The 126,203-nt window shown below is 42.9% G+C and overlaps 1 protein-coding gene across 9 annotated transcripts; it reads right to left on the bottom strand.

Moving 5' to 3' along the window:
- Positions 1 to 4,887: 4,887 nt before the first annotated feature.
- On the bottom strand, positions 4,888 to 91,089 carry AGPAT3 (1-acylglycerol-3-phosphate O-acyltransferase 3). Of its 9 annotated transcripts, XM_039729294.1 has the most exons (11): positions 73,805 to 74,018; positions 63,069 to 63,142; positions 53,294 to 53,414; positions 20,695 to 20,921; positions 15,800 to 15,969; positions 15,452 to 15,613; positions 13,850 to 14,003; positions 13,347 to 13,449; positions 10,916 to 10,991; positions 8,583 to 8,781; positions 4,888 to 7,921 (listed from the first exon to the last, which is right to left on the bottom strand). In XM_039729294.1, the coding sequence occupies exons 4-11, from the start codon at positions 20,870 to 20,872 to the stop codon at positions 7,833 to 7,835; spliced, it is 1,131 nt and encodes a 376-aa protein (XP_039585228.1). In that variant the 5' UTR covers positions 20,873 to 20,921; positions 53,294 to 53,414; positions 63,069 to 63,142; positions 73,805 to 74,018; the 3' UTR covers positions 4,888 to 7,832. The 9 variants fall into 9 exon arrangements, with proteins under 9 accessions (XP_039585228.1, XP_039585231.1, XP_039585234.1 ...); XM_039729297.1 differs by lacking the exons at positions 63,069 to 63,142; positions 73,805 to 74,018 and adding an exon at positions 91,068 to 91,089; XM_039729300.1 differs by lacking the exon at positions 53,294 to 53,414 and having other exon boundaries at positions 73,805 to 74,022.
- Between the last annotated feature and the right edge of the window lie 35,114 nt (positions 91,090 to 126,203).

The raw sequence follows: 126,203 nt of genomic DNA, 5'->3' as shown, positions 1-126,203 counted from the left end.
CATGTGTGAGATGGCTAAAGGAACCTGGGCAGAGAGCACTGCACTCTGACATATATAGGATGTGATGAAATCCAGGAGAGCATTTTGTTAACCCACACCACAGCTATTAACATTTATCTACCTACAAAATCCTGTTACACAAAGTTGTTTCACAGAGGCACTCTGTCAAGCCTCTCAGGAATGGATTCCTGTTTTAGAAGCATGTAAAAAGTGCATCAGCCTGTTCCTCACCCCAAAAGCCCTCTGCCCAACATAGCAGCACTCAGGAGAGTGGCACATCTGAACTATGAACTTGCTCCCAGTGCAGCAGCTGATTGTATCTGGTGTTGAGAACACAGCATTGCTTTTATGGAATTCCAGGCTGTTTTCCCAAATACATTAATGCAGTGTTTGAAGAAAAAGAGTGGAATTAGTGAGATGAAAGTACATACAGAAAATGCCACCACCACAAGCAGCCTCCAGCAGCATATACAACTTAAAGAGGGTGTGTGAGAAGCTCCCACAGCCCGAAGGTCACTGTGATGTGGACTGCTTAGCACAGAAACAAACCACCTAACAACATTTCCTGTGCCTTCATCCATGGAGCAAACGTGCTCTTCCATTTCCACAGCTCCCTTATGCAGTGCTGGCTGTCAAAACTTGCAGTGCCACACTGCCCCACTGACCTGCCCTTGCCCATAAACTCCACTGCTGGCTGCTTCTTACAGGTGTAGTTGTGATGTCTGACATCAGTTGGTTCCAGATCAAAATTACATCCTCTAAAAATGAATTACGGATCCAAGGAGATCCAATAGAGGCACTGAGGTAAGAAAAGCTGTATTCATGAGAACTCAAAAGGAAGACAAAAAAGTTTCTGCTTGCATACTCTTAGAATGGAAGCCCATCCTCTCCACAAAAAATAGGTCCTCCCACACAGTGACACATGACACCATTCATCTGTCATTTTAAGGCAGCTCAGCCCAACCTAGACTGTTCAAAGGGGAACAGATCAGGTAAGAGAAAACCTACAGGAGAAACCAAGATAAATAAAATAAAAAAACTTTAAAGATGTCAGATTTGAAAAACTGGTTTAATCTACAGCATCTCTGCATACAGCCACCCTACCCTGCTGCAGTCTCACCTTCTTCAGTTACACAGCTTTGGGATTACTTTGGAGGATTCTTCAGGAAAGGAAGAGAACTCCCTCCCTGTTTTGATGTTTTGGAGGAGCCATTCAAAACTCCATATATTGCTGCTACAAGTGAACCATCACTATTGCTCAGTAGTGAACCACCCCTCTGCAGTTCTCAAGGACTGGCTTTGTGCAGGGAATGCCCATAGGGTTAATCTTGTTCTTGCCTCCCATCCCTACAAAACAATCTATCCAGATAATTGCTGCAGACATCTGGCCCTCACATGGGTAGGTTTGCAGGACTGAGACCAAAAAGAATAAATGGAAATGAAACCAACCAAAGAAAAAGAAGATAGCCCTTAGTGCATGTTTAGTTACAAAAACCAGAGTAGTAAGTAGGAAAAGGATGCAGATCTCCCAGTTACATTATTGGCTGCTCAATAAACACTTGAAAAAAAGCCAGATGCTGGGCAGTCACCATTTCATTCAAGCACAAGTAAACCCCCTCTATTCCATCATAGTATGTACAAAATCACATACAGTTAAATAAACAACTGAAAGCGTGAATGAGATTCTAATATACAGCACTTTCACACAGCCAAAGCTATTTTATTTTACAAGATGAGGCTTTTGCGTTCATCTTTTTTTTCTGAAAGCCCAGTAAAAACAGCGTAAACTACTTAAGCAAAATTTAAGGGACAACTTACAAAGTAAAATTTGCATAGCACTGTAAATCAGCGTCTTTGTTTGGGCACAGTTCTCCGTAAAAACTACAGTAGGTGACAGGGTTGGGTTTTCTTAATAGCTTCTTGTTTTTCACCAGATTCAGACACACTTCTTCCAAACATCATAAAATCAAGTGTAGGAAACAACTGTAAAAATGTACAAAAATATATACACATGCACAGTAAATGCATACCCTGTATACAGTTTTATTACTCGTTAGATTTGGCTAATAATGATAATCTGGTGACTTACGCTTCCCTCCAAATGACAGGTTTGCAACACATCAATCAGCTCAAGGAGGGTGATTTTCCTCAGAGAGGAGGTTTTGATTAAAGCTACAGTACTTGCTGGTGATCTGAGGAGTGAGCGAGGCGCCGGCCTCGGGCGTTCAGGCGAATTTCAGCATTCAGATGTCACAAGGGACAGCTCAGACACAGCTGAAGCAGAGGGACACGAAGGGACACAGCTTGGCTCTCTGCACAGATGCACATGCACGGAATAAAGGAGGTACACAGAACCCGCTCATGCCTTGGGGTGTAAAATTGAATTCCTGATTAGGCTCTGCTACCTACTCTTCCTTCCTTCGCCAATTTTAGTAATTTGTAACTCAGTGTGTTTTCCTTAAGAATGCACGCTGGCCAAAGTGAAAAAAAGTTGTGTAAGACTGAAAATTGGTAGTGGTAGCCCCCACACTAAGGAATACTTCTAATTTAAATTTTAAAAGTACTATTCTGATTGCTGCTGAAGTGTCTAATTTTAAAATTCACTTTTCTCCTAAAAAGATAAAATGCTGCTTCTGCTAGTGGTTTATAGAAATAGACTATCTGCACTCAAGTGCTCTCAACAGTGAAAGTGCACAAATAATCTTTCTTTACAGTTTCAAAAACTGAACTGGTGGCTGGTAATTACAGGTATAACATTTTAAGAAACACAGGCAGCTTTCTAAAAGCCTAGAGGCCAAGGATCAGAGAAACACATTTGTCTTAGATGCCAATCCCATGTCTTCCCAATTCTGAAATATGAAATATTTTCATTACTTTTTCTGGTGGCTAACACACATGGCACAGACCCTGTAATGCTGACTTCCAGAATGTTCTCACTCCAAACCACAGCAGGTAAATAACACACACCCAACAGCCTGCAAGCATCTTGCTGCAGAGACAATCAGATAAACCAGCCTTAAAGATAAACATGGCAGAATGAGAGTCCCCATCTGAAACAAGCCCTTAGGAGGAATTCTGACCCAAATCACATGAACATGGCAAGGGTTATTTTGTAAGTTGTTACATGGAGGTCTCACATCCACATTAGTCAGAGCTTGCCTCCCACATAGCTGTCTCTGCTTTGCAAAGCTCCTGGTGATCACTCAGTTTTCTCAGAGCAAGAATTTGGCCGGACCTGTCAGTGTTCCTGCTCCTCCCAGCAATGCACCTTGCCATGTTCCTTCTCCCTCACAGCTCCCAGCAGGGCTGTCACCTGCTTCAAATCCCAGCTTCACTCAGCTCCAGCAGCCCTGGAGCACCACCTGTTATGGTGAGAAGGTTCAGGAATAAGAGAACAAGCAGCTGTGACACGCTGGGTGGGAGTACAGATTCAGCATTCCCATCACAGGGATGAGCTTCTTTGTGCAGGCACACAGCAGAACTTGTCTGTGAGGAATCAGAACCTTCACACCAGGGGACAGAAACACATGGCATCCAGGAGATGCTGTGAGCTATCCTGCTGCATCCCATCTTCAAAGGAGATCAAGGAATGGATTCTTCACTTTGATCTGTGTTGGCCTCCAGCATCTGCATGAAACACTTGGGCGAAGTCTGCCCAAGCCTGGCTTTAGACTTCTCAGCAAATACTTCTCCAAAATAAATCAGATTGTGTCTTCAATCTGAAACACTCTGTGTAGCGTCAAGTCAGCATTATTAAAAGCCTCCAACCCCACATTTCTTCAAAAGGTACATAAACCAGAACCAGGTTTTGGTGTAGTCCCAAGACAGAAACAGTACTTTCAGCAAATATCCGATGGACAGTGACTCCCTTGCTTTCTCATTATTCCAACTCTTAATAAAAACCTTGTCCCAACTCCCTTTCACCAGAGGGACTGGTTTCCAGGTAGGGAGGGACTGTATGAGGGAGGCCTCTTCTCTTCCCTGCTAAGTTATGTTTTGAAGCAGCAAAGTTGCATTATCATGTAACACAAACACCATCCTGTCACTTCAGACCTAGAGCTGTCAACCAGCGCCAAAATTCAGGAAGAGAAAACCCCAGCCATGTGAGACAGCTGCTGTAGGACTGGTTGAGCTGGAGAGCTCCGAGTTCCTGCTAAGAGGTTGTAACCAAACCATCTGCAGAAGATACAGGTGAGCAGATATACAGACATCAGTGATGGAGACAAGAGGTACCACGTGGAAGTGAGCAGTCACACTCACTTTTCCTGTGAATACCAGGCAATTAGGACACAGGCAGCAGTCAGATTCATTGGTCAGCAATTAAGTGTAGAGCCCTTCGAGATAAGTTAAAGCAGAACAAAGGAACATTGCCCATGCTCTTTGTGCCAGAGACAGATATTTTGCTCAAGGAGTGATGCAAAGTCAATTGCAGGAGCACATTCAGCCCAAAATGAGCAAGAGAGAACTGTAATCCTACTGAGCCAAGGCCTCTGGATACAACATCCTTCTTCAGCATCAGCTCTTTGTGCCTTCCTAACTCAGAGATGCCACGTGGCCAGCAGTCCCCAAGCTCTCTCCCAGCTTCTCAGATGTAGGTCAACGTGATGCTCCTTTGGAACTGCAAATCCCACTTGGAGAGCAGCATCATTGCTGTTGGTGACAATGACAAGTGCTGCCAAGGCCAAGAGCACACATCTATCATCTGTCCATTCCTCTTCAGAGTCTGTGCTGAACTCCATGGCTGTCAGCTTGCAAGTCCATATTGGAAAACTCTATTTACTCCAAACAAATAAGCAATAAATGAAAATTCTGAAAGGTGGAGAGAAAAAACACTCCCATAGCTGTAAGTTTATTAAACCTAGCATGGTTGAAAAGCAAAAGACGAAAAACATGATATATTTTTGTTTATTATTGCTCTTAAAGGGCTTGGTAGTCAAATATACAAGCTATGCTCTATTAAACCAGAAGAAAATAAGATATAAAATCTATGCTCACTTTTCCAATCCAATCCACCTGCTAATCTTCATTAGTGACATTAACTTCAGCTACTTCCAGTCATTTTAATTTATACATAATCTGTGTACGTGTGCGCGCGCGAGTATAAAAACCCCTACTTGAGAGATAAAATTCAAAATCAAGAGATTCATGTTGGTTTTGTACTGTTTTGTGCACTGCTGTAGGTTTCAGTTTTTCAAGTGGTTACTGATATGTCTGTTTAGAAGAGCATAATTTAAGTATCTGATGATGTATTTATTATATTTCCAAAAAGAAAGCATGACCAATAAGTTATGATAAGAAAATATGAAATGTTGATTATTCTCCCCTTGATGTACATGCACTAATCCCATGATCCTGAATAGGGAGTTACATGCACTAAGAGGAGAAAAGGATCCTGTAAAGAGAAAGGCTATTAATTCCTTTCTCCTCTAAGCAGCTCCCCTCTTCTCAGCATTAAGAAGGGATTTATTTTGTGAAATTCTCGTCATGCCCATTAATATACTGCTCAAAATGTAAGTATAAAACATAGTCAATGGTCAGCCTGCTTAGCAAGCCTCTTCTGCTAAGCCAGTACAATTTATATATACTCAATATCATCTTCAGGAAGCAAGTATACAGCATTTGTAACATTTTTCTAGGAAACAAGAACTATACCCATTACTGAATTACTTAAGAAAAAGAAAAAAAAAAAAAGAACCCCCCACTGTTCTCAGTCCTCTGGTTAAAAACAGGGAAAAGACAGAGTGAACTTTATCAGCATTTGGATGTCTGACTGTATTTGAAGACAAATTACAAAAACATCCAGCAAGGTAAACAGAGCTATAGCTAGGCTCTGCTCTCCTCAGTTCCCAAAGCATATTTCAAATTCCACTACCATTTGCAACAGATTTGCAGCCCCTCTCTTAGGGAAGATTTATTGAGGGGACAAAGATGACACACTAACGTTGGGGGTCTGGGTACAAGGAGTCTAACAGGAGACAGACAGAACTCAGGTCAGCCTTCAAATGCTCTTGTTGAAAAGACCACAAATAAAAATCAAGTGCATGACAGAACAAGTGATTAATGACCCCAAGTAAAATATTTTTCTAAGTTACAAAATTGCTCTTCCAGTGTTTGAAAACAGAAAAACCTGTGGGAGAAGAGGTTACATTCCAACAGTTAAGAGCAAATTCGGAAAGAAGGTAAATTATTACTCTCTTATCTTGGTTACTGGAGCAAAGATGAAAACAACAACCAGTGCTTTGATAAAATCTGCTCTTTACAAAAGTGAGATAAATATTCTAGTGGCAGCTGGGTTAAAGATACAGACCCTGAGGGTTAGCTTCTGCCCTCAGCCGTAATCTGCAACTCATTTCACCCACTTCTGTGAGCAGCCAAATGCAGATTGTGACCTTCAGACTTGAACATATAGGTATAGTTACCATCTGATTGCAAATAATTCTCCAGGTATGCATACAGCAGCAACCTACAGAAACCTCCAAATGTGCGTTTGTAAAAAAAGGAAAGGAAGGAAAAAAGGGAGACAGGTACAGACATGATTCTGAGCTCTAATTTTCAGTGAAAAAGATCAGAATGTCAACAAGCAAAACTAAAGATGCTTAAAATCCCTGAAGAGACCTTATACTCTTTCTAATGCTTTAACAGCACAGCTCACCTTGCAAAAAACTTCACATGAACATCTAAAGCATGATCAAGTCAAAAGAGCAGCACACCCTATCCTGACACACACAGGGTAAAGTCCTGGCCCCATCTGAATCCATGCTGAAACTCTCATTAGAAGTTCAAGAGATACCAGCATTCAAAATTTGACTGCTACAGACCTCTCCTTTTCACATTTTTTACAAAAGAAGACATTTTGAAAACTATTGTGCTGATTTCTAGTGCTGCCTCCCAGTTTACTGAGAGAGGTTGGCTGAACTGGACTTTGGTAATGAGAGATGCAAACAGAAATTAAAGGAGAATTGAAAAAATTTCCTTCTTTGCACAATTCTAAATCCCACGGCCAACCACTAATTCAAAAAAAACCCAAACAAGCCCATACAGATTCAAAACTATGGAACATGTTTGATGTGAAACAGGGCAAACAGTACTCAAGACTGAAGTAATATTTAGAAATTAAACAGCCTTGAGCAGTTAGCAGGAGATAGGATGAGGGTGTTATCCTATTGGAGCTGTTCTATGGGATGTGCTGATGGACAACACGCTGCTTCCAAACTCCACTATCCATTCTCCTGCATTACAGAAGTCTTAAGATGTTGCCTGAAAATAAAAAGTGTCAGTGTAGCATACGAACAGGACTTCATCTGTAGCCATGACAACACAGCCAAAAAGACTCTAACCCAATGAACACCTGTCAATTCAATTAAGGAGGGTGTTTTTTCCTGGCTCATTAGTAAGAGAAGTTGGAAATCAATAAATGTTACATTGGCTTTAGCAAGAGGAAACATTCAATGGCTCCTGTGGTAAAAGTGAGTGTAGTGCTCTTGACAGAAACCAGTTTTCAGTCATCTGAAGGTACACGTGGCCATGGCCAATGCCCTCTTTTCTCCCCCACCCCAAGTCCCCAACAAAGCAAGAAAAATTAGTTTCTTCTTCCACCCCACCCCAGATTTTCTCCCACAGCTTGACTACAGTAATCCTTGAACAGGCAGAAGGTTGGTGCATTCTCTTCAGCCGATGCCTCCAACTTCTTCATTCTTGGCTCAAGTTTTATTCATTAATATTAGTCATCAGTTATTAAGAAAAAGATAGTTTCTAAGTGTTTGTTGTTGTTTTTTAACTGAAGTTAATCGGATACCATAGTCTGGTTATATGTGCTGAACTGCAGCCGTCAGTTATTCCTTTTTCTTGAATTCCTGGTTGCCATAGCTGGAGCCTTTTTCTATTTCAGTTACTCCTATCAGTCTACGAACTCCAAAGGAAGCTTTAAAATATAACAAGAGAAATGAGAGGCACATTAAAACCAGTCCCAGCATCCAGGAAATTACACGTAAGCTCACAAGCAGAACCCAATCCCCAAGTCAGCAGTGACCAACAGTGCACTGTATGAGGCTGCACAGGGATCACAGGTCACATGGTACTCAAAGAGAGGGACAATCCAGATTTTAAAATATAATTATTGCTTCTCTTGGTTAACAGGACATGTAGCATGAACACTGAAGCATATCCCCTCCCTCTACTTCCCCTTCTTTTATTGTTAGGGATTTTTTGGGGGGTGGGGGAAGGGAAGATTTGGTGGTATTTATTTATTTTTAGTTTGTGGTGGTGGTTTTGTTTGTTGGGTTTTTTTTTTTAATTCACAGACAAGTTGTCCAGTGAAAGTATTCTTTCCTTCAGGCACCACAGTAATGGGCTACGTGACTCACCTGCTACTACTGCAGTTTTTGCTTAAGATATGAAGGCAAATTTGCCCAGATTAAAACTTTTGAAACAATAAAAATGCTGTACAACAGAAAGACTAATGAGTGAACTCCAAATATTTTCCTACAAGCCCCATCCTCATTAATTAATACACAGAACTTATGAGAGGTAAAGGATCTTGTTATGTGTCACACTGGGCTTAGCATCCTCTCTGCTTTTATTACCTGCTCCTACAAGTCCCAGGAATGCAAGGATAAGGAGAGGTGATCCACTTGCAAAAACTCCAAAGCCAAATGTGAAGAGAGGAGAGAGGAGAACTGTGGCCCAAAAAAGAAAGTTTAGGAGAGTCCATGGTCTCCTAGGAGGTTTAAACTGCTTGCCAGGAAATACACCTTCCTGATTATACATCTCTTGCAAAGCGTCCTGGGGGAAAGAGAAAAGAAAACACGTTCATAATGTTTGCACCCCAAGCAGCCCAAGATCAGTCAGATCCAGGACAACATCAAGGACAGTATCTGTGGTACAAACTCATCAAGAGTGCACAGCATCCAATTCCATCTGCTGTCACTTACTTGGGAATTTTTGTTGATCATCCAAGTGACCTTTAAGCCTTTTGAAGGCAATTATGGCACCATCAAAAACTGAAACCTCATCATCCTCTCCACTACCAAATACCTTAATCTTGCCTGTTAATTGCTTAAGAATTTAGGGCAGCTTCAGGCCAGAGACCAGTTCAGACCCTACAAACCCTCTTAGCTGGTGCTTTTCCTTCCTGTTTTTACTTCCAGAAAGGTCAGCATGATTCAGCAAAGCACAGCAGAAAAATTCTGTACAGAGAGCCAGGAGGGGAGGGCAAGGAAGGAGCTGAGAGCAGAGACAGCACCACACCAGCCCTAATCCCAGCCCTGCCACAGAGCCACTGCATCCCAAACTGAGCCTGCAGAGGTGCAATCCTGGAACACATCAACCAAAGGAACAAGGTGCCCACCACCTTCCCTCAGTCTGTAAGATTTAAGGTTCTTTAAGGTTTCCAAGTCATTACCAAGGATGGCTCTAGTCCGGCTATTTCTTGTTTTTATTTATTTTTTTTATTAATTTCCCTTACAAAGGGCTGAGAAGTGCAAGGCATTCCGTGCCAAAACCAGCCTTTGGAGGACACACTCTCTGTGCAGGAAGAGGATTCCAGTTATAAAGTCATTGCAATAAATGGAATGAGAGGATTCCAGATACAAAGTACTGCTAACACTAAGATCAATATGTATAATACTCATGTCCATAAGCAATAACTCCCTGTCAACATCTCACAACAAAGCAGAACAGAGATACAGCCAACATCAGCAGAGATGTGAAGAAATGGTGTCACATTGCACCAGGGGTGGGTTAGATTGGACATTAGGGAAAAAAACTTTCATGGAAAGGGTTGTAAAGCAGTAAGACTGTCCAGGCAACTGGTGTGGAGTCGTCATCCCTGGAAGTGTTCAAAAAAACCTATGGATTTGGCACTAGAGGACATGGTTCAGTGGTGACCATGGTGGTGGTGCTGGCTTGACAGTTGGACTCCATTCTTAGAAGCCTTTCTCAACCTCAAAAGCTCTTTGGTTCTATAGACCTGCTAAGGGGAGGTGGGGGGAAAAGATGATGAGCTGCTCTTTGTAAGATCACCTCTCTCCTTAACTGAATCATTTGAACAAATCAGGTTGAAATAAACATAATGAAACTCAGAACAATTTGCTGCCTACGTAGAGACTGAGCATAAGCCTGGCAATGCTGCAGCATGGATCATCATAGCTGGGGAAAGCCCAGGATACTTAAAACTTTCTGTTTCTGCTGTCTTTCCACAACACAGAAATCAAGATACACTTTTCAAGTTCAATAATCAACCACTTAGGGCTGGACAACAATTACAGCTCTCTCCTACTCCCCACAGAGGAGTTAAATCTGTGGTTGAGAAAAATGGATTTTTCCATTTTATCGAAGGTTAGAAAAAGAAATGACACAAGGAAGATCTCTGAGCCATCTGAAGACATGCTGGGCATGTGTTTTATCAGTCCCTGGCAGCAGATCCCAGGGACTGTCTGTCCCATGTCACACACCACTGCAGAAGTACTACCAGGAGGCAGAAGGAAAGTGACAGTGGAAGAAAAATGAAAGCAAAGAACAATTGCAGCTGAAAGCTGGAACCGGCTGTCCCTGACAGACAGTTATCACTCTTCTCAAGTGCCTAAAAACACCCACAGGGAAAATGGAGCTTTTAGAAACGCATGACAGAGATCCAACTGCTGAAAAATGTAAAAAGACACTGGATTGCTATTAGTCTTCCACAGCTCAGGCATATCTCTGAACTCTATTGTGCTTTCCTGGCAATTTGAGACCTCACTACCCAGCCCTCTGCTGCCAAGGGGCTCCTTGGTCCTGCTCCTTCCAGCACTTTGAGGGATGGCTGCCTACTTATACATAATATCCTCTCCATCCAGTGCAAGAGTGTGTATTACTCACTGCCTTAATACACTCCCCTGTGCAAGTCCCAAAAGGCAGAAAAGAAAGCAAAGCTATTTACCTTTTCCTGGTAAAGCTTATGAAGCCAGTTTGCAGCTTCCTTTTCATCTTGAGGGATATCTTCCAGAGGAAATCTCCTAGTTTAGTAGAGACATTAAAAAATGGAAAGAAGAAAAACAAAAAAGAAGAATTAAGGGAAAATCCAGGTATTTGGTTTTATGTCTCCCCTAGGGAAGATCTTCCATTCACTAAAGGGCAGAAATCACAGGCAATAGTGTCACTGATGGCAGAGGTCTTAAACACAGAGAACTGGGACTTAAAATCTGAGGGTTTAGGTTGGGAACTGAGTGCTATTTAAGACAAAAGAAACTGCACAAGCTCCTGTCAGTTTCAGAGAAAATAAGCATTTCTCATGCAAACACTGTTCCTCCTTCACCAGACCCACCACTGGCTGATTCCCAGCAAGCTCAGACTGAGGCACTTGGAGCTGGGAAAAGACAATCAAGTGGAAAACCCAAGGATAATTGCTGGTTACATTCTGGTAGTGAAAACCCTATTTGGGAAGCAATGGGAGAGGCAACTAAACATTCACTTTACATCATCTCTAAGGCAAACATCTGCAGTGATTGCACTTGCCCCTCTTTGCCTCTGCAGCCCCACAGAATGAGGCACACAGTTCTGGGGGTGTGTGACAGTTTTGCCCAGTGCCAGCCCTGACCTGACCTCACTGAGGACAGGTGCCTTGTCAGAGCCTCTCCATAGTGGTGAAGAGCCAACCCTTCACCTGCATTCTTCTGTCTTCTAGACCCTTCCAAGCCAAGCCCCTGTATGATTCTGTGAATTTATTCTAATGCATTTCTGATGATTTCTGCATCCCATAAGCCAAATGAACACCAGATCTCGCAGATTCACTTACATGAGCTCTAACAAGAGGAACTGCTCAATTCATATAAATAATGCTCAATAAAAGCTCAGTGAAAAGTCATTTGCTGAAGGCTTTCTGGTGAAGTTGCCGTGGTGTTGCTGCCACCACTAGAGGGGACTCACAGCAATCACATTTGGTGATTTCCTGATTATTTCCTCTGGAGGCAGTAGGGATAAAGATTGGATCCACTGCAGAGCTAAGCTGCTTACCTCTGCACAGGTAACTACGTCTGCACACACCAAGAACAAGAGCTTATGTGCTTCCCTTCTCTGAGCTACACTAAGGCTGTTGGCACAACAAGGACATGTTCCATTTTCAGCAAAACATCTGTAAAAACAGTCTCCTTACTCTCATAGCTTCTTCCCCAAAACAAAAAAAAAGTGTAGAAAAGCAGCTTGAGAATATTCATTCCATCCACAAACATATTTTTAATCGAATTATCTAAGCATAACCATTTGTAGGGTACAAGTAGTAATTTCACCTGGCAACATCATCCTCAACAGAATTTTACAAACCTGAACCTCTTCTAACTCTACTGAAAATTACATTTATCTTCTCTCCTCCCATTACCCCTCCAAGAAATGAAAGAAAATTGCACCTCCATTAGCAAAAAAAGGATATTTAACTGAAGGCTGCCACAATTCAGTGTATAATTAATAATTATACAGATGTGCATCCATGCACGTGCACCTCAGATCCAGCCAGATATCCTACATGCACCTGCCATCAGTGTGGAATTACAGGTGGAGCTGCCTGACCAGCTGTTTTGCTGGCTGGCAAATTGTCTGCTCACTTTCCTCATCAGGAATATGTTTGGCAAGTGTAAATAGTGAAAATGAAACCCCTTGCAAATGAGCAACTCCACCTCTCCATGGACAGCTCCACAGTCATCTTTACAGCTGAGAGATAAAATGTTGTGGATGTTGCAGCAACACACAGGCCCAAGGCCAGAGGGGAAAGGTGTGGGAGGAAGAAGAAAGATTTTTTTTTTTTAACTTTTAAAAAACAAGCATCAGCCTCATCACCAGAATACAGCAATATCTTCCAAAGGGTGAGTGAATCCCACAGAGAAGAAGCAAAATGTCTAAAGAACTGTGGAAAGAATAAGCATGTCACGTCTCAGGTACAAACACAAAAGGGAAAAGAAGGAATTCAACAGGATTGGTCGTTTTTATGATCACAAGGAAGCCTTTGAAGCAGAAGGCAGCAAGGAGAAAGCAAGAAAGAGAAGGGGCGGGTGTGTGTGCATGCAAATGTGCTGCATGGGGTTAGATGTTAGCAGCTACTCTTTGAGGCAAAGGAACAGTGAGGAATGTGAGCCGTGTCCCACCTCATTCACAGGATGTCTGAATTTCAGCATTTTTTAATTTTTAAGCTGCTGATCAAACCATCTGAGTGAGGGAGAGAAACTGGCATGTAAAGGAGCTTTAGACTATTTACTACAAAGGATTGCTGAAGGGCAAGGAGAAGTGGACTAGAGGAAAGGAAATTACCCTGTAAAATCTGAATACACCTCAACATGCTAAACTATGCATCTTAGGGCTCACCTCCATCAGTAAATACTCACCTTACACACATATCTGCTTCATATTTCTTTCCATAAAGAATTCCTAATAAAGACGGGTTCTTGTTTCCTCTGAAATTTAGTGTTACATCATACACTGCTGAAACTGTTGGGAAAAAAAAATAAAACAGGGCTGTTACAGCACCAATTCCAACAAGCACCTTCTGGCATCCTTGCTTGAGACAGCAACAGAGCCTTGTGCAAGCCTTGCATTAATGATGTGTCAGAGTCCTCCACTCTTCTGTGTTTACACATCACATCTATCTGCACCAGCCCCCTGACACTCCCAGCTCTGTAAAACACCAGATGACTTGATGAACTAAGCAACATAAAAAGGTTGTTAGTATTTCTTAAGACTGGTATCTGACAGTTCTGTGGCAATTTATAAATTACCAGCTGACACACTGGATCCTCATTACTGCCAGCTCACTAATTGTAACAAACAACAGAGCAGACTGTGCTGGTGCTAAACAACACATCACGAGTGCTGCACAGCTTGGCAGTACCTGTTCCCCTGAGACACTGGACAGCAGTGGTGAAACCTTTGGTTCTGGGCAACAGGTGGTATTTCAGTTTAGGCAACCCCTTGGATTCGGCTACTTCCATACTGATGCGGTGCTTGGTCTCTGTGAAACGAGTTCCTTCACAGTACAGCAGAAACTGTGCAAGACAAAAGCAAAAAAAGAAAAAACAACCCAAGGATATCTTGAGATATCAAAAGAAATCCAGCAGTATACTGAAAATTTGTGCAAGATGAACATACATGTGCACACACTTCAGTTGTCTCATCTCTTCACCAAGTATTAGGCATAAGCACCAACTCCCAGCTCATTTACCATTACCTTACATTTAACAACACTTGTACCAAATTTAAGGTGACAAAAAGACAGACCTAATTGTGGCATTTAGAATGCACAGAAACTAGGAAATGGATCCACTCAAGTCAATTTTAATCATGATTTCAATTACCAAGCAGGAAGTCTTGATTTAAATAATCAATGCTAACTACATTTTGCACTTATATTTTCTACTTGTTTTCCCTAGAGACTCATCCTTGGTTCTCAGCTGTAGAATCATTAAAATGTATAGATTTGAAGCTCAAGTTCAATTGTGAGATTTTCTAACTGGTAGGGTTTATTGTTTTTTCTTTTCTTCCTCACACTCATCAGGAAGATGTATTCAATATAATTCATATCCATATATTCAAGCAATTAAGTAGCTTAAAATAGATTCTCCAGATTCTTACTTTTTCTATCTTTGTAATGGTAGAAAATTACAATGCACTCACAATGTTCTAGTTAAGGCTTAATGTTTCACTATTCATTTTAACAAGCTGTACTGGATAATACTGAAAACTCACTTAAAATGCATAAAAAGCCTCTTAATGTTTTATAAGCCAAATAATTGTATGTTACATGTGCTGCTATAAAAGCAAAATTGTGAATTTATCAAAACCTTTGCATTCAAAGCGCTAAGAAGGTTAATGGGTTGATTACACCACTGTGCTGCTGCAGTGAAGTTTAACAGCATTGCACACAATGAAACAGAGATGTTTTACCCTTGATTTTAAATAATGTCAAAATAAAAAGGAAAAAATGTAACTGGAGAATCAGATATAAGCTTGCCATATGTTCTCACAGAGACTTTTTGGGAAACCTGCAATTTCACAGATCAACGAACACACTAACAGGAACTTTCTATCAAAATCCATGGCCTGTGCAGTCAAATTCACTCACTTCTCCAAAAAAGATGTTTTGTTGATGTGTCCTTTCAGCCAACCTCAGAAAATGTTATATACAGATGTAGCAATAAAATGTAAGGGTTTTTTTAAATAGGCAAAATAAAGTTTGGACAGAATCATTAGCATCACACAAGCCTGATTTATAAATTATTCTCAAGCTTCTGAACTGTTTCCCAAATGGTTTCCCTTACCAACAGGCACACAGCACTTTTCTACCAGCATATCCCAAAAGACCTCCTGAAACAGAGCATGGCTTTTCTGTGACAACTCTTGGAAGTGAGCACGCCTTCTCCTGACACACAAAGCCACCAGTCTGTCACCGTTTCACTTCCAGCAGCCAATACCAGAGGAGGGACTCAACACTTACCCACATATATTCAGGGTAATCAGACAAACGTTTCAATCCCTCAATAACTGTATCTCTGTCCTCTTCCCATTTCCTTTTGCAGAAAACAATCTCAAGGAAGTACCACGTCCAGCCGATGAGGGGCACATAGAGCAGCTCTCTCTTAGCAAGAACTTTGGAACTCTTGGAGAGAAAAAAAAAGTGACAATCCAAAAATGTCATTTGCTGATTTGTGCAACGAGGTCAAACACATTAAAGCTAAGATGATGGAGCTATATCTGGGGACTTAAATGCAAAGAAATTGTTTATAGAGGGTTTTAAAAAGACATGTCACCCTGCAGAGGAAGGGAAAGCTCATGGCCCACATACCCCCAGCACTCCAAAGCGCTCCGTCATCGTCCAGCCGCACAGGAAGTCGATCTCGAAGTTGTGGTTCAGGATGATGATGACATGTTCCTTCCCAAAGGTTTTCACCGTGGCCTCGTCTGAGAACAGGGTGCACTCTGTGCCTGACCACCATTCCAGCAGCATTACCAACTCTAGCAAACATGATGAAGGTGGAGACAGGAGTTAGGGGTATCCCTACAGAAAGCATTTCGAGTTTCCTCCTCAGCCCCATTCACTGCCAACACCATCACCTTCCCAAACCCATCCATCAGAGATGAAACAGAAGCTTGGAAATGTACAGACCACACCACATTACCATCCTTGAGCAGTATTTAAGGCACCAGACATATGCATTATGGATAATTCAGCAAGTTTTTAACAGTGACAAGTCTGGGCATTGCATTACAAGTGCAAAATTTGATGACCACTGGAAAAAAAAAGCCCAAAGACTTTTATGCCTAAAAACAGACAGTGGAGCTGTTGATTGCTCCACTAAATGAGCACAGTTCCTCCCAGGTGGAATAGAAATTATGCATAGATGCAGCCTAATGTTCTTACTCCACATGAAACAAGCCTTATGGAGGTAAACAGACCAATAAAGGTCTTTTAAAGGGATGCAGTGACATAGATCTTCTGTGATAGATTTTAATACTACAACACAGGGCTCTAATTGTTCTGCATTATGATCATCAGCACAGAGTTAAAAACAGCAGAAAATTGAGTTAATTTATCAAAATACCTGGCCAACAACAGGAATGGTAAATTTTGTCTTTCTTTTACTGCAAAAGAATTAGCCCTTTTCCCTCCATTTACTCCAGCTTTAAAGTATCACAGCAACTCTTATTCCACCCTGCACATTTGTTACCCTTTTTTATTTTCCACCTCCCCTTTTTTCATCATAAAACCCCCTTCCATTTAAATTCAGCATGCACTGACTGTAGTTGCTATGGTTAGCTTATTTCCCTCATTTCAGTACACCGAGGCAGATGGAAGGCATTGCTTGCATCATGGGACAACTATAAAAAGTATGAGAATAGTTCATCCTCCCAGTAGGAAGATTTGCTTCCCTGCAAACCGTAGTCATTGGTATTTTCTTTCATTTCAATGAGATATGGTTGAAATAAAAATGTGGTTGCATAAATATGGCAGTTAAAAAGAGTCCAACCCTTCCCACATGACTACACCTGCAGGCTCCCCCTCTGTTCCCTCTATCAGGCTCTGCCAGGAGGTTTTTCAGCTTCCCAAACAAGGGTTTCTGATCAGTGGGATCAGACAAGGTCATCTATCCCTACTGCTAAACAGAAATTTGGGATCCAATCCAGAGAGAAAGCAAACACAGGATTTAAGTGAATAACGGGGAAAACCAGTCCTGGTCTGCTGAGGGTACAGAGCTCACCTAGCACTGTTTTTTTCACTCATGACCACTCACTCACTCACCAGGTTATTCCCCTGTATCACTTTCAGCACTTGCTCATTTGGAGGCACAACAAAGTTATGCATCTTGTTGCCCAAGACAGCTTAACCCCAGTCAACTGGAAATATGGCAGTGGAAAGACAGAATTGTCTTGTTCCTTCACACCAGGTACAGGTTTCTATCACTGCTTCCCAGCTTTGCATCTTTTGTGTTCACTCTCCTTCCTTTTCTCTGGTTATCCTGGCTCAGTAAAAGGGGAAAGAGGACAGCAAGAGTGTCCTCAGATCACCTTCCAAGCAGGTAGCCAGGAGAATGGAGCAGGGGTACCAAACACATCGTGGTGCTCTGAGCAATTTCCCCTTTCCACTGCTGACTGTGTACCAAGGAGGAACATCTCCAGGACCTGCTCAATTTCTTACAAAAATTATAGTCATCACCTGGGTGTGTTTCTTCTTCAAAATCAGGAAAAAAAAATGTGCAGAAGCCAGTGTGGATGTGACTTTCTGCAGAACCTTTCTCCCTAAAACAGTGGAGGATTTGCCAGAGTTCATACTGAGAGAGGAGGGTTGACAAGCCAAAGGATTAACACGAGGAAACAGATTGTCCTTTACAAATGTGCTGACAAATGATGTAATTATAACCAGGAGTGGGCTCATTTCCTTTTTTCAGTGTGTGGGTTACAGCTCCTTTTGCGTGGCACTGATCCTATCAATGCTACACAAGAAATCCTTCTGAATGAAGGAATGGCAACACTTGCAGTGCCCAGGACAGCTCCTATAGGGAATAACCAACACCTGGCACCAGCATCCCCTGCAGCTGGGGGTCCCCCACATCAAAGCAGGTGCATTTACAGCCTCACAAACCCCTCAGAAACAAAGCAAACAAGGGGCACAGCACATCCCTCAGCTGGAAGCACCAACATTTGAGAGGTTATTTTTGCAACAGGACTAACCCAAACACGCTGCACTCTCCAAGGGTGTGATTCATCTGAAAGGAGCTGATGTGGGAGAGCTGCAAGTACAGACTACTTGTCATGAATTTATGGGTTTATGTTGGGGCCAGAGCCTGAAAGACTTCCTTTCCCAAATGTCTGTCAGGAACATTGGATAAAGTCTCTCTCCCTCCCCTTTGGAAGCTGGGCTTTAGGTGTTTGAGAGAGATACAGGAAGAACAGAGCCTGGTTTTCAGTACAGAGCCACATACAGCATCACCTGTGTATCCCTCCCTGCACTGATCCTCTGCCAGCTGGGCAGAGCAGCTTTTCTTACAGACCCTCAGCCTAAATCCACAAACAGCTTGGAGAAAGTGAGCAAAACGTAGCATCCAGAGCACAACAGCAACCTACAGGTTCCTTGCCAAAAGGCTCCTCCATACTGAAATATATTTCATTATGACTGGCAAGACTGGAGCTACTGCATTTACACAGCTTACCTAAATTGCTATAAATCACAATTGAAGAGCATATTCTGGAAGCTCTTCTATTACAGGCCATCAGCTCTCTGCAATCCCATGTAACATTTACATTGATTTTCAAAGTTTAATTTCCCAATGTGTTAATTTATAACAGGCTATACACTAGGGGTTATCCTATGTACAACAATTATCTACTCAGCTTCTCCAAACCTCTTTGGACAATGGTGTGGTTATTTCCAGTGTTTAAAGGATGTCAGACAGCAGCATTTAAAGTGTGATTTTCTTCATGCACAATGCTAACTAAGGGTTGAGCCCAAAGACTTACAGGAGCAAGCAGCTGATATCCTCAGAAAAGCAACAGTTTTCAATATGAGATCATATTCTAGATTATTAAAAGCACAAAGAAATTCTTACAAGCAAATTAAAAATAAAAAGTCTTACATGTCCCCACCCTCATCCAACCAAACTCATTTTGAAGTTACTACTAAGCTCTTCTACTACAATACCTTTTTTTCCTGATAATTTGCCTGCTAGTCTATTTAATTTCCTCTCTCCTGTGCTTCTCAGTAGGCAAGACAAAAAGCACAGTAAAGGCAGGGACAACAAGCTTAAAAAGAGACCGAACCAGACACCTCAGAGTTTTTGTTGGTGATACTTCACATCAATGATTTATAAAATGTGGGTGCCTGTCAGTGGACTGCTGAACTGTAATTTCAGTGCTCATTCTGGTGACTCATTTACCCAAAGTGGGAGTTGGATGCTGAGCTGAGCACTAAGGTAAGTGGCCGTGCATACTGGGAAGGGATGGAGAATGGAAACCAATTAGATGATTCACTGCTGAAACAGGAGGTGACATTTGGGCTCAGGAGCCTTCTAAACACTCTGAACATTTTCAGAAATCTAGCCCTATGTTAAGCTCTGTGAGGAGAAGAAGGCGAGGAAGTTTTGCAAAGGTCTGACAGAGGAGAGCACAGAAGCTGCACTCAGTGCAGAGCTCACCCACCCAGTGCAGAGCAGAAGAAGAACCACTGAAGAAATGCTCAAAGAGGAGACCCTGGCCTCAGAGATGGGCACTGAAGGGTGTAAGTGGATTCTGAAGTTTGTCACACAGTTCAGCCACAGAGACATCTACAGGAGATATTTTAGGATAGATCTCTCCCTCTGCAGCCCACACAATAAACCTGGGCTCCTACATGATCAGTACTGCTCACATGCTCAGTACCTGAGCCAGTCTCACAATGTCCCTTAGCACAGGTGCTGATACTGGATGAAGATGGCATTGAGACACAAGTAACAACTCCTATCGGTCCAGATAAGGTTGGAGGTGCAGAGGAGCTTCACTTCCCACTTTTTTGAATGACAGAGTGACAACACACTTTAGACCCTTGACTTCTGTATTATTTCCCAGTATTCCAGGAGGAAAAAAAAAGAATCTGTTTTGACCTGCTCTGAAATAATCTACATCTAACTTATCATTTCTCTCATCTCTGTGTGCAGATAGATGTGAATATGTGGCTGCAGCTTTCTCCACGCAGAGAGCAGCTGGCACAACTTCCCCAAGATTTTTCCTGGGGAAGGCAGTGACAAAGCTCAGAGAAAAAGTAAAACAATTCTTATCTCTACTTGCTGCATCTGCTGTTTGGCAGGTGTGGAATGTGTTATGGAGATTGTTTACCAAAGAGGGATTTGTTAATTGGACACTGGTGATGGTGTTTTGGATTGATTGACCAATTAGGTCAAAGCTGTGTCGTGACTGTCTGTAAAGGATCATGGGCTTTTCTTTAGTATAGTTTTAGTTTAGTTTACTATAGTAGTAGTATAGTTTTTAATATAATATAATATTGTTTAATAAAGCATTTGTTCAGCTTTCTGAATCATTGCATGTTATTCCCTGGCTGGGGATCATCCTGCATCGATATGCATATATATATGTATATGTATTTCTTTTGGTTAACAAAGGCAAAACCAAGAAAAGCCCCATCCCATCCCATCCCATCCCATCCCATCCCATCCCATCCCATCCCATCCCATCCCATCCCATCCCACTCACGGCTCCACAGGGAGTAGGCAAGGCGACAGTTCACTCGGCGATAGAGCTGCTTGTTGATGGGCCAGAGGAGCAGCGTGCATAGCTGAATGAAGTTAATGATCAGTCCACTGACAACAAAGACGAACCCAATGAGGAGGTGAACTATGAACTGGGTCTTCAGGAAGGCAATGAAGCCCATGATAACCACTCAGAAGCGCGTGCAAGGGCCGTCACTCAGAATAACTGTCCTGAAACAGGAAAGAAACAACAACAAAAGAGTCAAATGGAGTGGATTTACAAGCTCTGAGGAAGGACAAAGCAAAAGCCCTGAAACAGTCCAGGCTCATTCATCAAGAGGAACCCAGCCCAATGAACACTGTACTCTCCAAGCCTGCCTCATGCAGGTCTTCACAGAATAATGGTGATGGTGCAAATCCCTGCCCAAAATAGGAAGGAATCATTATTTACAATTTACAGCCCACCAGGAAGATTACTGCCTGCTGAAGAGATTAATCTCACACCTCTCTTCAAACAAACACCACATAATTGGGAGTTAATGCTGGGAGGAGCACAGAGCCCTGCACTCACAGTGAGCAGAGGGCAAACAGGGCTCTATCTGCAGGGATGCTGTCCTGAGCTGCAACAGGAGCCTCACCCTGCAAAGAGCAGGGCTGGCCACATACACCATCAGTCTGGCCAACACTAAGGCATGGAAATGGAAATCAGGTATTTCCACATTCAAAACCCATGGTGGAGCAAGTTTAATAACTTCTCACCTTGTCAAGCCACAGCTCTGTGATCAAATACACCAGTTAGCGTGGGAGAAAACGTGAAATGATAAAAAAGCCTTAGGCTATGTAGCAGTACAAACTTGATCTGGAAAGGGCATTGGTGTAGAATCTTGTTTCCACCAAATCAGCACTTAACTCTGAGCACGTGCCATATTTATACCAGGTGCAGAAAGACTGGCAAGGTCTGAATCAGCAGAATGCCACAGGAGCTTAGACAAGCCTGATTCATTACAAATCCTGCCAGCACAAAGTTAACCCAGCAAACTCTATTTACCAAGTCACCAAGCTGAGTTTATTGCAAGCCCCACATTATCCAGCACTGGCCTGTTTGACCTGTTGGGTACTGGAAGCTACAGCCTCAAGGTCTCACCCAAAAAATAAAAGCTTGACCCTTATTTTCTGCCACAGCTTGCTGATGATTTTCCTGCTCAGCTTTTGCAAGTGTGGCAAATGACCAGATCAAGCAGCAGATGGTAACAAATACTTTTGACAAACCAGGCATCCCAAGGTGATGTGGACCCACTGTCTGAAAATAAAGTCCCTGCCAGCTGTGAGGAATCAAATAATTTTCACTCACCACCTGCTTATGGTGTGCTGCTATTTATAAAACTCTACACAATTTTATTGTGAAAGCTTGTTTTCTATCCTCTCTTCTGCCAATCAGGTACAGCCTTTCAAGGCACAGTGTCTAGTTTTTGCATAATTAACATCCATTTGCATCATTAGTAACCTACCCACTTCAGAAGCACATAAGAGAGGCAAAAAAAAAAAAAGCCTGGTTGAACACAGCCAGTATTGTGCCTACCACAGAAAGCAAAGCAAAATGAACTGCACTGGAGCTCATGACAAATAATCTAAATTCTCCCAGTGTTTTCATGTAAGGATGAAAGAAACATTTCTTCCACTAATAAATTACTTTAAGAGCAGCTGTTGGGAAGCAGAGACTTCTGTTAGAAAAGGAACAAGTGGAGTCCTCCTTCCTCTTCCCTCCCCAAAAGGCTGCAGTTGTCTCACACAGCCAAAACACCCCACCAGTGTTCACACAGTGCCATGTGGGAGGCAGCTGTGGCATCCAGTGACTCCCTAGCACTGGGCTTGTTTGTCTTTTCCCCTGGCACGCTCTAATAAATACTGCCAAACATTAAACACCAAGTTCTCCACTTCCAAGAGTCATTCTCTTCATCTGGTCTATCTCAAAAGCCAGTTCAAATAAACAAGAAAAGAACAATTCCCTCCATCCCTGAAAACCTTTTCTTGAGTTCTTGCCTGCCCTCTGCAGAGCCATGTGCCCTCCATTTCCAAGAGTCATTCTCTTCATCTGGTCTATCTCAAAAGCCAGTTCAAACAAACAAGAACAATTCCCTCCATCCCTGAAAGCCTTTTCTTGAGTTCTTGCTTGCCCTCTGCAGAGCCATGTGCAAGCAGCTTTGCTGATGACAGTGTCCAGTGTCAAACCACTCAAAGGCTGGACTTGAGGATCCTGGAAGCTCTTCCAACATGATTCTATCTATGACAGTCATTAGAGCAGCACTCACAGCCTTTTCCACACAGCCTGGCCCCTCTCAGACAGGGGCACAAGGAGAAACAGGAATGTCAGGTGTTATCTATCCTCAGATCAAATGGTTTGGCTCCACTTCCAAAGCCTCTTGGCTTTGAGCAGAGTCTGTGGCTGGTGTTTGTCTCTTCCATTAAGGACATTGCTGTTTCACAGACCCAAAAGGACACATCCCTCCTTACATTGCACCAGGATGGTTTCTCCAGCTTTGCTGGACATGGAAAACAGGATTTATCACTCTTGCATCAGCATCCTGCCCCACATGCTGGGTACCATAGAATAATTAGGTTGGAAAAGCCCTCCAAGATCACTGAGTCCCATCTTTGACCAACCATTACCTCATCAACTAAACCATAGCCCTAAGTCTCACATCCAGTCACTTCTTGAACACCTCCAGGAACGGCAACTCCACCATTCTCCCAGGCAGTTTCAGTGCTTAGCAACACCTTCCATGAAGAAATTCCTCCTGATGTCCAATCTGAGCCTTCCTGGAACAGCTGAGACCCCTTCCTCCGGTCCTGTTGTTGTTGTCTGATCCTTCCAGTTTCCCTGCTGGATACAGAACCTGCCACTCTCTGTTTTGACAATCCCTCACTTAACTGTATTTGACTTCTAAGATCATTAGAAGTTAAACTTAATCTAGGAATTATTTCGTTTTCTGCATCCCTGCCCATGTAGGACAGCCAGGCAATTTAAGGACAGGACAATAGGCAAAAGGTGGTCAGCAGCTCTTCTGCTGTATCCCATGGGCAGGGTCAGATGGGGAAATCAGTATTTGCTGAAACAAGGAAAAGCACCACTTCTGCATTTGACATGTGTATAAAGATCAGCTTAGTGAAGTATCTAGGAAGTAAACATCTGCCTCAGTCTAAGACAGCAAGTCTCAGCACTATTTTCTTTTCTTTTTTTTTTTTAACCTATCCATATCATCTGCTTTTTTTAAAGACCTGCTGGTGAAATATTTTTTGCCCTTGTTTTCCTTAAACACTGTAACTTCCCAGCATTGATCTTTCACCACAAAACCTTCATTTCCTCCTGTACAGCCACACTGAGAACTGCGGGGAATTTTAGTACTCTCCCTGCTTTCACAGGATCAGAGAATAGTTTGGGTTGGAAGAAGCATTAAATATCACCAAATTCCAGCCCCCAAACCATGGGCAGGGACACCTCTCACTAGACCAGGTTGCTCAGAGCCAATCCAGCCTGGTCTTGGTCTATCTGCTCTGGTGAAAAAGATCTTAAATGCTTTGTATCCTTCAGGGCTCTCCCCTTTATTTCTGTGACTCTCAAGAAAAGGACAAGGAGAAAAATGTCTTGGTGTGGTGAGCTGACCCTGGCTGGAGGACTGGTGCCCACCAAGGCCACTCTATCACTCCCCTCCTCACCTGGACAGGGAAAACACAACCAAAGGTTTGTGGGTGAAGGTGAGGACAGGGAGAGATCACTCACCAATTAATGTCATGGGCAGAACAGACTCAATGTAGGGAAATCAGCCCAACTTATTACCAATCAAAGCAGAGTGTGGTAATGAGAAATAAAACCAGATCTTAAAACACTTTCTCCCAACCCCTCCCTTTTTGCTGGGCTCAGCTTCCTGATTTTCTGTATTTCCTCTCACCCAGCAGTGCATGGGGACAGGGAATGCGGCTGTGGTCAGTCCATTACTCATCTCTGCTCCTTCTTCCTCAGAGAGAGAACTTCTCACACACTTCCCCTGTTCCAAAAGGGAGTCCCTCCCACAGGAGACAGTCCTCCATGGACCTCTCCAATATGAGTTCTTCACCAGCTGCTCCAGCCTGGTTCCCTTCCATGGGCTGAAATCCTTCAGGAACAGGCTGCTCCAGTGGGTCCCTTGCAGGGCCACAAGTCCTGCCAGCAAACCTGCTACAGCCTGGGCTTCCCACAGGGTCACAGCCCTCTTCAGGCTCTCGTGTGGGCTCCTCCAGGGGCTGCAGGTGGATCTCTGCATCCCCATGGATCTCATGGGCTGCAGGGGCACAGCTGCCTCGGCAGGGTCTGCAGGGGAATCTCCAGGGCCTGGAGCATCGTCTGCACTGACCTTGGAACCTCCTGGGCTTCTCCCTGGCCACAATTTCTGCTGTGGAGCTCTCACCCACCTTCCTTCTTCAATACACTGTCCCAGGGGTGGTAGCACCATCTCTGATGGGCTCAGCCCTGGCCAGTGGCTCTGTCCTGGACTCAAGGACAGATTTGTGTTTTGACACCTCACATTCACATGGATTCTCTGGTTTCCAAAAGATACAACATGCCTGTCAACAGAAGTCAGAATATAACTGTTCTCCTTTACCCAGCTTTCTACATTCATGGAAGTCCTAATGATTAAAGTTCCTGGAGACTTCTGCCAAATGTCACTGGAATTTGACAGAATTCAAGTTCAAAGCCATTAGAAGGGAGAATGACAGAGAAGTGTGACTGCATTCATTAAGAAATCAGTCAAATGCACAACATGCACATTACAGCATTTCATGACACGTAGCTATTTATGAACTCAAAATAAAAAATTAAGCCACTAATCATTCTGCAAGACACTATATTCAGTTTGAACTCCAGATTTTAATTAATTTCTTGCTGTCATGCATGTGCAATCCCTCTGAAGTCCATGACGTTTGCATGAATATGAGAATGAAATTAGAAACTGGCCCACTGATCCTAATATTCCAACCCAGTGAGAATTAATGTGCTTGCCAACAACAAAAACTGTGGCAGGCAATATTTACATGTCCAGACCTTTGCCTTCAGTTTTTCTGACCATGCTTTTGCCATCTCTGCTGTGCCATATTTACCCCCACCCATGAAACCAATTACAGATATCTTTTGCCCTGAACATCTTGCCCCCAACCCTGAAATCTGATATTTTACCTACTTTTTCTATTTGAGAAATGAGTGAAACTTTTAGATCACTGAATTTTACCTTTTACCACATTTTTAAATCCTGTATTTTTCAGATGAAGCTTTCTAAGCCTCCTTGATGTCTGTATAAACTTGGCAAACCCTGACTGTGAGGAAGGGTTAATGATGTTGCAAGTCAGAAGCAGTACAAAAAAGGCATTTTGTTGCCCATCAAGAGTTCCCTGACGATTTTTCAGAATTCTACAAACACTGCACATCAAAAACACACATGGGAAATAAAATCTCTTTTTCATTCAAAGTGAGATCTACCTGTTGCATGAGCTGCTTTGTGAGTATGGGCATATGGGGACAGATAAAAGCAGCAGAAACCAGAAGCACAAGGAAATGTTTTTTTCTGAGTATATTTGCTACCCTTCCAACCTTTCTGATAACCCAGCTTGGGCTACTTCTGTTTCAAAGGCATGAAAATCACCTGCCTAAGTGTCTGTTCCCTCACCCCTCCTGAGATCAGAAAACCCAAGAATACTCAGCAGCTACCCAAGAGTCAGGGCAGAGATATGAGGGACAGCTTCCAATGGCCCTGCCTGTACTTCTTTGTAAGATAAATAAAAGTACAAATCCCAGTCTGGTTATTGTAGAATCCTTCAGAAATACCACATTACCACAATGGGGTAGCAAGTTATTTTCCTGAACATTTCTGGGACATTCCACACAAAAAATATGTTGATTATTTTATGATTACTGCTTAGAAGTAATCAGTTACCACTAAGAAATAATTTTACCTTGCAGAATAGACAATACTCTTCTAGCTGAAAGGCAGAAGTGCAGTGGCTATCCAGCTTTTAAGAGTGAAATGGTATATTCACAGCAAACAACCCTGATAACAGGAAAATATTCAGGAAGACAACAGGTCCTTGATGGGCTCTCACTTCCTGCACTGTACCACATCTCCTTCTGGGATGAGGAATTTGGGAGCATGACCCCCATGATGCAGAAGCCACACAAAACCCATGGAGAGAGTATTTACCCAGGGCTTTGCCCCAGACTTTAAAAAAGCATCCCAAGACTCCTGCTCACTCTGCCATGGCACCACTAAAAGCAATCTCCACTCAGGCCTCATTTATTTTAGAACCAGCACTGGCAACCACAGGTGTGTAAGTAGGCTGGAAAACAGAGCTTGGATCAACAGCAGTGAGTCAGAGAGAATAAGCAAATAAGCAAATAAGGTATAACAACAGTTTTGGTACCCATTTGAACAGTCTGTACCAGGGATTCTCCAGATAAGCTGTAAAAATAGACAGCTACTCAATTGCATCCCACACAGCATTACAAACTGTCTACTACAGACCCAGCCTTTTAAACCTAAGCATGACAGAAAGATTATCTTAGTTTCTCACACAATATAGGGCTAATTTCCCTGAACGTGCCTCAGTGAGATGCAAGGCTGATTCAGAGTTCATTAAAAATCCTGCTTGTCATGAATTTTTAAAATTGAAGGGTATGGGAAAAAACTTAAGCTAAACTGAGGTCACAGAGAGGTAAGTTTGGTTTTGAGTTGTAAGAACTAGGAATAAGACCTCAAAGAAAAAATGGTACCATCATGAAATCAGATGAAAACTCATTCCTTGAAATGTCGTCCATCTTGGCCTTGAAACAGCACCACAGACAATTTCCAGAAACGGTCAAGAGTGAAAGATCACCACCACCATCTGTCTGAAATATATTCCTTACTTTGGGCTTGATCTGAAGGCATTCAAGCCACAGAAACTTCCACTCATGTCAATACGTTTGGCTCAGTATCTGTAGAGATTTTTGATAAGACTATTCCCATCAAATAAAAAGCCTTTGGTTTGACTCATCATCCTGATGAGATGCCAATAGGAAGGAAGGAAAGGAAGGAAAGGAAGGAAAGGAAGGAAAGGAAGGAAAGGAAGGAAAGGAAGGAAAGGAAGGAAAGGAAGGAAAGGAAGGAAGTGCTTATGGCTCTGACATTAATGATCATTTCACAGGAATACAGAATTAGACTTAATGAGAAGTTTTTACATTTCCTTCTTATATTCAAGATACAGGTTGCTGTAAGAAAAAATACCAAGATAACCAATTGTTTAACTTGCATTTTGTAGTGATAAGGCCACAGCATATAATAACAAAGCAAAGAAATATATTCAAACAACTCAGTGCAACCAGAAGGGAAAAATACCAGCTCTCAATAGTGCACATCACTGCACTATTTCTGCACTAGGGGCAGATTTCCCTCTTCTCTGCCCTAAATTCAATGTTACTGACATGACTGAACCTCCTCAACAGCTGCAGAAAGCACTGTGCTTATGCTTCCACTAGGGATGAAATTATATTTTCTCTAATTTCTGCTACACTATTACAGCTGAAAACACCAGCAATATTAAAATGGCTGTTTTCCAAATTTAATTTTAACCATTTCCTTGTATCACACTTGGCATAAAAAAGAGAGAGCAAGTGTGCACAAATTCAATTTCTTCTCAGCATACACCCTTCAGTTAACATTGCCTCTATTTGAACAAATGGATTGGATAACCAAAATGAACCCTGACTTGCTTAGAAATCTGCTGGCTGCATGACAACCCCCACAAGGAAGCAAAACTCCTTGCAGAATTTCTTTCACTGCGAGCACCTCTTTATTGACAAAGAAAATAATGGTATTTTCGTAGGGATTTTCTGTTCACAAGAGGGAAACTAGAGAGATTCTGTCACGAGTTCCCTGGGTAAACCAGCTCAGACAACTTTGATGTCATGGCAGAGTCTCACCAAAGCAGGTTGGCATCACTTTTCCCACAAAACAGCTTCCCATGCTCCCAGGACATCTCAGGGCTCTGCATTGAGCTTTCCAGGGAAGGCACCCCACAACTTGTTTTTACTTCAGGAAGACAATCACTGCCTTATGTTTTAATAAACTTTGAATAGTTTCTATTAGAGTATGTCACTTACAACTGCTGGTAGGTGTTTGTGTGCTGCCTCTCCCCTGGATACACACATTTGTCATCCCTCAGTCTGCAGTCTCACACTTTTGTTTCAGTATGAGCAACGCAAAATTAATTTTTTCTTAGAACTGTAATTACTGAACCTTAATTGCTGTTAAATTTAGAATCTATAATAATTGCAAATTTGGCAAGTTTGGCTCGTTTCTCACAGGTTCAGATGAGTTTTGTGGGTATATGCATATTTACAGATACTTGTGAGAGCTCTTGTAGAACTCAGCCTTAACAAACCTTGTCCCAAATATTACTGATCAGCAAGGTTTACCCAACTGCAAGAATTTGAGCTCAAGTTTTCTTTTACCTACCTGCTATCAGGAGGAAAAATAAACACCCTATAACTTACATTGTTCTACAAACCATACAACCACATAATTAGCCTGGTTTTGAAAACCAAACTCAGGTAGACACAGATTACTCCTGGTTTCATCTTTAGTGAAGGCACAGAGACATGAGCCAAGGCAGGGGGATTGATGCTCCCACCAGCACAGCAACACACAGCAGGATGGAGCAGCAGAAGATAAGCAAGACTGCAATTTCCAAGAAAAAAGGATTAAAACCAGGGGAAAATACCAGCCCACTGCAAGACATTTACACTGAAACGCACGAGCTAGAACGCTGTCATATTCTGTATATTTTAAGAAATAAATAGGAACAATTATTCAGCTTTGCAAATTCCTCCTGGCTCCAGACAGACAGCTAAGCGTGACTCACTCAGGAATGGTTGTCAAACACCTTCTGCCTGCCTTGTTCCTCCTCCTGGGAACTTTTAAACTTCACTCTGGCCTGCTTGCTTGGTGGCAGCTACTCTCCCCACTTTGCCACTCTGGATAGAACTCCCTGAAGGGAGAAGCAAGATGCTAATCCCTGTTGGCTCCTCAATTCCTTATTCCTTCCCTTGTGTTGGACTCTACACACACCAACAGCTTCCCAGGCTGGGCAGGAGCCCTGCTTTGTGCCACAGTGGACTGGAGCCCATCCCATCATTGAGCACTGCCTGCCCACCTGGAGCTCAGCTTGTGTGTCAGCCCCAAATTCCAAAAAACTGCCAAGTTTCCAGCTTGCTCTGAGAGCAAAAGCAGGCTGGGAGAAGCTCTTGGAGAACTCAGCACGCTCCAGCAGGTCCACTGCACTTCTTTAAAGGACAGACACACATTTTCAGTCCTGGTCACTGCTCCCTGGAATCTCACCCAAGTGCAATGGCAGGGTGTCCTGCTGTTGAACACTCCCTTTTTTGCATCAGACAGGTTCACTCAGCAGAGATAAATAAGAAAGCACATCACAGAATCACAGGATGGTTTGGGTTGGATGGCATTTTGAAGCTCATCCCATTCCACACCCTGCCATGGGCAGGGACACCTTCCACTACCCCAGGTTGCTCCAAGCCCTGTCCAGACTGGCCTTGGACATCTCCTAGGATGAGGCAGCCACAGCTGCTCTGGGCAGCCTGTGCCAGGGCCTCACCACCCTCACAGGGAAGAATTTCTTCCTAACACCTAATCTAACCCTACTCTCTTCCAGTTTGAAGTCATTCCCCATTTTCTGTCACTCCAATTCCTCTCTGGCTTTGTGCAGGCCTCTTCAGATCCTGGAAGCTGTTCTGAAGTCTCCACAGAACCTTCTCTTCTTCTTCTCCTTCTCTTCTCCTTCTTCTCTTCTCTTCCAAATCTCTCATCCTGTCTCCACAGGCTCCATTCCTCCCATGAACTTTGTGGCCTCCTCTGGACTGGCCCCAACAGTTCCATGTCCTCCTTGTGCTGGGGGCACAAGAACTGTACACAGCATTCCAGCTGAAAATCCTGGCTGGAAAAGCAAGCAGAGCACCTCTGGCAAACACAGTGCACCCCTTTAACCCTGTACACCAAGGGAAGGAAACCTGGGAGAGCCAGGAGCCAGCTGGAGCTCCCTGCACAGCCCACACATCATTCAATGCTGCACTTGCAGTGAACAAAATCACCACCAGCAGCACCACAAGACATTTAAGTAGTTTTGAATGCTCATAGTGAAAAATTAGCCAACAAATCTCCAATAATCACAGAATTTTGCATGCTTCCTACTCCCAGTTGTACCCAAGGCATGGGAAATCCCTTCCTTAGTGTCAGCACACAGCTTTAGGATGTTGCAGATGTAAAACATCCCCAGAGGGACCTGCTGATTGTCCACTTGTGCTTGTGTTGCTCTCTGCAGCCAAGCCATGACTGAGCAGTTTGTGTTCAGCACCACACTGATGTGGCTGTGAGGTTTATGGAGCTGAGGGTGAGGGAGCAGGAACAATGTTTATCCCTGGAAGGAGCAGGATGGAGGGGATGACCAATTTTAGCCATGTTTAGTGCTCACAGTGTGAGATCACAGATTCACCAAAGAATGCCCCTCAGCCAAAGGCAGGTCCCACTATTAGGGCAGAAACCCCTGGATTTGAAAAATCACTTTGCTCATATATCAATATACACAGATACAAAAACATGCTGAGGTCCAGCAATTTCCAGGATAGGAACTGTAGGCCTGAAGGAACTTCATTTTAACCCAGTAGTTACGCTGGTATTTGGTAAGAAATTACCTTTAGAAAATCAGCATTGTCATCAGAGAAAGGGTGGGAAGTGGAAACCAGGAGAGCATGGATCTCATGATTGAAAAGTAATGCCACAATTATGGCTGGCCATAATCAATGCCCTTCTCAAATCAGCTCATCATTTATTCCATCCTGCTGCAGCCTGAACACCTTTGTAAGTGCTGCACTGTATCAGCAATCCCACAAATCTGTGATAACATTTGCATTTGGACAGAAGCACTAATGTTTCTTTTTTACAGGCAAGAGCAGCAAATCTCTTCCCTCCCCACAAAAGTTGAATTTTTCCTGTTCAGTCAATGCATAGATCAACCAGTACAGAGCAGTAAGAAAGTTAAGATGAACATTTCAGACATACTCGTGCAAAAAGGACAGACAAAAGGAAGCAATTCTTCCCAGTTGTCATCTGGACCAGACTCCTACCCTGAGCTTAACTTCTCAAATGTTAAAAATGTGACACATATTTGGTTTCTCCACTTTTATTCCCCATGCAGGTCACTGTCATTTCTGCACAAACACCTTGAGTATTGTGAAACCCTGACCAGGCTGGGTGCTGACACAATTCCTGGGGCTGTGACAGGCCAGGAGGAGCTACAACCTCCCCTCCACTTGACATGAAGGTAGGCAAAACCACCAATAAATTACATATTGTGAGTCAAAAAATACAACCCAGGATTTTAGCTTGATTAAAATAAAATTTAAAAAAAACCCAAAAAACAACACACCAGACACTAAAAAAAGCAAAACAAACTCTATCTGCTTAAAATTATAAAAAAGGATTGAAACCAAAACTTACAAACATCTTATTTCACAGAAGCAGTTGGAGCTGCAATTTCTTCTCAAATAGATGAAAAATGGGTACTTTTTTATTTTGAAGAACTCAGGACTTTTGCACTCCCTGACTGGAAATCATGTCAAGACTTAACCACCAGGAAATCACATTCTGCATCTAGCAGCTCTATAATTTTCAGCCTTTCCCATGGAGCAAATGCTGATACTGACATTTTCTCCCTTAAATATAAGCATTTTCCATTTCTCTTGCAAAGAAAGACTTTTTGCCTTAATTACTTCTGGTTTTGATAGAGCTAGCAGGTGTAGTGAGTATTTTCTTCATTTCAACTAGTTCATTCAAAGTTGAAAACCCAACTGGGAGTTAGAAAAAAAAGAGCCTCTTGCAATCTCTGAATAAAAAGCAGGTGGTAGAAAATGAGGTCTCTGAATTTTAAAGCAGCCAGACTTTCCTTGGCACTTAGGTCTTGTTTCCTCCCTTACATTCTGGCTGTGGCTGCTCTTTAGTGAGAAGAATACTATCCAGAGTGGATTTTCACAGTAATTCAATATCTTTCCAAAGCCTTTCATTCTTTCTGAAGTTATTAAGACTGATAGTTTGACTGCATGGGTGAAAATGCATTTTTATGAATACAAAAACCTGGAGCTACCACAATTACAACTGGCACCATAAAACAGGATTTAGTCAGATTTATGTCTAGACTCTGATAATGACACTTTTAAAGCATTAATTGAACACTGTGGGGAAAATACTAAGAAATAGTTCAAGAGTAACATGCTTAGATAATATGTCATCCCCTTGACTCCTAATTTCTAACTTGACATTAACATCTGCCTTGTATCTGCTAATTAAAACTTCCATTAGGTCCCAAATTCTGAAGTTTAATTAGGTAAAAAAAGTTTTCTTTGTTAAGAAAGACAAACCAAACAAACGAGGCTGAAATACAACTATTTCAGAGAGAAACTTCAGCATTTCTAACTTCAGCATTTCTGTGTTTCTATGCAGGGATTTTCAGTTTGACAGTACATTTGGTGAAGTGCCCTTTCCTGAGTCACCTGCTCTGCTCTGTACAACTCTCAGGTTGCAAAAAATTTAAGAGTTTCTCCACCCTCATTGAAGACAGAGTTTCACTGACAGCAAGTGGCCAGAGCAGAGCTATGGAGCAACCAGATGAACTGGAACGTAATAAATTAATTAGACACAGTAAATTATATGGGATTTTTTTTTCCAGCTTGCCCCAATAAACTTTGTAACATCACAAAGCCAATATAATGGCTTTAAAGAAGTTAAATGTTATATAGCAAGGCATCTTTTAGAAAATGCTGCCTGTTTCCAGATGAGTGTGTGGCTTCCCCCCAAGACCAGAGTGCACAGCTCCAGGTGTCACTCCCTGGATGGAGGAACAATTTCCAAAGTGAGCCTCACAGCTGCTGAACAGAAAACCTGACCCCTGGGGCTGCCACCACTAACATCACCAGTAAATTAAATCCAAGGAGAGCACAGGGACAGCCAAACCTCCTACAAAACAGCAGCTGCCCCACACCCCTGTGGAGCAAGGGGCCCAAACCTGATCCACAACTGCTCAGGTGAAGAGAAAGGGGAGGATAAATGAACATGGCTTAAGAGCTGAGAAACCAAGGAGGAGCACAGACCAAGCTCCCCCTGAATCCACAACATGAACAAGTCTTCCATCCATCACTCTCCACCTCCATGCCACAATATTCAGCATGCTATTTTCCCTCCCCTCACTACGTGCAACTCCAGGAGTTATTTATACTTCAGAAGAAACCCTCCTGGCTTTATTTTTCCCCTACTTGCTGAACCACAGAGCAGAATGACAATCTGGTGTCCTGACACCACCAATCTGATGCTATCTGCTATCATGGCACAGAGACATGGTATTATATTAATAACCATAAACACTTGGATTTAGTCAGATAAGATGAGCTGACTAAAAAAAAGGGGTTTTTTTGCTAGAAAAACCCCTCTGAACTGGGCTGTTTGTTTCCCAGGCCTCTGAGCACAGAAGGAAGCTGCATCCATCCCCACACATATCACCCTGGTGCAGCTCTGCCCTGCTCCCACTGCACAAGCAGAGCAATCACCAGCTAATCCAAAAACCTCCCAGACGTATCTAGAGGGTAGTAAACCTAAAATATCCTTGCTTCATCTTCTTCTCCACGTAAACATCTATTTTCAGAATTGTAGCTTCTATTATTGATCTCTCGAGAAGAAATGATTTGTTTTTAATTCTCCCCTCACCATGGCAATATGTGCACCAAGTGGAAAGATGGTCTATTTAGTAACGTGCATTTGATGCTATTTCTGAACTCCAGATACAAAACAGTATCTTCATGGTTTGCAAGTCTTATTTCTACAGTAATTTCACAAGAACTTAAGTACCCATTAATTTTTTCTGATATTACAGGGTTTTCTGTTTTCTTTCCAAAAAAAGTTTTGAACAAGGCCATTATATTTTAAGAACATTATTTTTCCCTGGCATTTCATACCTTCATTTCTAGTTAGTTTTCTCTGCAAAGTTTTTTCCTCTCCTCTGTGTTAATGTATTAATTTTTGTCATCCTACCTGATCCCATGTAAACAGCTGGTCTCCTCAATCCTTCCCTGGATGGCACTTCCTACACTTTATGATCTCTGCTACACACATCAAAGTTTTGCTTTCACCTTCTGATTTTATTAATGTATTGGACTATGTAAAAGCAAAAAGAACACATGTATGACAGGGATTTGAGGGAAAACATCTTCAAACAATTACAGGTGAATATATATTTCAAACTATAGGGCAAACAGGAGAAGGGGAGTGACGCCAGGGGCTGACAGCATCTGTTTTCCTGGCCCACTCCTACTGCAGGATAAGAAATCAGCACTTCACACAGAGGAGGCCAAACCATGGCCACCTGCATTGGTTTGAATCTCTCCAGGAAAAAAAAGGGCCACCGAAAAAGAAAACCCACAGGCCTCTCCCAGGTTTACTTCAGTTTCAAAGTCTACCAAACTTCAGATGTTTGCATTTTCAAATGGCCTGTCCCAAGCAGGCACCTCTGGAAAAACTGACTCATCATTCCCTTTTGGACACAGACTAGTAAGATTCTCTTTAAAAGATGACACCAATTTACATTACTGCCAGCTGTGTTAACAACACAGAACAGAGGGTTCAGCACTGCAGCAGGTTGAGTGCAAAGAGGCTGAGGAAATGCCATCCTTCGACATTTTCAAAACCCAACAGGACAAAGCCCTGAGCAAACCAACCTATTTCTGAAATAAGCTTGGCTGAAAGCTGCCCCATACTCAAATCACACAAACCCAACTATATTCTATGATTGCTTTTAATGTATTAATTTTTGTCATCCTACCTGATCCCATGTAAACAGCTGGTCTCCTCAATCCTTCCCTGGATGGCACTTCCTACACTTTATGATCTCTGCTACACACATCAAAGTTTTGCTTTCACCTTCTGATTTTATTAATGTATTGGACTATGTAAAAGCAAAAAGAACACATGTATGACAGGGATTTGAGGGAAAACATCTTCAAACAATTACAGGTGAATATATATTTCAAACTATAGGGCAAACAGGAGAAGGGGAGTGACTCCAGGGGCTGACAGCATCTGTTTTCCTGGCCCACTCCTACTGCAGGATAAGAAATCAGCACTTCACACAGAGGAGGCCAAACCATGGCCACCTGCATTGGTTTGAATCTCTCCAGGAAAAAAAAGGGCCACCGAAAAAGAAAACCCACAGGCCTCTCCCAGGTTTACTTCAGTTTCAAAGTCTACCAAACTTCAGATGTTTGCATTTTCAAATGGCCTGTCCCAAGCAGGCACCTCTGGAAAAACTGACTCATCATTCCCTTTTGGACATAGACTAGTAAGATTCTCTTTAAAAGATGACACCAATTTACATTACTGCCAGCTGTGTTAACGACACAGAACAGAGGGTTCAGCACTGCAGCAGGTTGAGTGCAAAGAGGCTGAGGAAATGCCATCCTTCGACATTTTCAAAACCCAACAGGACAAAGCCCTGAGCAAACCAACCTATTTCTGAAATAAGCTTGGCTGAAAGCTGCCCCATACTCAAATCACACAAACCCAACTATATTCTGTGATTGCTTTTATTTTTTTTTTAATGACAAGCCCACAGTGACAACCTCCATTAAAAAAAAAGATGCTGAGATCTTTCATTTGACCAGGTGAAGCCATCCTGAGACCTCTCTCCTTGAAATGTCATCAGTGGGCTGTACAGGAAGGCAGGCTTTGCACGTGGAGCAATAATAATTAACTCCAAACTGCCTGAGTTTTCACTCCACTTCCCAGGTGGTTTTTGCAGCCTGCAATGAGCTCTGTGTTGTCATGGCTACTCTTACAAGCATTTCATCCCTCCTTTAAAACTAATCACATCCCAGCTGCAGCACAGACACACCCTACCAGGTAACTCAGCCACAGATTAATTTTTAACCCTACCAGCTAAATCTGTGATTTCAAACACATCCATCATTGTTAAGACAGACCTAAGTTTAAGCATTACTTACATTTATTTCACTCCTCTCAATCCCTTTGCCAGTACTGAAATGATGGGTGTCTCTCGTGGTGTCTTCCAGATTTCACAGTGCTAAATCACATCTCTCTCACAGCACAGTCTGACATCATTTGTTTGCAAAGGGCAAGCAAATCAGCCATGGGGGACCAAATGCCTGGGGACCTGTGCTGCTGCACATCCTCAGTGCAAAGGGAGCTGCTGCCTCTCTGCACCAGAGGCAGAGCAACCACTGCACCGAGCAGGATCAGCCAAGTGCCTGAGGTCAACTTGGTTTGTGTTCAAAAGGAAAAAGCAGCCTGTGCAGTGTCGACAGCTGCTCTTCCAGCCTTTAATATCTCATGTTTTATCTAACCTCCAACCCAAAGCCATATATAGGAATCTCTGTTTAGTTCCTGGATAACAATTGTTCTGGTTGCAGAGAAGAGCTTAAGTAGCTTAGAGAGCTGCCTGCCAGAGAATGGAATTTAGCATGTCATTCCAAAAGCCTGGCTCCTTATGAACTTGGATTTTAGTGTTGACAGTGCTCACATCCATGTAGAGACACGGGTAGCAAAGAACATCCAACTTTGTCATAACAGGCTCTTAGCAGCCCCTTTCTCCTCTCCCTGGCCACTTCCATGAAACTTGAAGTATTCCAGATATTTTGGAGACACCCTCACAGACGTTCGCCAGCCAGCCAAGTGTGTCTGGAAATTCCTCCATGAGTTCAAAACATATCACTGAAGAGAGACAGATAAATGTCTTTGAACAGGACAACACTAAATTCTATTTCCATAGCAAAGCAGGCTGAAAAGTCTGCCAAGCTCAACCTCTTCAGCTCATCACATTTAAAGACACAGCAATGCTATGTTATAAATTCATGGTTTGGGCACGTGGGCATGGCCACAGAATTCTTTGGGTAATGATCTTTTAGACAGTCACGGTTTCCATATTTTCCACAAGCAGCAGCCACAGCACAGAAACAACCCCCTGAAATCCACACTGAGAAAGCTGCTCAGAGCTCCATCTTCTCTGCAAACTCCTGATTTAGGGGAATACCCTACACTCCTCAAAGTGCGTGGTTTGGTGCTACGGGCGTGCTAGGAAGGCACAGGCTGCTTTAATCTCCAGGCACTTATCTCAGAGACAACTACCCAGTCAATGTAGGACACCTATCAGCTCAATGCTTCACTTTAAGCTGCCTAAATAAAGCAGCAGAGCACACAGTGGCTTTTACACAAACACAGATATATTTCAAGCACGGGCTGCTAGACTATGGGCACATTATCCATAGATGACAGATAAAACAAACCCAGCCCTAACGTGACAGGAAGGGGTCTCGGTGCTCACATTTCACCAGTTTAGGGTTTACACTGCACTTCCCAGAGCATCAAACCATTCCCATGGCCAGGGGCTTCCCATGGAGACAACCTGGCCCTATTGTCTGTGCATCATCCCCAGCATGCAGAAATTAGGAACCTCCAGGTTATTGTGGCTGGAATAACAGATAATACCTTCAGTCCAAAAACACCATTATGGAAATTGCTAATAAAATCCAAGTGAAGACAGACATCACGTGCTAAACTACTATTTCAAACAATAGAAACAGAGAGAGCAAAGCACTATTACAGTCAATAAGCAAAAAATAAAAAACACATGGGGCACTGAAATTATGTAGCTCATTAAAACTAGAAGTCTAGCATGGGTGACCCTTCTCAAAAAACATTAATCTATTGCAGCACAAAATAGAACAGTAGCCAAAATGTTGTGATCTGAATTATTTTGCTCTTAAGGTGCATTCATAAAATCAAAGCATTTCATGGCAAGTTCAGGCATTTGGGCACCTCACTCAAGCAACAAGGTAGCTCTAGGAATGAGGTAAAATCATTGTGTCAAATTATCTTTACTTCTAATACAAAGTACACCAATTAATCACACTAAATACATGTTAGTATTCCAGGTTCCTTTGGTGGCCAGAAGCTGAAACAGAAGGCAGATTTGGCAGCAGGGGAAAAAGAAAGGAAAAGCATTTGTTTCAAATATTTTGTAGCTTGGAAATGGTCAATTAAAACAGACAAAGAAAAGTTCAGAGGATTCTTATGAGTTTATCCTATATATTAAGAGATGACAAACCTACACAGAGTGATAATCCATTATTTATGGGCTAAGAGATTTCTTGATTGGTGAAAAAGAACAATTCTTTTAGGGGCTCATGCTGTGGAGAGAATTTAACCAAACAGGCTCTCTGAAGCAGCAATAACTGAACAAAGAAGAAAATGTGATGTCTAATGCTGTTATAATTTTTGTCTACTTTGGTTCTGCACTGCTGGATTGCTGAGTGCATCCTGTGAGGATGCACACCTGGCATCAGAAGGAGACATGGCTGGGTAATGAGGAATCCTCTGGATTATTCCCTAAAAAGCTGCCTGTAACTTTGAGACTGTGGTGGTCCCTCACCCTTTCTCCACTGCCTGAGCACCAGCCTCCACAAATCCAAGAAATGCATATTTAATGCATATTTATCTTCCTCTCTTCCTCTTTCTGTGGTTTTTTTTTGGTGTTTTTTTTGGTGTTTTTGTTTTGTTTTGTTTTGGGTTTTTTGTGGGTTTTTTTTGTGGGTTTTTTTTTTGTTTGTTTGTTTTGTTTGTTTTTTTGTTTGTTTGGTTGGGTTTTTTTTCCCTGAAGGTTAGTAGAAGGGACATGCTGATTTCCAAGGCTTGGGGTGACATTGCATGAGAAATGCAGCAAGGGAGCCCCAGACCTGGAGGGTGCCACAAGCCCCAGAGGAACAAAGAATCTTCACTTCCTTAGATGAATTCCTTAGAGAGGACAAATTAAATTTAGCCCAGAAACAGACCAAAATGCATCTGGTCCAGCAAGTTAATAAGGGTGCTCCAACCTAGGAGAGGCAAAAGATCAGATGGAATTACAGAAAAAAAACCAACCCCGAGTTAATCTCTCAATATTCAAGGTTGATTCCCTGCTGAACTGGTGATCTCTGATCTTAATCACCCCAGCTCCATCTGAGGATATTCTAAGGGAATTGCAGCAGCCAAACTAACATATTTAAGAAGAAAAAGGAAATAATTAGGCTTTCTAGCTACTTCCTACAGGGCAGATTTACGTTAAAAATTAATGAACTAAAATATTTATCAAAGTCAGCTTTTTTCAAGCAACAACCAACTAAAGAGTTAAAAATACCCAAACCAACAAAGGCAAAAAAGTGCTGCAAGGTACTTGCATTAAATCTCATCTACATCTAATCAAGAGGTTTGAATGAGCTCTCTTCTCACAAACAAGCAGGTGATGTAATTAATTTTCTCCTGAACCTCGAGGTTGTGGAAGAAGAAGATCTGACCTAATACCAGCTAATTCCTGCTGTGTGCAGAATTGTAATCTCTCCTGCAAACCAGATTTGACCTGGATTCAAGTCAAGAATTTTAAGAGGGAACAAAATAAGGGGGAAGAAAGAATTCTAAGAGATGTGTGCATGTTATTCTGTATGCATAATGCACACAAATTTATATTTGCATCAGTACAAAATCTAACTGCTGCCAGATGCACACATCACACCCCAATACTGAGTTAAGACATGAAGAATTAATTAAAAACCACACTGGATGCATGTATGTACTTACCACATGAACTTTAAATAACATTTAGCAGGACAGCTATAGATGTCCTTAAGCTCTAGATTTCTTGATTTTAACATTAAAACTGTAAAATCACTTACACATGTCTGTCATTTCTCCCCTCTCCAGGCTCCAATATCTCCTTTTTGTTAATCAAACTCCTGGACTGTGCCTGCTCACATCAAGAATGTTGTTTCCTTGCACATTTTGAGGACTACACAGACTAGTAATCACATACATTTTAATTTGAGCTGCCACACTGTATAGCTGAGAGTTTACATATCTGCAGAGAATCACTGTAAAGCTTAAATGTAAATAAACTCATTAATATTACAAGTGTGTACACACACACACAGAGGATCTTGTAGGCTTGTAAGCAGTACAGGCATAACTGCCTGGAGGAAAAACTTGGCAAAGTAAAACCAAGATGATCCTACATAGATTTTAATTTCTTTTGTTTTTTAAACACTTCATTAAACAAACAAACAAACTCATGTGTCATGCTGGAAACTTGTTCCCAGCAATGTCACACTCCTTGGAAAGTTGTCCAGGCGCAGCCATATTAATTCCAATTCCAGCAAGCTTTTCCTTTTACAGTTGCTGTGTATTTTTTTTCACTAAAGCCAGTCAACAGATTGCATTTCTAAAAGTCGCTGTTTGCTCCAGACAAGGTTCTAAAAAGTTTCAAGATTTCTTTTGGCTGAACATCCTGGACATATGTGGAGACACAGGGAAACAAGGCCAGCCCAGAAATGTAGGGCAGCCCTGCCCTGCTCCCACCCTTCCCAAACCCAGTCAAAACACCCAGGCACGTGTGGGCTCCTGGCTCTGCTGCTCCAAGGCCAGCTCACCCCCAAGGGGTAGAATCTTAATTTTCACCTGCCTGAAACATCTCTTTTCCATGTTGAAGATATATGTGTCCCACAGACACCCTAATGCATGGTGAGCCTGTCAGCTAATTTCCGTGTTACGTGCTGAGAGACAGCTGTGAGAATACTAAGAGCACAAAATAAGAGTGAAAGAGCTCTATAAAGGCTTGCAGAAAAAAAAATGGAAATACACAGTCACCACCTTGCCCAAGTGGCATCCTTAGCCACTATGCTCTCAGCTGAATAAAAACACAAAAACTCAGAAGGCAACAAAACCGAGTCCCATAACAAGAAACAAGAGCAAATCAGGGAAGGTAACTACCCCAGCCACACATCAGTAAGTACACACCAGCCTTTCAGAGCACTTCAAAAATTACCACCACTCTCCAGCTCACCCCAAGGAAGCACTTTAAAAGACAAGCCACCCCCAGCACAGCTGCAGTACAAAAATCCAACTTACCAATACAAATAATAGGCTAGAGCCAGGACAATCAGGGTAGCGCAGACTCCAGCTAATAAGCATATACTTGACTGGTTTACCAACATCTTCCCAATTTGTTATTGATTAATAAACAGACAAACAAACGAATTCAAAAAAAGGAGAAGAAATGGAACGGCAAAAACGCACGATGCGAGTCTTGGCTAGGAAAGAGAATCAGTCTTGACATGGAGGAGGGATTATGGTGACAAAAGCACATCGAGGTAAATCTGGAAGTGCTTCAGCTACTAAAACTGCCTGCTCAGCAGCCCGAAAAATCAGCTGGGTGTCCTCTCCACTACATGGCTTTGTACGCCACTGAGCTAAAAAAGCCCCTCTTACCTCAAGAATGAAGGCATGAATGGGGCAGAAGTGGACTAATATTTAAAACAGGTAATACTGCTCGATAAATATTACAGTCAGGTGGTGTTGCTGGCAAACCAAGCCTTTGCTCTAATCCAGTAAGCTCCTTACAGGAAATTACCAGGCTACAATCGACCGGATTCGTTTCCGTGGTTGTGCACGGCCACTTGACACTTCTTGTGTCTGCAGGACCTGACACAAGATTTTAACAAAATCTAGATTTCAGCACAAAGGAACCTCCCATCACAGGACCCAACAGATGATAGTGGTGCTTCCTCCCTCTTCTCCCTGCTCCACAATCAAGGATTTTGGAACGCCTGAGCAGGCACACTCCAGGGGTTTGGTGAACAAAAAGGAGATATTGGAGCTTGGAGAGGGGAGAAATGAGGTGGCAGCAGCTACAGCCTGTGCAGGGACACGGTGCTGATGGGGTGGTAAAGCTCAAGGGTCCTGATGCCTCAGGTTTAGCTTTTAAATGTTTCAGATCCTGTGCTGCTTAGTTTGTGGGTCTGAGCTTCATGTCACGGGATGGTGAGCTCTGTGCACAGAGCAGGGAGACAAAACAATTCCTGCTCCAGCTGGGCACCAAGGACAAATGATCCAAATCTCAGCCCAAGAGCACAAACCCCGTGGGCTGGAGAGAGAAAAACAAGCAGGATGGGACTGCAGGGGCTAAAGCTGTAATTAGACAACTAATTCCAATATGCTAATGCACCAGAACTTATAAAAGTGTGAGACCCCCTGACCTGCTGTCCATTTTGTGGCCATTTTGGGTTGTGCTGCCCAAGGTGGATCCATGGAGGCCTCCTAATAAATACCTACTTCACTCTTTAGCTCTGTCCAGTCTCTGTTCTAGGTCAGCCTTCACAAGGCATCAGCCCCATCCAGATGCTCTGCACCACAATCTGGACAGTCCAGGTAAGGAGAGGCTTGAGGGCACATCTGTACCAGGACACAACAGCTGGACTGAAGAGTGATTCCCATTTATCAGCACAGCCCTCTGTGAAGATGCAGCATAACTCACCTGGTCAGAGTTAGGCCTCTAAAGAAACAAAATCCAAACAAAATCTAGCTTAAATACCAAAAATAAAATTTAAGTGGTAGCCACAGACCCCTGACACCCCCATTTTTTGACTAAACTTTAGCAACAGCCCTAAAGAGAGCAAAGTCATGGTGTAAGACCCTCTTAAAACCCTGGCTGCCCTGGAGGTAGAGGCACATCAGAAGATTTCAATGAAGTTGAAAGAGGCAGCACAAAACCACTTAAGATGAAACAAGTAAGAGCATTTTTATATTCAAAGAACAGACAATGCTTGGAATTATTTGGCCAAAAAGGAAAATAAAAAAAAAAATAAAAAGGAGGCTGTGAATGTAAAAGTTACAGACAAATAGGAACTTTTATCTGCCTCTGAGTTTAAAGCACACACAAATTAAATACAACATACTCCAGAAAGTGTGGTGAATAAGGGTCCAGTGGAAAACCAGGACAGAAGCACCACAGCATTCATAAAATAAAGGAATATTTCAGGTGCTGTCCATGCACCAAGTCAATAGGTCCTCCTGTCCTCATATCCTGCCCAAAGTCCAGGTCTGTTTTAAGACCTTTTGCAAGCTCACCTACAGCTCAAGCTCATTTCTCAAGCAAATCCAAGGTAAAAGTCTTACTACTATCTACACCTTTATCAATGAAGGAGATAGCTTGCAACTAAATTCCTTGCTTAGGAATAATCTGCTTCTGTGAGCTCCAAAGGAATTTTTACTGATTGTGTTCCCAATCTCATTTTGAGATTGGTCACACTGCTTCTGTTCTCAGTTGCAGAAATCAGGTTATATCAAATAACATCAAAATAAACCCGAAAGCCCAAGAGACAAACACACACACAAAGATGACAGGAGGGTTTCAGACATGCAGAGTCACTAAACTGGCACTTGCAATGTTTTCGTAGGTGAAACTCAATCACCAGTTTCCAGGACTGCTGATCAATATTTTTCCAATGCACAACATTCATTACAGAAAATGCACATAATGGATTATGACTGGGCACAGGACAGCATCGTGATTTTATAATGAAAACAGAACCCTAAGTAGCAATTATCAAGAGACCTCATTTGGAAAAAAAAATAATTACGATATTGGAATAATTGCCTATATTTGGAATAAGGCTTACTTGGTATTTCTATTATAAAAGCTATTCTAAAATTATAGTGCTGGTATTCAAACAGCAATTCTATAATACCAGCCCTTACATAACAAACAGAAAAGGAGTTATCTAACAGAAGCCCTATTAGTACAAAATTATTTGAGTAATAGGCCTCTTGCAATGTATAAAATAGATCAATGTTATGTAATTACAAAATGCTGCCAATCTTAGTCTCTGATTATTAAGAAAAAACTTCAGTAATGTCTACTCATCTCTAAGACTACATACAATGCTCCTCTTCACTCCAAGTGGTTGAATTTTCAAGACAAATGGGAATTCATCTTTTGTATTCAGATAAAAATAAACCACAAAAGAAATTTCAGGAGTGTTAAATGCATTTACACACCAAGCTGTGAAACCTAGGGAGCCACCTGCTAGACAGATTGGGTGAATCTGGAAAATGCTTTGTGGCACAGCCCCATCACTTGTTACAACAGGGATGCAAAATAAAGGATAAACAAAAGAGTCTCACCTATAAGATGTTATAGGGAAAATGAAATAACTCTGCTTTCTGGATGGAAAACTATGCAGGAAAAAAAGAAAATTAAGCTTCAAACACATGACAGAGAGAGAACCAGCCAGGAGACATCTGTCTGCATGCAAATGTGCTGTGGCTGAGCAAGGAGAAGCCTCTGACTGCTGCTACCCAGAGTCCCAGCAAGCACAGTATTCATGCCTGCAAGCCCCTGCCCAGGTTCAAAGCTTCCCTTTGAAGTACTGAGCACTAATTGGGAAGAAATTGAAACTCTGTCTTCCAAGAAGTGCTGAGCTGCTTTAAATTTCAGGTATTAAACACTGCCTTCTGCAGAAGAGGAGCAGTGTGATTTGCTCTCTGATCCTCAGTAATGCAGGATCCCTGATGCAGGTGAAAGGGCAGGGGCAGGAAAGCTCCTGGGGCTGTCTGGTGGCAAAGCCACCAGCTCCTGAACCAGTGTGTGCTCAGAGGAAAAGCCACCACCTTCTGAACCAGTGTGCCCAGAGGCAAACCACCCTCCTGAACCAGTGAGTCCAGAGGAAAAGCCACCACCTCCTGAATCTGTGTGACCAGACAAAAAGCCACCACCTCCTGAATTTGTATGTCCAGAGACAAAGCCACCATCTCCTGACCCAGTGTGTCCAGACAAAAAAGCCACCACCTCGTGAACCAGTGTGACCAGAAGCCACCACCTCCTGAATCCATGTGTCCAGAGGAAAAGCCACCACCTCCTGAATCTGTGTGACCAGACAAAAAGCCACCACCTCCTGAATTTGTATGTCCAGAGGCAAAGCCACCACCTCCTGAATCAGTGTGTCCAGAGAAAAAGCCACCACCTCCTGAATCCATGTGTCCAGAGGAAAAGCCACCACCTCCTGAATCTGTGTGCCCAGAGGCAAAGCCACCACCTCCTGACCCCCTGTGCCCAAAGCCACCATCTCCTGAATCAGTGTGTCCAGAGAAAAAGCCACCACCTCCTGAGAGCCAGCTCGGAGACAGATCAGGACTCAGCACATCCCAGAGGAAAGGCCACCACCTCCTGAATCTGTGTGACCAGACAAAAAGCCACCACCTCCTGAATTTGTATGTCCAGAGGCAAAGCCACCACCTCCTGAATCAGTGTGTCCAGAGAAAAAGCCACCACGTCCTGAGAGCCAGCTCAGAGCCAGATCAGGGCTCAGCACATCCCCTTTGTTCATTTATGCCTCTGCTCCAGAGTTTGCTACCACGAGCTGTACTGCCAGGATGGAAAAGATTAAATTATATTATTTATTAGTTTTATGATTAATAAGTAAGAGGGACAGAGTAAGGCAAAGGCCTCAGGTCACTCCGAGCTATCCGTATGCTCTGGGAATCACAGCTGCAAGACCAAAGAGAGACAGAAAGTTTTCCCCTGCCAGTGCCCTGCTACACTAAACCCCAAAAATCCCCAGAAGAGCATTTGCATGATCTCACCTACAAATGCACCTCCAAACCAGGAACTGCTCACAGCTTACCAGCAATGAAGGAAGGCAGCTCTAGAACTGAGAAGCAGAATACATGCCATGCAATTTTGACTTTACAGTCTCCAGTCTTCCTGACAGATCTGTGACAAGTGATAAAGACCTTGTCTATATATTTTTATATATGTAAAATGTCTATACATTTTCATTTTTTTCACCATGAAATTTTCCATGGTTCGAGCCTGGAAGGAGACAGAGGCCATGTGAAGAGTGAGGGAAGACAAAAGTCACCATTCTTCCAAATCCAGATGTTTCAGATCTTCACCACAGGGGAGACAAAGAAGCAAAAATACCAACACCACAAGTAGGCATTCTGCAGAGTGAGTGTCACTGAGCCAGCTTCAGATAAAACCCACTGTTCTGCAGTCAAGAGCAAATAACAGGTGAAAAATATGACCTGAAAATGCAGCAGGTACACAAGCAAAGAGTTTCTCAGTAAGTTCAGTGAGCTGAACTGGCAGCCTGGATTACAGTGGGTGGGGAGCTGGGTCCTGCTCAGTGCATTCACACTGCTCACACAGAGCTGTGCATCTGCTGTCACAGCCCAAAGGGGGAAAAAGCAAGAAAGGAAGAGCAGGGCAGGGACCCACATCATCCCCGTCCTCCTTCTATGGAATCCAACTTCTACTCTCTTGGATGTCACCCTGACTGCCAGCAGCAGTGTGTTCATTGCTGAATAAGACATCTGTTCTTCTTTTGGATTATTTCACTGACAAATATTGCACAAGGCTGTTATCAGTCTGAATCCATAATTACCCCTGTGGTCAGATCTGTTTTTGCATATACACAAAAGCAGGTATCTTCCTAAAAAGATAGACCAGACTTATCAAGCAGACTGATAGCAAAAGCAAATATATGCTGAACAAAGTTTTATTGTTCTGTGTTTTCTGTCAATATCACACCAGCCCCTTCTGCTCTCTGTACCAATGCTGGCAGCAGCCACTCACCACACAACCTTTACACTGACCTCCTCACCCAACAATAAAAAACCCTCAAACTCCCAAACAAGCCACCATAAAAGAAAAAAAAACCCTTCTCCTGTGTGAATTTGAAGATAATGTTTTGAACACAAAGCTGAACTGCATGTGCATAAATGTGCACTTTTGCTCATGGTGAAATATTTATAAATTACAACCAGAATTCTTTACAATTCAAAAAAATTAACTTTTAAGTGGGAAGGCTGCACATTGTGTAAATTCAGGCTTTTGCTGGCCATTTAGCTGGGAAACTAAACAGCAGCCACTCTGTAAATATCCCATCTGTCTTTAAAATCCACATCAGACAAAAACCTGAAAACATCTACGGCTCTCACCTTTTCTTAATATCTCCCATCTCCTGGGTGGCCTTGGCATTCTGTTGCTAAATAGGCCTCTAGCAGCAAATATAGTTAATTTATGCCAGCAGGGGACCATTCTGTGGTAACACACAGAGTCTTTGAAATATGCTGCAACAAAGATCACAAATCCAGGACTGGTCAGCCCCGTCACGATTCAGTGTCCCTTGTTCAGCTTCTTCTGAACAGCAGCCTTTTCATGCAATGCTTGAGAGATACATGACCTAAATAGCCTTTAACTGAGGGCTGCAGGAATCCCAGGAATGACTGGCCCACTAGAAATCCACACTTGCCTTCCACCAGCAATGTTCAGACAGCGACACAGCTCAGAGTGAGACTTTGGGAGTTTTCACAGATGCTCTCTTTATCATGGTCTCATGATAAAAAGATAAACCAGCTCTGGCAGACCCAGACAAAAGGACATTCAAATATTCTGCCCCTGTGAGTACTTTTTCAGTCCTACAAGTACCACAAATACTGACACTAATCTGACCACAGGAGATCTCTCAGTGATCACAACCCCAGCCAGGTGGGCACCTGCCTGTGTGGACATTTCTGCATCTCCATACATCCCTCTGTATTGATTCCACTTCTGTCAGAGACACAAAAAAACCACTGAAGCAGATATTGTTTCCTGCTGGAAGAGTTATAAAGTCCTGGAAGAAATGCACAATGTGAAATTACTGGTATAAAAGTGAGCACCCGCTTCTCTTGGAGCTTGCAGCATTTCTGAACAGTTTGACTGCCAAGTCAAAAACTGCTCCCCATCACTTGAAAAATTAGAAGTTAATTAGTAAAGAGAGGTGTTCACTGTACCAAAGCTTCATATTCAAAAGACCCTATGTGCCAAACTGGAATTATGGATGTCACCACTGCTAGCTTGGCACTGCTCTTCAAAAGCTCCTCAGTCAGGCTGAGTAGCAGTTTGAGAAGCAGCATTTATGCTCTTATGATTCATTTTTATCTGCCAGAATAACCCTCAGCTCATCTGCAATTATATGCCCAAAAAGTCAGATATTCAAGGGTATTACAAACTGCCTGCAGTTCAATGCAATGTGTTAATATAGGATACATTTATAGACAATGAGTCTAGCAAACCAGACTAGCTTCATTTAAAATAAACAAACAAGCAGCCTGGTCTAATTACCAGAACTAATCTAAAAGAATCAATATTTCTCCAATCAAAACGTAGAACAAAAAACCATGCTATTTACTCAGCAATGTATAATTACTTCTTGAATCTGCAGATTTTGTTCACTTTTAAGCCCATTAAACATGAACCACTTTTTATTAGTTCTATTTAAATTCTTTTTACCTTAACTGTAATAAACCAGATTTCTAAATAACTGGAATAATTGAAACTTCACTGCCTTAATCAGAAGTATTTTACTGTCAGTAAGTTCATTACTTCCAGGCAACTGGGAGCTTTTTCTATGCCTGGTTTGACTGACTGCTCATAAGCCTCTCCTCCCAGGCACTACTACAGGCTCACTCTAAACTCAAGCTTAAGGTCAGCATGTCCTCAAGGTTTGCTTGTATAACTGCTTTGACAATTATTACTCATCCCACATCTCTACCAACAAGATATGTCTTAAGCTAAACTGTTGGGTTTGAGGTTTTTTGTTCAGGTTTGGGATGGGTTTTGAGGTGTTTTGTATTTTATAAAGTAGATAATTTCAATAACATTTGGGAACAGTTAACCCAGGGCACACAGGACAGTAATAAGAGGCATTATTATACCTTCAGCACAGGAAAAAGAACAGCACAAGGTGATGCTTAGGCATTTTGTTCCCATCTTGCAACATGGATCCAAAGTGTCCAGATGACTTTGAACTGAACAAGTTGAAAGCTCACAAAGCCATGACAAAGAGCATCCTGAAGTGACCTGCAGAATGCCCCAGGTCCTGCAGTGCCACAAGGGCCCAGCAGCCCCATCACCAGCTCATACTGCCCTGAGCCCCTTCCCTCTGTCCTTTCCATACATCCCACAGGATGGGGCTTGTTCAGCTTTTAGAGGGTGTCCCTTGTCAGCCCTTTGCAATCACAATTTGGTTGTGCAATCTTTAACCCCTCAGTCTCAGGCTGACAAGCTCTTGTGCATCACTTATCCCATTAGACTTTGTGGAAGAGGTGTTGCAGCTACTTCTGTGAGCCAGAGAGAAGTTTGACAAGATGATCCATGTTTACCTCTGAAATAATTTCCTACCAAGGTTGTTGACACAGAATCAAGAAAGAAAGAAGGATAAATGAGAGAAACCTGCAACTGCCTATTCCAATAAGCACTTTGTTTGTCTCTCATGACCAGTGAATAAAGTGTAAACTCATAGTTTTGTAAGAATGTGTAAAAAGCATGCATGCTATAATAAAAACAGTTTGAAGCCTTCTGAAAATGGAGTGTCTTGCTTTGCATTGTCTCCATCTCAACTACAATAAAATTTGAACACCACAACCAAGGAGGAAAGGGAGGCTCTTTCCAAGGGGAGACCCAGGTGCAGAGATTGGGCAAATGAAGCCTTGAATCAAAAGGGGCCTTGCTGCTAAGGCACAGTAATATTGTCCTGAAGCACATCCTGTGACAGTATTTGTATTTAAATCTGTGCTTTCTGCTGCTTTGGAAAGTACTGCCAAAGGTTCTGAATGTGCAGCCTTCACAACTTCCATGTGTAAAAACAATTGCTCCCACAGCAACTTTGACATTTTCAAAACAATTATGAAAGAGTAAATGCCATTACGGCTTCTAAGAAAGCACTTTCAGTTTGGATTACTTTTTTCTTCTCAAAATAAACATCCCCAGGAGATCAAGTTTGGTCCTTGAGTTCCACCAGCAGATTCCCCCAGCTGGAAGTGGATCCTGTGCTGGGTTCCAGCCATAAACATACCCAGCACTGTTCAGCAAGGCTGGTCTTTCCTTAGGAAAGAGGAACAAAGCTTAATGGGGTGCAGTTTTTGAAGAGTAAAAGTGAGTGCTACAGAAAAAAAACACTGTCATGCTCCCTTCCTCCAAATAAAAGGTGCAACGACTCAGTGCCTTATTTATTAAAAACAGATAGGAGAGAATTTTACTTCTGCAAGTTGTGCAGAACTGACTCTGCCTAAAAACCAGACTAACAGCAGGGATCGCACGTCTGGGAGCAGCTTTTCAGAACATCACTCTGCCAGCCTGTCTTACAGGCTTTGAAACCTAACCACAGCCCCGCCTCTGGTAAATTAAATATGAAAACAGGGACTGTAACTGCTATTCCAATATACTTTACATTTTGCCTCGCTTGAACTGTAGAAACTCTTGAATCTGTGACTGCCATGACTGCTTTTGTGAGCTGCTCTCAGGTCTAGCCTGATGAATCCAAAGATCACTTTCTTCTCCTCTTTGTGGTCCCAACTAAGTTTTTATGCAAATTGACTTTTCCAGCAATTTCTACAAATTATAACATTGACAGGTCTGAGAGACAAATCCCCCCCAGTAAGACACATAATAAGGACAACAGCAGCAGATGACAGATCACAGAATCACAGGATGGTTTGGGCTGCAAGTGACCTTAAAATCATCCAGTTCCAACCCCCCTGCATGGGCAGGGACACTGCCTCTGTCCCAGGTTGCTGAGAGCCCCATCCAACCTGGCCTTGGGCACTTCCAGGGATGGGACATCCACAACTTCTCTGGGCAACCCATGCCAGGGCCTCCTCACAGGGAAGAATTTCTTCCCAATATCTGATCTAACCCTGCTCCCTCTCAGTGTGAAGCCATTCCCTCTTGTCCTGCCACTCCAGGCCCTTGTAAATAGTCTCTCTCCATCTTTCTTGCAGCTCTCTTTAGGCACTGGAAGGCCACAATTAGGTCACCTTCTCTTTTCCAGACTGAATAATCCAAATTCTCTCAACCTTTCCTCACAGTGGAGGAGTTCCAGCCCTCTCATCATCTGGGTGACAATCAGAAAAGAGAAGGCAGAAGGAATTATTCAATCCATGCAGCTTCCAGCATGGCCATTCACTTCAGTGAGAACATTTAATTTCCAGATTATTCCTTGTTTCAGGTTCTAGTGACCCAAGACAAGACACCCAGGCAGCACCACACAAGGGCACAGGTAACAGGCCTGGCACCCCGGGTGTGAGAAACTCAGATTTTCTCTTCTCTGAACAGAAGCACAGCTGGAGAATTCAAGAGCTGTCACAATCCAAAATCTTGCTCCCTCACCCCAGCATATTTTAGCTTCTCAGTAACTCATCAATGACCTTTTCAAACCTTACAGACAGAAGAAAAGCAAATATTGCAGCCATCTAAGTTGAAAAGTATCCTACAAAACAGCAACTAGATAAAAAAGGGCTTTCTTGTCTTTCTGGGGCATTGCTCCTACACCAGTGTCAACAAGCACAGGCAAAAACATTTTACACAAGCAGTTTTGAAAGCAGCTGGTCATCATGACACTGGGACAAGGCTACTTTAATAAATCAACCTACTGGGTGTCCCTCCACACACCAGAGCTGCAGGCAGTCAGCCAGGTTCAGCTGCAATAGCTAATTTTTGGGGGTAAATTTTTTGACCCAAGGATATTTTGGGCTTGCAGGAAGTGTCTGTTTGCCCACCTAATGAGCTGGGATCAATGTTTTCACTTCCTCTGCAGCAGGAAAATGTAGATCTTACAGGGATGTAACTTTGCACAGGGTCAGTACATGCCCTGAACACAGATTGTGGCTGTTCCAGTATGTGCTGCTTTATGAAACACAGCTTTGAGAAATATCTCACAGAAGTTAACATTTTTAGGGGGACTACTTGTCCTACAATAGACCTTGAAAGGTGATAGAATACAAAATCAGTAATTCAAGCCTTTGCAAAATCACCAAGATTAAATTATTTTCTTACCAAAAAACACAATAATTTAATAACAGCCCTGAAGGGACATGGTATCAGAGATCATCTCAAGCCTTTGCAAAATCACCAAGATTAAATTATTTTCTTACCAAAAAACAAAATAATCTAATAACAGCCCCTGAAGGGGCAGGGTATCAGAGATCATAATTAAAGTGTCAACATCTGACAGTAACCACAGGTTTTAAGATCCTGTCCTGAAAAAAAACTGCTCTACTGCTGTGTCAGCAGGGTCTCAGCAGCTTTCCACTTTCCCTGTCACTGTCTGTAGGACACACTACAGAAAAAGGCAAAAAGTAGGAAGCTTGCTGATATACTTAACATTTTCATAGCCAGTTATTGGATAAAATGTCAAGATGTTCAGATTAAAGGCAGCCTAGCATGACCCCAGTGAGCATGGATGAGATTTCTATGAACCCCATAAAGGAGGTCCTTCAAGCACCGTAAGGACACAATTAGTTCCCCTTCTTCTACATTTAAGAAAGGAGGACACAGATAAGTATTTCCAGAGTCCCAGGGAGGTTTATTTGTGGCTAAATCTCTGCTACAATGATCACCAGCAGATACAGCATACATGAGACAGCAGAAGCAACAAGCTCAAGCGCTGATTTCATTCCTAAACTGAAACCCTCTGAGTGGGAGACATCTAACACCCCTCCCAGCATTCATGCAGCTCTGTGAGAAGAACAGGATTTGCACACCCATTTCCCCCCACCCCCCAAAAGCATATTGCTACAGACAAAACGCAAATACAGAAACGTGGGGGAAGATTTCTTTCTTACCACCACCACTGGGGACCACTTCTGGCACCTGGCAAGACTCAGAGCAACAGCAGAATCCCCATCTCCTCCCTCCAGGGAAGTACCACTGCTTATGTCTCAAGAGATTTGCTTTCTCATTTGCCTATAAGCAAAAAAGACATTCTCCAGTGAATGAAGGTAAAAATGTTTTGTTTAGAAGCAAAATGCAATGCAAACAAGCAGCTGACAACCCAGGTAATGAATAACCCAAATGCTTCTTAGTAAAATAATGAGTCTTTTTCCTTTGTCTGAAAGAAAAAAAAACCCTACTTGATCCTTCTTCACATATATATTACTACACTTAGCTCCACAGGTACCAATACTATTGCTTTCACAGGGACTAACTGGCACATATCTATGAAATTGAAAGCAAGTGTTCTAAATTTACCACTAATAGTGAAATTGCAGCTTCTATTCAGACAGGAGCAAGGGCTTGCATACATAAGAACTAGCCTACTTTTCTTGGCTTTACTAATCAGCATAACAAAAGGTTATTTTATTTCTCTTACCTCCAAACCCTGTCTTGAGAGAAGTTACTGAAAAATGAAGCAGAAGCAATTATCTGCTCTGAGAACACACAATTAATCCCTATATTTTATTAAGAGTGTTTTTTATGATCCTCAAGCAATTAAGCTAATCATTATTTAATTTTAGATTACTGAACTGGAGATTTACTTCAGACACAAGCTCACTTTTCACATAATTTAGTTTCAGTAATTAGAGATGTACTTTACCCAGAGGTGGCTTGTTTAAAGCATGTTATCTAATTTCACAAGCCTCACACCATGAAAGTTTCATGCAGAAATCTACAACCCAAACTTCAAAAATGAGAAAAGGCCCTGAAGACACTAAAATTTACCGGACTGCAAACCTGTTTTTCCTTTAAAAAAAAAGAAAAAATGTTCTCCAAGCATGTGCCCAGCAAGTTAATGTATCACAAAAGCCAACACCAACATTTCTATAACCCACCACTCCTCTAGCAAGTTGTTAGAACAAAGAGTGCTCCTCTCACATGGATCACTTCATTTATAACTTACTTTAACCAGGATGCAAAGTCTGCAAATAGAAATGTTTGATTAGGACGCCCAGCAGGTACCTGCCACAGGATGCAACCAGTGATGAAACACTCAGACACTTAAAGAATTCTGTGACAGTGTCATCAGAGGAACAGAAACAGGGACCGGGCTGGTAGGTTCACACTGTACACACTGACCCTGAACATGATGCCAGTGGAAAACTGCTCTATTCCAACCTATTTCAGACAAAATTGTGTTGTAGAAACCAAACTGTACCAGGAAACACCAGTTACCCTGGACACTCCTGCCCACCCAGCTCAGCTTTAGTTCTGCAGACAGTTTATGCCATCCATCCAGGCTGGGACATTGTCCAAGGCCAGTTTTATGTCAAAACACATTTCCTGGCTTTTGGAAGGGCATCACCTCCCACCACTACCACTAAAGAGAAGGAAAACATGACCAGGCAAATATTTGAAAAACACACAGTGCTTTTTGCAACTTTTTGCTTTCTAAATCATCCAACAAAACCAACACATGCAACTGCTCACTCAATTAAAAGTCGACTATACTTAAATCTCTAAAAATGCAGAAGATGCAGATTTATTTCAAGATTTTAGTGCCAGTACTTTCACAAACCAGTCTGACTTGCCACATGTAAGAAAGGCTACAGAACCCATCAACAGTTCATGAGATTTCAGCAAAGACTGACAAAGAAGAATCAGAACATGAGGCTAAAAGATCATAACAAGACAGGCTGGTTATTGGGAGTGTGTTTAAAATAAATACAAGTCTCATCTATCTGGATATTCAACAAACATACTTTTCCATGTGGTATCACATTAAAAGTGTAAACTTGGAGACAGAGGAATTGTGACAGCAGTAGATTCTGCCCAAAAGAGATGGTGCCTGACAGCACAGAAAGAAAAATCTGCAGAATTCTTGGAAGTACTGATGAAAAGACAAACCCCAACAATCAATCTTCTGGTTCATTTTTAACTGATTAATGGCTTGCATATAAAAAAAATAGTAATTGTGGCAGCTGGTGACAAAGCTGGGAAGCAATCTGAACACGAGGGTGCACTGAGGTGTTAACACCACAGGCACCATGGCCATGAAGAACAGAGCCACAGTTGCATTTTGCAATTGCTCCTCACAAGACAGTAAAGACAACCACTAGGAAGGGAAATAAACCACTTCAGGCAGAAAAGGCTGCTGAAACCAGAACAAACAGATATCAGCTGGTCAGGAGTTAAGTTCAGGCTTGAACTCTTGAGAACAGCAAATGTCTGGGAGAAGTTTTTGGGGACAATAAACCTACATGCTTAAGGAAGCCCTATTATGACAAATTACCAGCTTTCTTTAGCTCTGACTGGTTTTGTAGCTGTTCCATCTAAATATTCATCAAAGGGTCCATGAAAGTATCACCAAAAACAGGTGGTCCAGTTGCCAGTGCTGGTGGGGAAGGTGATACTGTGAGTTACAGAGCTGGGGGGAAGCTAGCTTATGGGCTAAAATATAAAAAAATACCATAACATTCCTGCATACCTATACAACAAATACTGTTACATTTAAAATAACAACATTAGCCATTTTGTTTTCATCAAAATCTGCACATGCAACTGTGGCAATAAAAAGTGTCCATTTAAAAGGCTCAGCAAGTCACGAGCAGTATCTCATCCTGCTTCCCATTATCCCTCAACAAAGGGATCCCTAAAATTAATGCAGCACAAGTTGAGCTGCTCCTTGGAACAAGCACATTCTCTGGTCCTGAGGCAATTCTTGAAAACTTCCTCCATGGGCTATCAAAAGGAATTTTGCCTTTTTCATTGCCTGTGCACAGCAACTCTCAGGCAGACGTTTTAGTTAAACTGATAAAACTGAGGTCAAAGTTCCCAGAATTAAAGAGTGTAACTGGTAAGAGAATAATTTCTGGTTCAAGACTGAAGCATAGCAGTGTTATGCAAGAGAACAGGATCTGAAAGGAAGCTTTGATCTGGCACTGTTTATTGTACTGGTGCTGGCTAAGAGGTACCTGAGCCGCAAAGAATGAGAGAGAAGCTCTTCCCATTTGAGATCCTCACCTTTCTCACTTGGAAAAAAAAATATTGAGACATATATATATATATAAAACACCATGTACTGGACACTGCAAGCTGTATCAAATTGCTTTTCTGATGTCTTCTAAAATGGAACAAAGAGATTTAGGCAGTACATTGAGGATGAGAGTCACATTTAAGCATACACTCACAAGTATTTTTCCATTTCAAAACTGTCCTGCAATTAAATATAAATGTGTATGCACTTAAACACACAGTTTCTTTCTTGCACAGTACCTTGTACTGACTTCAATATAACCTTCAAACCCATGTTTCCATTAGCTACTTTGTGATACCACAGCTTTGAAAATATTCTGAGTGCTCCAACAACCAAGGCATACAAGACTTAAAAGTGGCCATTCACGACTCCATCTTCAGCATCATCTCACAAGGAGAACATTTCATTCCTTTTTATTTCCTCCACCCCTTCTTTCCTTATTCTTAAATAATTTATTAAAATTACTGAAAGTATTTTCTGGTCAGCTTTCTTCCTCACTGTAGGAAGCATCAATATCTTTAAATCCGTGGTTCCCCTGGTTCCACAGCTTGGTTCCCTCTCTAAAGGTCATCTTCTATATAATAATCTGATATTGATGGACTAATGTCAGGAGGAAAAGGGGGAGAAATGATAATGTATTTTTAATCACAAGCTGAATTTCTCCCCAGATAGCAAAGCTGATTTCATGGCATGCCCCTCTTTCGATGTCTTATGGAATCACCCATCACTGACAGAATGACTCCAAAAAATTCCTTCCTGCTACCATCCTACAGCTAGGACCATCACCTCTCAGAAAGAGAGCCTCTAAAAACAAAACACTGCCCTAAAGAAAACTGGAAATTATTGACTTGAAGGCACTTTCAGAAAAAGGAGTCAGAAGGAAAACCAGAGAGGATGTCAGTAAGTTATGACGGATGTACAACAAACAATCAGAAGTGGTCTCCCCCCTCATAATCCATAACTGACCTGTGAACCCTCTTGCCACAGCTGTCAGAGGTGTAAGTAGAGAGAAAAGAGAACTGGAATCTTGAATGACACAGAAATAACAAACCAAATACCAGCCACTGCGTTGATTGTAAATCTTTTAGTAGAGAAATCCATTATAAGCCAGACTACTGACCTAGATGGACCAATGACAGACAAATTCTCTCCTTTCCAAGATGGAAATTAGACTTCTTCAGCAAACAAAGCTATTCATTTTCCATTGCAACTTGCAACAAAACCCTTCAGTTCTGAGCTTCTCTCAAAGACAAGCAAGAATTAAATGGGTGAATGTATCTGTGGCCTCATAATTCCACAGAGTTCTGTGTTCACTCATCGTGAGAACCTGAGCTCCAGCAGCCCATCAGTTTCACCTGACTCTGTCCCTAACCATGTGGAGCCAGGGTTCTGATGGATAAACACCCTGGAGCAGGTTCAGCTGTGGCAGCCTAAAACATTACTGCCCCCTCTTGTCCATCCCAGCCTTCTGCCAGGGATCAGTGCTCCACAGCACCCACCTCAGCTGCTCCAATCCACAGCACAGAGTGGTGGGTTCTTACCATCATTCACTTTTTACAGGCAAACTGCTCTGTAATTTTCCAGCTGTGAGCTTCAGGGGCTGAAGCAGCTGCCCATGGTCCTTCCTGCAGTGGCTGGCAACACCTGGAGGAGGTGATGTCTGAGGTCATTGCAGCAGGTTTCATACAACTCTGGTCCAACTTGAAGAGATGGAATTATTCTTGGTGAAAGAGGCTGTAATTCTCCTGTTGCTAGAGCCCAGAATCAGGGTAAGTCCTGGGCAGGACTCAGGACTTATCCTGATTTAAGTTTAGCACTACAGTGCTGCAAAACTTTAATCTCACTCTGAGTTTCAAATGGGAGAGAATTTTAAATACAGGACAGGAAACCACAACCATCTGAAAAGGAAGCTGGGAAAAACACAGCTGCCCTAAGCAACCAGGGCAGAACATCTTTGAACCAAGTGAAGTGTGCCCTGTCCTGGGAAATCTAATCCCAGTTTCAGTCCAGACAGGTTTAGTCCCACGAGTAAATTCTTACAGCCTTGCATTTTCTTACAGCCTGCTTACCTCTGAGGTTTTCCCATTATTTATCCCTCATTAAAGGCCTACATGACAAAAAGCATAAGAGAGTAAGCGTAAGAGGGGAATTTGAGCAGGCTTAGCCAAGGTTTCTGCATTTCCTTGTGTTTGGGAATGCTTGGGGTTTTAGATGGGTTTATTAATGAAATTTAAATAGTGAATAAATCTTGAATGTGGATGCAAGCTCATCCATAAATGTTGCCTAAATTGACTTCTGGGAAGAAGTAGGCTCTGAGAAAGGACCTAATTATTTTTTTAAATGACTACTAATTGTACATTTTTTTTTTCTTCTTATTGCAATATATAATGTCTGTCACTTTCAGAGTAATTCCAAGAATTGCTTTTTTCTTTTAAACACTGGAATACTCTTTTCTTAGAATAAAACCATGATATAAAATGTTTATGGCAATAGCAGAACACAGAGCTTTTTAAAGCACAGCCTTCCACAGAAACAAGGAGAGGTGCTGCAATCAGCACTGAAATACTACTGAGAGAGAGCTGAGTGGAGTGAGTGTGGGACACACACAGGAGTGATCTGCAGAGCAAGGGATAAGCTTAACTTACTAATTTCTCCTCCTCTTTCACTTGTTCTTAAATAACAAACAAAAAAAAACTCAGTTGCAAACATCCTTCCCCATAATTTCCTCTGGCTGACCAGCACATCCCTTTCACTACAGTGGTCCTCTGCCAGCTTCATTTTGTGCCCTGCCTCAAACCCTGGGGCTGAGGGTCCCTGAACTGGCCCCGGGTGCTGCATCAGCTTTTCTCCTAATGCTGGGATGTTTTCTTTGGTGTGCAATAGATTTATAGGTCACTTTTAGAGCTGTACGTCTTTAAGTGGACTTCAGTCAGGAAAAAAAAAAATCCTAAATACAATTCTCCATAATTACCCAGTAACAAGAAGCAATTGATCATTAACTTTCATGCTCTGATCTTCCACAAGCAGACCTTCCAGTTACTCCAAATTAATAATTTCCTTAGGAACTCCCAGGCAAAGGTAACAGGAAGGAGCTGTCTCATGGGATTTGAGAACTGCAGGGAATCTTTGGCAGAAATTCCTTTCCTTTACCAGCTTTGAATCCACCAGGTTCCAAAATGAAAATCTGCAGGTGACGTGGCAGTGACATCAGGATTAAAACTCTCAGCCACCTGCACATCCCAGCACGCCAGATCACATCACCTTGAGCTCACCCAGGCTCCTTTCAGCCCCCTTCAGCAAGAGATTGTCACCAGGGTCACAAGTCAAGCAGGCTTGGCTAAAAATATCGCCCAGCACTGTCCCTGCTCTGCCTCACTTCACTGTCATGCACCTCACCCTGGACATCATCCAAGGGACACTCACTGGGCACAAACCTGTGTGAAGCTCAGGCATCCTCCTCCTCAGGAGTTATTTTACTCCTCCTGGCTGGATTAAACTAACTACCAATATTTGTTTATTCACTATTCGTAATTCAAGTTGGAGTGAAATTAAAAGGCTCTAGAATGGCAATCTAGTTAAGAACTTTAATGAAGTGCACTTTAGATATAAAATCTATTATAAAGCACTTAAACTAATGAAGGTTGCTCCCTGTCCTCAGCACTCTGCACTAAAAAGGTAAAAGTCATTTAAAGAAACCTTTAAAATTCTGAACTGCTGCAGGTAAGATCTGAAGAGACAACAGTGAAACATTTGCTATCATATCTCACTCCAGGACAAAACAAGGAAAAAAACAGTTTCATACACCTCTACCCTGAGAAAAATAATATTATTCTTTGTTATGGGTGAAGTAATTTCATAGTGAATGAGATGATAATTTTGAATGCATCATCTCTTCAGGCTCTCAGAAAAATTATACATCTGCATACTCATACTATAGATATTCATACTCATACCAGGGAACAGTGTCTAACAATAAAATAACGATAAAAAATTCAAAGTACAATCTTCAATAGAGCTATCAGTGGAGGTAGAGAAGGCCTAGCTCATCTTCTGCAGGAGGACCTGTACACTGGAGTTTTGAACCATCTTTTTTCCCTTGTGTTTACACAAGGAAAGTTTTTTAATACCATCTTAATAGCATTTTTAATTAACCAGAAATATACATAAATAACAGATTTCCAGAAGCCTGATGAGGCTTGCAATCTAAAATAACAATGTAATTGATTCCTACCAGGAAGCATTCTCTATACACTGCCCTTCTTGGTCAAACAGAATGACAGAGTAAATTTGGTTAAAAGCAGGGAGGAGGGTAAAGAAACCAAGTCAAACAGAAGAGCGTGGGGCTGAGGAGACAAAAATACTTGTGACCAAAGGGTGACACAGCACGGGTGTTTTATGAATCTTGCAGAGCCCAGGGAGCAGCCTGTCCATGCTCCTCCCCACGGCCACCCCACTGTGACAGGCAGAGAAATCCTCACCAGACCCCTCAGCCTGGCCAGCCAGGGCTGGCACGGGCCCCAGCCCAGCCCAGCCTGACTGAAGCAGGTGCTGGCTATTTTTGTGTCCAAACTGCAGTTTACATCTGCCCTGTTCTCAAGTTCAAAGGGAGAAGCAGCCACAGCAACCCCCTCTGGGAAGGGAGGGGGATGAAGGCTCAGCCGTGGAGGAAGAGGGGCTGTGGATGAGCCCTGGAGGGCTCTGCAGGAATGGGCTGCTCCAACCATCATAAAGCAGCACCTGGCTGATGCTGCACAGCCTGTGAGATGCCCAAAAAGCCTGAGCCCTCATCCCCCTGCACCACACAGCCACCCCTGACAGCACCAGGGCAGGGGGGTGAGCCTGGGCTGACCCCAGGGTTTGTGGATGCTGAAATGTCTGCACATAAATAAAGAAGCCTGGCACTGAATTCCTACATTTCAAAGGGCACTGAAGTAATAATCTAATCTTAAACTGATTTACAAGTGTTAGCTGATTCACCAGCTCACTCTCACACTACAGATCACAAAGTTCCCTATTTGGAACAGAATCAAGTGGCCAGGTATGTGCAAGGAATCGTGTCCACAGCAGCTCATCTGCAAATTGAGCATGACTTGAAAATCCACTTCAAGTAAGTCATCCTCCTGCTACGAAAATCTCAGCTTCTAGGATTAGAGACCTTTCAGAAGATTATTAATTCCCTCATCTCACAGTTAAAAGGATGCCAGAATTACTATATCCCAGACTGTAACTGAAGCCATTCAGTGAAAGCAGATTTCCCATCAAGGGACCATCTTTTCAGTGAGATCCATTACATATCTCAGGGTCTGGTTGAAGTATCCTATTTTTTTTCCCCCGTAAACACAAGAGCTGAACAGTCTTCTAACCTTCAACATCATAAATGCCCAGCTTCTACAGCTGCAGTAATTAAACCAACTTCTCATTCCATTACCCACATTGAGTCTCTTCCTCAGCATCTGCTCTATTCCCACACTGCACTCCTCAATCTAACCAAGATAAGCTATTTTCTAAGATCAGCTGACTTGTCTGTCCCTCAAGACATCACTGGAGCCAAAAGGATTCTGAGCAGATATGATGCATCTTGCTAAAAATCCAAAAGGTCTCTTTTAAAGGGGGGGGGAAAAAAAGTAGACGTCAATGCCAGTGGTTATTTTTAGCATGTGAGTTGTTCTATATTTATTCCTTTATGTCTTTCTAAAAGAAGCACAATCTCTGATGAAGCATTACCATAAAATACACCCTACTGGGAAGTCTGCTTTATGATTCCTGACTACTGAGCACTGCAACAAGTACATCACACCACCCATTCAACCACACAAGATTAAGGGCACACACACAACAATGCTTCCTCAGCTTCAAAGACAGGCTTAAAACAACCCAAACCCAAAAACCAACCCATCCACACAGGAAGCAAACTCCTCAGTTTAATCTGTCATTCTGATCAGATGCCACTCTTCAGACTCAAGCTTAAAAACTGCCACTTTTAAGTATTTCTAATTGTCCAACCCCCCAAAAAGCCATTAAGACACCTTGTGAGTTACCTGTTAAAAACAACACAAACCACAGCCCCAAACTCCAGGACACACCACACTGCAACAAACCCTTAATTCAGCAGGAACAGCAGCAGCTCAGCTCATACAAATACTCAAACTATAAAAGACAACTTAATTTCTTCCTTATCCTCTCTTATCCTCTTCCCTTATAGCTTTTACCTTCTTTCCCTGAAGACTCCTGGCCCTCTACCTCCAATATATTTACCCCAACAACCTTGTGCCTCTGATCTTATGCAAATTAGCTGAAGATTTCTTTTCAAGGACAAGGTACAGTTAATCAAAGGTGTGGTGTGGCTTATTTGTGTGGGAAGTGATATATCAAGTGAACAGGAAAAGCAAAACTGTGTCAAGGAAGCTTCTGCTAGTTGCAGTAAACTTTCAGTAAAAGAAGAAAATAGTTTAAGACAGGGTCTTATATTAACAAAACTAGGAAGAAAACTTGCATTTTGAAGCTAACAGTATTTTAATTTGCTGCTCTAGAAAAAGACAGCTGTTATCTAGCCACGGGTATTTTAGATTTTTGCATTATGCCAGATCTCTCAACACACCCATTGGAACAGCAGGACTTGGGATGGGGTGGGGAAAGACAATACATACCTCTGTGTGTTAGCTTGAAATCTCTCTCTCCTCTGACCTTGAAGAACTCTGTTTTCCTTCCAGGTGCTCCCTACCTATAAGACAGACATGTCCCATCACTCAGCCATGCCCTTTAAGTATTTTACCAACTGGCACTACCTACACATGGACAGCTCTCTGATCCCAGGGTAAACAACAGATGGCTGGGGGACTCCAGAGTATGAAACCATGCTCAGCACACACACTGGAATCAGATAAATAGGTTTGGTCAGTGGCAGGTTATTACAACCTTCATGCAGTGCAAATGACCCAAGTCACAGATTTTCCACAAGGTAAAAGTTTGGATCTTCAAAAGAGTAATACACTTTGGAAGTTAAAAACATACATGCCCTAATTACCTCAATCTCAGACTGACCTTTGTATATTTGTCTACAAAGACCTTGCACTACGTAACTGTTGCACTGTGGAAGCCAGAACGACTCCAGGTTAATTTAAAAACAAGCTCTTCTGAAAGCTTTTAACTGAGCAAACCCACCTAACTCTGTCTTGTTGTGAAATATTTTCCCTGCTGGTTAAAATGTTTCCCATGCAACCGTGATTTCATTTTAGTCTTCTGCAGAAAACTGAAGACAAGAAAATATCTAGTTTGAATTCAAGGATCCTCTTGTCATAGCAACATAAAATTCACCAAAAAAGGCAATTCTCTCACTGTTTCTCCTCCTCTACTAATTAAAAAAAAAGTTTCTTTATCACTGTAAAGTACCCCAAAGCAAGAAAGTAGAAGCATGCAAAACCTTAGTGGGAAATCAGATGCTTTTTATCCTCTCTGATTATTAAAAACAAACAACAAAACACACTAAGGAAAATGAAGTTAGTTTTGCTTAAGGAAAGTTCTGTCAAAACACACTAAGGAAAATGAAGTTAGTTTTGCTTAAGGAAAGTTCATCTGCGGCAGAAGGAGCACATCTGATTTATTCTTATTTCCTAGATTAAATGCCATTTAGTTCACATGACAATTCTGAGGCAGTTTGTCTATCTTTTGTGAATTAAATAATCCCTTTTTCAGAATGGATTAAATTCCAGAATAAGCACTCAAGAGAAGTTTGTTCAGAAACCTGCACTGTGAATGAAACGGGGTTTGCCTCTTTGCAAGCTTCATTTTCCCCTATTATTTAATGCCCAAACTTAGCTGTTGTGTGGATTTTTTTTAGTATTTGGGTGTCAAACTGACCACATACAACCTGTGCCCTGAAAGGCAGCACACAGCCAGGTATAACCCACTGTAATTAGAGCTGCTCACACGTCCTGCTCAGCTCCCTGATGAGCTCCTCTGAGCAGACATCCCCCAGGTCCCAGCTGGTTCCTCCACACAGGCCACAAACACAAAGCTGCCAAGGACACAAAAAACTGAGGGGGTCACTCCCTGGACCAGCCATGAGCACACAAGGGACAAAAATAACTTTTCAGAGGAATTAAGACTGCAACATGACCTCTGGCACCTGCCTCTGCTATGAGAAGGTGGGGAAAGCAACAAGGGAAGTCCAGCAAGAACACATCCAATCCCAGACACAGCCAGCATCAAAGGCAGCAACTAAACAGAGTAGCTCCCTTTGCACTTTTATAAGTAATGCACTTTTATATTTGATGTTAACCATCATTTCTGCAGCTCCCAATCCTTTGTGATCTGCTTTGCCTTCCGCTGAGGCTCCTCCAGCCTCTTGTGTGTTCTTTCCTCAGTATTTGCCCTGCCTTCTGTCATCTTCCTCATCATTGCTGAACACCACCACTATTTTCAGCTTCATTTGGTATCATTCTGCTTCAAAATGTCCTTTCCCAAGACAAAGATGAGCACAGAAGCACGGTCTATTGGTTTATACTGCCTTCCAAATAAGCCTGGCCTAAATCCCCCATAGGCACGCTTGGGATATGGGACTGGTTATGCTAGTCCTAAAAACTCTAGGCACCACTGCCTTCCCTCAGCAGCTCCTTCCCTTGAGATGCCAACAGCTAACAGAGGTTTTGCTAAATTTGCCTTCCCTTCCCCAGCCCAGCAAAGCACAGACACCCCTCCAAGTGAGGGGTCTCAATGCCCTGAAGCCCGCTCCCCTCGAGGTCTCCTCAAGGAAGGGGACAGCAGGCACAAACCTGGAAATGAAGAAGATCCAAAGGGTTGGAGGCCCAGCAAAAATGCTGTATAGGATAATCAAAAGGGACAAAAGGTGAGTGTACACACACATGTGCACACACAGGCATGAACAAATGGGGAGGGTGGGTTAAGCAGATTCAGGATCCATCTCTTGCTTTTTATTCATCAGTGCTCAAGCACTAATAAGTCATGGCACAAAGTTTTGTTCCCCTGTTCCACTATGCCCATTCCAAGATACTCATCACAATGGTTTTCCCCTGTGACAAGAGTCTTATAACAAGATGAGACCCACGCTGGGGACTCCAACTTTTTGGAGCAGATGTGTGAGGCTGAAATGACCTCCTCAGTGTCCACTGCAGATATTTGCATCCAGTCTTTTGTGCAGGCAGAACCCGGCAGAAGGTGCCACCTCCATCAGGCAAGGCACGAGGTCCTGGCCTGGAAATACCTTTCCATGGCCTGCAGTCAGCAGGAATAGCAAAGAACTGTCCCCAGTGTTTATTTGACAGTGGTCCTGGTCAAGGCACCAGGCTGGAGTCAATACTGCTCACGCTGCCTGGAGATCCACAGAAGGAAAAGAACCAGGTTACCTTGTTGAAAACTTCCATTACATGGTAAAAGGGTCTGGAAGACATCCTTGGGAACCTTGACCATAACTACACCTACCCCACATCAGCTTACAACTCCTAAGGACTGAGGCTCACAAGACTTTACAGGTGACAGTCACTCTTGAGCAAGGCCTGAGCTGCTGAAATTCTATTCAAGGACACCACAGGGTGGAAGAAGGCTTGGACTGTGCCTCTTCTCACAGCAAAACCCTGTGCCTGCTCCTTATCATTTCACACATTGACAGGAATGGCATCCAGCTGGATTGAGCTTCTTCATGGGGCCAGAGAAAAAGCAGCTGCAAAAGTTGAGAGAAAGCTCCTTTTCTGTCTTCCTCAAACACCAGGATGTGCAGAAAGGTGAGAGCCTGGTCTTTTGGGTGAGCTTCTGGAGAGCTGATGGTGAAAAACACCCAGCCCCTGACACCACCCTCATCTCAGAAACCAAGTGAGGATTCAGGCAGCCAGTTCCATAGGTCACTCAAGGGAGCAGGAAGAGAAATAAAGTTTGTTCCCACAAGGGGCTTACACAGACACCACTGTCAGGGAAATGACACTCTAGCTTCATCCCTGTGAAGTGGGGAAGAGGATAATTTGACACTTCCTGGAGCAACAGTCCAAGGAACAGAGATCCAGGGGACAGGTTTCCTCCAGAGAGCTCTGCAGCACATGCACAGGAAGGACAGTCAAGGGACTAGGATACCTCAAATGTAAAGAACATGAACAGGACAAAGCAAGTGAAACAAATCTGCTCTCCTGGCCTGCTCATACTGCACTGCACATGGGATCAAAGCAGACACAGCCACTCAGCTCCACTGGCAAAGGGATCCTCTCCTGTGTGGAGAAAAATCCCCAGAGAACAGCTCCAAAATCCCAGCCAAAGCCCAGCATTGGCACTGAGGAGAAGAGAAGACTTCTGCTAAAAAGCATTGTGAGAATTATGTGCCATACTGCAGTACAGTTCTGTTCTTGGGGGTTTGTTTGTCTTTATAAACTTTTGCATCAGATAGAGAGGTAAATTTAATTTTTTTAATCTTCCTTACAATATGTACCTTTCTCACTATGGTTATAATCGCCACAGCTACTAGGAAAAAACCAGGGATTAGCAAGTCTGTTTGAACTACTGATAACGACAGAAAAGCACACCACATAGTCCTTTGATTTCCAGTTTGAGCAATATCCTGAGTCTGAACATTTCACATGGGTGTATTTTCCCCCCTTCCTCCTCCAAGCACGACATTCAAACACCCAGAGGTTATCACACACAGAGCCAGTATTAAGCAGCCTCTCAGGATATGAATGCCATGGGCTCAGGGCAGATTGCTGTAGTCTTTTTCTTCTTCAGTGGACTCTGTGCTGATTCACAAGGCACATGAAGAGCTCCAGGCAAGGGCAGGACTCCACTTTGGCACGCACCCTGCCAGGCAATGCAGCCACTGCTACTCCAAGTTCTGCTCTTAAGCTTGACCAGTGCTGCTACAAGAGAGGCCAGAAGGCCAAATTTGGCCAAAAACAAGTTAGGGGGTAACCTAATAGAGTCTAAGCAGGGTGGATGACAAGGGGCCAATCCTTACAATCATTTTCTTGACTTTCTCTTGTTTGTTTTTTTTTTTTACAGAGTTGTCTTCTTGTGTCCCAGAGCAGCCAGAGCACTGCAGCAAGTACCACCACCAAGTGCTTCATTGAACCACTGCTCTCCAAACATTTCCCTTCCACAGCTTGCCATGAAGCATCACCCACTCCCACTGCTTCAGACATGCTCTGAAGATGTCTCCTACCCTGAGCTTCCCTGTCTCCACCATTCTGGATACTCATCCAGAACCTACAGAAAGGAGATAACAAAGGAGAGAGGGAAGGTTTCCTTACATCCAGGCTCATCCCGACATGAGGAGCAATATTTTAACTCAAGTGTGTATGGGAAATCCCAAATCTTTATGAATACATTAGAGACTGAAAGAATTTTTCAGTAATCTGTTGTTCTTTGCTTTCTCTGCTCCTGCTCTATATATAATAGATGCTAGCCTACTCTCCAGCCAGAAGCACTGAGCCACTGAAATCTGAGAGAAAGCAGATCTCTCATGCACTCACTCTATTGGCACCTAGATGTAAATCCTCAGTGTTGGCTCCCCAATTAGAGAAGAACCAGCTGCAGAACAAAATAAATATATCTCTTTATCAGGTAGTTCACTTCTCTTACAGGGGTTGGACAACAGAGAACAGCCAATCTGGGGAGACAGGGATAAAAGGAATAAAAATGGTCAGTGTAGGGAACAAACTAAGCAGATCTGGCAGCTGCCTGCAAAAGGGGACAGAAACAGTTCTACTTCCAAATGGGATAACAGGACCCTCAGAAACACACAGGATAAATCCTTACCAGAGCTGTACACTCATACCTAGTGCCATCCATTCCTGTTCATGTCTGGACAATACTCTGAAGCCTGGGGAAAGGACTAATTTGAGCACAGCTCTTCACTGGGCTGATGAATCAGCTCTCCAGTGTGCATTCTCCTTAGGGAGAAAAGGGAGAACTGGCAGAGGACAGCACTGCAGAAGACAGCAATACAAGGAAACAGCTGCTGAATTTGATGCAGAAGCAGCCCATCGTGTGGGGAACATTTTGGTGCAGTGTTCTTGGCCAAAATCCTCATCCCCAGCCGAGCACATCCTCCAGCATGAAAGGAACAAGCACATTCCTTTAGGAAATTCACAGGCGTTCCAACTCCAAAGTGCTGGCACAGCAAAACCCAAGGCTCTTGGTACTGCACATGCAAGTAATAACAAGACAGAAAATATTCTGCAACACATGGCAAATATCAAGGGAAACATATATCCATGATTCTGTCCTTAGAAGGACTGCAGTTGTGTGCTCCCAAAAGTGATGAGCTTGTCACATGCCCACATCTGTATTTCATGAAACCTGTACAAGTTTGAGTATAGTTTTTGTAGCACCTTGAGGTCCACTGGCCTTAAGTCTGTACTGTTAACATCACTCACTAACCTTTCATAGAGTTAAATGCAAAATGAACTTCAAGTCTTTTCTATAAAATTATTTTATAAAATGCTTAAAAATCCTCAGAATAAAACAAGAGTATGAAGCACCAGGTAGGGCCTCTATACCCTATACATGCTCACTTCCATAGGCAAAAACATCTTCAGGAGAGGCTTCTACAGGTAAGGGATGCAGAATCAGCAGTTCAATTTCCTCCTCTCCAGGCAAAGGCCAAAACCATCCCTGGAAGTGTTCAAGGCCAGCTTGGATGGAGTCCTGAGCAACCTGGTCTAGTGGAAGGTGTCCCTGCTCATGGCAGGGGTGTAGGAATGAGATGATCTTCAAGGTCCCCTTCCAACCCCTCCCATTCCATGATGCTATTGATGATTCTGTGAAGCAAGTAACAGAAAATTACAACTGCAAATGTACACGTGCTCCAAGGGTTCTTCACACAACTCAATCTGTTCCACCAAGCAATTTTTATACTTTGAGGAACAGAAGTGGGTTTATATTCCTGTGCCAGACTGACTGGTCCTCTCCTTTTTCCTTGGAAGTAAAAAAAAAAACCCTTCTCTCAATTCTCTCAGCACAGAGATAAGGATCTAACTTCAGAGAACTGCAAGTAACTCGACCTTTTAATTTTTCCTAATGCCTCACATGTGTCCCATCAGTAGCAGAGTAACGTTTTCCTTATTTGTTCTTTTCCTGCACAGAAGAAAAGAGCTTTCAGTCTGTGTGAAAGATGATGCCTTGGGCACTCCCCATGGGTCTCTTATTGTTCACTGTAACTTATTTCTCCTGCTGGAAACTGGGGACTCATTCACCAGATTTCTCTGGTGACAGGTATAATAAGAGACAAGCAGATAACTTCTATTGCATCTCTGGACACCTGCTCTGAAAGGGTTTTCTGTTCCTGCACGCTGTTATTTGAACACATATTTGACCTTTCCAAGGCAAGCACCAGTTTTCCACAGAAAAGCCTTGGTCTGACTGAAAGGTGGTAAAAATCCACTTACTCTCCTTAAATATCTTCCAGCTCTGCCTTCATGAACTGAGAAACCAACAGCCCCAAGGACTTCTTTCCAGTCCTGAAAAACATAGGGCTTAAAGCAAACAGGGCCACACTGTTGTAATACAAATACAACTGTGGCACTGCCTATCAGGACTGTAAAAATACAGAGTCCAGTGAAGGAGTCCTGCTGGTTTTTTAATGAGTTTTTTTCCGTATGACCAAAAGGTCTATTTTCCCCAAAAAAAGTCTTGACAGGGACCTGGAAAAGCAAAGCAGCAGATTTTAAAAAAAAATTCTAAATGCTGAGCCACTGAAAACTTAGGGAGGGCTCTACAAGCACAGCAAATTCCTGAGCCTGGTGAGACTCAGGACTTGAGATGATTGTTTCCTCCAAAGTCAGCCTGAAGAGTAGAACCATAATAACAGTCTTCTAGTATTCACTCAATGGCTTTCAAACCAGTCAGTAACTATCCAAAAGGCATAAAAATTAGGTCCTGGAGAAATGGTGAAGAGGAAAACATGCCCATGAGGTTTTGGGACAGATCTTGAGTGAGGGGAGGAAGAGCAGATAAAGACAACTCCATCAGAGAGGCAGGAGAAGCAATGGGAGTGAACAAAGATGCTGGATGAAACTAAAAATCAAAGAGGTCACAAGCCACATACTTCAGCAAAGACCAGCATCCCCTGGAACAAATTCCCAAGGACCAGGATAGTCTTTGTAACCAAAAAATTTTTAAATCGAGTTTGGAAGCTTCCCTTGGAGAGAAATTACAGTTTGCACACAGATTTATGAGATGTGGGTTCATACCTGGGATAATTCCTACACCCTCTAATTTTGGCTTGTGAATTGAGAAGCAAAGGGGGGGCTCTGCAAATGGATCAGGGAATGAAAAACGGGAAGGAAAAGAAAATAAGAGAAAGTACAGAAAGAGATACAGAAGGAAACAAAGAAACCATACTGATAATGAGGAAGAATGAGTAAAAGCAGCCTAAAAAGATAAACTAAAAGTATGTATGCAATAAGTGGATTTCTTTTAGTAGAAGATGTGTGGGAGAAAATAAATGGAATAAGATAAAACAATTCTGTGCAGGAAACAGTTCTGCAGGGCAAGCAGGGGCCATGAGGGAAAATATGACAAATTTATTTGCTTTTTCTCTCAGATCACTGAGTATTTCAAAGACGACTTTTCCAAGCACACCAGAGACAGGGAGCCTGGGTCCATCTGGCCATGCAACACACTGACCAGTGTTGAGCTGAGCAGTCAGTACACAATCCCACATGACAATAAGCCAGAAAAATGCTACATATTCACCCTGACTCTTCTGGGTGACAAATCCCCTGTTCCAAGCAAAATGTTGGAGCAGATGCTCTTTTAAACTCACTTGATTCCTCTCCACGCTGCCCTGATCAATGCAGCTGTTGTTCATTTACTTTTTTTAAGCTCCATGACAAGGGAAAGCAGCGAAACTTTACCTGGACAGCAGCTCTGGGGGGGATCAGATGTGTGCAGGCATTGTGATCTATGCAGAGGGAAAGGGGACACCAGGAACAGGGACACAAAAGCAAGGGACTGCCCAGCCAGGCTCTTTCTACTGCCTTCTTTAAGCAACAGCTACAGGATCCAGTAACAACAACCAAATTAAAAGGGTTTGCCACATCATGGTGTAAGTTCAGGTCTTTATAGTCAAGAGCAGCTCAGGTGGAAAGCTGTGCAGGACAGATCAAAACATCCTGACTGATTCATTAGGCACAGAGGCTTCAAAGCAGCCTGGTTTGTCTCGTTTACAGCTCTATCAATGAAACCAATCAGCCTCCCTGAACACAGCAAGAAAGTTTATTTAGGGCAGCACAGCAGGCTCCTCTCACCTCTGCCAGGCACAGGATGGCAGCTTCCAAGGGGTGCTGGAAGGGATGAATTCCCTCACCAAGATCCAAGTCTACTCCTCTCTTTACTCTAAAAATCACACCCAGCAAAACACACAACAGAAACTTCCAAGTGGATAAACACTGCATAAAAGCTAATGGCAGCTGAGCCCTGTCTTAGGCAGAAAATGCACACAGCATCATATGCACACAAAAAGCCATAGGCAAAAACTAACTTGGGGAAAATAAGTCTGCTGAAAGTCTAAGGGAAGTAAAACCAGGCAGCTTTACTACATCCTCTTTTACTTCCACCTATATGTTTCATCCACTGAGGAAAACAAAACAAACAAAAAAAAAACGGCAAAAGACAAAAACCCTTGCAATATGCAGAGATATAAAACAAAAACATGTTTTGCCTCCCATCAATCCTAGAATCTCTTTACAACTCATGCAATACTACCCTGGATCAGCTTAGTGAGCCTCACAGTGCAGGGGGTTATGCCAAGCAGCATTCAGTCTGGAGGCATCAGAAGAAACAGAAAAAGCCCTGCTCATGTACAGATAGACTTGAACAACTCCAGAGTGACTCAAGGAGAAGGGAATAATTATTCCTGAGCACTACAGACAGCTGGCAATTTACTCACACCACATGCAGAAAGACTTTTGAGCATTCAGCAGCGCAGTCAAAGAGATTTATTCCTTCTTGTGTGTGCCTTCTCTTCCTGTGCTTCCAGTCTCTCTGCTCTTGGGAGCTCCATTATTTGTGGTAAAGTGTATTCCTTTTTAATCTACCTACTGTTTTCCAGATTCATTTCACAGCATGGATTTTAAAGTTTTAAAATCAAAGAGAAAAAAGAAAAGAAATCACAACATTTGACCATAGGAAACTAACACTACCCAAATAAGCAAGTTGGGGTTTTTTTTCCCCTTTCTCTGTATAAAATTTCTAAACACAAAGAAAGGCAATGGAAAAAAAAAAAAAAGATAAATGAACAATCAAATTCCAAAATAACAGATTTCTCCTTGTCATTTAAATTTGACAGATCTGGGTCCTGCAGTAAGACTGACTGCCTTCAAGCTCCACCAAAAAGACTCAACTGCATCCACATATCAGTAGTCTGTTTTCACACCTCCTTGTCAGCCTGAGTACAGGGTTAGGCTTTCCCTGATTCTTATTTTCCAGGTGCCACAAGAGGCTAAAATGGAACAGTACAGCCACTTCCTACACAAAGAAATTAAAAAGAAGTCAAGTGCCTCTCTATATCCATCACATTCATTTATTTCCATATAGGAAGCAAAAGATGTTTCCTTGTTATTCTCAGAGCGAACAGAAATACATGAGTAAAGACAACTTTTCCTAAGTGGATGAGAAATTTAAAAAGTAATTGCTGTTTCAGGAATGTGGAATCCATAAAACAGTATTAGTAACTAAAGGTTAAAATATCTACTGGCACATGGAAAACAGAATTCCATGCTGACAGAGCATCCCAAGTATAGCACATTCAGTGGTAAATAGCTTAAGACCACATATTCACTCCAGAGGTGACATGTAAGGGAATTGCAGTGACAGGACAAGGAGTAACCCGTACAAACTGAAAGAAGAGAAATTTAAGTTAGATATTAGGCAGAAATTCATTCCTGTGAGGGTGGTCAGACACTGGAACAGGTTGCCCAGGAAGGTTGTGGATGCCCTGGAAGTGTTCAAAGCCAGGCTGGGTGGTGCTTGGAACAAGCTGGCTCCAGGTGTCCCTGCCCATGGCAGGAGGGTTTGGAACAAGACCATCTTTAAGATCCCTTCCAACCACTGGACATTCCACGATTCTGTGATTACAGCTTTTCTTTAACAAGTTCCCAACTTCACTTTGCCCTCCAGCACAACCATCACCATGAAATATCAAATCCCAAACCACATCCAGCAAGCTGAGAAACGAGGCTGCCCCACTCTTCCCACCAAAGACCTGCATGACTCAAAATATTAAATTATACAGACCTATATAAGGGGAGTCAGAACAAAACATGGCAGAGATCCACAGGAACCACCCCTGGCTTACCCACTGCAGGGAAAGCTGCTCCAGGAGAGAGGAATTCAGGCACAGCCAGAATTCCTGGCTTCAGCAACACCTTCTGCTCACACAGCTCACCTTAGCTTCAGTGCCCCAGAGGGATGGCCAGCTCCACGTTCATGCCCTCTCCTAAATCCAGGGATCTTTCTCCAAGGGGTCTTTCCCCACTGTATCCCCAGTACAAGGCTGGCCAGGTGTGTTTGCCCACCCTGCCACCTCCAGATGTGTCCAGCTGCAGGTCAGAAGATGAGGGAGGCCGTGCTGGGAGGGCCCTGTGTGGCAGGGCAGGCTCAGGGAGAGCAGCCAGCGTGCTCTGACCACACCTCAAACCACCCCTCACGTCCTTCACCGGCCCTGCTGCAATCTCATGTTGCTTAAAATATAAATACCCCTTGGAAAAGGCACACAACCAGGGTAAAGGGCACAGGTAAAGCAAACACACAGCTGCCCTCTGGACCTCTGATGGGTTTTTTTTTTTTACGGTCACAAGGAGGGGTTATGATTCCTCATGAGTGCATTTTGCCAAGAGCCAGAATTGGCTTTTCAACCCTGTGTCCTGCCCTGACCACAGCGCTGCAGGCTCTGCTGTCACCTCCTTCCTGACCTAAATCCAAACTTTACCAGCTCTGCTGCCAGTGATTTGTCACACCACAAAGCAGCATTTCATTACAACCCCCAAACATCATTTGAAATCTTTAGAAAGCACGAACTACATATTACTTACCCATTACAATTCTATAACACACTGCTGTGAGACTTTTTCAATGTACATACTGGCAAGCAGAATATATTTTGACCCATATTCAAAGTAGTGGCTGTACTTTAGACAAAGAAAATTAGGTAAAAATAAGCAGAATGCCTTCTGAAATCAGGCACATCAACCACTACTGCAATGAGCATTTGATGCACTTCAAAGGAAAGAAATGTTTACTTTCAGCAGTGCAATAACCTGGATTTTAACTTGTGCCCAGCTCTCTAGTGACCATCATTTTAAATGCTGGTCACTAGAGATGGGCATGAGTTACTGATCTACAGGGAAGGTTTCTAGTTACTAATTTCTAGGTTTAAAGCTCTGCTTAGCAATTGATTGTTAAAAACAGCTAACTTGGCTCCTGTTTTTCTCTTGGATATAGGGACAAAACTAAGAGAAAAGGAATCTATATGTAAACTGTCCCCCCTCCCAAAACTTCTCCCCTTCCCTTCTATGCCTTGCCTCCCAGAAGGGTATTCAAAAATAGGAGATACTTACTCAAAATACAAAACAACTGAATCTATATAGATCTAAGAGGAGTCATAACAAAACCAGAGTCTCAGTGACCAAGTAACCCACACTGCCTTAACATCTGAGAGGTCTTTTCAGACAAAAAGAACAACAATATTCAGAGACTCCTTGAACCTTAACCCAGTTTCTCCTGCTATCTACACTCATCTTTCTTTCCACAGCTCAGGATGGTTGTCATATTTTTTGCTCTAAGGCAGTTTGCAACAACAGCCCCCTCTGTAAGTCCAAGTCACTCTTTAGGAATGGTAATAAAATTAAAAATAAAAAGTAACTTCATTCAGGAATCCTGAAATCAAAAGGACTTAAACATTTATCAGTGTTATCCTCTGGATAACAGAGGATTGGAAAGCAGAAAGGTGCAAGTCATTTTTGCTAGGGAATGACTTCTCTCTTCACAGGACAAATATTTTTCCAAAGCTGCTAATCCCTGGAATTGTTTTATTTTGTTTCTTCAGACCATCACAGCTATCACACAGTGTTTAATTTGGAAGCAGTGTGTTAAAAGACAATGGGAAAGTAGGGGGGGTGGGGGGAATCTCACCATACCAATCACTACCTTATTCCTTCTGCCTTGATCATAGCAGAGGAATTTTATTTCACTGAAATGGGAATAACACTGGGGGCCAGAAACAGGGGAGACAGCAAGCAGACACTTTATAGGCATTGCTCAGCTGCCTATAAACTGTTTAATGCATAATAAAAAACTTGATCACAACAATAATGACAATACCAAGGCTTACAGCACTTGCAGTTCCATAAGTATCTATCTTTCAAGGCAGAGTACTCCTACTCCTATGCACCTGCATTTTTGCAATGTCCCTTTATTACAGATTACTCAGAGACCTTCATTTCAGAGTGGATTTCAAGTCCTACAGCCATGAAATCACATCTTCAAGACAGTCAAATAATCTCAAACTGAATTAATGCACTGACCTATGGGTGTATTTGCATATTGGAACTTAAAGCATTTGGCTTTGAACACACACAGGGAGGAAGGAAAATGAAAAGATGGCTGAGGTTTGAGGATAATGCTTCTAGGTTAAAGCGCAGAGAAAAGTCACTCCTTGAACTTCTAACCAACGTTTATGGAAGAGATCTGGGTTTCTAAACATAGCACCAAGAGACGTTTTTAGATGTTTCCAACACACATCCACAACATCCACACAGGACTGGCAGATGCCACACTGGACCATTGGGAAACCAGTGCCCTTTGAGAGTGGTGGCTCCAGGCCAGGAGAAATACCACAAACTACCTAAAGGGAGATGCTCAGCCAGACAAGCTGTGCCACAAGTCTCTACAACATTTAATTAAAGCAGAGATAACAGTTTAAACCAGCCTGGTCCCTCCATCCTGTTGCCTTCCAGACAGTTCATTTGGTGGATGGGCACATGATTTCAGTGTGCAGGAAAAAAGTTGCTGTCTCAGTGTGAATATTTTTTATATTTTGCCTGGTATCAGTCTGTCTGAATAAACTTCTGAGAATAGTGAGCACAAGAGAAGGAGCACATAATAAAAACCTGAGATGCACAGGAGGAAAATAGAAGGCAACAACAGGAAAGGTCTAGGCTTTCACAACACATCAAGGGATTTATAACACTATGTCCCTCTATTACTTTGAGAGAGATCACGGCAGTTTCTCTCTCTTCAAAAAAAAGAAAATCAATCAAGCTCCAATATGAACAAGCATACATTATGAACTCAAATCCCCTCCAGATTTTAAATATCAGACATTATAGATATTAACTACCTGATATGCACACTTCATGCTTTTGGAAAGTGTTTTCTAACCTCACAGAGCCATCCTGCTCTCCAAGGCCACAATGATTGCTAATGGAAACCACCATGATATGGTGAACAAAGCTGACATCTTGTAGACTCCAAATACTCTGCCTTAATTTACTTGAATGCTTTATAAGTTTACTCTGCTCAGTGGCAAGAACTTTAATCTCAAGCATATGTTAGCAATGAAACAGGTCAAAACAAAATATGTCCATTTCTGATCTACAGAAAAACACTATGCCAGGAGGAAATGGTTTTGTTCCCCTTTGGGCTTCATAACTTTCCCCAACACATTTGTCTTAGTCAAAAGTACATTTAATACAAAACAGAAATTAATGTTCCAAAGTCTGAAATGAAACCTTGTCAGGAAAGCAAATCACTGCCAATGGGAAGGACCACGTAAAAATTAGTTTGAACACTCCAATTTCTTCTGACTTCTGTTGTGAGCAATGCCCAGCAACCAAAACACTATGCCCATACAAAAAGAATCAGCCCTGACTGAAATTTGATTTTTGACCCGATTAAATTCCTCCTCCCAAAATAACCTCTCATTAAAGAACTAAAAAAGCAGCAGTCGAGAACTGGCCAACATAACCAAAATCTTTAGTGGTTAGCACAGCCCCTTCCACATGCAGAAACTCTCACTTCCATCACAAGAACTGCAAAGCTGTCTGTGATAAGTTAACAACTGAACAAGTTTCAAGATAGGATTTCCACATAAATTAGGACTGCGTCCAGACCCGAGGCAGAAAACTAGGACTCCCAAAAAAAGGAAGAGATAATGGATCTTAAAAAATGGGCAGGAGCTCTTAAATGGCTGTAGGAGCCCTCCATGGAGCAGGCTGAGCCTCTTGGCCTCTGACAAAGCAGCACCAAGCCCTGGTGGGACACGGGGGGAAGAAGCAGCAGAAACAACTTCATGAGTTCCTAGTGGAGAAAATAAAGAATTTGACAAACAACACATTCAGGATGCGACAGATCCCAAGAAAGCAAGGCCGGCAGAGATGTGCCACAGGAATTCAGAATAAGACAGGCAACAGCAGTCCCAGAAAGCAACAGGTTGAACAGAAGATGCTGCACAGGCCCCACAGCATCTCCCTGGCACATTCCTCTCCTCCAAGCCAGACCATCCCTAGACCTGCTGGCTTAGTTCACAGCTGAAAAAACAGCAGTGGCTGCCCAAAAGTGGACCTGCTACATTCAGGCTGCCTACAGATGAACTTGGCAGAGAACAGCAGCCCTCACCCCAGGGCAACATGAATGTTAAATCCAAGAAAAAACAGAAATAAAGGCCATTTTCACCCCCTTCATGCTCCTTATCTTTCCCCCACACACAACTTGTGCCAAAAAATGGTCAGGGGTGCATGAACAGGAAAGAAACCTGAAGAAAACCTGATCTGAGTATACTGGAAGCATAAAAAGGAAGCCCACGAAGATGAAGTGTTGCCAGTACAATTGCTGCATCTGTCATGCTGTGCAGCATTAAACTTACCTGCTTGTTACTGTGATCTGGCAACTGATTCTAAATGCCTAAAAAAGGGCCCTGACAAAACCCACAATAGGTGGGATGAAACAAGGAAGAGAAGGAGTAGGATGTGAACAAGAGAAAATTATACCAAGATAAGTTGGAGATGCACAATTTCACCTGTCTGAGAAGATCCACCCCTCTCTAGAAGACATACAAGTTAAAATTCCAAGCAAAAAAGCTCAGTGCAGGGAAAAAAAAAAAAGTTTGTAATCAGGTTGTATTTTCTTGATGCTGCTGGAACTTGTTAAGCACCACTGCTGTCAGCCAGACACCCCTGCAGAGAGGACCTGTATCGGTGTAGTGGGGATTTTAATTTGTGTAACAACTATTTGCAGGTTTAGAAGCACACAGCTAATGAGGACTCACTGGCTATCCACAGCAAATATGTACTGTGGAGTGCAGGTAACTGGCTTTCTGCTGCTCACACCCTCTCTCATACATGTAATTCCACCAGGTTTGTGAACTCCAAACACTACATTATCTGCAAAACAGAGTCTTCCAAGGTGGAGGGTCCATTTACCTCTCAATAACATCCAAAATGCTTCCAGTGGACAGAACCCCATCTCAATGTTGTTAATTAAGGCAGGAACACAGCAGGGTGCCCCTCTCAGAGCATCTGGCATTTTGAAAACCTGCAAATTACAGATTCCCCCAAGAGCTACTGAGTTATTCAATGGAAGTTCAGTTTCTCTTAGTCCTGCCTGCCCTATGTAGGCCCCATAGCCAGCAGCAGAAGACCGAATCTCCTTGTGCTCAGGAGCCAAGCTGTGCCTCATTTACACTAGAAATACACACATTTTTGATGCTTTATTGATACACAGCTGATGAGAGCTCAGCACTGCCAAGGTGACATGCTGGTCATGGCTGGGAAGAAGCTCCAAGAACAAGATGCTCCACTTGCACTTCCTTGCATGGAGCATCCCAGACCGCCCGTGTTTTACCAACACACAGAGACCACATGTCCTGCCAAATAATTTCAGGCTCACCACGCACCAAAGGAATCAATTTAGGAAGCTGGATGGTATTTCTTTTCAGCTCACACAGAGTGACAGACCATCACAGTCCATAAATTTTCTGGTACTTCATCTCAGCTGCTTGCTAGCGAAGCGTTCGCAGGTGCAGGGAGCCAGGAACTTGACTCAGATTTTAATTCAGTGCTTATGGTTCTGCAAAACTCCTTCAGCACCCACCAGCTTTGTGCAGTGGCTGCAATACCAAAAAGGCAAGCAGGACTGTGTTGAAGAGAGAACCAGCACCTGCATTTAAATTCTGTGGGCACTTACCCGGCCTTTCAGCTTTTGTTTAGTGAGCTCCATGCATTCCTGGTAGTTACAACTCTCCTTTGGCTGGCCATCAGGAATTCATTGTGCCACAGAAACTCACTGAGAGCCCAAAGGCTGAAAAAAATAGCAAGCTGAAGGCACCATGGTGGTTCTGGTGCACCTGTTTTGAGGCTGATCTCTAAGGTCACCACCTTCAAGGCTTTGCTCCAGGTTCTCCATGGAACACACACGGATTGCCAGCTTTGCTCCAGGTTCTCCATGGAACACACACGGATTGCCAGTGAATTGCTTCACGTTCTCAGAGAGGAAGGTAACAAGCAGCCCCTATCTGAAAGGAGCACTTGACAGCAAAGCAAAAATACCAGTATCCTTCCAGGGTCATTTGATCTGACAGTCAGTGCTGGAATTCACAGCACGTGAGGCTCCAGGAGTGGAGCAGGGCTGGAACACAAGTCTCTCCCAATATAAAATTTCAGACTGTGCAGCTAAAGGAGATTTCCATAAGTCACCTAACCCAGCTGTCCCCAACCTTTGACAGCAAAGCTGCTCCATCACCTTTTACTTCTCTTCATCATGACTACTAATTTCTTCCCCCACCCCCTCCTAGCTTTTTATTTTTTTGCACAGCAACACAAGGGATGAGCAGGGAAGGCCAGAGCTCACATTCTTTGGAATGACCTGCCAAACACCAAACCCCAACTCTTCTCCAGCATCTGCCAAGATCTTTTCTTTTTGAGTTCCTTCCGGCAACATCAATTTTACAACTCCTGCTTGGCAACAGAAAGCTTCTTCCAAAGTTTTGCAGCTCTCCATTCTACATCTTAAATCCCTAACTTGTGCTCTCTACAGTTCACTTCCTTCTGCTCCTGCAGCAGGCTTTCAGGTGTTCTCTACGAATAACCATCTTGACACTTTAAACCTTCCCTTTATTCATGTTTTCTAGACATCTCTGAATTTTTTTTCCCACTCAGTTTTTCTCACAACTTGGTCCACAGGAAAAGGTGCCTTCAGCTGCATGCCACAGTCCAGCTCGTGCAAAGGAGAACCATTTTGCAAGTGTGTGTGTGTCTGTGCACCCTCATATGGGGTGCTTTCATTTTTTCTTTTGGAGTCACAGAGAAAGGAAGGGTCTGGGGTTGTTTGGGCATCTTGATACACATTCAAGTTTCAAACTGCTAAGTGGAAGCACTGCATTTTTGGTTACTATCAAAACAGATATTTGGTACGAATACAAGACAGCCTACAGCTTTTTTTCCCCTTTAGACGTTTTGCCAACCTTGCTGTGTTAATGAAGAGAGTTGAAGAAAAGCCTCCAGAGTAAATACAGAGACACAAATGAATGTATGCAATGGTATCACCAAAAACTGAGGCTGTTGTGATTAATTTTATTCAAAGAGAGGGTTCGAGAGTACCAGCAGACTCCTATATTCCAGACTAAATGGCAATGCCACTATGAATGATGGTGCCAACCTTTTTATTCCAGTGTTAGTATTCCTGCTGCACTGGGGAAGAGCAAGGAGCAAATTAATCAGGAGGGAGCCAGTTTTATCTGCTCAGTGACAAAATCCTCCTACCCATGAGAACTCCACCATTCCACACACTGGATCAGGCAGAAACCTCAAAAGAGAGGAAGGAACATGGCTCTGTTTCCTCTTTAGGGATCCAGGAGAATTAATGCTGGCCAACAAGAAAGGACAGGCCTGTGAGAGGAATGGGGAGGGTAGGGGAGAAAGGAGAAAAACAAAGTTGGTTATTTTAGGTCACCCAGTAAAACCAAGGCATCTGTGCAATGCTGCAAGGTTCACATTTAGAACTAAATTCATGAGGTTCAGAAAGGCAGCTTACAAACACCACAGCATGCCTCAGCCATTCTTAATGCTTTTTGGCCTGAACCCATCGCTTTAAAAGCCAGCAATTTTTTTTTTTAACCAAGCCCACCCCTCCCACATACCTCCCTGCCACAGGGCAGTGATACAACAGACATTTCTCTCCAAATTAAATCCACTCCTTGAATGAAGAGGGTCAGGAGGATGAGGGCACTACACTTTTAAAAAGGGCATTAAAAAATAATTATGCTAAACCATGTATCAGCACAAATTAAAGAGAGACAGTAAAATGCCTGCTTTCAGCTTGCTTAAACATTCAATTAAAAAAGCCATCTAGGCAAGATTTTATTAAAATAAATCAACAGAGGAAATGCCTGTTAAACCGATGTGAAACCACATTATTTTGGATGTTCTTTCACTGAGAAAGAAGTTTTCATTGCCATTATCAACCCAATCATGTTCTCAAAGGATGTGCCTTCCTTCACAGCAGCAATGGTGTGAAGAGCAACCCGTGCTAGTTTCATATGCAATGCCAAGTGCAGTAAAGCTTCCCTGGCAGAAAACCACATCTGCTGGCTTCCCTGGTAGAAAACCACATCCTCCTCCTCTCTCAGGCCCAGCAAGCCAAGTTACCCACAGATAACCCCTCACAGCAGTTTATAGCTTCCTTTGGGAGCCATCAGGACAGGTGCAGAATTGGAAGAGTGTAGATGGATGTAAAGTACAGCCTTTGCACCCTTCAGTGCCTTGAAGGAAAAGCAAAGGTTCAACCTCCAGACCAGATCTACCAACAAACACTGAGATCACTGCAGAAATAGAAAATGTTTAAAGTTCAGGACTTTAAAAAAAATTATGAAATACAAACAGTGCAAGACAAAACAAAGGTAAGAAAGGATTATACCACTTGCTTTTGCTGTAGACAAAGGTAAATGTTCATTACCTGAATGAAGTAAGGCTCATAGTGGGTTGCATACAGCAGTCCTATTTTTTCAAAGATCAACAGTGTCTACCTGGTTTTTACTGTGAAGTGTAACTGAGGTGATGTTGTGAGTGCCCCTGGACTCACCACCACCACTTGGGTCAGCTCTTGCTCTCCAGCATGATATTGCCTCTGAAAAGCCAACACACCACTCCAGCAGTGCACTGGAATACACCAGAAAAAACCTACAGTACACAGACAAAAATGAAATTTCTCCTCATTGGAAAGTTGTTGGTAAAAGGTTCAAAGTTAAAAAAAACAGAGGTACCATCAAGAGAGTTTTGGTATAGACAGAGCTGCACCCAGGAGAGCAGTAAACATCTTACACCATAAACACACATTTTTAATGGACAGGTCTTCATTCTGAGACTCTATGCTCCGAAAACCTCTACCATAAGTCATGGTCCTCAATTCACAGCTACAGCTGCAGCAGACAAGCTGAAGCAATGACATTTTATCCAATTTTTAAAGGTGAAGCTGAATGCCGTTTCTGGAGGCTGAGCAGGACCCAGGCAGCAAACAAGCCTGTCTGTAGCAGGTCAGAGCCAAGGTCCACCCACCTCATGACACATCCTGGCACCAGACAGCCTCTGATGGCCAGGGAAGAGCAGGGGACCAGGGCAAGCACACTGTGACCCTGCTGCTGCTGCCCAACATCCAGGGATCTGCAGCCAAGGCACTTCTGCTGCTGCCCTCTAAGCTCAGTTCAAGGCACCACTGCTGTTAGGCTGCAAACTCAGTCTGCAAACCATGCAGAGGGCTCACTGAGTGCTTTCTAATGAATATTTGGGCAGGAAAGCTTGAAAGGAGTCAGCAGTGTTTGGCAGCAATAGGTGTTGTACCAACACAGAAGACACTGGGGAAAAAATGCAGCTGGAGTGTTAGGCCAGCCAGTTCAGCTTCCACTGACAGAAACAACTCAACTTGAGACAAAAAAACCCAATATGAGTTAGTCAAAGTACATCCTATTTCAGATTAAGCCATCTCAATTCCTAAAAGATGATACAAACAACATCCTTGCTACACTGCTAGCTAAATATGATCTGTTTTCAAGTTGTTGTCCTCTCCACAAGTAAGAGCAATACCACAGGCAAATTCAATGAGAAAACCATTTACAAGTTTCAGAAGAGTTAGTTGTGAGCCCAGATGCAAAAAGGCATGGCCCTCTCCCTTTGCCATGGGGTGGCCAGGAAAGCAAAAGACCAGATAAAAACCTCAAAACACAAAAGCCACCTCAAACCTATGATCCCAGTGATGATATTTCACCGAAAATCTGCAATCTGGCCCAAAGTTCCATTGCTATTTTTACATTTAGCCAAATGTACTTTACAAACAAAGCAAGTTAACAAAAAAAAAAAAAAAATCCAAAAAAAACCAAAAACCAAACTCAGAGAGGAGAGTCCTGTGCTCCCTAGGAAAAGAGAGGCTCCAACTCTCTGTGCTATGAGTAACCACAGGAAGCTGTCTGAGCAACCAGAGGCACCACCTCTGCTGTGACCACCAGAAGGAAAAAAAACACTGCTCAGGGGTTGATTTAGGTCACAGCCTCTTTGCTGACCTCAGGAAATGAAAACATTTCTTTCCCTTTCACTTCAGCCCTCTTATAATTCAACCCTGGCTAGCTACATAGTTAATAACCCAAGGGCCGTCAGCATCAGGGAGATGCAAGAGGAGAAAACTGAGCTCAGACACACTGGTAAGGAGATCAAGAGTTCAGAAAGGTGTTTGGAGCAAGGAGTCCACAGAAAAGAAGACACTGTGCAGCATAACCTTGGGTCAATCAACCACAGCTGGGAGAGGAGCTCTTGCATTAGACACTAAAAATGTGTCAAACACAGAGTTGCACGTTCCTCAGATGGGAGAACAACATCCACACTGAAACCTGCTGGAAGGTTACCTACCTACCAAATAAACTGATTATGGTTGTATTATTTAGCATCATGTCAGCTGTTATCAAAACTTGGGTCCATAAGCAGTGTAGCCCCTATCACCACCAGGAACACGAGAGCTGACCTAGCAAGAGAAGACTGAAAACTGCTAACACTAAAGCATGATATGAATTATGTCAAGAGGAAAGACAGGCTTCTTTTGAACCAGCACATAAATCACACATTTCCTCCATCGTGTTCCCCTGAAAAGACCAAATCTGCATTTGAAGTACCGACAACTTTGAATCTCCAGGGGGGAAAAAAAGCGTTCTTTGTGCAGAGTCAAGCTTCGGGGAATCTTGCAGCAGTAATTACAGACACTGCCTCCCCAAGCCATCTGCTGTGGCATTTATAACTCCTGGAGGGGCAGCAGGCAGAGCTGGTGGAGGAGAAGAGGAGACACAAGCATCTGAGCAGCCACAGGCAGGCTGCACAGGAAAGCTGTGACACTGCTCTGACCCAAACAGAGCTGATGTCCTGCTTATCCAGACCTCCTTCAGCTGGCAGATACAGCTGGTGCTCGTGCAGCAGAGGGAACAGTGGGATCTGCACCCTCCTCAGATCAAAGGAAATCAGGAGACCACCCTCAAGTCACACCAAGCAAGCCCAGGCTGGCAAGGCTCCAGTGGGAAGTGTCTGGCCAGAATCTCATCCCACAAATGAGGGAACCTGGGTTGCTCAGACTGCCTCCAGATCAGAACTTTCACATTCAGGTGGACATTCCAGATCACAGCACAGCCAAGAGCTCCACACACCTCTCCTCCAAGAAGTGATGCCAGTGACAGGGTCAGAATAATTTAGAACAAGCTAAACCCATCCTTTATCAGGACATGCACACCACCCTGACCTACCCACCTTCATGCTGATGACCACAGCACCTGCAGATTGTTTCCATCAGCACAGATACAGACAGAAGAGGAGGCAGCAGGACAGGCTCACCCACCCTGTGCTCCACGAGCAGGAGTTCCAGCAGCAGGGCAAGCCCCGGGCACGCTGCAAATTCCACTTTCTCAGCACAGCTGGAGACAATGCCGATTAATTGTTTTGCCATCCATACAAAATTACTACAATACTCACTTCATAGGGTTGTCACAAGGATTATTTAACATCTCTGAAGAGCTTTGAAGAAGGAACAGTGGCTATTGTTCTCACTGCCACAGACTTGGGAACTATCTCACATGAATTTTGCATGACTGTGCATGTGTGACAGTTGCAGCACCAATAGATTATTTTTCTTCACCAAAAAAAACCCCACCTCACAGTAGCTCATTTACTCTGCATTTTAGTCAGAAATGCATTTTGTTTTGCTTGTTAATATATCCTAAATAGAGATCAACTTTGACTATTTAATTAATAGATTCAGGTGCTGTTTCTAGTCTCTCTTAATTAAGGGAAACACCGTGTTTTCTACAAAGAACTCAGTTTAGGCTGTCAGGGCTTCTAGCAAGCACACTATAATTACCTAAGCAATGCTAACACACAAGGACAACAAGAGGAGAAGAAAAGGAACTAAAAATGTCACTGAAATCTCATTTCATTTACAGAAAATGAGAAAGCCTGCATGGAGAAGAGCTGCTACAGAGTCCAATGTCACACTGCTTACGCCTGACCATTAAGTAGCTCTCAGCATTGATGTAAAACATTGTAGCAGTTTAAATAGGTTTGGTTTTTTTCCCCTGAATACACAGGAGCTGTTGGATTCTAAACACACTGTTCTGCAATACACTGGGATCCACCTCATTGGTATGGAAAACTTTTACCATTTCAGTCCAAATGTATAAAGAATCTATACGCCTTTTCTTTCTCATAAAATACAGGGAAATCAACATCTACTTCAAGGATAAGCATTTTCTTTTATTTATTTATTTTTTTCTGAGCACTCTGAAACTCCAGCAGTTATCACACAATTAGGCAACAAGGTTGCAACCCAGGGCCAATTTTGGCAGAGAAAACTACGGATTTCCACTACACCAAGCTTCAAATGATCTTTCAACTCTTTGGGACAAAAACCACATCTTTTGTTTGGAAAGTAAACACCACGTTATACTGCAAGATAAATGACAGTATTAAGACCAGCCAGCACACCAGCTTTCATTCCCCATCCAAGAGGGAACAGAAAGCTTGGTCTCTTTATTTCATGCGGGCTCTCTACAGAGGAACTGACACCTATGGGTGCACAAAAAATGCAGCACTGCAGTAGCAAGCCTCACAGAGCCCAGGTCCCAAGTTCCCCAGTTCCCAGGGGAGGAACAAGCACAAAATTACATGCTTGCTCTCCCTAAAGCTGCATGCCTCAGAATAGCCACAAGGGCTGGGGGGAAAGGAAAAAATAAAAATTAAAAAAAAAAAAGAGGCAAAAAAGCAACAGGAACAACGGGGCTGTTTTACCAACAGCAAGAAGATGTACTACCAATTCCTGCTTTCCCCAGGTTTGTCTCATAAAGATCAACAACTTTGGAAAGTTCAAGGTACAGGACAACACTGACCCCTTCACAAAACAGAAAGGTCGCTCTGATTGTCTCCTCTGCCCATCAGCCCAGTGCAAAGTATCCCCAGGCACCCCGAGCTGTGAATTATTTCAATCCCTTCCAGGGAAAAGGCCAGGAAAGCTTCATCATAATTGCCACGCAGCAATTCCTCAGTCAATGCATTGAACTCCTAAAACTTTTGGGGTTTTACTTGGGTTTACCTGCCAAGAAAAGAGCCCCATAGGCTCTCAGTTTTCTCTTGTAACACTGAATACTCATTTGGACAAGAACAAAACCCACGTCTCCTGCTGCCCAAGACAAATGTGCCACCCAGCACAGTTATGCTGGTTAGACATCTGCAAATACATGCACAGCACCAGGCAGAGCTGCTGCAAAGGACTGGGTCCAAAGGCAGCACTTGTAGATTGGTCTTTACAAAAAAGACAAATATTTCTTTCATCTTTGCTATGACTTGTGTGTCACACGTCCAAGTGTTCATCTTCTCATCACTGTCATGTGTTGTATACACCTAAATACCTCCAGACTCAGAGGAAATGTAACAATGAAATGTTACAGATAGATCACATCTGTAACAAGGAAATGCTACAGACAGATCACATCTGTAACAAGGAAATGTTACAGATAAAATCATAAATATATGCTGACTTTGGAGGCATAAAAAAAAAATACAGAAGCAAGTGATCACTTCCTTTTTAACCATTTGAAATTTGGACCTCTGCAATTAATAAACCAAGTCTGGTACACAACAAATTAAACACTTCCTAGATATCTTGATTTTGCCCACAGGTGCCTGTGTCCTAGTGATAATCAGTCCCTAACTTAGGTGCTGACTCACGCCTGGAATGCTACCAGGATCCTGCATCAGATGGCAAACTGATTTTCATGCAACACATTTAAGAGTATCTTCATCAAGCATGCAGCACAGGCCTGGGGATTAGTGCTCCTTTTTCTTATTTTATCTTGGTTAATATCAGGGGTAGAGAAGAAATTTGGATAACGCCTTTAAATATCTCTCTATTCCCTTCCTTTTTGTTCTGGTAAAAAAAAAAAATTTAAAAAAAAATTATTACTTGCTAAGAACTACCCACAAGCAAAAGCTCCCTGGCCCTAACATGGAATGGAAAGTACTTATTACTGATGCCTGCACCAAAGGTAGTAGAGAAACAATCAAGTCCTAGGTTCTGTTTGGGTTTTGTCATTTCTTTTGCTCTTTATCTCCCAGCACTCGGGTACCAATTGCCCAGACACCTGGTCTCTGTTCAGGAATTGATTATAACCAGGCTACACATGCACTAACCAAGTATGGACACTAAAAAACCCAGAGAAAGAACAGGACATTTTTAACCACTGCAGATGATAATTAAGTTTCTTCTTCAGTACCCTGGCCATTCTTAATAAGAATTATGTTCTCATAAGCCAAAGCAGCAAGACTGAATGCAACCCTTTTTTTTTTTTTAAATTTGCAGTGTAGAAGCAGCGTCCCAAAATTTATGGTTATCATAAATTTAGAACAGGTGAACTCATTACAGTTAACAGCAATACTTTATTCACACTGGTTCCCCATAAAATGTAAGCCTCAAATCCAATTATTCTGTAATAGTTTTCTAAGTAAACAAAACACCATTTAGGATTTGAAAACAATGCATCTTTCTGCTAACAGAGGCAGAAAGGGAAAAAAATGAAGCCAGCACAAGACTATGCAATAATTTCATATTGTAAGAAGATTAACACAGAGCAGAAAGCTCCAGCTCTGGCTGGGAAAAGAACATATACTTTGTGCTAGCAGAGTTCCCTGTAAGAGGAATTTTGTCCGGGTTGTTAACGCACCTCTTCAGAGATAAAAGAAACCACAAGGGGAAGACGAAATAACATTATTTTTTTCTAACATTACCTCAACTAAAGCCCATTCTGATTTCAGCCCTTGTCAGGCACAACTTGAGCACTCTCAGCAGAGCTATCTGCAATGCATTGTTAAACTGCACCTCAAAGTTTTGATAAGTGGTCCTGCCATTTTTATCATGCTCAGCGGGGACAATCTGGTCAGGTGTTTTTCCTGTGCTTGTTGAATTCCAGCTATATTTGGAGACCAACTGTTCTCTGTCCTGCTTTCTCCAATTAACTGTGTGTATAAGGGTGGAGAGGTGAAGGTGGGAATCAGGCAAGGAAGAGATAATGAGACTTTCTTAAGAGTGCATAAAACTGCACTTAGAAAAGGCTGAAAACCATACTGAAAGTAATGAGCATAATGTTAGTCATGAAGGCTCAGTAACAATAGATGTGAAAGGGAAAGAAGACTGGAGTACACAGAAGGGAACCAAAAGCCAAGGCTCCTGTGAAAGTTACAAGGAAATATTAGAATATTTATGTTTAAAACCCAAGGGTCAGAACTGTTTGCAGCACAAGGAGTCCTGTAACAGCCCAAAGCTCAACTACAACTCCACTTAACCTCATCATCTCCTACACAGATGCAGTCTTGCCAGAAAATTAATGGAAACTGCACAAGTTCTACTGCTTGTAGAATCAAACTTGGGAAAAAAAAAAAACACATATATCTGAGATTATGTTGAGCTTCACCTAAGTGACCTGAGGTTCAAGCACAGTCTCAAGTGAAGAGTGTCATCACAAGAGAAACAGTGCCAAGCCAAGAGGAGAGCTTTACCACTCTGCTCCCAAACACGCTTGGCACATCAGCAATTCCCTGACAGCAAACATGCCATCTTGGACTCCAGCCTGCTTCCCTCATGGCAGGAGAGGGGGAAAGGCCATGAAGTTTATTTTGGCCTTGAAATTAATGAGTAAGATAACATGATCAGATAATGAGATTATACTATGCTGCTTTGAAGAATGAGCAGCAAGATTCTTGGAAACTTGGACACTTTCCTTTCTCACACCACACAGGCTCTCTGCCTAATCAATGAGGAAACATGAAGGCTAAAAGAGGAAAAAATATTGGAGAGGAAGAACATACAAGTGTGGCACCAAACAGGTAACCATCTCAACACAAAAAATTTCTATCAGAATATAGTGTATTAAAAGCTCTAAGGGGACAATCAGTGTGTTTATTTATTTAGATGCCTACACGTTAGGCTAACACCTTATTATATCCATCAGCATCCTCTGTAGAGAATCCAGGCACAACAGCATCCCATTTGGTTGCCTCTCTCAGATCAATAGGGTTTGCTCTTCTCCATTTTGCACTGGCAAGCCGTGCACCCAGGCACAGCCCGGCTCTTCCGAAACGGGCTTTCCTTCTTTCTTTCTGTTTTAGACCGCTCCCCCACTTTTCCCCCATCTCTCCCATCCATCCATCCATCCATCCATCCATCCATCCATCCATCCATCCATCCATCCATCCATCCATCCATCCATCCATCCCACTCGGCGGGGATCCCAGCCGCCCTGCTCCCGGCAGCGAGCGGCCAGCCTGCGCCTCCCGGGACGGCATCCATCTCACCCGGCACGGGCAGGACGCGTTCCAGCCGGGACCATTGTGCCCTTCCCCGCCCCGGGTACCGCCCGCCGGCGCACAAAGCGCTGCCCCCGCCGGACCGAGCCGGGCCGGGCCGGGCCCGCCGCGGCTCCTCCCGAGCCGCCGCAGCGGGGGCGGGCACCGGGGCCTTTCCCAGGGGGCTCCCGGCCGAGCCCCGCTGCGTGCGGCAGCGCCGGGCGGGGATGCTGCCCCGGCCGCCTCCCGCCGCATCCCGGTACCCGCGCCTCGCCGGCGGAGCGGCACCAACCTGCAGTCCCCGCCGCCGCCTCCTCCTCCTCCTCCGCCTCCTCCTCCTCCTCGGGGAGAGCCGGAGCTGCCTGTGCCCGCTTCAGCCTCCAGCCCCCGGCGGCGGCGGGCTGGCTGGGCGCCGCTGCCCTCGGCAGGCGGGGAAGGGGCGAGCGCGGCGGGCGGCTGCGGGAGCGCCGCTCATGGAGTGCGGCAGCCCCGGCTGTCGCTGCCGCCGCTCCCCGCAGCCGCTACTTCCTGTGCGGCGATGGTTCAGTTCCTCCCGGGCCGCTGGGGGCAGGAGATCCGGGGGGCGGAGGAGGAGGAGGAGGAGGAGAGGGGGAAGGTCGGGTCAGATAGCGGGGGCGGCAGCGGCCGCTCCTCCCGCCCGGCGCGGCTCCGCCCCGCAGCGCCCGGCCGGAGCTCCGCGATGCGGCGGAGCCGCCCCCTCCGCGCCCAGCGCCCCGCAATCCGCTGTGCCCGTGGCGGCCGGGGGGAGAGCACCCAGCCCTGGGGACGGGGAGGGCTCACCGGAGACATGGCTGTGGCTCCCGCCGCTGCCCCCGCGGAGCGCGGTCCGTGCGCGGCCGGCAGCGCATCCCGCGGCACGCACGGAGGGAGGGAGGGATGCGGGCACGGAGGGAGGGAGGGATGCGGGCAGGGAGGGAGGTGCCCGAGGGCCCGGCCCCGCCGCAGCCGCCCCGCGGGGCTGGGAGGGAGCGGGCGGTGCCCGGCTGCGGTGGGAGAAGCCCCCGGGAGCGGGGGATGCGCTCGGGGAAAGGCGGAGATGGAGCCGTGGGGGATCCGCGGGGGAAAGGCTCGGTACGGCAGGGAACGGGCGCGCAGCGGTGATAATAAATGGCACAGTCCCCGGCCGGGATGGAGGGAAGCGATGGAGGGATGGGGCTCGGCTGCTCAACGCGCTGTGAATCCCTGCCCTGCCGAGCACCGGGCGTGGTGGAAGCGCCCCAGGAAAGGAGCAGGATCTCACCTGGGCTGTTTGATTGTGCAAATGTGACACCAGCAGACTGACGCTGTCTTTTTGTTCCTACACACAAACATAAAGAAGCAGGTCGGAGCACATCAAAGGCTGAACAAGTTCGTTCGTTTTGCAGAGTGAGTTTTAAGAGATGATGGTTTTGTTTGGACTCATACTCGTTCTGCTCAGGGTGTGACGGCATTGCGTGTAAGGTCTGTCCTGGCCAGAGAAATTCAGCATGAAGAGGTTTTCATGGGCAATAGTGAGCTGAGATAGGGAGATCTTCCTCTGCTTTCTTGGATGCAGCATGGGAAGTGTCATGGAAGAAGAGAGAAGAGAAGAGAAGAGAAGAGAAGAGAAGAGAAGAGAAGAGAAGAGAAGAGAAGAGAAGAGAAGAGAAGAGAAGAGAGAAGAGAATCTGAACATTTTACAATATCATTTCCTAGTGTTATCCTTCAAACACCTTACTGATGCCTCTAAATAATTAAGTACAATCTCCAAAATGGTGAGTGCTTGCAGCTCTTAAAGCTTTTTCTTCAAGATCACATGTGTTCATTACCTCTACAATGTAGTTCCAGAATACAGATTTTGAGGAGATTAACGTTAGGCAGTAACATGGAAAGAGAGAGTCACAGTGTTCCCTGAATCTTTACAATAAAGCAGATGTTACCCTCAGCAGCTATGGCAGACCTATATTAAAAAAAAAAAAAAAAAAAAAAAAAAAAGAAGTGGATTTAACTGTGGTTTAGGTTCCAAATGTTCTCCCTCTTTTGCCTGTGATATATGACATCCAGAACATCACAACTCGACCTACTTTAGAAAAGTACACACAAGGAATATCTAAATATTTATGTTCTGTGTTAACTTGAAGTGCCATTAAATCCCTTTATTGCTGTGCCTTTACTGCCATCCCAGAGCTCTCAACTGGTTTCCAGTGTAGCAGGAGGCAGAGATTTCTGCCCTTGGGTCAGGTGGGTGTGTTGCTTTTCCTTCCCTCTCTGTCCTCCAGCTCAGCTCCTGCTGGCAGTTCTGCTCAGCCTCATGTAACGCTGCTCAGCCCACGCTGCCTTGGCCAACCACAAACCCTCTGGCTGATCTCCTGTGCTGATGTGGCTCTACAGGAGGCTGCCATAAATTCCAGCAGCCTCCCTGGCTTCCTGGAGAACATCACAGGTGTATGTCAGTCCTCCCATGCAATGGAGACAGGACAAAGGCAATTCCTCTGAAGTGCTGAGCCTCCTCTTTCTCTTTGTTTTCCACACAGGTATTTGCAACTCATTTTTCTCCTGCAACTTTTGTGCTTGGAGAAGGATGCTCATAGAGTAGCACTTCAATTTTTTTTCTCTGTGTGAATTTTAGTGTACCTCACAAATCCCTTTCCAGATAAGAAATAGCTCATTCATAGAAATGATCTCATAGAAATGAGAAATGATCTCATAGAAGTAGCCCACGGCAGTTTGATGGCAGAAATTAAGCATGATGTAATTCTTCAGTCAGAAAAATACTCAGATTGTATCACCAACAGGACAGTTAAGCTTGCCTGACCTGTTTCTGGTCTACCCAAATTTTAACTACAGCACAGTATAAATTCCCTATATTATTACATACTGGCAGTCCTACCTTGCAGTGCTGATTGTGTCCAGTGAGAGTGTTGTGCACATAAAAATCAAATTATCAAAACTAAAACCTGAAAGGATGGTGCATTCATGGGATATTTTAGCATGAGACAGATAAAGTAAAAAAAAAAAAAAAAAAAAAAAAAGGAAGTACTTTTAAAGTTTAGCAGTAAAAATGGTGAACAGAGAAAGAGCTTTTTAAAAATCCCCAGAGGTAGGATTACTTACACAAACTTACAAAGTTTGCCAAGAAATGAGTTGCCATATTCCTGCTCTGCTGTGTTCTGACATTGCCTGGCAAATGACATCTTCTCTTTCTCAGCACTTAAGAGAGCTCTCTGAGGTTCTGGCCATTACCTCTGGGGTGAAACTAAGAGCAGCTGTCCTGGTATTTATCCATTATCATCCCCAGGATTAAAATAAACTCTTCCACAGAAGAGTTTGCTTTGTGTATGAAGCAAGATTTCAAATAAAGCATTACTGACCTTTTCAATTGAGTAAAATCCCCTTAACACATCAAAGCAGTTAAAATCTACTTAAGAGCATGAATGAAGCAGCTATTTCAGAGAACCCCAACAAGTCTGCAGGGTATCCTGGAGAGAAACTCTCCTGCTCTGATCTTCACCTGTCACTTTTTCTGAAAGTGTGAATATAATCAGAAGCAAATTTTCTTTCCACCTGAAGAGATTCTCTTAGTGCCCATTTCACCTGCTAGAGCCCCTTCCTCCCCAGATCTCATTCTGGCTTCTCAAATCATTGGTTAGAAATCTCTGGAGAAGATTTTCATATTAGTTTTCAGTCCTGAGCTGTGTCTAAGGCATGTTCAACGCCCTGGTGCAAAGGCAGCTCCTCGTTGTTTCCAGTCAAGAGCAGAGAAGCCCCAGTTCCCTTCTGGAGTGAGCAGAATCCAGGCAGCCACTTGAATATTGGTACAGCCTGTCCTGCACGAGCTGCTGAAGGGTCAAGGAGACTCAGAGCTGACACTGGACTGGGCTCATCTATTCTTAAAAATCCAGAGGTGCTCCAGCAAGCACAGATGCACAGCTTTGGTCACATGTGTGAAGCACAACAGCAACAACGCTCATTTCCTAGTGTTGGCACATCCTGTCCCAAATTTAAGCTCTAATTAATTTGAGGTCTCAAGAAAAAACACATGCTGACACAAAGCATTAATGTGCATGTGATACAAAAGATGGAGTATTCAGAATTCATCTCCCAAAGTGGTTGGTGCTTTAAATCTGACATAACTGGATATCTGCTTAGCTTGCCAAATGTTCAGCATTGCCTTCTTCTCATTGCTGCAAAATTCCCTATTTTGCTGTGCTCCTGGCAGGGTTGTGCTGTTGTTAATGATAAATGAACAGAAATCTGTTGATTGTTAACATGAGAACAGCTTTCTGCCAGTTACCTGAAAACTAATTGCCGTTAGAGCTGAAATTTCTTAATGCATAAAACTTTTTTTTCCCTTTGAGAAAATGTGGTCAGCTTTCATTGGGTGATTTTTGAGTTACACAAGCATTAAAAAAAAGTCCTCTCACCACAATTACAAAGGCTTCCAGTATGGTAGAAGAAATGATTCGAAATTAAGAAGCTGCAAGCTAAAAATACATATATAGAGGGCATTTCAGAAGGGACTGCTGATTTGGAGTGCCTGTGTACACTTCAAGGGCCCAGCTTTTCAAAAGCTGTTGAGTTTGTATAAACAGTTCCCTTCCAGATGTCTCTGTTATATATATGCTTGGTGGTTTTTTTCTCTCTCTCCTCTCAGATTTAGTGTTAGCTCAATTAGGAATGAACTCAGAAAGTCTGATAGAGTTGCTTATGAGACTGGAACACAGGAATTCCTGTTTTAGGAATGCCAGATGATTTTAGCCAGAGGTGACATCCCTAGATTTTCATCTCCATGTGCAGAGTTTAAAAAACTTCAGGCAACTAAGCAGAATTTAAGCAGGAAACTGAGGCCCCTCTGTGAGGTGGGGGGTGTGGAAGGCAGCTTAAATTCCTTTTGTGCACTTTAGAGGCCTAAGTGCTTAGCTGCTGTTGTGGTTGGAAATGGACTTGAAATCATATTAAACCCTAGTGTAGTTTAATTTGGATTTTCCTGGTGCCTTGTACATTTCTTTGAATGAAATCTTAATGAAAATATATCGTGTCAGCAACAGATAAGTATGTGCATATGCTTTACTTGTCTGTATCTTTTAAAAGGGTGATGAAGTCTAAAAAGGTAAATAAAAAGTAATGTCATGTTAAACTGCTTCACTGGGCAGAAGTAAAGAAAATCAGTATTTTCTCTTTTCCACTGGAAAATTAATTCTACTTCTTTACAGAAGTCTTCCAGTACAAAAATCACATGATGCTGGGAAATAGGTCATGCTGCTCAGCAAAAAACAAAACCTTGCACAATACAAACACACAATACACATTTTGCTGTAACTACAATCCCCACACTTTCTCTCGAAATTTCATTTGTTGTCTTTGGATGCCCTGAGGTGAATTTTAGTTCTGTTCTTCTCACACAGCACTTGGAGCTGAACCAAGCACTCTTGATTTATACTGAAATTGCATATTTTTGCCTGTAGTCTAGGGGCTGTGTTTAGTATATCTTTTAAAGGGAAAAAAAAAAAAAAGTATTCATTAATGTTAGTGGGAGCTTTTCTGTACAAAGGAAGCAGAATCACAATCCTATACATAATTCAATCTGAGGAAATTCTGGAAAAACACTATTTTGGTTTAACCCCTCTTAGCAGTATTTATTCACCCCCTCTCTCAGCAGTTTATTTTCAGCCTCAGGAGCCTGAGCAGGGCTCGCTGTCCCAGCCAGGCCTGTTTCCCACTGATAACACAGGCAGCCCAGGGAGTGCAAACATCTGTGCTTTAGATGCTGAGAGGGAAATGAATCCAGCACATGCTGTGCTGTGTGGCTGCAGGAGCCTGGGTCTGGAAGGGACCCCAGAGATCACTTAGCCCAGTGCTCATTTATCTGGTCCAGGAGCTACAGAACCACCTCAGATAAGATTAAGGAGTCTTGAAATGCACCCATGAAGGTTTTCATTTACCAACAGAAAGTCTTGGGTTCAGCTTTGAGTGAATCTACTTGATTTCCTTTAATGAGCTGGTTTTCTTGCTTGCATGCGTGTAGGTTTGGTTCTGAGTTTTAGTGCCCTGTCCCATCACCCACCTTCTGAGCTGTGCACACTCCCCAGATCACAGAGTAAAAGAGAATTCATCTGTAGAAAACATCCACACAGAGAAGCAGGATGGGGTAATGAAAACCCCACAAAACACATGTGGTCAACGAAACAGAGTGGAGTTCACTGGGGGTTCCTAATTCCGAATTTCCTGGTGTTTGCCACAGACACAGGAAATTGATTTGACACTGTTTGAGTCTCTGAAGTCATTCTGGAAGCTTAGTCAATTGATTTCCCTTCACATTGCCAGAATGGTGGACCTGGGCCAAAATGTGAGTGCAAATTAGGTCCCTCAGCCTTGGGAATGCATCAGGAGAGGTTCTCTGCCAGCCACAGTACCTGGCTCTCTGGAGGCACTCCCACACTGCTGGGTTTTGCTGTGTTGATGGCGCTGGTCAGCACTGCAGGCAGTGCCCCCAGATCTTCAGCTGAGTGCTGACAAACCAGCACACCTATTTCATGCACTGCTCCAATAAAAGCCTCCTCACTCAGAGCTAAGCTGTCTCTTCTCTTTTGGCCAGAGCTGCTGGCAGGCTGCCCTGTTATGTATAAACATGTAAACCACAAAAAGATAAAAGACTGCATCGTGCCAGATCCCTAATATAGATGAAAACTTGATTGCTGACCTCTGTGAGGAAGAAGTTGCTTTTTTCCAGGTTTTGGAAGCATTTGCAGTTCAGTAAGATGCTGTTACATGGAAGGGGATGTGCTTTCCCATCATGGTTTTGATTTATTTCAAAATGCTTTTCTGGAGTAATCGATTGCTTTGCCAGCCTAAAACTCAATAAACATGGTTTTAAAAGGGCAAAGATTTAGTGGTGCTGCAGTCTGCACCATAAATCTCTGTTGATTTATTAATGAATGAATGAGGCCAGAGATGATTGTCCAATATTATCTGCCATCATTGTTTACAATCCCTGATTTACGGGCCTGACTCCTTGTTTTCCCAGGTGTGGTTTGATGATGTTTCTGGAGTCAGACTGGCATTGTGACAAAACACCCAAGAGTAAAACCAGCCCCTATTTCTGCCATCAATTAATGTTGTAGGTACAGGTACAGATAAACCCCCAAGCTCAGGTGGGAGCTAGTTATTACATTAAGTGTCCATAAAACCAGGTTGTGGCAACATTTCTCTTAGTCAGGCTTATTTGTATGGTTTTCTCTATGTGTTAATCTCTGCATGAGTAATCCCCACACAATGAAATTAAAACTGAATGTCACGCTGTCTGTTTGGTCTGTACATCTGTTACTCGTGCTCTGTTTTGCAGAATGGTGCATTATTCTACATATTTTATTGCAGATTTCAGCATCATTGTTACATTTCTGAGGGTAAGAGGAGAAGAGAAAGGAGCCAGTGGACATCCCTCCCTGCAAGAGCATGGAAGGCATTTGTAATTCACACAGCCTTAGAAATCCCATGGCTGATGCATTGCTGCTTCAAAATCTACATTCACAAAATGCGAGTTTGGAGAAATGCCAGTTCCACCATCATGTTACAACCTGGACTTGCCAGAGCTGGGAATGGCAGATTTGGTGTCATCAGCAGTGCTTCAGCACATCTGCAGTTGGGAAGAAATGTCTGGATGTATTTGTGTCAGAAGAGAAAAGCATAAATTACTGATATGGAGTCTCTGAGGCACATCCAAGTACATCATCACATGAAGCAGCCTCTCTCCTCTCAAATGAAAAAAACCCAAACCAAAATCCCCAAAGCAACCATATTTGAAAGAACCAGAGATTATTCAAGTGCTGTAAGTGTAATGCACAGTGACCAAATGCCCCAGTAATGGAATCTGCTGGAAAGGAAATGAACCATTGGTGCATCCCAAGTTTCCTATGACAGATTGGGGCTGTTAAGATTGTACTTTCTCCCATGTATACACTGAGAATGAAGAGGTCATGATGGCAAACTAAGAGTGGGACTGTTAGTCTGGAGTCTAGATTAGAATATGCCCCTTAATGCAAACAGTTTCTGATTAGAAATAGGATATCCATTAATCCAAGTGCAAGAACCATGACTGACTTGACAATGAGATTAATGCCTCTGTAAAGTCATATATATATAAGTCAGTATTTAAAGGATTCATGGAATAAAGACTTCCCATTGTAAATGAGAGAATGAATTTGATGAACTACCAAACACCCTTGTTAAGACAGAAAAAAAATTACTTTCAGGTAACTTGTTTGGAAAATGTTTGCTATGGATAAATCTGTTGGTAAAAACATAGCTGACATTTCAGAGCTCAAACCAAGCAAACAAAAAGCAACACAGAGGCAATAGATTTTGAGCAGAGCATCATGGCAAAGAGCTGACTTCTCTAGTAACACCCTGTGAATCACTGTGAGGAAAAGGACAGGCAGAAGAGAACAGGAGGCCAGCTGAAACCATCCCAGGAAATTGCTGTGCAGTACAAGCTGAATCAAATCAAAAGCATGAGTGGATATGTGCAGACCTTCCAGAAGTGTATTAGCACTCCAGAAGGGAAGTGGTAGATTTCACATGGCTTTTTGATATCTGCCAGGAGATACCGATAAAGTCACTGCAAGAAGCAAAGGAAATTCCTCTCCTGCAAGACACACGGTCTGAGAACAGAGACCTTTGTTGTGTGGCCTTGTTTACACTCCAGAATTCCTCAAATTATCACTTGAGAGTGGAGAAGATTCTAGGAGAAGCTGCATGGCAAAGATCACTGTCACATGGAACCTCACCAGAAACCACTGAGAGGAAACTGAGCTTCTGAAACCAGCACAGGAGACACACACACACCCAGACGTGCTGCTTCACACATCCTCCAGGACGAGGGACCAAATCAAGCCTCACTAAAGGCACAGAAGCCTTGCATTCAGCAAGGAATTCAATTCAATATTGGAATATTGGGAAACTGCTGCTGCTTCCTTCTTTTTTTTTCTGAAACAGTCTTGGGCAAGACTGACAAAAACAAGAATAACAACAATAATTTTACAATAATGTGGAATATTGGGAAACTGCTGCTGCTTCCTTCTTTTTTTTCTAAAACAGTCTTGGGCAAGACTGACAACAACAATAATAACAACAACAATAATATAAGTACCCTGATGAGTGGCTTTTGGGATGACACACAGCTTGTTGGTGTTTCTGCAGTCAGCAGAGCCTCGGGAGCCCTGCTACTGACAGACTTCTTGCAGGTTTGGATATCAGGGCAGCTCCCACTAGGAATTTTGGCATTCCCACATGCAGTGCTGGTGCCTCTGGGCAGTGCAGGACTCTTGCCTGTGCCAAATGTGGGTGCAGGGAGAGCCAGGAGAGTGCAGGGATGAACTCCAGACACCTTTTGCCCCACAGCAGTCACCAGTGAGCTTGTTATGGGTGCTTGGAAATGAGAGACAGCTGTATAGTACATGCACTGTTTATTTTCAGTTCAGGTTTGGAGGAGAAGGAAAACAACAATATTGCTGGAATTATGCATCATGTATCATATTAGTGTCTTGCAGTGTACATTATGGGCATTCATCAAGAAAGAGTAATATTCCATTTGTTTGTGGTGCATTTAAGCAATGAATATTGGTACTTGTATTGCAACTTTATCTTCTGACTATAACTGTGTGAAGCTCAAGCATTTTTGCACCAAGTGCATTTGTCACTGATGGGAGGAGGTTGCCATAAATACATTAATTACTAACTGATAGACTGCTACAAAGAGAAGGTGGTTATATCTAAAACAAGCCTAAAAACATAGATGTCTCCAAAAAGCATGTCTAGAATTTGCTGCCTTCAGTGATACCAAGAGCTGATATTTCCCAACTTGTCTCACTTGGCTGTGTGACCTTTTAATAGTGAAAGAAGCAGTGTGCTCTGGCTTTGCTGCAGTTGTATTGTCATCTCAACAGAATTCCATGTCATCAAAACATGAAACAGGTAAAAAAAGTCAATACCGGGAAAATATTAAAATCAGCAGGATGTTCAGTTCTAGAATAAGTGTAGTTGAAAGATTTTCTTACCCAGTAGCTGAATAAAGTATTGGAAAATTCTAAAAATATGAAGAAGTTCAATTACTTGAGCAATCAGAATATCTGAAAAATACTTTCTGAAGCTTTTGAGTTAGAGGAAGAGAGTGAGTAATCATTTGTTTGTCTAATAATTTAAATGCAGGCAGGTACCAGAGAAGGTTCTAGGCAAATAAATCACAGATGTGAAATATTGACTTCCCACATATTTTTCAGTTTCATTCTTTTTCAAAAATGCTTGGCATGAATTCATATCAAAATAAATTTCTTTTTTTTTACTATCATTATATCCCTCAGCACATTAGGAATGCAAAAATTAAGCATTTGGATAAATGTATGTTAGAGCAGGTAATTAATTTAGTAAGTACATACACAGATCTTGTTTACAAGAAAACTGTCTGACAGTGTAAAATTATATATGATTGCAAAGCAACCTGTTTTAATGGCTTTAATGCCATAATAACCAACTTCTCCAAATGAAAATAGCAAAAGGATGAAGGGCCAAAAAAACCCCTTAAGATTGAGTATATAAATCAGTGAATAGCCAACCACTTAACTGATTATTGAAGTGACTGGATTCAGAATTAGAATTCTTGGGTACTACAATTTCCAATCCATAAAAAACTATGAGAAAGGGCTTTTGTTTTCCTCATACAGAACTTGAAGAGGGAATACTCCTCACAGCAGAGCTTTTAAAAGCTGTTGAAATGTAAAGATAGGACACAGACACACACAGAGTGCTGAAAATATGCAGGTACATTTTGCCTGACTCTCAGCTGCCCAGTTACTGTTCAAGAGATAAAAATATATGTATTTAAGGGGCAACAAAACACAAAGGAGAAGCAAATCCTTCTGTTTTGGAACTTGAAACAAAAAAATAAAATCTTTATGTCACAGATCAGCATGCATTTGTTGCCTGTGTACAGAGCAGCTTTCCAGTCACAGGACTAACTGGAAGTATGAGAAAGGAAGAGAGCAGAAATTAATATCTTGATTTTTCTTTTTTTTTCCAATCAACAAGATATTGCCTCCTTACAATATATCCCATCCACCACGCAGCTTACAGAACAAGTGCTGATGATTAGAGTGTTTCATAAGACAGTCTGAACATGGGGTTTTGGGAAAAACTATAAAAGTTGCCATTTCCAACTGGGAGCCAGCTCATTAGAAGGCATGAGATCAGCTCAAATTATGCCAAGAGGGAGAAAGAAGAAGGCAAAAAGATCCCAAGGTAGGCTGTTACAAGTATGGATTATTTGCCTTGCTTTAAATTTAAGACATATTTAACAAAGGGAATGTTTTCTGTTACTCCTTGGAGACTTTATAAATAAATCTACTCTGCTTTCTGTAATTTTTCCTTGGTTTTAATTGCTCAGGACTCTGGGGTCCTGCTGTGGTAGCAGTCTTTAAACCAGTGACTGATGCACACCAACATCCCAATGTTTATTTACCTACCTCTGAACTTGGTTAGAGGAAGGTAAACAATCTTTCTAGGTTTTAGTGGGTGTTAATTATTTGATTGTAAAGCACAGTGAGGCATCTGTGCCTGAAAAAATGCCTCCTGTGCCTTTGGAGTGGCTTCTAAGTAAATCCTCCCACGTTTCCCTGGTGGGGCAGCCTCACTGGTTAAATGGAAAGGCAATCCTAAATTCACTCTGATGCCTCAGGTTTAGCTTTTATATTTTTCAGATTTCAATATGTGGGTCTGGGCTTCATATCAGGGGATGGTGAGCTCTCTGCACAGAGCAGGGAGACAAAACAATTCCTGCTCCAGCTGGGCACCAAGGACAAATGATCCAAATCTCAGCCCAGGAGCACAAACCCCGTGGGCTGCAGAGAGAAAAAGAAGCAGGATGGGACTGCAGGGGCTGCAGCTGGGATTGGACAATTAACTCAATCTGCAAATGGACCAAAACTTTAAAAAATATGAGACCCCATGATCTGTTGTCCATTTTGTGGCCATTTTGGGTTGTGCTGCCCAAGGTGGATCCATGGAGGCCTTTTAATGAATCCCTGCTTTATTCTTTAGCTCTGTCCAGCCTCTGTTCTAGGTCAGCCTTCACAAGGCATCAACTCAAGGATGTTCAGCGTGCTGAACCCACCCTGCCCTTCATTTCTAGCTGCTGCCAGCTGGTTTGTGTCCCCCAGCAGTGCCCCACAGCCTTGCCCTGTCTCCAGTCCATACCAACAGCCCTTGTTTATTGGGAAGGGGAGATACAGACACTCTAACCATGGATGTCTGCAGGGAAGAGTTTGGTTTTTTTCCTTCCTTTAGCTGTTTTTTACTCCAATGCTCCTTGTCATTTTCTCTGCTTAGGAGGGGCAGCAGAGTGGTTTGGGTTTGGGTTTTTAATGGGTTTTCAAAGGCTCAGCAGCAATATTGGACTATCAGGTGCTGTACCTCTGTCAGGAGTTTCTGGCCATCACCATCAGATGACACAGAAGAGAGGAGTTTTCCTTAAGTTATGCTTTTAAATGTCACCAAGATAAGGGAAAATTCCTGCAATCTTGAATTAAAGGTTTTTTATCCTCACTGCCTCAAGATCATAAGCATTTATGATCATAATAGATAGACACACTTAACTATTGCCTTTGCAGCATTAAATTTTACAGCTGCTGCTTGCAAAATCTGCTGTTCAAAGTAGTCTGAATTTATTAAGTCAAGGGTTTAAGGGCAGCTTCTGTCCAGAAGAAAAAAAAAACAACAAACCAAACAAAACCAAACCAACTAAAACCCAGCAATACAGCCAGAAAACGATTAAGACAGGTCTTGGGAAATCTTAGTTCAGCGTAATTGCCTTGTCAGAGAGAGGAAGGGAATGTCATGTTCATGTTGCTTCCTCTTCCCCTAAATCAAGAAATGGAATTAAGTGAAACTGATGCAATCAGGGCTCTGATTTGGCTGTGTTTGTGCAGCTGTGTCAAGCAGTGGCAGCTCTAATCTCTGCCTTGCCATGACACAGCACAGGCTGTGCAGGAGGCAGCTCCAAGGAGCTCTCCAGTACAACTCTCTCCACTGAAAACTTCCCCCCTTCTCCCTTGCTTTCTCCTCCATTTTGCCTACATTAGCACTTTGCATGGTAGTGTTATATCCTATAATATGTCAGAAAATATGCAAAAATGTTTACAGTAAATCTACACAGTTTATTGCAGTTTTGTTGCCATTTCCCTAAATTTGTCCGCTAGTTAAAATAAAAATAATGTCCCCATTAAATGAAAGGGCAGGGGATCCTTTCTAAGCACCAATGTCCTCCCAAATTCAAGGTGCAGAGGAATGAATCACAAAGAGAGGAGGGCAGGGAGGTGGCCTTGGCAGCCAAGGGGACAAGGTGGTGTTTTGTGTGACCAGAGGCCCACATGCTGAGCTGCTCTGGGGAATTCTGCACAAAAGTCATTATTAAGAAGCAAATAAACACTGATGATACATTTGATCAAAAAGAGGAGAGCGTGGTATGGGATAAAACTGTTGATTGCTCAAGGGAAACCTTGAGACAGTCACAACTCCTTTCAAAAGAGCAATCTGACCACCCAAGAGAGGTGATGGGTGTTGCAAAGTTCACTCTGTGGATAAGGAAACAAATTTCCTTCCCAAGACAAGCAGGGACCACAGAAGTCCTGCTCTCCCTCTCCTGGGACTGAGCCTTGTGGTGTAAATCTTCCATACAGCCTCCCACCTTGCACTGGTGCACACCACCAGCAGCCTCACATGACATTTATAAAATTTTGGAACTTTTGACCAATTTAGAGGCACTGAATAAAAATAATTTGTGAATCAGGAAGAGTAGTGCAGAGAGCCACAAGCTCTGGAAGCCATGCACAGCTAGCAAGTGGAGGATTCAGTTGCAGACAGAAACCTGTGCAGAGTGGTTTCACTGCAGCTGAAGGAGAACCTGTCCCCAGAGGAAGTAAACCTGACTGAATTGTTCAGAGGGGCAAAGAAGAAACACCAAACAGGCATTGGGTTAGCATAAATTCATGTCTGAAGAGAAATTTAATCAAGGCGCCAAGGACATGACAGGAAGAATGTCTCATTTCCTATAAATCAGCTCTTGATGACTGGGTGATAAACGAGATTTGGGATTTCTTAAGTAGCTCAGCCTGTTTAGCTTAATAAGGAGAGAGTGATAATTATATGATAGGCTGTAAATATCTACCTACAGGGGAGCAAAAATCTGATTAGAGAAGGCTCTTCCACCTACCAAACAAAAAAGTTCAATTGTCTAGATGAACTATAAACTCAAACTAAAAATGACATGCAAAATCTGAAATGTAATTATTACCAAGCTGTACTAATGCTGAATTCCCATTTCTTGAATCCATTAGGAAGCTGCAGCAATGGAATATTGGATTTCCTACTTCTGATAATCTTAAAACTAAAAAAAAAAAGAAAAGCTATGTTTCTTTGTTGCTTTGTTGGAGTTTTTAAAGTGGGTTTCCCCCCAAAATATGTGGTTTTAACAAGATTTTTGGGAAGGTAGATTGTGTTGTAGAGATGATTACCCTACACAATCAAAACTCCATGTTATTTATAATCTGCAAATCCCTCTTTTGTGCAAACTCATCTTTTTAAGGTGCTCAGCAGGGTTATCACAAGTTGTCTTTGTTGCTTTGTTGGAGTTTTTAAAGTGGGTTTCCCCCCAAAATATGTGGTTTTAACAAGATTTTTGGGAAGGTAGATTGTGTTGTAGAGATGATTACCCTACACAATCAAAACTCCATGTTATTTATAATCTGCAAATCCCTCTTTTGTGTAAACTGATCTTTTTAAGGAGCTTAGCAGGATGTATCACAAGTTAAAGGAGTAAATTTTGGTGGGAGCTGCTTGTTGAAACATTGGTAGCCCCTTACCATGGCATCCTCCTGGAATCCTTACTTTGAAATCACAAATGTGTGTGAGAAACAGACCCAGAGCTGTGCAGAGCAGCACCAGTAAAATGACAATGTTCTGGAGAGATTTTTCTCAAGTACATCTAAACAGAAATAAACTGAAATGATTCACATGACAAAGGGAAATATCTGCAGTTGAAATTAACTGTCACATCCATCAAATCTTGGATTTAAGCCTGGCACTTTACACTAAGCAAGAATTGCTTCCAGATTTCCACCAGTCACGAACTGACAGTCTGGGCTAAACAGACCATAATGTGAGTGCTAAGAGAATTTTGATGAAATTGGACTAAGAGTGAAGAGAATTCTAAAAGCTCCACATCTGGTGGTTTAGAAAAAGAAAAGTTTCAGAGGAGGGAAGCTTAATCCAGTCCTGGTGTAAGTGAACACAGCTTTGGACTCCTGTGGATGATGCAGTCACACACTGAGATGGAGCAACAGCACTGCCCAGTCACAGTGGGAACTTCTCTGGGTTAATTATTTTTTCTCTGCCTTAATTTTTAAAAAATCAGGACAGAGATCCAATAAAACACCATTTCTGCTCCTATTCTCCAGCCTCTCCACCCAAGGCAGGTAGAAGAACTTTGTTACAGAGTGTGGAGCCCAAGGGTTTGGGCAAACATGAGTGGCCATCACTGGGATATGAATTATATGTCCACATATAAAAGCAGAGACAATACCAAATATACCAAGACACAGAGAGAATTCCTTGGGTTATTTCCACACCTTATTTTTGCAGCTTTTCAGAACAGCAGCAGAGTTTGGTCATGTCTAACAAACATAAATAGCCTTCTTCTTAACATGGTTTTGCTTCCAGACTTGAGGCATTATTGATTGTGTATCAAGGTTTAAAACCAAATTAAATGCAGTAATTTGCCCCCAGGAAAACTGTGTACAAAAGATGTTTCTCCAAGCAAATCTTTAAAGTAAAATAAAAAACCAAAAAGCCAAAACACAAGAGGAAACAAAACAAAATAAATCTCTGTTGCTTAATTGAATCTCTTCTTATGTGACAACAACTTTTCTCTTTATAGAGAATTATTTTTGACTTTGATTGTGAAGAACACTGGTGGAAGAGCTCTTGTGTGAGCCACAGCAAGCAGCAGTGCCAAAAGCATAGCTAGGATTTTGCAGGGTTGCTGGGACAGTAGTGAAACTGCTGTTGTGTCACCTAGGAAGACAAAAATTATGCACTTTTCACAAATTCAGACAAAAATGTGACCACAGTCAGATTCGGGAAGGAACATTGCACCAGACTGAATCTCATTTTCTACCCTAGTACACTCTGCTGTGTTTTGGGATGTTTCTAACATATCTTTTTTCCTCATCTCCCAGAATTGCATCAAACCAGTCAGCTTGCAGCATTATACATCAACAGACAAGGAGAGAAGAGGGAATAAGGCATTTCTACCAGCTGCACTTGCAAAGCTCACATGAATGAAAATCAAGCACTGTGGTGCTTCTAAGCAGCCCTTGGCTGCTGAACCCTGGAGTTTTTACTTGTCATTTAAACAGTGGGGTTACTGCTTGTGGGAGCAGTCATGTCTGAGCTCTCTGGAATTTCAGGAGTTGGGGGAAAGCGAAGTCAAACTCCCTTTTTTTTCTGTCTCAGTTAAAAAAGCTGTGATTCCCAGGGTGAGAGCCTCTTGGGTAACACCTTCACGGTATTAGCTTTTCCTTCAGCACAATTAATAGGTGATTTGCAGCAATCCCTGCTGATGAGGGCAAGTTCCTCCCTGCTCCCTGTCCCACATCTTGCCCCAAGCACCATCCCTGTCTCTTGGATGTCCCCAGAGCATGCTGCTGTTAGGGTATGAGCCATTCTTTCTCATTTGGGATTTGGGAACCTCTGCCCCAGCTGGCAGAAAATCCCAGCTGCAAGGAGCTGTGGTGGGAAAGGGATTGGCTGGAGAGGGTTCCCAGTGTGGGCAAGGCACAGAGACCTCTTTGGAGGAGGCCTTGGCAGGAGAGCTTGCATTTGGGAGCTGATGGATAAAGAGAGGGCAGCCCATGAACCCTCGAGGGGCAGCTGCAGGATCACTGAGCAGTTTGGGTGGGAAGGGACCTTTAAAGGCCAACCTGAACCCCCAGGAGGGAGGTGCAGGGAGGACACAGAGGAATGGGGGCTGATGTGGCATGAGATTGCTGGAAAGGATGGGGAAATGAACTTGGCTGGTGCCCAGAAGAGCCCAAGCCCTTGGATCTATCCCTGCTCTGTCCCTGCTCCTCTGGGCTGTGCCCTCAGCAGGGACAATGCAGCACACCCAAGCAGAAGGCAATTAAACTGCCTTCTGTACAGCAGCAGGGACTCTCTTTTTAGCTTTAGAAAGCTGCTCTCCAGGGCTTAAATTGAACTTCAGTCTACAATTGAGCAGCACTACAGGGGCTCTGCTCTTGACTGGAGTACCTGGGAATTACTGCAAGGTAAATAATAATTTCATAATATTCATGTAAGCCTGTTGCTGGGTTGCAGAGTCACACACTAGAGTTTAACATGCTGGCATAAGGCTGCTCACTCATAGTCCTGCAGAGGGTGGAATTGGAAGGGCTAAATAGCTGTGAAGGGGTTACTCTGACATTTCTTCTGAGGGTAACATGGGTTTCTCTGCCTACAGTTCAGTAGATCCATATGGAGGATTCTGCTTTAAAACTGGCTTTTGTTCAAGGCTCTTCAGAGAATTTCCCAGCTTTGCTTTTCAAATGCAGTCACAAGAGGAAAGGTAAAATATATCTGAACAATTTCACTGTTGTGGGATTTTTTTTTTCTTTAGTTTTGCTATAGCTGCATATTATTTCCCTCCTTTGCAAAGTAGCTTTGAAATACACAAGATAAAAAGGGCAGGGAACATTTATTTTTATTTAGTATTACTATTTACTGTGGAGACCTTATAATTTGGATAAATTTTCCAGGTACAACCGTAGCCTTACAGAAGTCAATAATAATTCTCCACTGCCTGTGTGGGACTGAGTGAAGGGAAAGCAATCCAGTGGTGGGATATTGTTGGCGTCTTCTCTTTTCCAGAGATACTACTCAACCCAAATCCAAACAAACCTTGGCTTGACTTTTGGTTTTATGCTCGAAGGTCACAAGTCCCAGTTTTGTTTAGGCTGCACATGGACCTGCTTCTAAAAACATTGGACTCTTCCCACAAGTGCGTCTGGTCTTATCTCTGATGCCCAGGAAAGGAGCCTCCCCCCTCCTGTCACACTGCTGTGCTGAGAAGGAGGCCTTGTAATGCACTGAGAGAAAAACCATACAGGACTTTGTTAATCCAAAAAGAAGATCTTGCACTGGGACTAAAAATAAAACACTCCAACAGGGTGTAGCTCATCCTTGTGCCAAGAGATACTGAAGGGCTGTTGGAATCAGAGGACTCCAGAGGGCACCAAAGTTATCAAACTGCAAACTGATGGGTGTCAGGATGATATATGTTGGTCTTTTGCTCACCTGGGAGGGTGACTTTCTGGATATTCCCAAATTTGAGTAACAAACTAAAAACCCATCCTGAACTGCAAGGACTGCAGCTGTGATTAGTAAGATTATATTTCTACACTTTGCCTGTTTTGCACTGAAATAATTTTGCATTAATTTCTCCGACTGGTCAACTGCTTTTTTTTATTCTAATGAGTTAATTCACCTAGTTTGGCAAAATACACTTGCACATTCCAATTTCTGCTTATTTACAGCACTGATGGTATAACACCATAAATGTCCAGCTTAATTTTGTGGTGAATTATATGTGGTGGAGGCCACCACAAGAATTTCATTAGCTTCAACTCTAAAGCAGTGACAGTAATTGCTGTGAGGTTATAAAGATTGAGCAGGATGTCATAAAAACACAACAGTGCCAATAAGAAATGTAAATATTTTTGATACCTGGAGACCAGTTAATCTGTGCAGGCAATGTATCATGTTCTATATATTTGTAATATTTCTCTCTGTGCATCCTGCTGGCAGCAAGAAACTTTAAACTGCAGAAAACTTGACTCTAACTCTCAGCAGGTCACTTATCTCAAAAACTGCAGCATTAATTTGTGCTGCTAATGGTGAATCAATAACTCGTTGAAGAAAACAATTACCAACAGTGGAAATGTCTGTGTGGAGGCTGGGTGACAACCCACAGTGACACTCACAATCTTTGCAAAAATTACCTGTTCAGTACATCTCTGGGCAGCCTGTGCCAGGGCCTCACCGCCTCACAGCAAAGAATTTCTTCCTAATATCTGATCTAAACTTCCCTACTCACAATCTTTGCAAAAATGACCTGTTCAGTACATCTCTGGGCAGCCTGTGCCAGGGCCTCACCACCCTCACAGCAAAGAATTTCTTACTAATATCTGATCTAAACTTCCCCCTTTCACCTTAAGGTCATCCCCACTTGTGCTGTCACTCCATGCTCTTGTGAAAAATCCCTCTCCAGCTTTCTTGGAAGGCTCTAAGGCTGCTCTCCTTGAGATAATTTGTGCTCTTCAGCAGACACCACAATCTCATCACTCCCTTTTGATGAAGGTGTGTTAGTGGTAGCTCTATCCCCACCCTGTCCTGCACAAGCCCTGACAAGTCAGTCTCTTTTTCCCAAGGTAGCAAAGTGTCCTAAGAACTATGAAAATGCAGGAACTTGTTTCTAGCTCCAAACCTGCCATCCTACTGCAAGCAGGACAAGCACTCCTCTGCAAGAGCTCCAATGGTGCCTGCACACATGTGGGCAAACCTTGGTGGTGTTAGAGACCAAACACCTCCATTTCAATGTGCTCCTGAGCCACCATCCTCAATGGGGCACAGCCCGTGGGGCTGCAGTTCCCTGACATTAAGGAAAATAAACACTGCTCTGAGAGAAGCAGAGCTGAGGAAGCTCAGTTTTCTATGGGCTTGAACCCTACATATTTTCTCTCTACTCTTCACACAGCACCCCCTTCTACCTTCCTTTATTTCTGCAGTTCATGTTTTCTCTGATTTCCCCAGCATCCCTCACAACCACTGCATCCCAGGGATGTGCTCATCCTACCTCCAACCTCTTCTCATCTCCAAGTTTCTGCTGTGGCCAGTCCCAGCCCCAGCTCTGCTGATTGTTTGGACATTTTTAACCACATCCTGACCCTCCCAAGGCCAAACAGAGCCCGTGGCTGCCAGCACAGGCTGCAGTCTCTCACAGGAGGACACACATGGGAACTTCACTATCTCTGTGTCTTGGCACCTCTCAAATTTGGGCGAAACTGGTTGGTTTTGAGGAGGAAATTGGCAGACAAGCGTGATCTCATCTTTTTTGGGAGACCTGTGGAGAAAGCAGTAGGGTTTTTCTGCTATGGTGGTACAACCGGGCAGCACCAAGGCCCAGGGCTGTGGGACATCATATAGCAAATCTCTCTGGCTTTCTTTTGCCCTTCTTGTTCTCCTCTTTTCTATAAAACACCAATGTTCATACCAAAAAACTGCCAGACCTGTGAGGCCGTGGCTGCACAAGCTGCCCTGCATGTGATGTGTGTCCTTTTGGAGCAGCCCCTCGGGCAGGGCTGACTCAAGCGTCCTCAGCCTCGTGAGAGACAGAAACTGGAAGCTGATCTGACTGCAGGGGGGAAAAAAAGGCAAAATTAGGGTGGGCATGGGAGCATTAGAGCTCATGGCAGTCATGCTTAAACCAGCACCACTTCTAGGAAGTCATTTGTCTGACAGGCCCTGAATTTAGGGTAGGGGCCACTGCAATCACTGCTGGAAAACTGGAAAACAGTGCTGAAAACTGAGGTGATTACCTTTGACCAGGGGAAAAAAATCAACCAGTGAACCAACAAAAGAAACAAGCAAATAAAACCCAAAACCAAAAACCCCCCACAAAATACAAGAGGCCCAGGGACATCTTAAAATATATGCTGGGAAGTGGTAGGGAAACCAAGTGTACACAGCATGCCTGCCACCAAGGAGAAGTTATTCCTACGTGGAGATTTGAAACAGAAATAAGTCTGGTTGGAACAAAGCATGAATGGAAATGTGTTTCTGAAATCACCAGGAAAAAAACCAAACCAAACCAAACCAAAAAAAAAAAAACCCAAAAAAACAACAACAAAACAAAACAAACCCCCCCCCCCCAAAAAAAAAAAAAACACCAAAAAAAAAAAAAAACCAAAAAAAAAAAAAAAAAAAAAAAAAAAAAAAACCAAAAAAAAAAAACCAGCAAAAAAAAGGGTTAAAAGGGCAGCCTCTGCCAGTACCCAAGGTCAGACAGATAGGACAGATAGCTATGATACATTAATGAAGGTGTTTATGCCAAGACCAGAAGGTCTGTGCTCAGATAAAGGATGGTTCCTCAACAGCAGATCCTACAGGAGGAGGGCAACAAGATTACAGGTACCTCCAAGAATCCCAAAAGAGGGAAGCACAGACAAAGCACAGCAGGTTTTGGTAACAGTCATGAAGGATGAAATGAGCAAAATTCTGAGGCTAATAATTGCTGGCTGTAATTTCTGGCTCCTAAAAGGTATTAAAAGCCCATCCAGACCCAAATGGACATCACCAATGAAGAGGAGCTGCCTGTATCTCTCGTCTCCCTCAGACATCACTCTGGGCTCTGCTGCTCTGGTTTCCTGCACCTGAAAGCGTGGAGAAAAACAAATAAAAAGGTTCATAGCCCTGAGACCTGATCTGCTCACAGCTCAGCCCCCTCACTCATAGTTTTATGTGCTCCTGAAAGGATTGCATTTAGCAGATGATTTTTTTCATTAGCTTATCTTTATCTGAAGTAGCTGAGCAGGTGGAAAGGGTTTAATAGTTGGTGGTTTTCCAAATCCATCTCTTTCATCTTCCAGGTCTTGTCTTCCTCCTCCTCCTGCTGCTTTACTGGAATGGGTGAGCTGTGTCCCTTGTTCCTGCTTCTCCTCCCTGACCCCAGCTACAGACAGACCACTGTGTTGGGGAAGTGTCACAGGAATGGGGTAACTGATCCTTTTCTCCTAAGCACCTCCCATTCCTGCCTTCAGCTGCTGACAGCAGCAAAAAATGGAGCAGCAAGAAGCCAGAATTCCCTCAGGATGACTGAAGCATCAGGCTGTGACCTGTCAAATCCCTCTGGAACCTTCTCTTATTGTCTTCAAAACAAGAACTTCTGCAGAGCCCCTTCTTGTGTTCAGCACCTTCTCTGTTCTGACCTGTTACTAATGCTTCATGTAATTTCCAATATTCCATTCGTATAAGACATGAATCCCATTTATCTGGTTATCAGTCATTTTCCTCCACTTATTGGGCACAGTGTAATCATAGACTCAGTGGCTCTTTTCTGTTCTTCAGGGAGTGGAAATTCAGAGCCTTTAGAGGCACAACTTCCATCTTGCTGGGCATCCTCCATACCTTAATGCAAGGCATGAAAGGGTTTTTACAGTGAAGGAGTTAAAGCAGAGCCATGGCATAGCTGGAGCAGGGCAAAGGTGTTTAGCAGAGCTCAAAACTGTAAAAATCCACTGTGCAGTGCCCTGCTGCTCACCAGAGTGACCCACAGCCCCCTGGGTTCTTCATGGCTTCTCCCTCTTCCCTTCTGCTCTTGGATGATCCAGAATTTACCATCTTCCTCCTCTTTTTGCTGGAACTCTGCCATCTTCCCATCCTCCTTGTCCTCTTGAAAACTTCCATGACTAATCTTGGACCTTGCAGTTGTCTGCCCTACCTGTAAACTGAAGCTGAGGGTTCCTCTTGCTGCCCAGTGGAGTTCAACAGTGAGGAGATGAGCCAAAGCCCAGGCAGAAAATCACCTGTGCAAATCCTTATTTGTGTGCCTGCTGGGGGATGTTAAGAATTACATCTGTGCTGCAGCAAAATTAAAATTAAAATTAAAATTAATTAAAATTAAAATTAAAATTAAAATTAAAATTAAAATTAAAATTAAAATTAAAATTAAAATTAAAATTAAAATACTAGGAGAAGGGGAAAAGCCTCCTGATTTGATCCCACACCTTTTTCCCAGATTTACTTTGTGGTTGTGTAGAATCACACCCATCTGCCACCCCTTTGGTAAGAAGAGAGAAATAATTCAGCTGCTATTTGGTCTGCAACCAGCATGAGCTTGCAGAAATGTGAGCAGCCTGGTTGAGGGAAAGGTTGTGTAAGTGCAAACTTCTGGTTCACAGTAGTCAGCAAGAAATGGTTTATGGCTTTACTTGCCAGGGGCTTTGTAGGAACAAGTTCTGCCCTTGAAAATTCCTGTCTCTGCTGAGAAGGAGTATTTATATCACAACAATGATAGACGTTCCTGAAAAAATGGCAACTTTCACATTTCATCTCAAATATTTATATGTATGTGTGACAATACATCACTTCAGAAGAAAAGGTTGATAAATATTATAAAACCAGGGTATAGCCAGGGCTCAACTTGGCCAGTAATGCCTCAGCAAAGTGAAAGTACTTCTACCTCCTTTTATCTGAACCTGTGTAAATTATGGAGTAGTTCAGCTACACAATAAAGTTACTGAGTTCTCATCATCCACATTATCACTCTGGACCAGGCAATCATCTCTGGTAGCTCTTATACTTCTGGCTAAACTGAGATCTTTTTCCCTCACATATTATTCACGTTGTATGGAAGGAAAAAAAGAAATCTTTGTGCTTCTCCAACAATTTTTAGAAGGTGAGAACTCCTCTGAACCACAAAAGAGAGAATCATCCTTTCAGCACTCACATTTCTGGAATAATAGCACAGATATTTTATTTCTTGAAGCTGTTTTACACCATGTGTTAAAAAACCCACACAAGAGGAAGTTGCTTGTTCAAAATATCAGAGACACAATGTGGGCTTGCTGATACAATGAGAGACATTTTCTGTGTCTGAGGAGTTGGTTTTGGTTTTTCTCTTTTTCTTTTTTTTTCTTTTCTTTTTTTTTTTTTAACTGCCAAGCACCATTTGGATGCTAAATGGGAGAAGTCTGGACAGAATGTTTTCTGCAGCTGAGCTGTTGGTGGCTTTGCTGTTGCAGAAATCACAGGTGGTCTGCAGGAAAATCTGTATGGCAGAGGGTCAGTGACATTAAAAATCCAGAACACAAACATGCTCTGCCTCCCTCCTCCCCATGTGCCACACAGAGCAACAGAATATTCCACATTAATTTGCAAACCAAATCAGTTTTCTCTCACTGGAGACTCATGCAGGTGTTGCTCAATATTTTTTAATTAATAGTCTTCTTCACTTTCTGGGAAGAAAAAACCCAACCAAATAATGAAAAAACAAAGAAGCACCTGGGCAGGATCTTTCATTTCTAGCAAAACTAAAATGTAGCCTATTTCCCTTTTCCCCACTGGTTTTTAACCCTTGCTAAAAGACATGTGTGTGTGTGTGTGCATGTTTTATTTGACTTTAAGTAAACCAAACCCATTCAATCTCAGCACCTTTTATCACCCACCAGTGACCTGGTCTGAAACCACTGATTTATACAATTTGACCATTTCACAGTTTGAACATTGAGACTATCAGAATATTTCTCAGAACGAATCTGTGCAAGCCACACACAATTCTCTGAAGAAAATGAGCACTTGGCTGCTCCAGCTCTCATCACCATCACTGAAAACTTCCCTTTAGACCAGCTGGGTTTCCTCTGTGATCAGTTAAACTGGCACCTCAGAAAAGTCACTATTTTTTTTTGCAAAATTATATTCTCTATAGAGAAGATAAGGGTTTTTTTTCAGGTAAAGGAAAATAAGGAGAGACTCATTACATAACCTCTGAGTGTTTTCTCTATTACAGATAATTTTGTAAAATGCATCAGGAATCAATTAAAGCATAGAAAATTAACATCTTTGACATGGGGCAGAGGGATTAGCCTTATCATTTAGATTTTAAAAACAGGGCAGAGGTAAATCATGTATGGTATTGCTGCATATTATGGAAAAGCAGAAACATTTCAAGATCCTGCTGAGCTGGGTAACACCCAGTGAGAGGGACACCAGGCAGGAACCTTGAGACCCAGCAGGATCAGCCTGATCCTGTAAAAGCAAAACACTGGGACTGCTTTCCTCCCCTCTGGGAAAGGAAAAAGCTGTGCTGTCACATTTGCCAACGTGAGTGCAAACCACAAAGCCTCATGCTGTAAATGCTCTTAGGGATTGGTGGTGACCCCTGTGGTGTGGCCCCTGCTCTGAAGATATTTATTCTCCAGAGTTGTCTCAAACTGCTGGAAAAAAACCAGTCAAATGTGAAGCAATGGTGAAACATTTCTGCAAAGTTTTTAGACTCTTGCAGAGAGGATTCCTGGAGCACTAGGCTCTCAAAACCTGTGGCTCTTGGAAGAAATTCTTCCAGCCTCCAAAACCACTTCTAAAAGCATCCCAGCTCCCCCTTCAACCCAGCCCATTGCTGCATTGAACCATCTCAGGTCCTGTAAGCTCAGAGAATTTATTCTTGTATGCCTTTGCCTTGAGGTGGGATGTTCAGAGTTTGTGTAATTGTGTAATTTCTTCACCTACCTCAGACACCACTGGTGCCAGCATTTTTTGGAAATAAGCATGGTGAGCAACTTTTAACTGGCTTTCATCTGAGAAATGAGAGTCTTCTGCTCCCTTTATTCTTCTCTGTATACCTCACTGGTTCTTCTGAGAACAAAAGCAGAATATTTGTCTCATTTTGGTGACAAAGTGGCTGTATTTATTTCCATCCTGCCCTCACCATGTGACAGACCCACTTTACTTTTCTGATGCCACAAGTACTTAATATTGGGGTTTTTTCTGGGTTTTGTTTGGTTGGCTTGTTGTTTGTTTGGGGTTTTTTACTATTTTTATTAATATCCTTTGCAACACCTATCTCAGCTTGGTTCTTGGCCATTTGGGTGTTATCCTCTCCTGCTGACCTGAGCCTTTTCCTAAACACCTTTCCCCATTTACTCAGATCCAAACTCCCCATTGTCATGAAATAAAAGATGCCACAACTTTCAAAGCCCACTCTTCAGCTGAACTTTTGAGCCCACCACGACAGCCAACTTCACAAAGATTTGCCCTTTAAAATCCAAAGAATTGTTGATAAGCCTGTTATTCCTTTCATTTAATTTGATGAAATCACTTGATGCAAAGTTAATTTCTTAAACGAATGTACTGTAATATTCTTATTTTTCACCAAATCAAAATTCCAGTGTATCTACACAACTTGTTCAGTAGTTGTGTGGGAAATAATAGATTGATTTCCACTTCCCAGAATATCTGGATCCTACTACAATTACCAACATGTACCTTAATCTGTCAGGTTAGCAAGAGTTTTTTGGTAGTATTAATCCATACAATCCTAGAGAGACAATTGGCTTCAACCAGGTCTAAACCTGGGGATATTTATTCCTTGGAACTTCTCCAGCAAAGCCCCAGAAGTTATTCTAACACTTCACTGCATCCCTAGGATGATATGGCTTAATCTGAACCAGAATTTTTTGCCCCTTTTCTCTATAACTACTTTTTATTGAGAGTTCTGTATGTTTTACATATTAGATTTAAGGTCCTCTGGTTCTATTTCTTATCATATTAATACATTATAATGATTCATAGCTTCTCTGAGAGGAAATCATACAAACAACAAAGATCAGTGTGGAATTACACACTCACACTCAGTGTGTGTGTATAATTCACTCACAGAATTATTGGAGGAAAATCTCTTTGTCAGATTTATTTTTCATTCTGGCATCCCACAGTTTTTACATCTGGATACATCTGAAGTCACAGAGCTCTTAAGAGGCTGCCCTGAAATTTGAGAATCCAAACCAAACTTGTTTAAAAGGATAACCTGCAGAGTATCTTGTGAACCCATCTGTTCCTGACTGCTCTTTACTCCTCTCCCCACGCACACAGCACTCTGTGTGCCCAAGATTTGCATCAATCAAAAGCGTGAGCATCACTCAATTGCTGAAAATCTGAGTTTGGACCCGGACATGATTTCTAAGTGGCACAAATCTGCCTTTCCTTGAGCTGAACTAAGTCTCAACCCCCACAGAGTCGTGATGATCTGAACAGAGTCCTGCATGAGTAAGGCACTTTTCAGAGTGAAGGGAAATAAGGACAGACAGGGGATGATTTAGCTTAGAAGGGACCTTAAAGATCATCTCATTCCATCCCCCCTGCCATGGGCAGGGACACCTTCCACTAGACCAGGCTGCTCAAATCTGTTTTGTTCACACAACAATGCTTCATCCCTTCCAGCTATGGAAATAATCTGATCTCAGGAGGCTGAAGCAGCACAAATAAAATGCTACTGTGTGGGGAAGAAAATGCAGCATGAAAGAAAAAAAAAACCAAACTGTCAAAAAAGAAACATTGATTTCAAGACTACACAAGGTAGCATCTAATGACCACAAATGCCATCAGACACTCTGCTTAAACAGGATTTCAGATTACTGTTCTTGCTTAATAAGAGTCATAAACCACCGAACCTTAACAGAACAAACAAAAATATCTCCTATTCTGAAGACAACCTGCAACAAATATTGTAATGGAAATTGAGCACTTGAAATCTTTTCCTTAGAAAACATGTTCTCTCCTCACTGGGCAGAAATCACACTGAAAATATGCAGGAAAATCAGTGGTGACCCTGTGAGCCATGACTTTGTGGTGGTCACAGTGCTCTTCACAACTCAACAGCCCCAGTTAAAGCATCACAGAATTGCAAAAAGAGGGGAAAAAAAAAAAAGAAGAGATGGAAAAAAAAAAAAGACCTTTGCGGTGCTGCTGGGAATGACAGTGTAAATTGATCAGGGTGGGATGCTCTGGGTGCAGAGTGGCTGCTCCCCCTGGTTCAGGGCACAGGGCTGACAAACCCACCCACAGCCCTGGGAAGGGGCAGAGGCACTGAGTGATTCAGCTGCCAAGCACAGGCAGAGCAAGTGACGGCTCCTTATCGCTGCTCTGTGCTTGATTTCACCTCCCCTGTGGAACCTCCTCTCTCCAGCTGTCTCTGTCAGACTGAACTCTGTCCTTTTCATTTCTACTCGCACAGCAATTGCTTCAAAGCTCTCACCAGCTCTGCCCCTTTTGTCTCTGATTTTTCTGGCTCTCCTGACATCTTTCCTGCAGAGCCAGGAGCAGCCCAACCTGAGCCTCTCAAAGGATGGCACATTGTGGCTCTACAGAATGGCAAAACATCCCACTGCACTCCCTCATTTCTTTCCTGCTGCTTTTTAATTATCCATTTACCTTTTTGACAGCTGCTGTGGGTTTAGCTGAAACTTTCTTGAGCACCAAGATAGTTTCCTTCAGTGGCAATTCTTCGGGGACAAAACCACTGTGTATGTAGAGTTACATGCACTAAATTAAGTCTACTCCTCTGCACTTGATAACACTGCCATCCATCCATTATTTTATTCTCAAGCTATTCAGCACTGTGGAATCTTTCTGTAACTCTACAATTAGTTTTCATTTTGATTACTCTCAATTCACTGAAAGTTTTGTCACCTCCAATAATTTTTCAGGTCACTTCTGAGTACATGGAGCTGCCATGTGGCCACCACACATCCCTGAGTGACCCTGGGTGGTGACACTGTCCTACTGTGCAGCTGACAGGTTGTGCCCCCTTTAGTTTCTTGTCTTTAAACTGGTTGCTAGTCCACAAGGCAACTTTCATCCTAATGAAAACTTAGTTTATTTTAGAAGGGACTTCACCAGAAGCTTTGAGGTATCCAAGTGCATGGAGTTTACTGGATCAACTTCATCTGTGTGCATGCTGATTCTCAAAAAAACCCCTTAACAACAGATTTGTAAGCCATGGTTTCCAAGCTGTGCTGACTCTTCTCCATTATTTTGTATTTCTCCATATGCCCAGTAATTTTCATTTTCATAATTTTTCTCACAAACCCCTCTGAAATGAAAATCAAGGTTATGTCTATGAAGTTGTTTGGGTTCTTCTAGGGGCCTTTTCAGGAGTGGGCATCATGTGTCCCACTTCCTCTGACCTTGAGGCTAATTTAAACAAAGCCAATTTCAGCTGTAGGTTATTCACCACAGTTAATAGTTTGGCAATTTCATATCAGAGCTGCTCTGAAGCTCCTGCATGAGTGCCATCTGGTCCCGTTGATCTGTTGTTATCTGTTTTAGTGGTTTGTTTTAAAAAGGCTTTTAATGTCATTTCAGTTTGAGACCTTTCATCAGACTTGCCCAATTAAAGTTTTCAGTGTGGCAACTCCATTGACCTCCTAAATGGGAACAAACACCAGGACAAATAACCCATTTGGCATTCCTGCTATTGCTTTGCCTTCCTTTTACACTTTGATCATTTATCAGCTATACTGAGTTTCTGACTGTGACCTTCTGTTTCTGACATGTTTGAAAATTTTGTTATTACTTAAATGCATTTAGTGTGCTGCTAGCAAGAACCTTTTCATTACACATTGCTTTTTTATGGTTTTACATTTCCTTTCCCAGAATGTGTATTCTCTTCTATTTCAGTCATTTGTACCTTCCCCTCTATTTTGTAAAGTAACTCTTTTCCTGTGGTTTCTTTTACTTTGCTTTTAACTTTGAAAGTGTTTTTTGAACACAAAGTACATCCCTACTCTGAACTTCCAATGTCAATAAGTGTGTCTGTGGCACCTGCATGCAATTCACTTTTCTTAACTGTGCTGATGATTTCTAAAATGTTTTCTCATTTCCACATTTTTGTCATTTCTGAAGCTCTGCACTGGGGTCTTTGTGGGATTTTTTGTTTCCTATGGACATGTTGCATTTTGAGTGTGCTGTGGTCACCCTGCTGAGATATTTGGGTGACACTTGCCCACAGCAATTCTGTGCTCATGGCTCAGTCAGAACCAGGTACTGGTTTATCTCTGATGTGTTCCCTGCTCTGGTGCTGCAAAAAGCACTTTTGTATGGCATCTGCCAATATAATCTCTGCCTCATCCTTTCTCCTAATCTTCACCCACTCTGCAGAGCATCACTGAGACCTCCAATCTCCTTTGTTTTCTGCCATTTCCCACTTTCTCATCGCCCTTGTCATTTCTCAGTCAAGGTCACCAGCCTGGTCAGGTGGCTGAGAGCATCCCTGTCTCCCTCTTAGGCACAGTATTTCAAACCACAGGGATTCCTCATTACATGTGTGCCACAGATGATTTATTAATCTGGTTTGATGCCAAGACTTTTTTAACACAGAGTAGCACAGTGTAATCTGCGATTTCTTTATCAGCTGCAGCCTACAACTGTGCTATCCCATGGCTTAGCTTGTTTTCTAAGTTTCTGGTATGTCCATTGCATCAACAACTTAATTTAAAAGTCCATCCATTTTAATTTTGAGCCTGGAGCCATTTAAATTTTGTCCTTCCAGCTTTATAGAAAAGCTGGTATTTGTTTGTTCCTGCTTTGATAATCAAGATTTGGAGTTTCTTAATTCATGATTGCTCCTTGCTGTGGCCCTCATTAAATGAATCAGCTTCAGCCCCATCTTTTTTTGTTGCTGCTGGTTTTGTGGGTTGGGCGTTTTTGCAAATGAGGATGTTAATGAGCATTGTATATGGTCAGGAAAGATCTTCAAGTAAATTGAGAGAGCTACAGGACGTTTGGTCATCGATGTCTAAAAAAAGCTGGTGAGCACTCTGCCAGTGCCTGACTCTTGCAGTGTGAGCTGTTACACTTTTGTGCTGTTACTTATTAATTAAGTTACGTATTAATTAAGTAGCACAGAACTGGGCAAAATCAGTCATGTCAAGAAGCAAACCAAGCAAAGCAAGGATACAGCTTTATCCTTAAAATGGGCTGCTAATGAAAACCTGCTCACAAAGTAGAGTTGTACCCCTGAGGTCTGTTCTCCCAGCAACAGAGCCTTGGAAAGCTGGCAGATGCATGACAGGGACATGAGCAGAGCTGGAGAGCTGATGGCTTGACAGGTCATCAAGCTAAACAGAAGTCAGAGTGCTTGCTCAGTCAGCAAATCTCTCTGGAGCTGGGTCACTGAAAAATAAAAAGGATTAAACGCCCAAGGAACCCCACTTAACACCAGAGACATGATCACACAGCACTTGCTATCCTGCCACAACTCATTGCCCCAAGGTATAAACATATTATTTACCCTACAGATTTTAACAGATTACTCTCTCTCCAGCAGCAGGGACTGGTTTTGTGCACCATCTGTCGCCTCTCGCCTGTGTGTCAGCCCGCTCACGCCGCCGTCACCAATTATTCACCTTCCCTGTCACCACCACAGCAGTGACCTTCCCCCTGACCCAAACCCCACCACAATGGGGGCTGAATAAACACCAGACTATAATGACAGCCTCCCCCTTCTCCTCCCCCAGCCAAGTTTGCAAACTGTGAAGAATTCAGGCTGTTTTACGGGTCAGCGCGCTGCAGCACGTAACGCCCTTTAAATTCTGCAGCTTCTTAGCTGGCCTTGACCAAACTCAGCCTGGCATGCAGGAGGCCCTGAGAAACCCAGCAAGAGCTCAGGGTGGTTGAACCACAGGAGCTGTGATGTGGTTGTTGTGCTCAGGAGCAGCAGCAGCTCAGAGCTGGCCCTGCTGTGGTCACGTCCCCCCAGGCAGGTGGTGCCCCACGGTCACACTCAGGGTGAGAGAAGGCCACCAAACACAGCTGAGAGTTGTCCCTGAAATACAGTTATCTGCATTGGCCAGTCCATTTTTGGCTGAAGAGACTTTGCAGAGCACATTTTTGTGTGTTTCCTGGGCACGGTTCCTTATAGTGAGGAGAGTTATGGGGGAAAAAACCAATGTGTCAGAATCAAAGCAACCCCAACGATGGGGAGAGAAATGATAATCTGACTCCATCTTATCAGAAGGCTAATTAATTACTTTATTATACTATATTATTCTATATTATATTACACAATATTACACTACATCTAAACTGAATCTGCACAAGTACCCAACTTCACTCCACTACACAGAATCTCGTCACTGTCAGCCAACAATCCTCACACACACACACACACTTGGCCCTGATAGGCCAAGGAAACAAAATGCCACCACTTTGGGTAAACAATCTCCATATTGCATTCTACTTTGGCACAGCACAGGAACAGCAAATGAAATAAGAATTGTTTTTTCTTTCTCTGAGGTTCAGAGAATGTGAATCCCGGAAATACTCTTGGGAAGTTGTGCCTTGCTTTTCTCTGTGAAGAGAAATGTGGCTACACACGTGAAGGGATGTGTGTTTATAAACTACTGAGATTAGGTAATGTCTACCAGCAAGTATCATGACTCATAAAATTTCACTAAAAATCTCAGAAGTTGGCAATAAAGCAGTTTTCTCTGGAGACAGAGGAGCTGAACCTGAACCTTAACATTTTTTTCACCCTCCAATAATGAAACCATCCCTCCTTCAGGTCCAGACACTTGTGTGACCTCCACAGCTTTTAAATTACTGACTTAATAGAGTAAAAAAAGACAGGGGAGAAAGAGGGAAGAAGGGGGAGAAATAAAGGAGCTGACCTTGTCTCATCCCACCCATCCTAAACCAGAAATATCTCTGTGAAGGAAATCCACTCCCTGGGAGGATTCCAGCTCAGAGCTCTCATGGCTAGTGTGTGACCCAGAGCCCTGCCATGGCTTTGGGTGTGTTGGGACTTTCTGCCAGCACAGAACGAATCTGCTGAGGGACCTCCTGGAGAGCACAACAAGCAGGGTTTGCCCCAGGCTTTAGAGCTGCCCTCTCTCCTGTGGTGAAATTTCAGCCCCAGCCCTGGGGCTGAGGGGGTTGTTTAATTGTAGGAAGATGTTTAACTTCTCTCCCCAAGCCATCATCCTCCCAAGTGCCTTGTAAAGAGACTCCTTCACATCTTCGTTTTTATGGCCAGACGTAAGTGCAGATAATTCAGAGTCTTCCAGTTATTATTTCTCATTAGTTTTTAATTCAGGAGAAAAAGCTCATACAGTCTGTTAAATGCTTTACTCACTGCCTTGCTGAGACTCTCATCTGATTTACTGATGGCTTGTGAAGACTTTCTCATTGATTTTTCTTTGCCCTTTCACTGTATTACTCTAATACAGGAGTAAAAAGATTAACTGGGATTGGTGGGTGGCAGGATGAATGTGCTGGCAGAGGAAAAAGAAGCCAGGCTAGGAGAAGACAAAGCAGTTCTGGGGCCACCAAGGGAGTTGTCTGAGGCACCTCATGGCTCTTATCATGTACTTTTGGGAGTCCCTCAATGAGAGGTGGGAGGCACCACGAACACAAAAAATCCTATAAGTAACAAAAACAGAAAGAGAGAAGTCAAAGCTTCGCTTTACTGAAATGAATGATAAAGGCCTGGAAAAAAAATGTTACAACCCTTTGAGGAAATAAAATCAGAAGGCTGATAAAATAAAAATACACCCACAACACTCATCAAAATATATAAATATATTAAGTCTCATATTTTGTAACATAGCTGTGGTTGTGAGGGGAGCATAAACCATTGAAATCACCCCAAGTGACAGAGTCACCAACAAGAGAAGAGGCAAGGGAAGGAACCACTTGGGGAACAGAAGACAAACCTGAGGCAATTAAAACAGATGCTTCCTCCAGCTGGAATAGGCAGCTGATCCACATCAACAAGTCAGGAATTCGGGGAAAAAGGGGAGAATGAGGATTTTAGATGGAGGTAAATAAAAGTAAGGCAGTACGCTGCAATTACTGAACCCTCTGACCAAATGATATTGTTTTCCCAGACTAATCAGTATTCCATTCATCACAAGTTGCACTGAAAAACAAACCCCCAACTCTGACATGCCCTCCCCTTCAAGCTCTGGCTATTTATAGCCCCTCCATTTTCAAGAGGGCACCAATTGCAGCAGTTCTGCCACGGCCTCTGGGTCCCAGCAGAGCTGAGGGGAGCTGGCCAGAACACAGCCCCACAGTCCTGCAGCCTTTGCCCTGCCTGGTCCCCTTAGTGGGGGCATATTTCACCCCAAGGCTTTCCTGAGATAAAGGATGCTTTGTCCAAGCCCTGCAATGCAAACAGGAGAGCTGACCCTGGTTTGGCTCAGACCCTGCTCTCCAGTTCTTGCTCTCCGTGGCTGAGCCCGTCTGAAGCTGCCAAGAGCAGCTGATGGGGAGCCAGGCCAAGGCAGCTGCTCCAGAAATCTCCTTTTGCTCCCCTTTTCCCTCCTCACTTCCCTGCACAGCCCTGGAGATGGTGCATGGGGCCAGGGCAGCTGCTGTGGCAGGGCTTGAAGCTTCATTATCAAAATAAAACTAAGGAGAGCTCTGAGAAAGGCAGGAATTCTTTCTTATCCATACCCTGGGCACTGAGAGCAGGACAGAGCTTTGGGAATAAAATCCTGGGGACAGCTTCATGTTATCATCTTGCTCCTCAGAGAAAAGCACAGACCCTGACGAGGGGCAGCAACACTTCCCGAGGAGAAACAGAACTTGCTGCTTCTGACTTTTTCATCCACAGAACTTACCTCTCTCTCAAAGGCAATGAGCTTTGCTGTAGACCCTGTGATTTAGGGTACATTCACTATTTATTTTTTGCAATGTTAATATTTTCTAGGCTGGGAAAAGTGCAAACACCCCCAGTCTGCAGACTGTGAAAAGCAGTTGCTCAGCAGCACCATGTCCAGCACGTCTTGGAGGATAAAATACAGCTGTATCTTCACTATGAGGACAACTACTCTTTTTCTCCTGCTTTCAGTGTCCAAAGCACCCCAAAACCTGACTGTGAGCACTGGAATTAATCTTTTTATAGTCAGTTTTTGGGGCAGCATCCCAGTCTTCACAGCAGGAGGCAGCTTGCCATGGAATCTCAGTAAAGATCACCACAAAATACTCAGCAGCAGTTCTCCAGATGTAATATTTGGCAACAGGCTTTTTTAGCATTCCAGCTCACTCCAGCCCAGAAAAATCTGACTCCTTTCACCAAATAATTGTTAATTTGAGAGAGCCTCTTATGCTCACTTAATTCAGCATTTTGTGTGCTATTCACTTTGGAAGGACATTTTTCTTCTTTTTGCAGATGGAGAATCCTGTAGCCAAATAGTTCTGGATGTTATCCCAGGCCTTTTCTTCTCCCTTGCTCATTCACCTTCTTCCCTACATCTTCCCCAGACTGAAGCAGACTTTGCACAGATTTGGAGGATTTTTAATTTCATAGTGTGTTTGAAAAATAGGAGGGACTCAGGGGATACAAAACATATGCAAAGATGTGATGATGTCAGCTATAAAATTTTGAAACCAAATGCCTTCTTATTCCTTGCCTGCATTAATTTGGTTAAACAAGTCACCAGTGTTATCTGTGTTCCAGCTATTCCTACAGATGCATTCCCATTTAAATTCCCAAGGAAGAGCACAGATAAGAACATGAATTTTCATTCATTATTGAATGTACCTGTGCCCATCTCAAATTTCCCAAGGTCATTTCCTGGGACATTCCTTTGGAATGTTTGTATTCCACGTGCATTTTGGTACTTAAAAAGAAAAATAAGTGAGGAACCATTTACCCATCACCTCCACATACATCACTTAATGCCCTCCTCACTCAATTCTTTGAATATTGTATTCAACCTTGCTAAAGAGTAGGGACAAACAATTTTTTATCCAGTTAACTGACTCTGAAACCAGCAGCATTTGCTTTCAACTTCTTTTTCCTCTCTCTTTTCTCTTTAACAGAAAATTGGCAAACCAACTAAGCTAGGAAAAAGAAAAAAGACAAAATAAAGGGGGAAGAACGTCCCAGAAGGATGAAGAGAAAGAAGAAAATACTTTTTACTACAGCACAAATGATTTTTATCAATATGTCATTGGCATAGCTCTCACTGGAGGAACTGACTGTGGTCCTCCAAGGAATGCAAACACACACGTTCAGCATCTGCAGCAGGAATCTTTCTTGGTCAGTCCTTGAGTGCCTGGTTTGCATGCTCTGACCATAATGCTGTCCTCACCTGTGAAAAATCATACAGTGCAGATATTGGAAACCATCCTATCAGCACACAGAACACAGCTCCTCCTCCCCCAGCCTCCCCAAATTCCTGAAAAGTAAAAGGTTTGTCAAATGAAATGAGTATTGCTTCTGGAGGTAGTTACTCACACACATCTGTACAGTTTCCCCCTTTCAGAAACAGATTTCCTCTGAAAGGACATTCCCAGATC

Source organism: Passer montanus, unplaced genomic scaffold (assembly GCF_014805655.1).
Source record: "Passer montanus isolate IOZ18808 unplaced genomic scaffold, ASM1480565v1 scaffold69, whole genome shotgun sequence".
In the NCBI taxonomy this organism is placed as follows: Eukaryota; Metazoa; Chordata; class Aves; order Passeriformes; family Passeridae; genus Passer; species Passer montanus.
The sequence above is the reverse complement of the archived record's forward strand: the minus strand, read 5'-3'. Positions and strand labels throughout refer to the sequence as shown.

Excerpts from the sequence above, each read along its gene's own strand:
- AGPAT3 (XM_039729297.1), bottom strand. The coding sequence starts at position 20,872 with ATGGGCTTCATTGCCTTCCTGAAGACCCAGTTCATAGTTCACCTCCTC. Across the intron at positions 15,614-15,799 it reads AGCGCTTTGGAGTGCTGGGG|AGTTCCAAAGTTCTTGCTAA; the intron begins GTATGTGGGCCA and ends TTTCTCTCCAAG. Across the intron at positions 14,004-15,451 it reads ATTACCCTGAATATATGTGG|TTTCTGCTGTACTGTGAAGG; the intron begins GTAAGTGTTGAG and ends TGTCTTGCACAG.